Source organism: Boleophthalmus pectinirostris, unplaced genomic scaffold (genome assembly GCF_026225935.1).
Source record: "Boleophthalmus pectinirostris isolate CB_2022bp ecotype Guang Dong unplaced genomic scaffold, ASM2622593v1 HiC_scaffold_16, whole genome shotgun sequence".
NCBI classification, from domain to species: domain Eukaryota; kingdom Metazoa; phylum Chordata; class Actinopteri; order Gobiiformes; family Gobiidae; genus Boleophthalmus; species Boleophthalmus pectinirostris.
In genome coordinates this window covers 29,643,604-29,773,136 of record NW_026571095.1, presented here as the reverse complement: position 1 = coordinate 29,773,136, position 129,533 = coordinate 29,643,604, and the positions used below count along the sequence as shown (strand labels likewise).

At 39.0% G+C, this 129,533-nt stretch overlaps 6 protein-coding genes and 3 non-coding genes across 10 annotated transcripts in view; all 9 read left to right on the top strand.

The window, feature by feature from the left end:
• Positions 1-15,359: 15,359 nt before the first annotated feature.
• On the top strand, positions 15,360-24,189 carry best4 (bestrophin 4). Its single transcript, XM_020919888.2, has 9 exons — positions 15,360-15,511; positions 16,490-16,590; positions 18,002-18,235; positions 19,068-19,222; positions 20,492-20,569; positions 20,730-20,882; positions 21,214-21,294; positions 22,675-22,829; positions 23,940-24,189. The coding sequence occupies exons 1-9, from the start codon at positions 15,360-15,362 to the stop codon at positions 24,187-24,189; spliced, it is 1,359 nt and encodes a 452-aa protein (XP_020775547.1).
• A 4,348-nt stretch (positions 24,190-28,537) lies between these two features.
• On the top strand, positions 28,538-48,149 carry hectd3 (HECT domain containing 3). 2 transcript variants are annotated; one of them, XM_020919859.2, is made up of 22 exons: positions 28,538-28,652; positions 29,006-29,127; positions 33,261-33,558; positions 34,980-35,233; positions 35,456-35,591; positions 36,047-36,162; positions 37,344-37,457; positions 37,547-37,629; positions 38,571-38,736; positions 39,535-39,616; positions 39,771-39,953; positions 40,038-40,090; positions 40,497-40,665; positions 41,813-41,926; positions 42,248-42,337; positions 43,189-43,328; positions 44,009-44,075; positions 44,716-44,845; positions 45,608-45,682; positions 45,769-45,850; positions 45,936-46,007; positions 47,828-48,149. In XM_020919859.2, the coding sequence occupies exons 2-22, from the start codon at positions 29,072-29,074 to the stop codon at positions 47,910-47,912; spliced, it is 2,565 nt and encodes an 854-aa protein (XP_020775518.1). In that variant the 5' UTR covers positions 28,538-28,652; positions 29,006-29,071; the 3' UTR covers positions 47,913-48,149. The 2 variants fall into 2 exon arrangements, with proteins under 2 accessions (XP_020775518.1, XP_020775517.1); XM_020919858.2 differs by having other exon boundaries at positions 36,044-36,162.
• A 3,451-nt stretch (positions 48,150-51,600) lies between these two features.
• On the top strand, positions 51,601-55,803 carry rps8a (ribosomal protein S8a). The gene is made up of 6 exons (XM_020919866.2): positions 51,601-51,663; positions 52,383-52,489; positions 53,612-53,711; positions 54,404-54,579; positions 55,158-55,287; positions 55,652-55,803. Exons 1-6 carry the CDS (start codon positions 51,660-51,662, stop codon positions 55,759-55,761), a joined length of 627 nt encoding a protein of 208 aa, XP_020775525.1. The 5' UTR covers positions 51,601-51,659; the 3' UTR covers positions 55,762-55,803.
• On the top strand, positions 53,434-53,540 carry LOC129408495 (small nucleolar RNA SNORD46). The gene has a single exon (XR_008631981.1). It is a non-coding gene; the product is annotated as a small nucleolar RNA SNORD46 (small nucleolar RNA).
• Positions 53,755-53,822, top strand: LOC129408493 (small nucleolar RNA SNORD38). Its single transcript, XR_008631979.1, has one exon. It is a non-coding gene; the product is annotated as a small nucleolar RNA SNORD38 (small nucleolar RNA).
• LOC129408494 (small nucleolar RNA SNORD38) lies at positions 55,012-55,080 on the top strand. Its single transcript, XR_008631980.1, has one exon. It is a non-coding gene; the product is annotated as a small nucleolar RNA SNORD38 (small nucleolar RNA).
• A 1,740-nt stretch (positions 55,804-57,543) lies between the features above and the next one.
• Positions 57,544-74,508, top strand: acadm (acyl-CoA dehydrogenase medium chain). The gene is made up of 12 exons (XM_020919863.2): positions 57,544-57,670; positions 62,615-62,714; positions 63,058-63,155; positions 64,111-64,180; positions 64,276-64,376; positions 65,350-65,430; positions 66,240-66,370; positions 66,673-66,781; positions 68,110-68,250; positions 69,367-69,462; positions 70,862-71,110; positions 73,195-74,508. Exons 1-12 carry the CDS (start codon positions 57,656-57,658, stop codon positions 73,264-73,266), a joined length of 1,263 nt encoding a protein of 420 aa, XP_020775522.1. The 5' UTR covers positions 57,544-57,655; the 3' UTR covers positions 73,267-74,508.
• A 2,176-nt stretch (positions 74,509-76,684) lies between these two features.
• On the top strand, positions 76,685-85,476 carry rabggtb (Rab geranylgeranyltransferase subunit beta). Its single transcript, XM_020919873.2, has 9 exons — positions 76,685-76,743; positions 76,987-77,094; positions 78,259-78,456; positions 80,041-80,146; positions 80,276-80,328; positions 80,408-80,518; positions 81,535-81,660; positions 82,126-82,275; positions 83,896-85,476. The coding sequence occupies exons 1-9, from the start codon at positions 76,741-76,743 to the stop codon at positions 84,034-84,036; spliced, it is 996 nt and encodes a 331-aa protein (XP_020775532.1). The 5' UTR covers positions 76,685-76,740; the 3' UTR covers positions 84,037-85,476.
• An 18,307-nt stretch (positions 85,477-103,783) lies between these two features.
• The window catches only part of st6galnac3 (ST6 (alpha-N-acetyl-neuraminyl-2,3-beta-galactosyl-1,3)-N-acetylgalactosaminide alpha-2,6-sialyltransferase 3), a 278,580-nt gene continuing 252,830 nt past the window's right edge, over positions 103,784-129,533 (top strand). Inside the window, exon 1 of the mRNA XM_020919867.2 lies at positions 103,784-104,000. Coding sequence (XP_020775526.1) covers positions 103,983-104,000 — 18 coding nt within the window. The 5' untranslated portion in view covers positions 103,784-103,982. The remainder of the gene's footprint in view (positions 104,001-129,533) is intronic.

Sequence of the window (129,533 nt, the reverse complement as noted above, 5' to 3'; positions counted from 1 at the left end):
ATGTTATTTTACTTCCACAGTTACCGTTACATCTTTTTGAGTGCATTATCTGATCCCAGGACTGAACCAGGACTAGAACAGGACTAAAACAGGTCTAAACCAGGTCTAAACCAGGTCTAAACCGGGATCTAAACCAGGTCTAAACCAGGAGTGAACCAGAACTGAGTGTCGGGATGGGCCCGGAGGTGCGCCCGTGTGGACCATCGGGTGATCACGACTGAGACCAGGGTCAGACCGGGACTGAGACCAGGCCTAGACCAGGGCCAGATTGGGTTCAAACCGGGACCAGACTGGGACTGAGACTGAGACCAGGACCAGACTGGGACCGAGACCAGGCCTAGACCAGGGCCAGACCGGAACTGAGACCAGGATCAGACCAGGACTGAGACCAGGCCTAGACCAGGGCCAGATTGGGATCAGACCAGGACTGAGACCAGGACTGAGACCAGGATTGAGACCGGGACCAGACCGGGACTGAGACCGGTTTAGTCCCGGTTTAGTCCCGCTTTAGTGCTGGTTTAGTCCTGGTTCAGTTCTGGTTTAGACCTGGTTTAGACCTAATTTAGACCTTGTTTAATCCTGCTCCAGCCCTGGTATCAGTCCTTCTGTTTTAGTCTTGGCTCAGTCCGTATGCGGCGCAAAAGTCCAGCATTGCAGTTTAAGTCATGGAAACAGGAAACGTTATCCATTATCCATGATCTGTTATCCGTTTTTTCCATTATTCATTTAAACACAAACTCGAAAACTGAAAAAATAAATAAAAATGATAATAATAATAATCATTATCCGTTTTTTCATTTTGGTTCTGGAGAAATAATGAAGAAAATAGTTGTTGTTTTCGTTTTCTTATTTTTGGTTTTATTTGGAAAAACAAATGAACCAATGATACGCGGATTTTAATGCCATACTTTGTAACATTCCAGGGAAAACTATCTCCAGGAGACAGCACATACAGTAGGTGCTGGTCCCTCCCTCTGCCTGCAAAGTGACACAGTGAATCTTTAAACACACAAGACCACATACGGTATAAATATTATGTACACGCTCCCTGTCCCTGTGCAGCCTGCAGCCCCGTGTCTGCGCCTGTGATAATGAGACCACAGCCCAACAAAGAAAGAGGAAATGATCCAATCGGAGAGGTTCCTGTGGGAGTCCAGGAACGCAGCGCTTTCAATAGGAGCCCTACTTTGTACGTACAGGTCCTGTATTACACAAAACTGACTCTTGTGAGGTTTTAGTCATGTTAGAATGTCGTTACCTACTCAAAAACATACCTGGAGTTGTGTTTTGTTTCATTCACACATGTTTGAGTAAAACATTATTATTAGTCTGTCTACATCTCAGTGCAGATCAGCAATTCCAAGTTTGAAATCCAATCCAAATTATTCTAGTAAAGGTGTGTTGAGTTAGAGCTGCTTGATTATGGAAAAAATCATTATCACGTCAAATCATATATATTTTGGTTAATATTGAAATCACAATTATTCAAATGATTATTTTTAGTCATACAGTGCATTTATTCTGCAATTCTCTCTAAAAAAAAAAAACACTTTGTTATTGATAATTTACGCAAAACTCTCAAATTGAAAATAAATATAGGCTACAAATATAAACCTTAGAGCAGTTTTGCAATAAAATATATTTTGAACATGAAATAAGGCATAGAAAAACAGAAATGTATCCAAAATAAATTATATATCCAGCTGTTCTACCATCTCTATATTTAAAATAATTTAATAAATATACTAATTTATATTTTAAAAAAATTCCCAAAATCAACTTTAACATTAAGCGTTTCAACTCAATTTTATGAGTTTGGAGATCGTTTGACACACAAATTGAAATCGAAAACAGCCTTATGTTGAGTATAAAAACAGAGTGGAGCGCTTCCTGTATTACCACATGACATCACAAGGTGGAACAGAGTGTTTTCGTAGTCTAAATATAAAGAGTTTGTGCGTTCAACATGTGTGAATGAAACAAAACACAACTTGTTTTGATGAGGAAACCCTAACCCTAATACAGGAAGTTTAATATAACAAACACACTTAGAATTCAAACGTATCACACATCAAACAAAAACAGCTTGTCTCCATGGAGATATTATTGCTTCCTCTGGAATGTTCCACAGTATTGCATTACTTATTTCACATGTGTTCAGCTGCACGTGTTTCTATTTTACACCTTGCAAATGTGTATTCTCAGCCCCTTGAAGTTAATTCTGACACTAAATTTACACAATTAAAAGATGTAAGATATAAAAAATGTACAATAACAATGCCGTTTTTGAAAGCAGGAAGTGATAATAGAATTCCGTGGACGTCATGCCGCTCAGTTGTTCCGTGTATCCAGGTTGAATTCCCATTACAAACCCCCATATGGAATGTTACACCCTACAATCCTGAAAAACAATAGAAGACTCTGTGGCATTTACCCGAGGAACTTTGTAAACAAATTGTACTTTTCAGATTACTTTTGTACTTTTAGCCTCCCTGGAGTCATGTTTTTACTCAGTACTCTTACTTGAGTAAAAGTTGTGTTTTCTCTTCCTACTGCGAGTAAATCTAAAGTGACAAAAGCTTTACGTGAAAATATGAAATCAATTTGAACAGTTGTGTTTCTTGCATCGCTCTTTTACTTTAGTTTTTTTTTTTTTCTGAGAATGTCTTTGGAAAATAGCTGGATTTTGTGCATTTAAAGCCACAGTATGTAACATTTTGCTTAAAAAAAATTACTTAATCAAAAGCATCTTTAAGAAATGTTTACATTCGGAGATCACATGTTGTATTTACAGTTTTACATTCACAGACAATTTGACCCAGTGAAGCACTCACGCCCCTTACCTGTCTGAAATAAAGTCATGTTTTTTCATTAAGACTATGTTTATTGACCTGATTCTTGCTTGTTTCCATGGAAATGTTGCTTCTAGTATGGTACAGTATAAAATGTAACTAGCTCCATTAAATGTGTCACAAAATCAAACAATTTTTTTTTCAAAGGACAGAATCAAACATGAGACAAACAAAAACATATCTGAGGGCACACACGCACAGGCAGCTTTTATAAACAGCTTTGTATCTGCCCCAAGTGACAGAAAACATACTTTTAATAGTTTATTTCCCCTGTTAAATGATGAAATATGATCTTTGGCACAGTTGACTGCTGAAAGACCAAGGAGAAAAACGGGATTCAGAAGTAGATCAACAGGCAATGTAAGTCAAATGTTGTACCATCAACTACTATAATTCATGTCACAGAAAACAGGAAGTTTTAGAACACCACACTTTTTCCAATTTTTTATGGTTTACTGTTGACCATAACATATTCTAAACTTTTGATTCATGAAAGTGTCCATTTTTGGCAGATATAACAGCTGAACACACTTGTGGCATTCTTTTTAAATCTGTGTATCATTCATTCATTTGTTTTTCTGGTCCCGGTTTGGTCCTGGCCTGGTCCTGGTGTAGTCCTGGTCTGGTCCCGGCCTCAGTTCTGGTCTCAGTCCCGATCTGATCTGGTCCCGGTCTCAGTCCCGGCCTCAGTTCCGGCCTCAGTCCTGGTCTGGTCCCAGCGTCAGTCCCCGTCTGGTCTCAGTCCTGGTCTCAGTCCCAATCTGGTCCCGGTCTCAGTCCCAACCTCAGTCCCAGCCTCAGTCTCGGCCTCAGTCCCGGCCTCAATCCTGGTCTTATCCCAGGCTCAGTCCCTGTCTGGTCTCGGTCTCAGTCTCAGTCTGGTCCTGGTCTCAGTCCTGGTCCTGTTCTGATCTGGTCCCGGTCTCAGTCCCACTCTCAGTCCCAGTCTCAGTCCCAGTCTCAGACCGGGACCAGGACCGGGACTGACAAAAGTACGGCATCGCAGTTTACATAGAAACGTGGAAAGTTGTTTTTTCGTTTTCTTATTTTTGGTTTTATATTGAAAAATTAATGAACGAATGATACACAGATTTTTTTAAAAACAGAAATCAAATATTCTTCAGAAAGTTCTTCCCAAGTCTGTTGCAGAAGTTTCCATAAATGTGTGGCACTTGTAGGTTTCTTGTCTTTCACTCTTCTGTCCAGTTCATCCCAAACCAGCTCGATGGAGTTTAAGTCTGGAGACTGTGCTGGACACTCCATGTTTTCAAGTTTTACGATCTTGTTCTTCTTTTCCCGAGGTAGTTTTGGCAGAGCTTGGGCTTGTGTTTTGTTATATTTATCTTTTTTTTTAACCTCTGTCTGTTCAGTTCTTACCTTTGTACCATTTCAAGCTCTTCATTGGACTTGAATTGCAATAAATAACTGTAAAAATTGGGTGTTCTAAAACTTTAGACCGGTAGTGTAATATATTAAGACATAATCGCTACATGGGCAAATTATAAAAGGGCCTGTTGTACAGTTTAAGTAAAGTGAACTTATATGATGCTAATATCCTACTTTATATTTTCATGAGATATTAAACCTTCTACTTATCTACTATGATTGACAGCATGAAAAGGCAAAGAAAATAACACAACCTCCAAACCCAGTGATCAAGGAGTAAAGTGAGAATCCAGGTGAGACACACACGACATGACGGAAAAACAATGTTAGACGACACCAGTTCATTCACACATATTCATTCAAGCGAGTTCAGTCACAGGAAAAAAAAAACAACAATAGAAGAGGAAAAGGAGAGTTTATTTTTAGTTGAGAATATAGTTTATTAGTACAGTTTATAGTGCCTATTGTTTAGTCCTCCTTGGTCTATGCATAAACTAAAAAGCAGGACTCGACTCAGACACCTCCGCTAGTTTGGGAACCACTCATCTAAAAAATACAGATTGATATAAAGAAATGCAGAGAGACAGTAGACCTGGGAGCAGAGATGGGACTTGCAAGTTGTGATTTGGACTCGAGTCTGCCTTGAGTCACTATTTTTAGGACTTGAGACTTGACTTGATAAAATGGACAAAGGCTTGGGACTCAACTTGGACTTGAAGGTCAGTGACTTGGGACTCGACTTGGACTTGAGGCCTGTGACTTAAGAAGACTTGAGAATCACTTTTAAATCTGAATTCTTTCTATTCTGACCGTAACGATTCACTCTACGATCTTGTGAAGACATTTAAAAAGGAAACTATTAAATACTCTATAACACTCATATATAAATATACTCTGAGTTTTTAAGCACAATTTATCTTAAAAGTCAAATAAACTGCAAAAATCTAAGCTATATTTGGTACTTTTTTGGTTTAAAGACTTGAAATGTCTTGAAGCTCAAAGCAGACAACTTGGACTTGACTTGAACTTATGAGCCAGTGACTCAAGACTTGACTTGGACTTGCCTATCTTTGACTTGGGACTTGACTCGGACTTGAGGTCAAAGACTTGAGACTTCCTTGAGACTTGCAAAACAAAGACTTGGTTCATCCTCTGCCTCGTAGAACCCACTAGACGCTAAGCACCACTAAATTATTGAAGTTAAGAATCGTCCCTGCTTAAAAGTACAATTTCTAATTCAAGTAAAAGTAACATATTATAGTAACTTATACAGGCAAGAGACAGTTTTTTCCTCTTACATTCTACTTTGCCATGAAATATCTAGAAAGTGCATTCACAAACGTTGATCCTGATCATTTCTATTAGTGACACGAGAAAGAAAATCACTGTATTACACCAGCAATAATCTACATTTTTACTTTAAATCGTTTGAGCTGCTCCATCTGTGTTAAATCTCACTGGTCAGTGTTGCGATGTCATGTGAGACCCGGTAGTTTGGGAGCACTACTTTGTCCTTGTACTCGAGTAAACGTGTTCTGCGGCAGTGATTATGACCTGTAGACCTGAGGAATGCTTCTGTTGTGTGCTCCTTTCTCACACTGAGCCGTGGGAAGGCTTCATCACAGTATAAGGTTTCATTCAGGAGCAGAGCAGTGTTCACGTCTCACACACCTGCACGGCCTCGAACACAGACGAGGGGGCACGGGCAAGGCTTCGTAATATAAATATGAATCATAATAATAAACAGAGACGTTATTCTCAAACCCACTGCTCCACACAGGCTTCCATCTTTTGACGCAGAAGGTTTGGAGTGGAGTTTCAGACCCCTGCAAATGAAGTCTCTTTTCAGCTCCTCCTCTCTATTTTTAACACACGCAGTTTTTATCACATTCAGTTTACAAAGCCTAAAGCATGATGGGAAATGCAACGGCTCATATGTTTTGATGAAACCTGATGCCCTGCCGCTCAGAAGTAATCCCTCCCTCCTCTTTCTTCATCTCATCTGCCTACTTTTATATCAACACACACGCTTTAAATTAGACAGAAAAGCGCCCACACACACACAACACAGACACATGATTGTTGTATGATCTCCCTGAGGTAAACTTTACTATGAGTTCTGTATCCTGTGTGCTTGATGTGGGGTCAGTGCGTGGTTTTTGAGGGGAAACAGGAACACAATGCATTAACAAAGTTTGATGTCGTTTTACTCAGTTACTGTTACGACTCAGCTCGTTGGGGTCAGGGAAATAACAAAATAACCAAGATGTGAAATGGAATAAATTAAATAATGTTTAATTAACAGGGATGTAAATGATAAATTAACAAAACCAACTGAAATATATACAGAAAATAACCTAAACTAAGAAACAAAACAACAGAGTTACATTGTTTTGTGCCACAAAATGGGCCACGCAGGGTTACACAAACAAGTGATTAACTAAGGGACACACAAAACTGAAAGTGCTCCTACGTAAAACCACATAAACCCACAAAAAGAATCGAGTGACCAAAAAAAAAAAAAAAAGGCACAAAACGGAACTAAACTAGTGTCAACAAAACAAAGTCAGACACCTACTACCACAGTGTCCAAGCCGCAGACTTTAGAAAGAATATATACAGACATATATACTCCTGAGACCCAGACCATTCATTTGTGTCCTTTATAGTGAACACTGAGTCAACCCAGGGGTCTCCAACTTGTAGCTCTCCACTCCCTTCTAAGTAGCTCGCCAAGGGATTTCTGAATTCTATATATTGTGGATATGTGTCTATATATTGTGGTAATATCAGGCTGGGGCCCTGCGATGGAGCTATATCTCCAGTTACAACACGTAGACGGATTAAAAGAAGGACAGTTAGACTGTCTAATCAGAGAAATTTAGTTCACATTCCCTGTAAGAAGATAACATCCAGTCCTACTGAAACTAATCAGAAACTTGCTGTGCTCAATGTCAGATCTTTATGTAACAAATCATTTCTAATTCATGATTTTATTTCTTCTTTTAATCTTGACTTTATGTTTTTAACTGAAACATGGCTTGACAAAAACACAGGTCATGCAGTGCTAGTGGAATCAACCCCTCCCAACTTCAAATTTGAATCTGAAACACGAGCAAATAAAAAAGGGTGGAGGAGTGTGTGCATTTTTTAGAGATCATTTGATTACACACAGGTTGTCATTTGGGGTGTTTTCATCATTTGAGTATGTTTCCTTCAAAATGGAGCTAAAACAATCACCGTCCATACTCTACATAGTCATATACAAACCTCCTCAGCACTGTCAAAGTTTTATTGATGATTTTACTGAGATGCTTTCAGTTGTTTGCACAGACTTTGATGGTTTAGTCATTACAGGTGATTTTAATGTACATGTGGATAATGTGTGTGACAAAAATGCCAAAGAGCTTAGTTTTGTCCTTGAAACTTTTGGTCTGACTCAGCATGTCAGTGAGCCCACTCACAACAGAGGGCACACTCTGGACCTGCTCATTACAAAGGGTGTAAATATTTCAAATGTCAGTGTGGTTGATGTTGCTCTGTCTGATCATTTCTGTGTCTTCTTTGACCTGTCTGTTATTCCCAAACCACCGGCTGCTCCTACAGTTGTTCGAAGAAGACACATAAATGATAACACAGGTGCACTGTTCATGGAAATGATACATTTTGAAATTGCCTCATGTTCTAATGTTGATGATGTGTTGAACTCTGTGACTTTGAGTGTTTTGAATGTTCTGGATGCCATCCCCCGATAAAAGTTAAAATGGTTAAAGATAGGCAAAAAGCTCCGTGGAGGAATGATGACTCAGTCAGAGCACAGAAAAGGGAGTGCCGGAAGGCTGAGCGGAAATGGCGCAAGTCAAACCTCCAGGTTCATTATGAGATTTACAGAGGAACAATGCATATGTACAACTACACTTTGAGTAAAACAAGAGAGAAGTATTTTTCGGACATTATTGGTAATTGCAGTAACAACTCTCGTGTCCTGTTTGCAACAGTGAACAGATTAACAAACCCTCCAGCTCCACTGCCACTAGAACTAATTTCCACATCTAAATGTAATGAGTTTGCAGTTTTCTTTAATGACAAAGTTCAGGGCATCAAAAATGCCATCAATTCCACAACACAAATAACAAGCATGCAGCCACAGAGACACTTAGAGCTGAATCACTTTGCACCTGTAACTGACAAAACTGTTTTAGAGATCGTTACCAGTCTGAGTTCATCTACTTGCTGCCTGGACATGTTACCCACTAGATTTCTAAAGTCCGTCCTCAACAGTTTACTTTCACCACTCACTCACATAGTTAACATGTCACTTCAATCTGGAACATTCCCAAACGCGTTGAAAACTGCGGTCATTAAGCCTCTCCTAAAGAAGAGCAGTCTTGATGCCACAGTACTGAACAATTTCCGACCCATCTCAAATCTGCCGTTTTTTGGCAAAGTCCTTGAAAAAGCTGTTTACCAACAGCTTACGAACTTTCTCCAAATGAACAACTCCTTTGATGTTTTCCAGTCAGGTTTTAGAGCCCACCACAGCACTGAGACTGCTCTTATCAAGGTGACAAATGACATCCGCCTGAACACTGATGCAGGCAAAGTCTCAGTCTTGATCCTGTTAGATCTGAGTGCTGCTTTTGACACTGTCGATCATGGGATCCTCTTACAGAGACTAGAGGACTGGGTGGGCATCTCTGGTACTGTACTAAAACTGGTTCAAATCCTATCTAGAAGACAGGAAGTATTTTGTTGAAATTGGAAACTGTGTCTCAGATCACATGGCCCTGACCTGTGGGGTGCCTCAGGGGTCAATCCTGGGCCCCCTGTTGTTCAATCTCTACATGCTGCCATTAGGCCAGTTAATAAGCAGCAATAATGTGTCCTACCACAATTATGCAGATGACACTCAGATCTACGTCTCTCTCTGGCAGCAGGAGACTATGGACCAGTGGAGTCACTTGGTCATTGCATCCAACAGATCAGTGTGTGGATGCAAAACAACTTTCTCCAGCTAAACTCTGACAAGACTGAAGTCATAGTGTTTGGTCCACAGAAACAAAGGGACAGTGTCAGCAGTCACCTCCAGTCTCTCTCTCTAAAACCTTCAAATCAGGCAAGAAATCTAGGGGTAATAATGGACTCAGACTTGAACTTTAACAGCCACATCAAATCAATAACATCCACAGCCTTTTACCATCTAAAAAACATAGCAAAAATCAAAGGTTTACTGTCTAAAGCAGACTTGGAGAAACTTATCCATGCGTTTGTCTCCAGTAGGTTAGATACTGTAATGTTCTGCTCACTGGTCTCTCCAAATGAGCTGTGAGACGCTGCAGAACATCCAGAACGCTGCAGCTCGGGTCCTTACTCGAACTAGGAAGTACGAGCACATAAGTCCTGTGCTCAGGTCTCTGCACTGGCTTCCTGTGCCTCAGAGAATAGACTTTAAAGCAGCTCTGCTTGTGTACAAGTCTCTCCATGGCCGAGCACCAAAGTACATCTGTGACATGTTAGTGTCATATGAACCATCTCGCACTCTGAGGAGCTCAGGGACCGGCCTCCTGCTGGTGCCCAGAGTCACAACTAAACAAGGGGAGTCAGCGTTTCAGGTTCATGCAGCTAAAACCTGGAACAGTCTGAACATGTGAGACAGACTCTTCTGTGACGCTGTTTAAATCCAGACTCAAAACATTTCTGTTTAACTGTGCATATAACTGAAAGGTTTTCATTCCGCACTCTTCTCTCCAATTTATGTCTCTCTTTTTTAATTTTAATCTTCATGATTATTTATGTTTTGATTTGTCTTTTTTATGATTTTAATGTATTTCTTATTCTGTAAAGCACTTTGAATTACTTTGTGTACGAATTGTGCTATACAAATAAACTTGCCTTGCCTTGCCTTGCCTGGATAATAAGTAAAATTTTGATGCCTAACTTGGTGCACCGATAAATGGATAATGGTTTATGTTTTATAAGTTCCCTATTGCCATGGCTCTTATATTTACCCTGTTTCCTTGCAACTGCTGAAATTGGCGCCACCTAGTGCTTCCACTCAGTTTAATTTCTCTCTAGTGACTAGGTCAAGAATTGGAATACACTAGATGGATCACAAAAACCCTGAAAGTGTGAGTTCGGGCACCAGCCAATCAACGAAGAGACATATATTCTGTGTTGGCAACGATTCCCGAGATCGAGGATTTAAAGCTTGAACAAAGAGAATGTTTGATGAATTTTATCAAGCGGAAAGACGTTATTGCCCTTCTTCCTTCTGGGATTTGGGAAAAGCTTAATATACCAGTTAGCCCTGTTAGCGGCACATTATATACATCATGACCAAATAGCAGCGATTGGTTAAATAAAAACAGTACCCGTCTACTGTCGAGCGAACAAATCCTAATGCTGTGGGGTCAGACGGTTGCTTCGTAAAGGTAGCTCACTGGAGAAAAGAGGCTGGAGACCCCTGAGTTAACCAGTCTGTCTTTTAAGTGTTTTGAGATAGACTCTTAATGGGGGGCCTATGTTCCTTTGCCTAAATAGGGCTGAGGGATTATAGGGTACTATCATGTCCAGGATTTTTTTTAAAAAAAGGGAGTCTAAACCTTTTTGAGGTGACTGTAGAAGCTTGTCAGAGTTGTTGGTCATCAAAAAAAAATAGTATTTGTTCAGCTGTTAACTTAACTAACCAAAATGTCCCTGTCCCTGTTATAAAATTATATATAAAAATAAAATGAACAAAATCTAAATGCTAAGATGTTCATTTACTTTCAAACTGATCACAAATATCACAAAATAAAAATCACAAATAAAAAATATATTGCAATACAGTTTTTTTTCGGGTCCCAGGAGGATATACAGTCAGTCTGGTCCAAGCTGATTTGAGCTTTTTCTTCCTCTTCCTCTTGCAGATGTCTGCTCTCACTGACAATCCTGCTGAGGAGTTAGCATCTTAAGCACAGCTCAGTTTGAGACAGAAGTTTCAGAGTGAGACCCCCCGAAACAGTGGTCATGTGAACATTGTTTTAGCAATCAAGAAGTCCGGACTAAAATTCAGGGGCTATTTTAGATTGAATGGAACTTAAGACAATAGGCTTTATATGACTCTGTACTTGTAAACAAAGGCAGGTTCACGCTCAAACTCCTCCCTTTCGGGCTGGAGTTCACTCAGAGCAGTATTAGTATAAATCCTATACTACCTCGGGTCAGTTCTATCAAATGTGAAATGGTTTCTGGATTGGAGCTAAAGGACGAGGGATCACACTAATATTAACTCCAGATTCAACTTTGCAATGTACCAGATTTTAAGCCAGATTCCCTTCTAGCCAATCAAATATTATTGCACCCCTCCTTGTCCTGTAGAGTCAATAGTTACTTTTGTTTTTTACATTAGAAGCAGTTTGATAAAAATCCATGAATTCACAGGGATGGTCTCCCAAATATGTTTAATAAGGATTCTGCAAGTGTTTGGAGTGTGACAAAGGCGACCTCTAGTGACCAAACAGAAGTATAATCGTTTGTTCTATAAGCATTTCACTTTGCAATTATGTATACAGTTTTTATATCTACCAGTCAAAAGTTTTGAAAATCTGATTCTAATCAATACAAAAACTAGTATCAAAACTAGACACTCACCTGAGCTGGCATCAATACTAAAAAGTTACACAGCAAAAACTGGAGGGTTAAAATTTTAGGGTAAAATATTTCAGAGTTGTTTTTAACACCAAAAGTGTTATTTTAACTATTTGAAAGTTAAATGGGGGTTGGAGTTGGGGTTATTTGCCAGAGTTGATGTGGTTGAGGTTAATTCAACTTCCTCTAGTGCTAATTCAACTTCCCTTAGTGTTAATTCAACTTCTCTTAGTGTTAATTCAACTTCTCTTAGATTTAATTTGACTCCTCCCATTCACCACTTCAAACTCTTGTGAGAGAAGACCAGTTTGAACCAGTTTTACATCATTTCATCTTAAATGAAATAAAATAATGTAAAAATGAAATAAAATAAAACTCCTCTGTGTGTTGTTTAGCTAAATCAGGATAACCCTACAAAGTGTTGTCTGTTTACTCTCAAAACGTTAATATAACTCTGGATTTCAAGGTTAAACAGGAACCTTGGTCCAGTGTTACTTAATTAACATTTCCAAAAATGTTAAATTAACTCTAGAACAGACTGGACTCATATAAACTCTGAGAAAATGTTAAAATTGATTCTGTGAGAGTAAATTTTAACACTCCACTTTTTGCTGTGTACATTCACAGAACAGAAATGAACCTTTCCTGAATATTTATAGAATGATCTTGAGGTGTATCAGAACAAGTATAAGAGCACATAGACCAGTATATGACTACTGAAGGATTACACAGATATAAGGCCACATGATAATATAAAATAAACTGATTTAATGTAAAATATCACATTCTATTGACTAAAGAATTTTTTTTTTAATTGATCACAAAGGTATCAGAATCAGTATTGAGTATCGAGTCTATTCCTTAGTATCAAAATCAAGAAATGTTCATATCTTGGCAAAGCTACAGGGTTCTCTCTCTTTTTCACTGACAAAATTTCAAAACTTTTTCATGACTTTTTCATGATCTAAAGTGAATTTACCATGACTTTACGGCACCTACATGTATAGAATTTATCAGACTTTTACGGCTAAATATGAAATGTTAACCCTTTCCACTCACCTTATGGTTTGGTATTATAGTTTTTTAACATTCAAAATACTGTCAGTGCATTTATTGGCGTCTCTTTTAAACAAAAGATGCAGACGTTCAGAAATAATCATAATAGTCTAATGAGAACTTAACAGAATGCTGTAGTTGTGTTAAAGACATACTAAAATTCTATGACTTTTCCAAAACTTTCAGTGAATTTACAGTAATTTCATGACTTTTCCAGGCTTGGTAAATGACATTTTCAATTTCCATGACTTTTCCAGGATTTCCATGACCGTGGGAGTCCTGACACTAGAACAATATACAGCTCTTGTGAGTGTTATAACAGGGAAGTGTGTGACAGTGTTTGGATGGATGATGTTGTAAACAGGGAGTGCGTGAGTTTAATGTGGACGTAAAGGGAGAGAGACAGAGCCTGAGAAAAGCAAACAAGAGGAGAGGAGAAGAGGAAAGAGAGAAGGAAGACAGGTAGTTGGAGAAGAGGGAGAGAGAGAAGAGAGGGAGAAAGGAGGAGGGAAAAGAGAGTGAGGTGGGGAGAGTTATGGGGGAGGAAGAAGAGAGGAGGAAAAAGTGAATGACGGGTGACAAGAGGAGGAGAGATTGGAGAGAAGGAGGAAAAGGTGACGAGACAGAGAGAAGTGAGGAGAGAGAGAGATAGAGAAGAGGAGAGAGTGAATGAGGACAGAGAGGGGACGAGGAGGAGGAGAAACTGGAGAGAAGGAGGAGAGGGTGACAAGATAGAGAGAAGTGAGGAGAGAGAGAGATAGAGAAGAGGAGAGAGTGAATGAGGACAGAGGGGACAAGGAGGAGGACAAGGAGAAGGAGGAGGAGGAGAGATTGGAGAGAAGGAAGAGAGGGTGACGAGAGAGAGACAAGTGAGGAGACAGAGAGGAGGAGGAGAGAGTGAATGAGGACAGAGAGGGGACGAGGAGGAGGAGGGGGAGAGATTAGAGAGAGAGAGGAGAAAGATAGGAGAAGGAGAGCAAGAGAGAGTGTGAGGATAGAGGAGAGAGAAAGGCAGAGAGGAAGGAGAAGAGTGAGGTGTGTGAGAGAGAGGAGAAAGATAGAAGGCGGAGAAAAAGAAAGGGAAGGAGACAGAGAGGGGAGAGGAGGAGAGAACGTGAGGATGAAGGAGAGAGAAAGGAGGAAAGGAAGGAGAGGAGTCAGGCATGTGAGAGAGAGAGAAGGAGGAAGAGAGAGGAGAAAGATAGGAGGAGGAGAGAAAGAAAGGAAAGGAGAGAGGGAAGAGGAGGAGAGAGTGTGAGGATGGAGGAGAGAGAAAAGAGGGAGAAGAAAGAGAAAGGAAGGGTAAGAGTGAGGCGTGTGAGAGAGAAGGAGGAATAGAGAGGAGAAAGATAAGAGGAAGAGAGAAAGAGAGGAAAGAGGAAAGTGAGGAGAGGAGGAGAGAGCATGAGGATGGAGGAGAGAGAAAGGAGGAGAGGAAGGGGAAGAGTGAGGCATGTGAGAGAGAGAAGGAGGAAGAGAGAGGAGAAAGATAAGAGGAGGAGAGAAAGAGAGGGAAGGAGAGAGAAAGGAGGGAGAAGAAAGAGAGGAAGGGGAAGGCAGAGGAAAGAGAAACAATGATATATAAAAAGAGAGAGAGGAGAGAAAGAAGGGAGCAGGAGAAGAGAGATCAGAGACAGAAAAAAGAGAAAAGGAGGCAGAAAGAATCCAAAGAAGTCACAATATTCACACTTGTATCAATTTATTGTGTAAATAAAGAATGTTTTTTATTATCATCCTGGTATCAGAATCAGTATTGAGAATCAAGTATCTATTCACCTGAGCTCAAGTTATAGCATTAGAATAAACAGGAAACGTATAAATTAATTGTATAACTTCTTTATACATTTGCACTCTGTGATTGTTTGGCAGCTCTGTGTTCCCATCAAGATGAATTATGACTCGACCCAAAGGTTTAAAAACACGAAGAAGAGGAAGAGCTGTTTTTTCCAGGACACGTCCACCTGCAGGACGCCTCTCCACAGGTACGAATGCATCAGAGTTTAAACTAGAGAAGGAGAACTTCTATTAATTTAGTCTGTTGTGTCAGAGAGTAGCTGAAAATTTTATTCAAGTAAGAATAATGGAATTACTCGAGCAAAAGTTAAAAAGGATTTGCGAAAAGTGCTACTTTACGCAAGAGTAATTTAAAGAGCTGTCGTCTAATTTAGAATTTAAAGTTATTCAGTTATCTCACTGGAAAAAAAACAATATCTAGGTTAGTTAAAATGACTTAAATTAAGAACATTTTACTTTATTGGAATAGATTCAACTTGACAAGTAAAATTATCTGCCAATGGAATAAGTGTGTTTTTCTTAATTTAAACAACATTCACTTTTTTTTCTTATTTTAAGTGTAGACTCAACTGGTAGATGCTTTTGATGAAAAGTTACACAGTCTAGCTTTAATATGTGTTTACTCTCTCTCAGCTGGTTACCATGACGGTGTCGTACTCTCTGGAGGTGGCAGACGCTCGGTTCTGGGGTTTCTCCAGACTTCTGCTCAGGTGGAAGGGGAGCATCTACAGACTGGTCTACAAAGAGTGTGTGGTCTTCTGTGTGGTCTACTTCTTCTTCAGCATCTTCTACAGGTACACACAGAATACTTAATTTAATTTAATTTAATTTAATTTGCTGGGCTAGAGTAGTATATGAATTTAATGAAGGACAAAACATTAAACAGTGCACAATGCTGGTATTTTCAAGGAATAGACACAAAAATGAGACAAACTAAATTGTATCTGAAGGAGCGCTGCAAGAAACACAAACGTTCAAATCATTTCATACACAACAAAAAGTGGAGTGTTAAAATTGACTCTCACACAATCAATTTTAACATTTTCTCAGGCTTTTACATGATCTGTCCAATGTGAGTCAATTTAACATTTTTGGAAATGTTAATTAAATAACACTGGACCAAAATTCCTCTTTAACTCAGAAATTAAGAATTATATTAACGTTTTGAGTGTAAATGGATAACACTTTGTTAGATTATCCTGATTTAGCTAAACAACACACAGACGTATTTTATTTTTACACTTTATTTTTGTTAATTTAAGATGAAATTATGTACAAAACTGGTTCAAACTGGTCTTCTCTGGTGGGAGTTTGAAGTGGTGGGTGGGAGGTGTCAAATTAACACTAGGGAAGTTGAATTAGCACTAGTGAAAGTTGAACACACTAGGGGGAGATGAATTAACTTCAGCCATATCAACTCAGGCAGATAACCCCAACTCGAACCCCTATTTAACTTTTCTTTTGTGTTAAAAACAACTCTGAAATATTTTACCCATAAATTTTAACCCTCCCGTTTTTGCTGAGTGTTGTCACATAAAGCTTTTGTTACTAAATAACTAACTTACTTCAATAAAAAAAATATTACTGAAGTAGAAGTAATAGTATGCTGCTAGAAAAGTACTCTGAAAAGAAAAGTGTAACTGAGTACTGCCCACCTCTGAATATCTGAACGTCAGAAAGGACAAAGTGGGCGGACCACAGTTCATGTCCCTGTCTCATGGTTCAGAATCAGGTACAGGCTGCTGCTGCTGTAATCTTTGTTTCTCCCTCAGATTTCTGTTGACTCCGAAGCAGCAGGACCTGTTTGAGCGCGTCGCCCTGTACTGCGACCAGTTCACCAACACCAACTACATCCCTGTGCTCTTCGTACTGGGTGAGCCTCTACATCTGTCAGTCAACTCCTCTCAGCTCGTTCATCTGTTCGCTCGGTCCGCTCACATCAGTGCCTACGCCTTTACATCTTGGATCTTTGCTGCCATTTTTTTCTACTGCAAATTTTCCACTCTGAATGTTGAATCTGAGGACTTCAGAATAAATGTGCTGAATATTTAAATAGTGACTTTAAATTGTATATATATTATTTAACTGAAGTTCAGAATAAAAACAATATGACGTGTTTTGAAACATGTGAGACATCAATTAAATTTCTAAATCTGATGAAAAAAAAATCTTCCATATATGCAGATAGTGTGGGAGAAGTGTCTTGCTCAAGGACAAATCAACAGTATGATCAGACTAGAGTTGGATTTGCACTGGTAACCCTCAGAATCTTATTATATTATAAAATGACCCCTGAAGTCCTGCATGTGCAATTTTTTGTTAAATGTGAAGTATTCTGGTAGATGGTGTGCCACCTGTACATCACCCTGGAGATATTGCTTTGCCCAGAATGTTCCCTTGTGTGGCATTAAACTTATGTATCTCTGTAGAGACAAACAAGTGACACCTCCATTGTTACAGGTCAGAACTCGAGCTTGAGGCTGTCCTGCTCATAAGTGTTTTTAGCATTAGAAGTATAGATAAGTATAATGCCATACTATGGAACATTCCAGGCAAAGCAAAAACATCTCTGGAGAAAAGCATGTAGCAGTTACATAGTGCACCTTTTTACCTATTTACCTGGGATAGTCCCAGCTTTAAGCCCTGTGTCCCCTGTCCCAGCAGATTTATCCAAAACCACTAATTTGTCGCAGTTTTATACAAGAAATGTCCCAGGTGTCCCTATTTTTAACCTACTTGATCCCTGTCAACAGTAAAAAGAGACAAAAATTGTCATTTGTTAAGGTAAAATACAGAAAAGCTGCTTAAAAATGACAGAAAATGTGACTATACTGACCCACATTAAAGCCGAGTGCAGAAATATTTTCCTTAATTATGAACTTGTTTCACAATTACTATTACCAACCACCACAAACCAGGGATGCCCTAGTTTTTTATTCTGAAAGTCTGGTCATCCTACCTAACCCTAAGTTTTGCACAGACATCATTTTATTCGTAAAATTGCCCCTCAGTGTTTGACTGAGTGGCACTGAGGTAGAACTATGAACAGCACAACATATAGTAACTCAAATTAGCTTCATACAGCAAATGGAAAGTGAAAGTAGTTTCTCGCCCCACAACAATTCAACTCCTCCACACATAGACTCAGAAATTCACAGAAATGTTTTTAAAATGTAGCAGTTCTTTCACATTGTGGACATGTTTTGAGCTTTTACAAAAACAATAAAAAAGTCATCACTCGCCTTTAAAATAAACCATGTTCATGTGTTTCTTTGGTTGTGCAGGTTTCTACGTGACCCTGGCGTTTAACCGCTGGTGGGGGCAGTACACGTCGTTCCCTCTGCCTGATAACCTCATGATGGTGGTGTCTGGGAACGTACACGGCTCGGACACCAGGGGACGCCTGCTCAGACGCACTCTCATGAGATACGCAAACCTCTCGTCTGTGCTCATCCTGCGCTCCATCAGCACCCGCGTGCACAAGAGGTTTCCCACACTGCAACATGTCGTGGAGGCCGGTGAGGAGCAGGGCTGTGCTCTGGTCTAGTGGTCTCATGGATCTATAATAAAGACTAGTGGCAGCTCCAGGTACTGCAGCTCCCCGGAGCTCAGGCCCAGAAAGAATTTTCCCACAGAGCACAATGCATGTTTTTGAGGAATTTAAACTGCCTGTGTTCAGCTGACGAGGCATCAACAACTTTCACAGAGGTCAGATTTTGTAGGGATTCTTTCTATTTTCACAACATAAACTTCAAAAAAAATTTAAACCCTCAAAGCGCCAAAAAGTGATCTTTGTAAGACTTTGACACAAGGCTCAAAACTGGGACTATCCCAGGTAAACAAGAACATCTGGTCATCCTATTTTTGTGATGGAATTTTGAGTGTTGGACAATGGTAGAGGTATTGATACTTTGCAATGGCATCCTGCTGGGGGTGGACTACATGTTTGTCTATGGCAGAATGTTCAACAGTTACCATGTAGACATAACGCACACAAAAAAAAGTCTGAAAACTGATGAAAAAATACAAAATGTGATCAATACGAGCGTTCATGTCCGTGTTTAGGAGTTTGATTTTCAACAGAACAGAAAAACTCTAGGTTGTGATAAATTTTATGGGGGAGTGACTTTTTTAACAGCACAAATCAGATCACCTGTTATAATTCAGTCAGTTCTTTATAGTCAGATTGTAAAATAAAGCTCAGATTAAAGTCTAACTTGAATAAAAGAGCTTCAGACAAGGCAGTTCCTCATACTAGCTTCAGGTCGTATCTCACCAAACCAAGTCAGAATTAGAAAAAAAAACGTAAAAACCTTCATATATTCACTGTAAAACCGGACTGTGTTGCAGGCTTCATGACGCCTCCGGAGCTGCAACTGTTTGAATCTCTGCACTCGGACTATAACAAATACTGGATGCCTCTGACCTGGTTCTCCAACTTGGCCTCGAGAGCCCGCGAGGAGGGCCGCGTGAGGGACGACATCGCTCTGAGACTGCTCATGGACGTGAGGAGTTTAACTTCAATATGGAGTCAATAATCTGATCTGATTTTACAGTGTGTTAGTCCTGGTTCAGTGCTGGTTAAGACCTGATTTAGACCTGCTTTAGTCCTTGTTAAGACCTGGTTTAATCCTTAGTTTAGTCCTGGTTAAGACCTGGTTTACTCCGCAGTTGAGTCCTGGTTCAGTCCTTGTGTGCTCCTGGTTTAGTCTTTTTTAAGTCCTGGTTTAGTCCTGGTTTTGTCCTTGTTTAATCCTGGTTTTGACACTGGATTAGTCCTGGTTTAGTCCTTGTTTATTCCTGGTTTAGTCCTGGTTTGGTCTGTCTTTAGTCCTTGTTTAGTGCTTGTTTAGTCCTCGTTTAGTCCTTAGTTTAGTCCTGGTTAAGACCTGGTTTAGTTCCTGGATGAGCTCTGGTTTAGTCCTGGTTCAATCCTTGGTGTAGTTCTGATTTAGTCTTTGTTTAGTCCTTGTTTAGTCCTGGTTTAGTCCTGGTTTGGTCCTTCTTTAGTCCTTCTTTAGTGGTCCTGGTTTAATCCTTAGTTTAGTCCTAGTTAAGAACTGGTTTAGTCCCTGGATGAGCCCTGGTTCAATCCTTGTGTAGTCCCGGTTTACTCTTTGTTTCGTCCTGGTTTAGTCCTTGTTTAGTCCTGGTTTTGATGCTGGTTTAGTCCTGGTTCAGCCCTGGTTTAGTCCTGATTTAGTCTTTGTTTAGTAATTCTTTAGTTCTTATTTAGTGCTTGTTTAGTCCTGGTTTAATCCTTAGTTTAGTCCTGGTTAAGACCTGGTTTACTCCCTGGTTGAGTCCTGGTTTATTCTTTGTTTAGAGCTGGTATAGTCATTGTGTAGTCCTGGTTTAGTTCTTGTTTAGTCCTGGTTTAGTCCTTACTTTAATCCTTACTTTAGTTCTGGTTAAGACCTGGTTCAGTCCTGGTTCAATCCTTGGTTTAGTCCTGGTTTATTCTTAGTTTAGAGTTGGTTTGGTCCTTGTTACGACCCGGTTTTGACACAGGTTTAGTCCTGGTTCAGCCCTGGTTTAGTCCTGGTTTAGTCTTTGGTTTAGTTCTTTTTTAGACCTAGTTTACTGGTGGTTTAGCCTTGGTTTAGTCTTGGTTTAGTTTTGGTTAAGTCTTGGTTTAGATCTTATTAAGACCTAATTTTGACCCTGGTTTAGTCTTTGTTTAGTCCTGGTTTAGTCCTTGTTAAGACCTGGTTTTGTCCCTGGTTTTGACCCTGGTTGAGTCCTTATTTTTGGTATCTGTGTTTTCTCTCCAGGAGCTGAACAACTACAGAGCCAAGTGCAGCCTTTTGTTTCACTATGACTGGATCAGCATCCCTCTGGTCTACACACAGGTACAGACGACCACAACTTCAGCGCAAACCACCGGAAATTCACAAAGAACACTTAAAAATATACCTGGAGTTGTGTTTTGTTTCATTCACACTTGCATTTTTAGGCTGAGTTCGCAAAAAGGTTGGAGATCCCTGGTCTAGACTCTCTTAAATTCTGCAGGTGGTGACGATCGCTGTGTACTCGTTCTTTGCCTTCTGTGTGGTCGGGAGACAGTTTCTGAACCCCGCCAAAGGATACAAGGACCACAAGATCGATATGTACGTGCCCGTGTTCACTCTACTGCAGTTTTTCTTCTACGCCGGCTGGCTCAAGGTACTCTCATCCACTCACATGCAACATACAACTATATGTTATGCAGAGGTGGGTAGAGTAGCCAAATATTGTATTCAAGTAAGAGTAACGTTACTTCAAAACAATAATTCTTAACTAGAAGTACAAAGTAGTGGTTCAAGAACTTACCCAAGAGTAAAAAAGTATTTGGGAAAACTACTACTGAACTTAAAGAGTAAATGTTGGAACGTAACAATGATTTTTTTTAATTAAAAGGTCTTATATCATGGACATAAAGTCATTTTATAAAGTTGTGTCTTCATCTAAAACATACTCGAGTAAATGTAACTGAGTACTTCCTGTCTCTGTGTAGGTTGGAGAGCTGATCATTAACCCGTTCGGTGAAGACGACGATGACTTTGAAACCAACCAACTTATTGACCGCAACATTCAGGTCATTTCATAAATCTTCTTTTTGACTCAAGCAAACTAGTGGCAATGTAAGTGAAGTGTCTTGCCCATGGACACAACAACAGCACATCCTGTACACTAGTGGTATTGTGAAATATCACAATAAATATTGTACCAGGAGAGATTTAAGCCTTCAAGACCTACGGGCAATTTTAGTACATTTGTCCTCACCTGGATTTATTTATTTTTGTTAATTTTGTGATTAAACTCCCCCTTTACCCCTTAATGAAGTGTTATGCATCCTTTTTTTTCAGTACAACCTGTTATTTCACAACCTGCACGCTGTTGTTGTGTCATATGGCTGTAATAAAAGCTATAGGACCAGAAAAAAAAAAAAATAAAAATAAGGAAAATAAAATTCACACTCTTTCATGCAAAACATACAGCAAACATGTATAAACAACTTTTTGGATCTTAAAAAAATACCTAATTTAGAGCCATAGCTACAAAAGTGCAAAATATCAAGTTTGTAAGTAAACTCAAAATATCCTTTTTGCCCTCAAAACAAAACAAAAAGTACAATGGTCCAATGATTTTATTGGTGCCAGTCATGGAAACAGCTTGTGTCAGGTCCAGGGCACAGATATAACAAGGGATGCGCAATTACACAGACCAACATGCATAATTTGCCATTTATTTGAGAAATAATTGCACTTAGAGCGGCTGTTTCAGTTGTTACAAATACAGACACTTAGGGCATTGACCATTTTGACTCACTACACTCTTTGGCAAAGTTTGGTCCAACCAAAATAGATGAATTGCATGTGTTTGGCAGAAAACAAAGTTCTTATTGGACATTCATTTTCCCTACGTCATCACACAGTGTGCACGTGACGTAAGATAATGGAAATATTCTCAAAAAGCCACAAGTCTCAGCTTTTCATGGTTGGAAAGTTATGCGTTGTTATATAAAACATATTCCCATATGATACCGTCAGTCTGGAAGGGAAAATCTTTATATTCCTGGTGCAAACTATAGATTTGCAACTTTGTTCGCCCCCAGTGGCCACTGCAATTTCAAGTACTATGTGACATCACACAGGACTGCCCTCACGACAGCAGGTCTTTCTAATTACAAACCAAGACCACATTGTGCTTCATACTGTAGTTCCAGACCCCAAACCTCCTCAGTCTCCCCTTTAAGCTTTGTTTATACTTTCCACATGTAGATTCCACATGGAGATTAGATGCACAAAGTCATTAGAGGAAACTTGGGCAGCATTTATAGTTTTTTTGGCAAGTATAAATCAAGCTGTAGTCCTCCAGGTTCTGCCCAGTTTATCAGTTCCATTTGAAACATGTTTATGGGCAGAGTTTAGTGTTTAGTCCCACTGTAACTGTCTGTGTTGTTGCTGTGCTGCAGGTGTCCATGCTGGCGGTGGACGACATGTATCAGAACCTCGTTCCTCTAGAGAAGGACAAACACTGGGCTCAGAGATACTTCTCTGTGCCCTACACTCTGTCCACAGCAGCAGAGACGCTCACACCGGCCTTTAAGGGCTCCACCTACGACATGAGGTCAGCTACACACCGAGCATGTAAAGAACACTGACTATTCACATTCTCATAAAATTTGTCTTAAGAGATGCATTTTCCCAACAGATATTATAGTTTAAGAGGGGGTATTATTGTCTTTTTTGAGCTTTCAATCATGTTATAACATTATTCCATCATCAGAAACATGCCTGAAGATGTTTTAGATGTCATCCATAGGGCCGTATTTGAACCCTTCTTACAGTTATCTGTAAGATTCTGTACAAGATTCTGTGCTTCGTTCACAAGCCTACGTCACCCATGCTCCCACATGAGAATTCTCCATAAATATACAAACATGATACAAAGCTACACAACAACTGCACAAACCTGACACAATGTGCAGTAGTTTCAATAGCAGGTGCACGCTGATTGTGTTGTGATAGTGCTCTGAAGGGGGAGTGAGTGAGAGTAAAGTGAGGGGAGACTCAGAGTGTTAGAAAACAAAAGTGAAACTAATAGGCTGTTTTCTGCAAATATAGCCTTTTTGAAACAATAAAAGGTAGCATGGTGATCTAAATATGTTCTGTGTTAGTTAATACCCTATAGAAATAAAATTCCCCCTTTTTAAGAACTTTGATAATGCCATACTAGCTGTGTTGGGAAGTAAATTACTAAAAGTACTGAAAATATGAGTATTCAGTACATTCTGAATACTCATTATGAGTACCTGTATTCCAGTACAGTTACTTTTTCATTTGGTGATATTCAGAATACAGTAACTTTTCTTTTTTCAAATGAATACATGGCTTTACTTGACCACACAATTTAGGCTTCAAACTGCACAGAATTAATGAAAAAAATTAAAATACCGCTGTTATTTTGAGGTGTGTGATAAATGAATGCAGAACAAACATAAAGCTATTTTTAATCCAGTGTAGCATGTTTATGCTATCATTTAAATGAAACTCTGTGTGAAAGTATTCTCAGTATTCACAAAATACATTTTAATGCAGGTTTTCAGTATTCTGTAACTAAATACATTTTCAAAGTATTCTTCTTATCACTGCATACCTGATACTTTCACTCAAACTATGAAAATACTAAAAAAACACAAACTTACATACAAACTTGTTGTGATCTAACTGTTCCCAGGATGAGTGCAGATGACCTGGAGACTTACCCCATGAATGCAGACGGTAAAACTCACTACCTCGCCCCCAGAGGCTCTTTGGGCGACGGGCTGACCCAGTTTGTGCAAAAGACTAAAGGGATTCTGCGTGGTGCCAGTCTGCCCTCTCTGCTCGATGTGACCAACCAAGACGAGCACAACGGAAACGACCCGACCAATCACAAGACAGAGACGGACAAGCTGGTCACCATTGAAGTAACACAAAATGATTAAAGGTCGTCTATTACGCAAAACCGACTCTTGTGAGTTTTTAGCCATGTTATAATGCAGTTACCTCATCAAAAACAGACTTGGAGTTGTTGTTTTGTTTCATTCACACACCTTGTGATGTCATGAATCGGTAGTTTTCATGTTAAAGGGATGTTAATGTCCAATATTAATGTTAATTTTTGACTTAGGACCTCATTTCCGGATCAGATCTGTACTCAGATGAATTCATGGGAGCTGGAGGCACTCTGTCTCTGGACCCATTTTCCTCTGCAAATACAAGGACCGGATGGAATATTTTAAAAAGTGTCTCCACACGTCTCCAACACTCTGGCTCACTAGGAAATGAGGTCCTATGTCCAAAGTTCTGGACTGTCCCTTTTGTTACCTTTTGTTCAGTAGACTAAAAAAATTCACAGACTGAAATGATGAATTATTTCTGATTCTAGTGAGGGTGTATGGAAAAAAATCACAAGTATTTTTTTGTATGAGGGAAGAACTCAGCCTAAATATCCAGGGTTTGTGTGTTAAACATGTGTGAATGAAACAAAACACAACTCCAGGTCTGTTTGTGACGAGGAAATTACAGCATAGATCAGAAAATAGCTTCATAACACCAAATAGATTTCCCAATGTGAGACTCTTGAAGCACTGAGCAGTGAGTTGCAAGATGATTTCAACATATCATTTTAATTATTAATGACATTGTATTTAATAATTGATTAGATTACATAGGCTATATTGTCCTAAAACTTCACATACTCAGATACTAATCGATACTAAAGCTGTTATTCAAAGTAAATAGATTTGAAACACGAAATGAACCTTTCCTGAATCGCTTTAGAATGATCTTGAGCTGTGTCAGAACAAATATAAGAGCACATAGACTAGTATACACCCATGGACCACTATGAAACCGACCTGGACCATTGAGGGGTTACATAGATATAAGGCCGTGGGAAAATACAAGAAAGTACTATGATTTAATGTTAAAAATCACAGACTATTGTTGTTGTTGTTGTTGTTGTTGTTGTTGTGGTATCAGAATCAACGCTACTACTACAAGTATAAACATGATTTGATATTTTATTAAACTTATCTCTAATTCATATTTTACAAGGTTTAGAAATATATAGTAACAATAAATACTCCTGAAAATATTATATAAGTAGCTCTGTGTAGTTCTGTACAATGAAAGTGTACTATAAAGCCCTGGTATGTACCTTTTTTTGCTAAAAAGATTCAAATAAAAGCATGTTTGTTTGTTTTTTGTTTGTTTGTTTGTTTTTTCGTTATTTAATGTGTATATTGCACTGAAACGTGTATAAAAGCATGTGTCCTTACTGTGAGTGGGCTTGCATCTCCACAAACCTGACAGTCTGGAGAGACCATGACTGTCCCTGATTAGTTAATTCACCTGTCACCCACACTTCAAAGACTTCTACTACTACTGCTATTACTGCTACTACTACTACTACAGCTACTACTGCTACTACTACTACTACTACTACTACTACTACTACTACTACTACTACTACTACTACTACTACTACTACTACTAGTACTACTACTACTACTACTACAGCTACTACTACTACTACTACTGCTACTACTACTACTACTACAGCTACTACTGCTACTACAACTACTACAGCTACTACTACTACTACAGCTACTACTACTACTCCTGCTACTACTACTACTTCTGCTACTACTACTACTACTGCTAATACTACTACTACTACAGGTGCTACTAGAGCTACTTCTATTCCTTCTCCTCCTTCTTCTTCTTCTCCTCCTCCTCCTCCTCCTCCTACTACTACTACTGCTACTACTACTACTGCTGCTGCTGCTGCTGCTACTCCTTCTCCTCCTCCTCCTCCTTCTACTTCTACTACTACTGCTACTACTACTACTGCTGCTGCTGCTACTCCTCCTCCTACTACTACTACTACAGCTACTACTACAGCTGCTACTAGAGCTACTTCTGTTCTTTCTTTTCTCCTCCTCCTATTACTACCACTACTACTACATTTACTACTGCTACTACTACAGCTACTACTACTACTACTACAGCTACTACTACTACTACTACTTCTACTACTACTACTACTACTACTACTACCACTACTACTACTACACTATTACAGCTACTACTACAGCTGCACTAGAGCTACTCCTATTCCTTCTCCTCCTCCTACTACTACCACTCCTACTACAGCTCCTACAGCAGCAGTCAACAATCAGCAGACTTGTTTCTTTTATTAAGTCATTTTAGATCAATATTGTAATTTAAAATGTGCAAATTATGACTTCCAGCTAAATAAGATCAAGATTTAAGTCTAACAAATAGTCAGAGCAGTGCTTAAAAATAGCATCACACCCCAGGGAATGTAGAGAGTCTGGAATGTGTGAGTGTGTGAAGGAAGTAATTGGACTTTATTTCACCCAAAGTGCTTGTTAGCAGACTTTTCAGCCCCCAAAATAAGTGTTTGTTAATAACCAGCAGCTCGTACACACCAGAGGCAGACAGCAGCGAAGAGGAGGAGGAAGAGGAGGAAGAGGAGGAAGAGCGGGGTGATGCACGGTAAACTGACCAGCCATTAAACAGCAAAAGAGCTCCATGAGGACTAATGAGGACCGCAGCAAAATGCACCAGACTAGGGGGCGCTGTGGAGTGGAAATGAGCCAATTAGACTCAGAGGAGGGCGTTTTGACATCTCCTCATTGTTAGAAAGTCAAGTTCGGTCTTAATTAAAGAAGAATACAACGTCAAACAGGAAGCGATTCAGCTGCAAGTGTGAGTCTCAGGTACTTTCAAACTGCAGTTCTTTATTTTGTAATTCATTCTTATTAATTTCTATTACAAATATTCAGATTGGGTTTGAAGTATACAAATGCGTCTTATATTTTGCAGGTCTGTCCCAGAGTTTAGTCCTGTGAGAGTGAAGACAGAAGAGTCCTCATTGCTTCAACAAAGAGAAACAGACTAGAGAGAGGGGACACATAGGGAGAAGACATCAGAGCAGAGACACACATTCATAGAGAGCAGATGGGATAAATGCTGACGCACTACAAAAAAAAAAAAACAAAAAAAAAAAAACAACAACACACAAATAGATTATGCACATATGACACCATCATAACTCTTGCATGTGTGACAGTGGGGGTTGGCTTCACGTGAGAGGTCATCTCAGGGTTCACAAGAACGATAGGCCACTGCACACAGGTGTTAAACACAAGAGAGATTATTCACATTCCTTACAATTGCAATTAGCAAATATGGGATAATAGAATTATTCTAACACTTGGATACCAACTGCTTATTAGACATCATGGTGTGACTGAGGCTGTATTCTGAAATGTAACCTGAAGTTGAAGTATACTTTATTACTTATTTTTGTATTTTATTTTGTATATTTACATTTATATAATTATGTCTTATACAACCACTTAACTCTTGCTACTTTTTTGCTACTAATTTAGAATTTATTATTACCATTCATATTTTTTATTTTTTGAGAATGAGAATGCCTTTTATTTTTACTATACATACATGTCAAAAGTTGTAGAACCCCCTAATTTTTCCAGTTATTTATTGCAATTCAAGTTGTGCAAGTCCAATGAAGAGCTTGAAATGGTACAAAGGTGAGAACTGAACAGCCAGAGGTTTAAAAAAAATATTAAATATTGCACTGTATTTCAATATTGCAGTCAATCAAAAATATTGCACTGTATTATTAAATATTGCACTCAATCAAAACTATTACCTAGTATTAAATAATGCATTATATTAAATATTGCACTGTATTTCAATATTGCACTCAATCAAAAACATTGCACTAAATTAAAAATATTGCACTGTATTTAAATTTTGCACTGTATAAAATATTGCAGGTGTGTGGAAGGAGAGAGGACATAGAGGGATAGAAATATGGGGTCAGTCTTTGTTATTATATTATATTTAATCCAGTTCATTACATTGCATTATATTGCATTATATCATATCATATCATATATTATATTATATTATATTATGTTATGTTATGTCATATCATACTATATTATATTGTGATCTACTGTCTCCAAATAATTTCACTTGTGGATCTATAAAGTTTGTCTAAGTCTATGTCTTGAGATAAAGGAAATGAACTTTTCAAATAATTTTTCCATCAGTTTTTAGTTGCTGCAAAGGAGAATGTGAAGCGCCTGATATGATTTCTCAAAAGGAAACAGTCAAATTATTCTCTAGTCCATGTCCAAACTAAACCATGTGACAATTTCAGACAGTTTTCATGTAAACAGTGTTATTATAAATATTATTTTGAAACACCACGGACGGAAGTTGCATTGGGCCAAAAGTGTCGTAATCATTTCCGCGTTGTCAGAAGTCAGTTCATCAGCGCTGGGGATTCTTCAGCAAAAAAAAAAAAAAAAAAAAAAATTAACCTGCACTTTGAAACATTACGGTACGTGGACAGTGGCATCATGGCTTTGTTTATGTCTGTTTGAGTGTATTTTCACCTGCTTTTAAGTCAGTGTGTTGGTTTGTCCCGCAGATGTAGAGAAAGTGGACATTTATTAGCTGTTAGCATGCTAAAGTCGGCTAGCTCAGTGTTATCACTGGCAGGAGTGCACAGTTCGCGTTTTACAGGTGATAAGAACATTTCTGGACTTTATACTGAAAATACCGTGTAAAAAACCGAGCTTAAACTTCTCACAGGGGCCAGAGGTGTGTTAGTGTGAGGCGTAAGTGTGTGTTTGAATGAAAGGATCACTCGCAGACTCGTGAATGTTCTGTTTTGTTGTGGTGTTTTGACAGATCAGGACCCGGACCTCGGTGTGATGTGAGCGGGTCCTGCTCCCGTCTCTGTCCGTCCTCGGCGTCATGTCTCTGGGGGAGAACCCTCACCTGCTGCTCGGGAGGATCCGCTTCATCAACAGGTGGGTCTGGGAGAGAATGTCCATTTGCTAATTTTATGTCAGAGTTTAAATGTCAGAGATAGTGATGGTGAGATGAAACCTCATGAGGCACTGAACCACTTGAGCCAGTTGGTTCGAGAAAGGGTTCATTTCTTGAAGCTTCATGTGCGCACGAAACTGCCTATTGGCCAGCTGTATCTGAACCACATGTGTGATGCATTAAATTTTTGTGTCATGTCTGTTGGGAATGACTATGAATTACAAAAAATGTATGACCAAATAATTTCTCTCTATATATGATCACATATGTGTATAAAATATTTTGTATTCTGTGTGCGTAATTTTCCCAAAATGTTAATATGGCAGGTTAAACTGTTTTTCTAAAAATGGCAAGGGCGTAATCAGGCAGAGGACCGTGAAAGTACTTGTGGAACTATGAAAAGGGCACAGATTATGCTTGTGTAACATGCACGATGATGTATAGGACAGGGGAAATTGTACACAATTGTTCAGAAACAAGAGTTTCTCAATAGTTTTTGGTTTTGAACGATTTCTTTTTTTTTTTTTTTGACACAAGCTCTCCGGCCTTGGAGATAAAAACTCTATCCAAACTCTAGTATCCAAACTCTCCAAACTCTCTCCAAACTCTCAACTAATCGCATCTCTCCTACAAGCAACCACATTTTGTAAGGAGTCTGAGGGTCTATATAGCTGTAAGAGCTCGGGGCAAACTTTAAACCACTTCCCGAAGCGATCATGTGGTACAGCTGGGCAGCGAGGCTTCGGACGTCATCATTTTTGACTCCTCCCCCAAATGAAGCAAGCCTCGATACACGCTTCACGGAAACACCCCCTTCATTGCTCGACACATGCTTCGAAGCTTCGGCACATCTCGTAACATCACTAGTCAGAGATGCTTACAGGAGAGTACACTGAATTTACGTTCAAGCAGCAAACTTTCACTCCTTTCAATCCAATCCACTTTATTTCTATAGCACATTTCACAAACAAACAGTTTTCTAAGTGCTGCACAAATACATAATAATAACACCAATAATACAATGATAAAATAAACTACTAAAATAATATACTAGTTTTAAAATAATAAAACAAGTAAAATAAAATAAGAACAAAATCATAAAATTCATTCAGAATTCATTTTAAAATTTTGATGTTTGTTTTTTAATGCACTCAGTGGTCTTGCACCTTCCTACTTGTGTGAGATTTTGACCCCTCACCAACCCAACAGAGCTCTACGTCTAGAATGGCTTTTAACACTTAGTGGCCCTGTGACACTTTCTTTATTTTAATGGTGTAATGTGCTTTGTTGACCTGTTTGTATGATGTTTATTGTTTTTTATCTTGTTTTAATGTTGTACAGCAACAACTTTGGTCGGCTTTGGTCATTGGAAGGTGCTATAGAAATAAAGTTTGATTGATTGATTGATAAAATAGAAATAAATAAATTAAATCTATAAAACCAATAGAAACACATACAAATAAATAAAAGACACAGAGGACCACACAACTCACGCGGTGTTAAAAGCCAGAGAATAAAAGTGGGTTTTAAGATGAGACTTAAAACTCTCCACTGCAGGGGCTGTTCGGACGTGGGGGGACAGAGCGTTCCAGAGCTTAGGGCCGACCACAAAGAAGGTCCTGTCCCTCCTGGTTTTAAGTCTTGTCTTAGGCACCACGAGCTGGAGCTGGACCTCAGGCCTCAGAGAGCGTGCAGGGGTATAAATTTGGAGGAGGGCCGAGACGTACTGTGGGGCCAGTCCATTCAAAGCTTTAAAAACAAACAATAAAATCTTAAAATCAATTCTAAAATTAACAGGAAGCCAGTGCAAAGATGCAAGGATTGGAGTAATGTGCTCTCTCCTTTTTGTTCCTGTTAAAAGTCACACTGCAGAGTTTTGGACTAACTGTAGTCGGTAAAGTACGTTTTGTGAAATGCCGGAATAAGTAGTATTTTTATATTTTTATAAGTAACAGTATTGTGTTTGACTTATGCTATTTGTCTGGATTTTATTTTAGAGCATAATAATACTGATTAATTTGGTAAGTGTACATTTTAGAGGATATTGCTTACAACTGAATTTTTAGACTTAGACAAACTTTATTGATCCACAAGGGAAATTATTTGGACACAGTAGCTCACACATCACAATAAATATAATAACAAAGAGCAAAAATATAAATGGTAATAATAAATTCTAAATAAGTAGCATAAAAGAGAGCCAGAGACAGGTGTCAAATAAGACAGAATTATATAAATGTTTATGTACAAGTCAAAATAAAATAGAAAGATAAGTAATAAAATTTAAAATCAGGAGATCGTAGGAGGACAGTGCCACAATGATATGATGATTGACAGGATATAGGTTTATCCGTTACATAAGGGTGAGTTGTTGTACCGTTGTAGGAAGTATTATCCGTTGCCTAAATGTGAGTTGTTGTACAATTATATGGAGTATGGTATGAATGTCGTCCTGTATCTCTCACTGTTTGAGCAGAGCTGTTGGAGCCTGCTGGAGAATGAGCTCCTCTGTCCCTCTATAGTCTGACTAAGTGGGTGAGTTGTTGTACAGTTGTAGGGAGTATTATCTGTCCCTCTATAGTCTGGTGCAGTTGGTGAGCAGGAGTGTCCATGATGGTTTGTTTTAGAAGATGATGATGAATTTGAAATCAAGGTTCTTTATTTGTCATTCAAACATGCGAGAGAAACACATGACAAAATGAAATGTGCTCCCCGAGGCCCAGTGATCCAGAAAGAGATAAAAACAATAATAAATAAGCAATGTTAAAAAATAAATACATTCAAAAAACAACATTTAGCAGTCCAATGAACAAGTAGTAAAACGTGGCAAGATAGAGAGGCAACCCAAGCAGAAAGTCAGTGTGCACTGTTCACAAGTCTGACAGCCTCAGGAAAGAAGCTGAACTTCAGCCGAGATGTTCTGGCTTTAATGCTCGTCAGTCTCCTCCCACAGGGCAATGTTGTATTTACAGAAATTAATTCAGAATTAATTCATTTAGACTGTTTTAACGATAAATTGCATAGTGGTTATTTTAAGGAGACATTGTTAACGATGACTTGTTGTGTAAATAGTTTCCTTAACATGTAAATAGTTTCTTTGTATGTATTTTGTACCCGCCCAAGAACTGCAGATGGAAAGTAGCTTGTAGCTAAATCTGGCACAGAGCATCTTTTCTCTCAGAGTTTAATGTTTTCTCTGCATGTCCTTGTTTTAAATAACTAAATAAATAAAAAATAAACAGTACTCTTTCATAAGTTTGGAGACACATTGCTTTACATAGAATGCACCACTCTGTGAAATATTTATTTTGTATTTCTTCTTTTTTCTTCTTCTGAGACAATTTGCCCAGAATATGTTACTTTCAACCAAGTAAAAATATGTCTCTTTCCTGCTCAAAACAGGACATTTATTGTTTTTCCAGATATATAAGGGAATGGGTAGAATACAAATCTACACTAGTTAGTGCTAGATATGCTAGATGGCTATGCACAGGCTTAAAATGTTAGATTTCAACTGCTTTTTTGTTATGCTAAATTATGATGCAAGTTGAGGTAAGGCTAGTAGGTGACAAATTAGTTTTTTGACACACATGATCATCATTGTGCAATGAGACTTTTTTTGAAGGAGCTCATTGGTCTTGCCATTTCTCTCACCTCTGATTAAGAGTTTAATGCTTTGCTCATTGATTCTGGGTAAATCTGCATCATTTTTTCAGTCCCCTGTGATATTTTTTCATCACCCATATTTGTTTTGATACTTATGTGTGTACCTGACTGGCTAATCCACTTTCAGTCACACTTATCTGGGAAGAGTCACTGTTGACAGTCATACCTTTGTAAAATATTGTGTTTTCTAGATCACAGGCAAATTTTTTTGTTATTTAAAGAAAAAATTCACAAGTTGAATCTGTTTTTATATAAATACAGTGTTTAGTACTTTTTTTCTGCATAAATAGTGTTTTTTGCACGATATACAGAGATACATAATAGAGCTTTTGCCACGCCCCCTTTTTTAGTCGACTAATAGATCGGCAGGACATGTCTTTAGTCGGTACAGCCCTTCTACAGACATGATTCAAAACTCATTTAATCATTATTTTCAATCCCTCCACAGGTGCATCGAGTGTTTCCGCCGCAGTGAGCCCGTCCCGGAGTGCCTGTGCTATGTGCCTAAAGAAGTGTGCTATAAGATCTGTAAGGACTCCTCCTCCTCTGCCGCTGCCTCCTCTGGAGCCTCGGCTGGAGGGTCCACAGTGGGAAAAACCATTGTGTCCGTGTTTGACTCTCCACACCAAACCCCACAGAGCAAAAAACTCTCCAAATACCACATTGAACCCAAGAAAGGGACTTGCATCCGGACATCAGGAGAGGAATACTGCAACAGCCAGGGACTATGGGTCAAAATGAACAAGGTACGGACTGACTCTTCAAGTTTTGCATGTGTACGTATACGCCTGAAGAGGTTTTAGATGTTATCATGCATGTTTGAGTATTATAGTGATCTCTTCCGGCCCTGTTCAAACCCTCCTTACCGTTAGCTGGAAGATTCTTTCCAAAGCTCAGCCCACAACCCTATGTCACCCCAGCTCCCACATGACAATTCTCCATAAATATACAAAAACATGATGCAAAACTGTTCACAGCAACTTCACAAACTTGATGCAATGTGGAGTAGTTTCATGAGCATGATTCACGCTGATTGTGTTGTGATAGCGCTTTGAAGGAGAAATGACTTGTTAACATAATACGCATTTTTTGATGAATATAGCTGTTTCAAAACAATTTTTTTTTTTAAATCTTTAAGCTCTAAAGGACTCATGTAAATTCTGTTTTGTACAAGTGGACATATTCTGCTGCATGGAAAACCTATTAGTCATATTATTAACCATAACACAACAACATAAGGTTCAGTCATCCTGTTTGGTGTGGTGGCCTCTACACAGGGAGAAACTGAAATCAGAAAGTGCTTGTTCATACACTTTAACTGCACTAATTTCACTGTGCACAACAAACCTTATGTGGCAGGTTGGCAATATTTATGCTGCTAAATTGTCTTTTCAAAATTCTTCAGAATACCATTTCAGTCATTTGCATCACTGGACAGCATGGGATTACTTGATTTTTGATGGCATTTTCCATTTCGTTGAAAACCTAGACATAATTGTATTTAGATTTAGGATTTATTTGAGGATTTATTTTGGACAACAGCACAAAGAAGTCTGAGTGAGTAAGCTGAAAATGTTCTATTTTTTGTATTGGTGCTCATATGTAAAAAAAAATTAAAACAGCAGAATAAAGTCATGACTCACAATTTTAATCTGTCTTTATATTAATACATTACATATATTTTTGTTCATAAATTGTTGTTTTTCCATGAACATCTGTGCAGGTGTATATTATGCATTTTTGCACTCACAAGAGAATAGATAAAGACAAGAAAAAAGTACAAAGAAATGTTTATAAAATAGATTCAATTTGTGAATCAAGACTTTAATATGACTTTTTACATAAAAATACCCAAAAATATTAAATCTTGAGCTAACTTGCTCACTCCTTTCTCCTTTTTTCTGTCGTACCATATAAATCTTTAAAATCTAAGTAAAATTATTGGTTGACTATGAGAAATTTTTGTTGATCAATACACCATCGTCCAATTAATCTGCAAAACAACTAAAGGCATGCAGCACTGCACAGTAATTTTAAGAGCTTTTGCTATTTTTAGTTGTCCAGTCAATCACCAAAACAAGTCTTTAGTGGACTACTGCCCTAGTGTTGATAGGACAAAGAATCTCACATTTCACATTTAAGACGTGTGGATGTGTCCTGTCTCCAGGAGCAGCTGGACGAGCAGAAGCCCGGGCAGGAGCTGTCTGAGGGCTGGATCCTGGTGTGTAAACACACAGACGGGGGCGACCGCCTGGTGCCCGTGGAGTCTGCAGACACAGTGAGCCGGCAGCAGCAGCTCTTCGGATCTGACTTCAAACCCTGTTACCGCTGGGAGCAGGTGGTCGATGTGGAGAATGCGCTGTTCCTCGGAAGCAAACCCAAAGTGGCCCCATGTGACCAGACCGCTGTGCAGAGGCTCAGGTCAGTCTAAGGATGTTTCAACAAGGATTATTTTAGAAGCGAAGCTTTACTTTTTAACAATTCTACTGACTAAACCTATGGAATGTGCCATTATATGAATACATTGTGTTGGATTAAAAGGGCACAGAGGATCAGATATCAGATAATAAGTGAATAAGTGAATATTATATCTATAATAAAATAATAAACGGTGTATAAAGTGATTGTCTGTATGTGTTGTAGGTATGTTCCTCCCACCTGGACGTATGAATGTGACGAGGATCTGGTGCATTATTTCTATGAACACATCGGGAAAGAAGATGAAAACCTGGGCAGTGTCAAACAGTGTGTGACCAGCATCGAAGTTTCCTCCTGCTCAGTAAGAATCTTTTACATATACTGTATATAAAAGCCTCAGCTTTTAAAGGACTACAATTTGTATACAAGTACGAGTCAAAGGTTTGGACAAACCATCTTACTGTTATTTTTTATGTTTATATAATACTTTATATATTTTAAATACATACAGAAGACCTCAAATATGTGATGCATGATATGTAGAATTACTGTATGTAGCAAAGAAAAAAGTGAAATATCTCCGCTAAATATTTCTTTCATATTTTAGATTCAAAAAGTATCCACCCTTTGCTTTAAAATGCGTTTCATATGTGTCCATTCATAGTTTTGACATCTTCAGAGAGAATCTACAATTGAAATAATCATGAAAATAAAGAAGTTAAAAAAAATAAAAGAACCAAAATTTAAAAAGTGTGTCCAAACGTTTGACTGACTGTGTATAAATCTATGATCTAATCTGGCTGCTTGTGTAAGGAGGAACCCAGTGGGATGAACTGTCTGACTGATGGAGACACAGAGACGTTCTGGGAGAGCGACGGTTTACAGGGACAGCACTGGATCCGACTCCACATGAGGCGAGGCAGCGTCGTCAAGTAAGAAACAACATTTACATACATTTGTTTATCTCTTGATTATTCAGATGAGCCCAAGACCTTAGCCAGAAGGTCCTGGGTCTAGGTCACAGCTGATTAAAGGTCCTAAATTACGCAAAATTGACTCTTGTGAGATTTTAACCATTTGATATTGTTGTTCATCAAAAACATCGGTAGTTGTGTTTTGTTTCATTCACACTTGTTTAAGTAATCTCTATTATTAGTCTGTCTTAATTTACAAAGTTCAAAATGCTCTTTTCCACCTTATCATGAAGTGATATTTTTCAAGTTAACTGTTCCCTTTACCTTTAATTCAGTAGATATTGGCAACTCTAGGGCTGAAATTATCCAAATGATTTTCGTGAAGGTGTACGGAGTTTAAGTGGAAGAGTAACCACAACTTTTACTCAAGCAGGAATACTGTTAGCCAGGCTGGCTCAATTTCATTTCTCTCCATCGACTAGGTCAGGAATCAGAATACACTAGACGGTTTGCAGGAACCCTAGAAGTTGTAACAAATCAGCGATCAGTGTCCCTTTTGTGGTTCAGCACAACAGTAAACAAAGCGGTCAAGATGGATGTAGACAAAGCCAGACATTCTGTGTTGGCAACGATTTCCGAGATCGAGGATTTAAAGCGTTAGCAAAGAGAATGTTTGGTGAATTTTATCAAGAAAGACGTTATTGCCCTTCTTCCTACGGGATTTGGGAAAAGCTTAATATACCAATTAGCCCCGTTGGCGGAGCATTACATACATCATGACCAAATGGCAGCGATTGGTTAAATTAAAAAGTACCCGCCTACCGTCAAGTGAATGAATCCTAATGCTGCGAGGTCAGACAGTTTCCACGAAAAGAAACCGGCTGATGAATCAGGCTAGAATACTGATACTTCATTAAAAATATTACTCAAATCGGAGTAAAACTTTGCTGCTAGAAAAGTACTCAAGTAAATGTAACTGAGTACTACCCACCTCTGCATCTAATCAGACATTTTATCTTTGTAATGTTCCTTAAAGATTGCCCATTGCTCTCTCAAATTCATCAAACTGGGAACAGACCTGCTCTTCTGTGCGTCATTAACGCAAGAGAAATTGCAGTGTTATCTTTTCAATTAAAAATAATCGCTTTTTTATAGACTGTAACTATAAATCTTTTTTTTTTACCTTTTATCTTTTGCAGTAAGTTGATATTAACCGTAGATGCCACAGATGACAACTACATGCCCAAAAGAGTGACAGTGTACGGAGGAGAAGGGGACAACCTCAAGAAACTCAGTGACGTCACTATAGATGAGTAAGATATCCTTTCAAAATTAAATAAAACGGTATGTCAAATAATTTTAGTAATATTATCTTCATACTCTCTCTTTTGTTTTGCCTCAGTAACCTTATAGGAGAGGTGTGTGTGCTGGAGGATATGATCTCCCACTATCCTGTCATAGAAGTCAGGATTGAAGAATGTAGAGGTAAAGATTTTTAGCTCCTTTTAGAAATAATTGTCTGACTGTAAAACACAGGACAGGAGGAAATGCTGTCTTCCATACTGAATTTGACTTTTTTTGCCTTTAACCTTCATCAGAAACATACCTGGGTTTGTTACGCACTAATTTTGTTATTCACTAATTATTAATCCGTTAATCCAAGGTTGTCTTCTTTAAGTACTCAAATTAAGTTTTATATATTTATTTGAACATTGACTGTACAGATTAAGTTTCAACTGTAATCCCTGTAGAGAACAACAGACAGACAGAAAACACTATGGTATAAACATTAATTGTAATATGAATAATTTTTAATAACATTTATTCTCAAACTGTATCTTAATAATCTGCATAAAAGTTTATCCACACACATCGTCAATATTAAGCAAGGGTGCAGTAATAATATTTAGACAACACATGTCAGTTGACATAAGACAGAGACACATTCACACGGGCAGGTTCATGCACCACAAAAGGCAGGAGAGAAACATTGGCAGGTGCATCAGACACTCCACTGGATTTAAGGCAGATTTTAAGTAGATTTTTCAAAGTGATGTACCGGTGTGTAGGGCATTCTCTTACGGTGCAGGGTCTGCTGCTCCAGATGTTACAGTCCCTTACTTTAGACTTCAGAAAGGCATTTTGCACAAATTGTTGCATGACAAGCTAAAATCGAGACCTCTCCTGCACAGTTTAAAAGCCTCAAAACCATCATGAGGTTTAAACCAAACGGCTGCTTTTGTTTACTTTCCCATTATTCATTCACTCCAACACCTAAATGTCTTATTGGAAACTGACGTGCGCTTTCTAAATCTGGACATTATGTTAAGTTATAAAATGTGAAGTACTTAAGCCAAGGTGACCAAAAGCATGTTTAAAAGAGAATTGCATAGTATGTGTTTAAAGTGGAATACGTCTGTGTGCAGATGAAGGGATAGACGTTCGGATCCGAGGGCTGAAGATAAAATCTTCTTGTGAAAGGGACCTGGGGCTGAACGCAGACGTGTTTCAGTCCAACAACCTCGTCCGGTACCCCCGACTGCAGGGCACTGCTCCAGAAGTGCTCTACCGGCGGGCTCTGGTCATACAGAGGTACTACCATCGACATGAAGACAATGAGGCAACAACTTCAGCGATCAACTAACTCTTGAAATAATCTTCAACTCATTTAGTAATCAAATAATCATTAATTGGTCTATAAACAGTCTCCAAAACATGTGCTGAGAGAATAGAGTTTATGACTCATGACAGAGCAGTAATTACATCAAAATGAGAATGTGTAGTGGTTTCAAATTTATGTTTTGTTGTGAATATACTTTTTGAAAATGTTCTCCAGCGGCTTGATCTCACACAAATTTAGTCAAAATCTTGCACAATCTAAACCATCAAAAGAATAAATTAATCGATTACCAAAATAGTTGCTGTAGCACTCTGAACTGAGTGCTACACATTTCTCAATCTGTCTCTCACTGAAAGCAGTTGGGATAATGCAAAACATCCTGATGGTTATTTGAATCTGCATCGCAACGGCAGAACAAGCTGAAAAATTTAACTTACGTGTTATATCCAGCTGAGAGAAAAGCATAGACATCTTCCCTGTCCACAAACACTCAAAGCTCTTACCTTCTACATCTTTTTCAAAACGTATAGTCCATATTTTCTCTAAAATAGCCTGAAGGCTTATTATAATATGCTGTGAGCTACTGAGTCCAAATAATTTCCCTTGTGGATCATTAAAGTTTGTCTAAGTCTAAATACATCTGTTGGCATCACCATTATTATGTAAATCCTTAAATAAAACTAGTGTATTTAATGCGTCATTTAAAGTCTTGCCTGTCATATGCTCTGAAATGTGTGGATTTCCCCCTCATAAAAACCCTTTTCTTACAGGTTCATGATTTTGCTGGACAGTGTACTGCCACATTTGGTTCCAGCGTGGGATTACAGCCTCGGGACTTTTAACCATATAAAGGTAAAGAAACATTTATATTTTTAAATCCAAAACTGTACTGGGACAAGTCAAATTTAACTTTATTATGTGGAAAAAAATCAGATAGAGCTCAGATACTGCTTTATATACAGTAATTAACACATATTCCTTTTGTTGTCTTGTGTTTTTCTTCCAGAGCATAAAGCAGTTCCTGATGCTGTCAAAGCGTCGCTCTCCTCTCATCACTCAGTGTCTGAAGGACTCTGAGACCAGTAAACCAAACGTGATGCCCCGCCTCTACATTAACCGCCGCCTGGCCATGGAGCACCGTGACAACCCCTCCCTCGACCCGGGCTGCAAGAACGCCGTGTTCAACCAGGTACTAACACCACTCATCACTCATATTTTAACTCTCCTCTGCTGATTCTACTTTATTAAGGCTGTTCATTTGCTTTTTGTGCAGGTGTATGAAGGCCTGAAGCCGTCGGACAAATTTGAGAAGACGCTCGACTACAGGTATGATGATTTGGAAGATTATTAAAGCAGAGGTATTACACAAAATCAACTTTTTACCATGTTATTATGTTGTTTCTTCATCAAAAACCTGTCTGAATAGGTCTCTCCTGGGCCATATTCAGATCCTCCTTACGGTTTACTGGAAGATTCTGTCCAATGCTCCGCCCAAAAGCCTACATCACCCATGCTCCCTCACGATTATTTTCCATAAATAAAAGCATGAAACAAGACACCACAACTTCACAAACCTGATGCGATGTGCTGTAGTTTCTGTACTTTCAAAACCATAACAGTTTACATCTCAATATTTTGCGAGTGAATAACCCTTAGAAGTGTAATACCTATTGTGGGCGCCTATTTAACACCTGCCTTTTGTATTAAACCTTGTCCCTCTCTTTGTCGACAGGTGGCCGGCGCGGTACGATCAGTGGTGGGAGTGTAAGTTCATCGCGGAGGGCATCATCGACCAGGGCGGAGGCTTCAGGGACAGTTTGGCCGACATGTCTGAGGAGCTGTGCCCCAGCTCAGCAGAGTGTCCCCTCCCCCTGCCCTTCTTCAGCCGCACATCCAACGAGGTCAGTACACGCACAGGGAAGGTTTCACTCTGCACCAATCAGGGGACATGACTGGTTAGTCTAGGCTCATTGCTGAGATACTGAGTGTTGGATGAGTGTGTTTGGGTCAAAGAATGGACAGCGTGAAGTGTTATTATTGTTGATAGAGTGTAATTGCATTGTTTATTTCTTAGTGCTGTCAAAAATATTGCATTATTAACGAGTTACCGCAAAACAGTCTTAATGATGGTGATGATAATTTTTAATGGCGTAAAATGTTTTTGTTTTTTTAGTTTTAGTTTTTTCATAAGCTGTGGCCACTACTAGTAACGTTAGAAAAACTACAGGATCCGGCTGTAAACAGGAAGCAAAACAATTTGTACGAAACTGAGAAACCCTGTCAGGTGTGCTGATATTATTCATACGGGGACACCACAAAATAAACTCTGCTCCAAAACATACGACGAATCCACGCTTACCTTCAATAAGGACTGTAACAGAGACAGAAGTTTTGCAGACTCTCTTCCAGCTGTTCTCACTGCTCCGAGCTGTTGTTATATCCATAAACTCACAGAGTAGTGTGCATCGCAGCAGGATCAAATCTGTCTCACTATTTAATAGATACTTCTGCCACTGGACTTATTTTCTTATTTTCTTTATTTCCACTTTTCTTTGTTAAGAGTAATAAAATTATTATTCAAGGGACAAAAATGCATGATTAAATTGTGATAAATCACAAGCTAATTATGACAGTCATGAGAGTAATCACGATTAAATATTTTATTCGACTGACAGCACTATTATTTCTGTAAATCAGGGACTGCAGAATAAACTTGCTGTTTAGCTCTGAGCTGGTGCAGAACATCTTTTTTCTGATCTTAACGTTTCTGTATATTGTCCCTTCAAATAAAGATTAAACTAAACATTCTCTATGGAGATGGATACGTTTTTATGCCATTATGAAGCAGAAGAAGGTCCTCCTCCTGGCCTCATAATAAGAGTCAAGTTTGTGGAGATGCAAGCCCATTTTCATTAAGCAGTAACAGTAGTGCAATAAAAGATGTCTTAAATATATCTCATCTGAAATGTCTTGATTCGATGTGTAAAGTGATTAATGTATGTATGCCTATCTTGTGTTTTGTACATGACCTGTTGAATGCTTTGACAGGGGGCCCTAGAGGCTCGAGACTATTACGTGCCAAACCCGTCGTGTAAAGAGTTTCAGAAGTATGAGTGGATCGGGCAGCTCATGGGCGCCGCGCTCCGAGGAAAGGACTTCTTGGTGAGACGACAGTCTCCACAAACAATCAGTGGTTTTGATGTTTATGTCATAGTCTTAGATCGGGGCAAGAGACAGATTTTCTATTGATTAAGTTGTACTTTGCTATAAAATATCCAAAAGGTAAATTCACAAATGTTGAACCTGATCATTTCTCTTAGTGACTAGACCCTTGAACTCACTGTATTACAACACCAAGATTAACCAAGCATTTTAACAATATTTTAACTGTGGAGAAATTACTACTGACTGCTCTCAAACAAGGATATTAAAATATAAAATGAATGTTTAATTTGAATTAACATTTGCCTTGTGATGTTTCAGGTGTTGGCGTTGCCTGGTCTTGTGTGGAAACAGCTGACAGGAGAGACAGTGAGCTGGACCAAGGACTTCCCCGCTGTGGACTCTGATCTGGTGAGACCTGCACAGGGAGAGTCAAACACCGCTGTAATGTTTAGTATTTATTGATTAAAGAGAAAATTACAGATTTTTTACACACACATTTATCACAGAAGTAGATTACTCAAACATGTATGGATGACATCTAAAACTTCTTTAGCTAAGTTTTTGATGAGTAAACATTACAACATTATAACTAGAATGTCGAGTTTGCATAAAACCTCCTCTTTAAGCAAACTGTTTTTCTTTACCATAATTTACCATCCCTAATTTACATATTGCTACAGTATGTCCCTCCAACCTTAGACCCCAGTCTCTGCCGCAGAGCATTTGAGCTCATAAATATCAGTTACATAAATATCAATGCAGAATGACTTTATTTTCAGAGGCTGGTGCTAACCAATTTAACATACATACACAGGACAACACACAGTTTCCTGTAGGGTGGGGACAGTTTTGTCTGCTGAACCTTTGCACATGTTAATGACTGGTATGGGTCTCGGGTAGAAATCATATTGATTTACACAAAGACAGATTGAGAGAAATCTTTCCACAATATAAATTTCCATCACAAAAACAATAAAACAACATATGATTAAAGACAGAATCTAATAAAAACAATCTAATAAAATGTGAAAAACTCAAACTTTGTCAAAGGCCATAGTGAACAAGTGCCTTTTAAGAAGAGATTTAAAAACAGGTACAGAAAAGGTCCGTCTAATGTGCAAAGCTCATTCCACAGTTTTGGTGCAGCCACCGCAAAGACTCTGTCCACTCTGAGCTTCTGGCTGCTCTTTGGTCAGCCAACCTGAGGGAGAGCATTATAAATAAAGTTGCAGTTTTACCATCTAGTTTTTTCTGTGCAGGTGAACTTGCTGGAGGCCATTGAGAACATGGACCAGGAGACGTTTGAGTTCAGATTTGGGGAGGAGCTTGTTTACACTACTCTGCTCAGCGATGGAAGCATGGTGGAGCTGATCCCAGGAGGCACTAACGTGGCTGTGAGGTACACGCTATAAAAAAGTAGTCCACAAATACAGTAGAGTCTGGTTCTGCTTTCATTTACAATGTTATATGATAGCAGGACTAACAGGGCTGTTTGGTTTCTCAACAATGAGCAGGGAACAGTTGGGAGATTAGTTACCTGGCCAGCAAAAACCACACACTTTGATGAAAACATATCCTTCATTTACAGTGTTTGATAGGTCAATTAACCAATGACACTTGGTCCATCTGTGTCAAAACAACCATTGCGGCTTACACTTAAAAATAATTTATCTTGGGTAAAATGTTGGTTCTGTATGATACAAGAATTTTCAAGTGTCTTCTACGATATGTATTAGCAGCTGTGGTTGGACTGTCCCACGTTAGGACAGAGGTTTTATGGTCCAATTCCAGACACTTCTGGATTTGATCAGAAAGAGAAATGAATCCATAATGTGCCAAAGTAAATGAACCCTCTGTGAAACAAAACTAGCCTGTTTTTTTCTGTATGGAACACAATTAGATGGTAATTGATTTTTGTATCAAATGTATACGTTTATGCATTTATTGTTCTAGCTAAAAATCAATCTGTATTTTGCCAGCTGGGTTAGTGTTATGTGAAGTCCTTAGTCTATTAGTATCCCATTACAGCAGTTGCATTGTTGTTAAATTGAACAATCAGTGAATGTGGACATTTGACAGGTACGAGGATCGCTGTGAGTTCAGCCGACTGGTGCAGAAGGCTCGACTTGAGGAGAGCAAGCAACAGGTCAGAACAATAACCCTTTGATCAAAGTAAATCTGCTTTGACAAAAAAGACAAATATTTTGAGATTAAAGGGCCTATATTATGCTATTTGTTGATTTGTTATGTTGCTTCCTAATTGCAAGCATATGTGAAGTTGTGTTTTTTCATTGACACATGTTTAACACACAAACCCTGCATATTTAGGTTTAGTTCTTCTCTCAAACATGTTTTTAGACTCCATACGCCTTCACTAGAATCATTCGCCAGTTCCAGGCCTGAAATTATTCAATCTCTACTGAACAAAAATAAAAGGTAGCTGTTAACTTGAAAAATACCGCTTCATGACATCGAAGGGTGAAACGGAGCATTTCGAGCTTTGGAGATGTAGACAGTCTAATATAAAGGATTACTCAAACATGTGAATGAAACAAAACACAACTCCAGGTCTGTCAAGGAAGTAACAACATTATAACATGGCTTAAAGTTCACAACAATCCATTTTGTGTAATATAGGACCTTTTAATACTGAATTACTTACTAATGTTGTTATTATGTATTGTTGCTTCCTGAAAAAATGTAATTTCCTTCAGTATAATAAAGTATGATTGATCTATCTTTCTAACTATCTAAATGGATGTTGTGTCTGTGTTTATTGGTTGCAGATAGCAGCCATGCAGGCAGGGCTGCTGAAGGTGGTGCCTCAGGCCGTGCTGGACCTGCTCACGTGGCAGGAGGTGGAGAAGAAAGTGTGTGGAGACCCCGAGATCTCCGTGGAGGCGCTCAAACGACTCAGTTAGTTTTAATTCACACTAGTCCTGGTTTAGCCCTGGTTTAGCCCTGGTTTAACCCTGGTTTAGCCCTGGTTTAGCCCTGGTTTAGCCCTGGTTTAGTCCTGGTTTAACCCTGGTTTAATCTCGCTTTAGTCTTGCTTTGGTCCTGCTTTGGTCCTGGTTTATTCCCGGTTTGGTCGTTGTTTAGTCCTGGTCTACTTTTTATTTAGTCCTGGTTTCTTCCTTGTTTAGCCCTTGCTTAGTCTTGGTTTAATTCTGATTTAGTCCTTGTTTAGTCCTGATTTACTCTGTCTTTAATCTGGCTTTAGTCCTGGTTTGGTCCTGGTTTAATCCTGGTTTAGTCCTTGTTTAGTCCCTGGCCTGGTTCTAGCCAACTGAATTTTGGTGGACAAACCTAGAGGGATATGTGCATTAGTTTTGATTTAGTTCTACTTTATTCCTGGTTTGGTCCTATGGTTGAGTCCTGGTTGAGTCCTGGATTAGTCCTGGTTTAGTCCTGGTTTAGTCCTGGTTTAGTCCTGGTTTAGTCTTAGTTTAGTCTTTGGCAAAGGCTGGAATTATTTAGGCAACATATTCTCTGCAAATCACACATAACCCTGTATACATGGGGATTTATTTGGTTAATAACTTCAAAATTCGCTGTAGTTTAGATCTCTACAAACATGCTCTGAAGTGCATGTGTTTCTTGTTTTAGTTTTTAGTTTACAGTTTAAATTTCAGTCTCACAGTTTAGGCATCACATTCTCGATGTTTGTGCCCACAGCCCGATACGAGGACTTGGAGCAGAGCGATCTAAGAGTACAGTATTTATGGGAAGCCCTGACCAACTTCACCAATGGTCAGTTTCTATTTAATTCCTAAGATCATGTTTTAAAATTTTGACTTTTTAAAAAGGTAATTAATTGATTTTGTTTGAATTGACAGCGGATCGTAGCAGGTTTCTACGGTTTGTCACAGGGAGGAGCCGCCTTCCTGCTCCTATCTATGTATTTCCGGATAAACAAGGGTAAGATTTGTTCCACAGCAAAAAGCTTCTTAAAATAATATTAAAAAAGAAGCTATTATTAATTTATTTTACTGTTTTCTTACAGGTCAGAAACGTCAGATGCCCTCCCTCAGTCCTCCACATGTTCCAGTACACTTTATTTACCAAATTATCCAAGGTATTCTTAATATTGTAGTCACTTTTAAAGCTATTCTGGCCGATTGGTTTAGTCTTGATCGAGTTAGGCCAGTCACAATAATACATTTTGAGGTGTTGTTGTTAAGTAAAGATAGACAACAAACGAAAATACTAAAACCAAACCATAAACCAACCAAAAAATTTTAACTATATTGCAACACTTTCTTAGTTTTATGTAATTAGTTGTAGAAGTTCATAAAAACTCATAAAAAAATCTCAACTTAGTGCAAAAATATAACAAAAAATTTTCCCAGTAGTGCAAAGAAAATGAACCCACGATAAATATTGACCGCCAAAAAGTATTGTTTCTTATGTAATGTATTGAACAATAAGTCAATATAGTATTTATCGTGACATTTCTAGGTCTAGTCCATGTTTAGTTTCTGTTTTTGTGCCAGCCTAAAGTTAATTTAATGTGATATGTGCGTAAGTATAAACCCTGCCAGGAAGATTAGCTTTTCTGAACGGTGCAGCCAAAATTTAGAAGTGGGTAGAGTATCTAGTAATTGTAGTCAAGTAAGAGTAATGCCAGGTGTACACTGTGCGATATTTTTGATTGTTTAACTCAGCCCCAGCTCCAACTTTACGACCACATATTGTGTGGTTTAAAACAGGGATCTCCAACCTGTAGCTCTCCTCTCCTTTCCAAGTAGCTCGCCAGAGGATTTCTAAATTATACATATTGTGCTGAATAAGTAAAATTAATTGTGAATGCATAATTTTAATGCCTAACTTTGTACAGTAATAAATGGATAATGATTTAAGTTTTATAAACTTCTAACTGTGTCCTATCTAAGGCTTGCCGTGGCTTTTGTATTTACTCAATTTCTAGTAGCTCTTTGGCATTTTCGTTTTGTAAAAGTAGCTCACCAGAAGAAAAAGGTTGGAGACCCCTAGTTTAAAAGTTCATAGCTCGTAATTCATGTTCTCGCACTATACAAACTACTTCAGCAGTGCAAAACCCTCACGAGAGGCGACTGGATTTCAGGTTTGATATTTTTGCGATCTACGATTGCCGATTGGGAGCTGGTTGTGAGGTATAAATCTTTTCTTGTTACCCCATGTTTACTACATGAAGCACGACGTGCAATTAACAGTTGCACAAGTGAAAAATCGGCTCAAATAGGGCCACAAATTGCACAGTGTACACCGGCTTACCTTTACTTTAAATAAAAAAATATTACTCAAGTGGAAAAACTGTGAAAACAAAAGTAATGGTCCAACAAAAAGAAAAACTCAAGTAAGAGTAGAAACTATTTGGGAAAAGTATTACTCAAGTAAGAGTAACATAACATCTTATTTATAGTTTAAAGTTAATGTAAATGAACGAAGCATTAAATAATGCACAAAAAAATGCAGTGGTATTTTCAAAGGACAGACACAAAAATGAGACAAACTAAATCATATCTGAAGGAGCACTGCAAAAAAACACAAATGTTCAAATCATTTCATATTGTCACATAAAGTTTTTATGGGAAGAGGAACAAAAACTTATTCAAGTAGAAGTAAAAGTATGCTGCTAGAATAGTAGTCCAAAAAGTACAATTTCCTTGCAAGTAAACCTCTGTCAAAATGTACATCTTCACACCAAAATATATTTCTTAAAGTAAAAAACAGCGCCCTCTGCTGATGGTTGTGTATAATGCTTTTGATAAAATAACTTGTTTGTATATTATTTTCAGCAATATCATATAAAAACCTAATTTGTTGTTTGCTGTTTTTTGTATTGTGGTGACCAGTATCTAAACATATTTTTTTAAACAAAACCCAAATCTTCATTCTTCTTTCTGTTTCTTCCAGCGCTAAAATCTGCGAGGAGAAACTTCGCTACGCTGCGTATAACTGTGTGGCCATCGACACAGACATGAGTCCATGGGAGGAGTGAGCAACTTCCTGCTTCGACATCAAACTATTTAAATGATTAACGTGCACTAAACCAACGCTGTCCGACCACAGCATCTACACAAACTCACACAAAGGACATTAACCATAGCTGTGTACAATAAAACAATACTGGAAACAAGGATTCTGCTTTTTGGATTGATTTGGAGTTTATAATGGCTTTAGCTATGTTAAAATAACCGACTGTTATTGACTGTTAAAATAAATATTTCCATACACATTTGTCTTGTTTGCTAAAGTCTATATAGACCAATTACAGACTGAATTCTTTTTTTTTTATTTTTTATTTAGTCACCTAAACAACTAGCTTAAAGGGACTTAAAGAGACAGTATGTAACTTTCTGCGTGTTTTCAGTGCAATAAAAAAACATACATAATAAAAAATAAATAAAAATGTGGGCAAAACTATACTATGGCTTCAAATAATTTAATATATCAATAACAAATATGCTTAATGAATTAATTATGAATTCAACTCTGACTTAAAAAGTGAACATAGCAACTTTTCTGGTAGAGCTCCTTGCATATCTCCATGGAGATGACGCTGCTTTGCTTTTAATGTTCCAGGCAATGGCATTAAACATCAGCCTTGCATTTGTATAAGATAACTTCAAAATAGGGCTGGGTACCATTAAGAAGTTGCTGATACGATACATACCTTGATACATAGGCCACGATAAGACATACCTCGATACATAGGCCATGATACGATACATACCTCGATACGTAGGCCTCGATACGATACATACCTCAATACATAGGCCACGATACGATACATACGTCGATACAAAGGCCACGATACGATACATTTCTCGATACAAAGGCCACGATACGATACATATCTCGATACATAGGACACGATACGATACATACCTCGATACGTAGGCCTCGATACGATACATACGTCGATACAAAGGCCACGATACGATACATATATCGATACAAAGGCCACGATACGATACATATCTCGATACATAGGACACGATACGATACATACCTCAATACATAGGCCACGATACGATACATACGTCGATACAAGGCACGATACGATACATATATCGATACCACGATACGATACATATCTCGATACATAGGACATGATACGATACATACCTCAATACATAGGCCACAATACATACATATCTCGATACATAGGCCATGATACGATACATATCTGTTGTAGACCCTGACCATGACCCCGCTGCTGAGGTGTGAAAGTTTTGGTGCCAGCCTTATTAAGAGGGTTTTTATTCATTTGGTATTATTAAGAGAGTTTAATTTGGTAGCTTTTAGAGCATTAATAATTCATAGAATATAGCAAGATAATTGTTATAGCACTTAGTAGTAGGGCTGGGTATCATTATGATGCTGCCAATACGATACATACCTCGATACACAGACAACGATACGATACATATCTCGATACAGTGCTTTTTCGGTTTGATACAATATATTTCAAATTGATTTGATACGGTTCAATAAAAAGTAGTGGCTAAATCACGGCTGTGACACTAAAAGCCTTTGTTTAAACAATTTTTGTGCAAAAGTTAATATGAAACACAAACATTTTAATCATCAAAACAGTGAAAATGTCAAATGTTTCCCATAAATTATATATATTCTAAACAAGCAAAAAAACTATAGCGCTGTAAAAAAATAACTGAGTAAAATATACCAAAAAATAGACTTGGCGATATATCGATACAGCAGTCCCCGATATCGATACCTTGTCATTACATTAAACGATATATCAATATTTTGATATTTTCGCACATCCCTATAGTACAATTTTTCTGACTTATATGACTTATATGATTTATATGACTCTGGTTTTGTATCTTTTTATTTGTAACAACGAACTGCATTAATACTGTGCACATGATGTACAGGATGCTTGCACTTTGACAGGTGAGCGTGTGGCTTGCAGAGCGAAGGAAGTGGTCTTTGAAGCAGCTTTTTTCTTAGAATTGCTTATTGCTTTTCTCAGAATTACTGTGTGAGGGCTGACCATGGTGCACATACATGGGAGGAGCCTTGTGGGATCTATAATATAAATTTAAGAGAAATTCTACAGCAATTGGGTTCTGGCATGGACCTCACTAGCGAATCCTCAGCTAGTAAGTAAGATCTCACATTGAACTAGGCAACTCCCAGAAGCAGACCTAGTCACAGGGTAATACTCCAAAGCTACTTGCATAGTGGTTTGTCCTAATTATTTTTTATTTGAGCTTTTGAGTAAACTGTTGTCATTGAGTAAGACGATATCTAGCTGTGTATTGACCAGAGTGGCTTACTCAAGCCTCCTAACTCTGAGTCAGTGAGCTTGGCACAGCAATAAACACGATATCACCAGTACAGAATGACACAGGTAAAAGCCGAAAAATAAGATAAAGACAAACTACTTGTCTGGATCCTTTGTTGAGTGTTCCCTTAATTTCATCTTTATCAACGAGCGAGTCCAGCTAGAGACAAAGGTGAGTGCCATAATGTAATGTTGATGCTGTCTGGGAGGTAATGAGATTCAGTTTCAGCAATATCTCAATACATCAGTGTTTTCCAAACTTTTTCTTTTCTGGGGAGCCATATTTTAAAAGTAACAAACCTTTGGGACCCAAGTCAACATTATTAATAAATCACAAAATAAAGGTCAATTTGACCATTATTGAACATTAATATTATAATAACTTATTGTTGACTGAGCGATCGTGTCTCTCTGAACAATCAGTATTACTCAAATTTTAAACAATGAAAAACCTTAATTGGGTCAGCAATAAAAGGATCCATAAGTATCCTGAAGTGCACCTGTTGCACCTGAATACAAACTTCTGCGACATGTAGTGTGAGTCATATTGTTCATAAATTTTAATATTAATTAATTTAATAAATAGAAACCAGAAAAAGAAAAAAAAAGGGGACATCCCTGGTTTAGGTTGGTTAGAAATAATAAAACTGTGAAACAAGTGCATAATTAATGAAAATTGTTATGCACTTGGCACTAATATATCTAGTCCTGGTTTAGTTCCGGTCTAGTACCTGGTTTAGTCCCAGTTTAGTCCCGGTCTAGTCCTGGTTTAGTTACTGTCTAGTACCTGGTTTAGTCCTGGTCTAGTACCCTATAGTACCTGATTTAGTCCTGGTCTAGTACCTCGTTTAGTTTTGGTCTAGTACTTGGTTTACTCCCGGGCTAGTACCAGGTTTAGTTCCGGTCTAGCATCTGGTTTAGTCCTGGTCTACTTCCAAGTTTAGTCCCGGTCTAGTACCTTATAGTATGTGGTTTAGTCCCGGTCTAGAACCTCATAGTACCTGGTTTAGTCCAGGTCTAGTACCTGTATAGTCACATTTTCTTTGTGTTTTGATCATTTTTAAGCAGCTTTTCTGTATTTTACTTGAACCAATGACAGTTTATGCTTCTCTTTACTGTTGGCAGGGATCAAATTGGTCAAAAATAGGGACACTTTGGACATTTCTTGTACAAAACTGGAACAAATCTCTGGTTTTGTATAAATCTGCTGGGACAGGGGATGCAGGGCTCAAAAGTGAGACTGTCTCGGGTAAATAGGCACATCTGGTCACCCTAAAAATAAAGTTTGGTCCAAAATTTTATATAATTGTTTCTAAATCTAAATGAGTCAAGCCCAAGTCTCGCTGAGACAGTAAATATCGCGAGGACTGGGGCCTTCAAACCTGCCCATGAGCCTTTGCGGTTCCTCTTTCTAGCCGGCGCCTGAGAATGGGTACGTGTTTTCACGCTCGGATCCAGGAGAGAATCTTTGTGCATCTGACTATAAAACACAAGAAAACGCTAATCACGGGCTGCAAAGATTTAGATTAAACTTGTCCGGATAATATGGACTCAATCTTACTATGAGGATGAGTGTGGATTAGTAATTTTGTAACATTTTCCGTGCGATGTCTGTATGGTCCAAGATGGCTGCTCTCGTTAGCCAATTTGTTAGCGTCTGGAGGTGAACTTTGCTTAAATGGTCAGTTTTTGCTTTGGCTTCTTGACTCGCGATTTGGATATATTTTGCTAAACCATGTCTGCGATTTCCTGACATTTCTGCGGGTTTGTTTTTTGCCTTTTTTGGACAATATCTGAAGGGGATTTAGCTTTAGCCACTAGCCTGACGTGAGGTTGTCATGCTGTCCTCTCGATTTGCTGCACGCTGGATTTCCCTACTTCAACTATATTTTTCATGTTTTTCGAAATTAAATTATTGCCAGTTTGTGTCCAAAACGTGTCATAATCACCCATTTAAAAATTGCATTCTCGTTTTTTATTGAAATGCTTGAGTTTAATGATGAGTCTCTTTACGCGGATACCGATTCCCAATGCGGACAACTTAAACCTTGGAGAACTGATCCCTCAAGCATTTCAATTAAAACCATTTTTATTGCAGATATTGTGTTAAAACGTGTCTAAATGTGGGGTGTTTTTTTTTTTTTGCCCTAGGTATCTCAAGGGACAACTGGCATAAACGCCGCAAGACCGGTGGCAAACGCAAGCCCTACCACAAGAAGAGAAAGTATGAGCTCGGCAGGCCTCCCGCAAACACAAAGGTAAATAATAAATGTTTTTATTATGGGTAGAATCAGGGTTCCCACATGTTTTGGTTAATAAGTGCCTTCTCAGCAAGAACCTTCTAAAAAAAAAATTCAACTAATTGCGCGTCTTTTGTACAACATTTCTTGTGAGGGATCTCCAAACAGACCAAAAATTCATTCATTTTACATCAAAAACAAGGATATGCACATATTTGGGACCTGATGCTCAAAAGGAGTAGGATGAAGTTTTTATAAAACAATCAGTGTAGGACACAAAGTTTTTTAACCATGTGGTTGACACTTTTTAAATTACTTGCTACTTGTATGACCTTGCCATCACACAGAGGCATTTTTTTTTTAGAAATGCAACCATAGGGCCACTGTAGTTTTCTAAAATGAGAAATGTGTAATAAAATACTTTATCAATAGTTTTAAGGTTATATGCTGTTGAGTTCTAATAATACAAGTGAAAAAATGCATAGAACACTTAGATGGGCAATGTTCAAAAGCTTTTTATTCTTAAATATTTGGCAAAACGTGTCATCAGATCATTTTTCTTGCTTTGGACTACAGTATAAAATGATCTGGCGAAGGCTGTGTTGTGGAAATGCTTTTGGACATCGGCCATCTGACTGTGTTATGCATTTTCTTCCACTTATTTTGCTGTTCCTTGCATTTGCACCTCTACAAGAACCTTGGTGTGCGTTGGCAGTTTAATTTGAGTTCCAATACAAGAACATTTTTTGGTGATCTGTGTCTAACTGCAATCATATCACAGTGCAAAATGAATTGAGTTGGAATTATTGTAGACTTTAGCTGTAGTTGGAGTACATTGTTGTTAGAAACATGGTAATGTATTAGCAGATGTTGTGATTACATTAAATGAACCAGAAGTTTAAGCAAAATGTGGGAACCCTGATGGTTAAAATTAGTCTGTAAATATGCAGGATTGTTGCAGCAGCGTGAGTGATGAAAACTTTGCCTTAGGTTGGTCTTTTTTGGGCCGTTTTGGTTCAAAGCTCTGGACTTGCCGATGTTAGGATTGTCATAGTTACACTGACACGCATGAGGTCTTCTGTCCCTCAAACTGATTTTATTTGCTTTTTTTTTTTTGACTAAAGATTTTGTTTATTTCAGATTGGACCTCGCCGTATCCACACAGTGAGGGTCCGTGGCGGTAACAAGAAGTACCGTGCTCTGAGGTTGGATGTTGGAAACTTCTCTTGGGGCTCTGAGTGTAAGTCTGTTAACAAATAATTCAACTCTATGGTTTTGTTTTGTTTCAATGAGGATAACTTCGTCCAGTTCTGCTACTGAGTGCAAGTGACGACAATGTGACTCTGAGAAATATCCAACAATTTGGGACTGGGCCATTATACACTAACAGTTTGGAATTAATAAACACATTACTAAAGTTGCAAATTATCACAATGAAGTTAAATTACTGGCACCAAGACTATTGTTTAAACGACCTGCAAATGCAAAGCCCTTTAACCATGAAAATAGGGCTCTAGTCTAACATATTTTGTCAACTTAAGACTGCCGGTTTAGAGACATTACAAATTCTCAAAGGTGCTCTATCTGACCCAAACTGCAGTCATAAGATTACACAAGAGCTCATGCAAAATGACAGCAAATCTCAGTTAAATGGAGAAACTGTTCAAAAGGATGACAGTAGCTCTGAGCTTTTCTATGCAATCCCAAACTTTGTCAGTGCCTTTTGAACATGTTAATGTTTAGGGAATACACCTGTGAAAGATTGTAATGTCTGTACAAATATTCTAATTAAAATCAGAAGTTTGTTGTAGATGCTTTTCAAAAATATTGTACCTTACTGATATGGCCCAGCCCTGTAAACTTTGCCATTTATACTAAACTGTCAATTACTTAAATGAATGACCCTACTTATTTTTTGTTGTCTCATCCCAGGCTGCACACGTAAAACCAGGATCATCGATGTGGTCTACAACGCCTCCAACAACGAGCTGGTCCGAACCAAGACTCTGGTGAAGAACTGCATCGTTCTGGTGGACTCTCTGCCCTACAGACAGTGGTACGAGGCCCACTACGCCACTCCTCTGGGACGCAAGAAGGGAGCCAAGCTGGTGCGTGAAATATTCAACTTTGTCAGTTGTCTGAAGGATTAAAACTGGTTTTCAGCAAGGTTATGAAGTCGTTGCAAGGACTAAACAATGAAGCAGTTAAAGTTCACTAAAGGCGTTAATTTGAGGCCAACGCCACCAGGTTCTAGTGTAAAAATAAAAATGTTGCCTTTTCCAAATGTATTAAAAATCTACAGTGCATTACGTCAGTCTTCATTAACAATTTTTCAGTCATTTTTCAAACTGACTTGAATGTGCTCAATTCACAACTACAGCCAATGGCAAAAAATTTCCTCAACCGAAGAATTGAGTACATCTTTACATAAATAACTTTGTTTTTTTGTATAATCAAACTCTAGCTGCAAATCTTTTAAGTTAAAGGAGCAATTAAGTGAAATTAATATTGCCATATCCTTATGATGCAGATATATTGTCTTTCTATGAGGATATCTTTGTCCAGTTCTGCTACTGAATGCAAGTGGTGACAATCGTGACTCTGAGAAAGACTGTTTAGAATTGCATGTTACAGAGACAAATGTCATTTGAACACCTACTGACTTTTATTGTGGCGTTTATTGTAGACTCCTGAAGAGGAAGAGGTTCTGAACAAGAAAAGATCCAAGAAAACTCAGAAGAAATATGACGAGCGCAAAAAGACGGCCAAGATCAGCACGCTCCTAGAGGAGCAGTTCCAGCAGGGAAAACTGCTCGGTAAGATTCTTTACATGCAGCTTACATTAGGGTCTGATGTGAATAATGTACAAATTGGAAAAATAAGTGGCTCGGACTTATCTATTTGCATCTCCATAGATGTTAAGCTTCATGGCAGCGCTTCCATCATATTTGGTTTTACAATGTCAGTGTATCTGTTTATATGCTCTTTTCTGTTTGCACTGTATGCAATGTAACTTCAAATAGCCAAAAATGTAAATTGGCAGTGTTAAATTACAATAGATTTTTAAAAATTTGCGACAATGCCACTTGTCCATCAAATGTGTGTTAATTGTTTTATGCTGAAATTTCCATATTTTCCACCTAAAATAAAAAACATTTACATCAACCTTTTGTGTTTTAGCTTGCATCGCCTCCAGACCGGGCCAGTGCGGCAGGGCAGACGGCTACATCCTGGAAGGCAAAGAGCTGGAGTTCTACCTGAGGAAAATCAAGGCCAAGAAAGGCAAATAGATGTACAGCTGTTTGATACGACAATAAAATCCAAACGTCCCACTTCTGTCATTTGTTTTGTCATTTCAAACCTTTAGGGCACTGTAAAAATGTAAACAGTGAACAGCACAGGCTTGCTTCTATAATTTTGTATGGCAATACCCTAAGCAGTTAATTGGGTTAAGTGTTCAGTAGTAGTGAAGGGGTAAAATACTAGGTATAACTTGAACATTCTACAAGTAAAACGCCTGTTTAGTGCTTGAGCATTTATATTGGACAAGGGAAAAGGTAACTTCTCACTATAGTGAATTCATGACTGCTCTGACTGGGCTCAATGAAGTACCTCAACTTTTAACAGAATTCTTTTGCGAAATCAGTGATCAAACAGTATAAGTGAATCAGAGGTGTATGATGAAACTCACCTGTGCATGGAGTTTTTACCAGTGTAAACACATGTGTCTTGTGATAATTGGGCTCACCTCTCAAATCTGTCCTGTAACTTGGCATCACATGTTTGTATTAATAATGCATACATTTTATATACAGTACAGAGCATTATTTATTCATTCCAAACCCGGAGGTGGTAATTTATTGTGGCCACAGCTGCCCTGGTGCAGACTGATAATCTGTGCCATCACTCCTCCACACACCACTTTCATACTAGGCAATGTGGGTGAAGTGCCTTGCCTAAGGACACAACAGTTTTAGAACTGTGGCCCCCCCTGTGGCACCTGATTTTCCCAGCGGTTTCCCATCCAAGTACAAACCAGGCCCTTCCTGCTGAGCTTCTGAGATCTGACGGGCTCAGGCTTTCAGGCTTTGACAAGCTGGTATGGCCACACATTATACTGCATTCCAGGAAAAATAATTTGTCCAATGATAAAATCAGATGGGGAATCTTCAATAAAAGACTCATCAGTAAGAAAGTACATTGCATTCTACAGTTTTAAGTTAACTTTATAGAATAGAAAGATCCACAATTTATCAGGTATAGTTTAATATGTTTTGATTTTTGGTTGGGAGAGAGCATGTCAACCCTCTCAGGCTCAAATTAAATTTTAGTAAAAGGAAAAAATCTGATATTTGGGGAAAATGATCATATGGGATAGTAATATACAATCCTGACTTTTTTTTTGAGAGAGACCTTCACATCCAATACGTTCTGGGATGTTGCAGATTTGCAGCATTGGTCCGGTGTGGTAAATTAACACTGAAGACTGAAAATGATATGAACGCTAACTTTATGTGTATACCACTTTTCATAACAATGAAAACATAAAGCACAGTGTATCAGTGCTTTACAATGGCAGAACAACATCACTTTTTCGTGTGGTACTCCAAGAAACATTTTTTATCCTTTGTAAACAACAAAAGTACTTTGCACTTCTGGCAGGCCGTTTGTGTGTAGTCATTCTTGCACAGTCTTCATCGTCCGCATGGATGTGAAAAAAGACTCCTGAATAAAAAAAAAAAAGCTCAGAAAATATGGATTTGGAGTAAGTAGGTAATTGGCATTTAGCTGTTGCAAATCTGCAACGCCTGCCTGGAGAGGGTTAATGACACAACATAAACGTAAACACACCAGAGTAGTCGAGGGCTAATTTTCATCCGTCGTCCCAAATTGAAGTTCAGTGGGTATTTTAAAAAGAAAAAGTTTTTTTTTAAAATTATTGTTATTATTAAACTACAAATCTTAAATTTTACAATATATTAAATAAAAATTAAAAAAAGATGAGGTTACAAAATAGATCCATGTTACAAAACATGGATCTATTAAAATACGTAACTTCCTGGTATCTGCCACGTGACTGAACGCCTGCGCCTGATTGGCTGAGAGCAGGTCCTTCAGATGTAGGGTAAAGGTGGCGGACGGGCGAAAGTAGCAGTGATTACGTTGTCTGCACTCTCTAAAACCATGCTGATGAACAAGGTAAGGCTGTTCCTAACCGCATACATACATGTTTACGTTTTATACCAGATCTGTATCGTGTAGTGTCCTTTTCGTCCCGTTAAATGCTGCAGTTTTGTTGTCAACACTGGACACTGGAGTTAGCTTTCCACGTCAAAATGCTAATCATTCTTTTACATTTTTATCTTTTCGTCTGTCCGACTTTTATATTTCGCGTTTCTTCCTCATTCACAAAGTAATTTTAGCTTGTTATTGGAAAAACAGAAACGCCAGAGACTGATCTGCGCCAGTTGTGACCTCGTTTCACCTTACACTTCTTTAATACACCCCTGGTTTATGGTCAAATTGCACTCACAGACGTTTCAGATTGGACTGATATAATGCTGTTGTTTATTTGACCTTATGTGCAGATTAACGTAACTGTGCAATTTTGACATGTTTCTTTTTTTTATAGGCTTGTTGTTACAGCTTACTGCACAATTGTCTCAGTTATTTCATGTAAATATTAACTCAACACTTTTCTTATGTAACCATTGGCTAAGGGCTTTTAATTTTCCATTCTACTATCATAACAGAGGTGGGTAGAGTTGCCAAAAATTATACTCAAGTGTAGGGGTGTGCAAAAATATTGAAATATCGATATATCGTATCCTTAAATGTGATGATACAGTATTCATATCGTGGGCTGCTGTATCAATATATCACCAAGAGTATTTTTCGGTATATTTTACAAAATTTTGTTACTACAGTTTTGTTGTTTGTTTAGAGCAGGGGTCTCAGACTCGCGGCCCGGGGGCCAACTGCCGCCCGCGGAAGGATTTTTTGCGGCCCTCCACTTGATTCCAAAGAATAATGTCAGTGCGGCCCGCGGTAGATGTACGCACAATCCCACCCCCCTACCGCGGGCCGCACTGACAGATGAAGCTGCAATCGGTGCCCATGCAGATTCACAACAGATTATTAACGCAGTTTACATCCCAAAACTCAATTTACAGCAGTTGTGAAGCAACGAGTCTAAGTGGATCTGTTAAACGTGCACATACGGCGTCACCGAAGAACCAAAACAAACCACACCTGGTGGTACACGTGTGAGCACTTCACTTTACGCTCCCACAACCACAGTATCAGAGCGCAGAGGAGGCGCTGACACAATTCCCCTGTTCATAAGTATGGGACCTTTATTGGAGGGGCTAATAAGAAATAAAAAGACATTGACAGTCTGTTTACCTGCTCAACACTCGGTGCGTAACTTGCTGGCAACCAGATGACCAAGCTCCACCTGTGCGTCGCCGAAATCCACGCGCACTCAGCGGCAAACACAGCTGTCCCATTAATATGCAAGCACTACAAAACTGCAGTGATCTATTCCAGAGGCTTGGCGACATGTTAGCAAAAAGTACGAGGCAAAAACAAGCGTCTTCCATCCATGTTTGACATACGAGAAGCAGATACACTCCAGTGTGGTCCGCTTTCACACCGGCAAACGAACCAAAACTGGTCCGATTAACGAGCCTCTGTATCCCGGTAGAACAACGATACCTCCAGTAACCAATACTGATGTTCAGTGTTAATACCGCGGACCATCCTCATCTTATCACCATGAACTCATAAAACAGCAACGTAGAACTTTCTACAAACTCACTGCATCAGTCCTGAGTTCGGGTAACAGCAGCAGCCAACAGCGTTCAGCGTAGCGCGCAGCTCCTCAGGACGGCGCTGGGGTCTGGTCCTTGGTCTTCTGTCGTCCTACAAGCGCGTTGGTCAGATGGTCCGGAGGCTCTGTCCTCCATGTGCTGGTTCCAGACGGTGGCGAGCAAGACCAGTGCGCAATGACTGGGTCTGAGCAGGTACGTTCCGCCGTCTGCGCGCTGGTTCCGTGTTCCGTGCGGGGAAAGTGAGAATGCGCTGTGGACTACCTACAGGTCTGTGCTGCTCCTGTCCTCCGCGCTCAAGAACCGCGGCTGGTTCCGAGGTGGTGCAAAGCATCCGGACAGAAGCGTGAATCCAGTTTAGTTGGTGTCCGCATTTGGTTCTTCCCGGGAGAAGCGCTTTTCACTCCCCGCTCCACGTCATCTGAGCCCGGACAGAACCGGAGCTGCTCCTGCTGGTTCGGGACTCCGGTTTGGATCTAGTCCGACTGTATTTCTCACACTAGGCTAAAAGCAGGACATTTTTTAAAGGTGAATCAACTGAATGGGCGATTGCCTATTGCCATAAAATTATTTGGTTAATTAAAGCCTAAAATAACAAATGCTGGTTCCTACATGATCACGGGGAACACCGGGACCTCTGTGCAGGTCCTGAACAGAAGTACACACCCCCATTTTTGACTCACTCTGGAGCCACACGTTCGCACGTACTTGCTCTGATCTTCGTGTATTACATTGTCTGTATTGGCCATTGTTGGTAAAATAATTAGAAAATGAGTCGCGGCTGCGTCTGGACAACAATCTGTTACTGCGCTGGAGTCGTACAGCGCGTCATTACAGGCAAAGGAGACGCGTTTCTCCCATGATGCATCTAGAATAGTTCGTTTGGACCTGCTGTCTATGGTTTGGACCCGGGTTCGCGTTCACACCAGAGGAACCGCACCAAAGTTGGTCATTTGGTGCGGATTCAAGTGAACCGAGACCACCTCTTTTTTGAGGTCTCGGTCCGCTTGATTTGGTCCGGGTCAGAGTCCGATTGACGCTTTCACACCAACGCAAACGAACCGAACTAACCACTTTTGGTTCGAATGGACCGTTTGGTGCGCACCAAATACTGTCGGTGTGAAAGCACCTTAAAAGTCTTCGATAAACCACTCCTTGTGCAAAGTTCATATGAAACTCAAACATTTTAATCATCAAAACAAACAGTGAAAATGCCAAATGTGTTGCATAAAAGAGTTTCCTTCCTCTAAACCAGGGGTCTCAAACGTATCACAGCCATGATTTAGCCTTTATTTTTTTATTGAACCATGTCAAATTGATTTAAATTGATATATATATATATATATGTGTGTGTGTGTGTATATATATATATATGTATGTATATATACGTATATGTATGTATAAATGTATATGTATGTATATACATATATATTATGTGTGTGTATGTATATATAAAAAAAAAAAAAAATGTGTTTCTCACCTTCCACGGTGGTAGGTCTCTCTCACCCTCATTGAGCTCGGGTCCTCTACCAGAGGCCTGGGAGCTTGAGAGTTCTGCGCAGTATCTTTGCTGTTCCCAGTACTGCACTTTTCTGGACTGAGATGTCCATCGTTTTTCCCGGTATCTGTTGTAGCCACTCTTCCAGTTTGGGGGTTACAGCCCCGAGTGCTCCGATCACCACAGGCACCACTGATGCCTTTACTTTCCAGGCTCTCTCCAGCTCTTCCTTGAGCCCCTGGTATTTCTCTAGCTTCTCGTGTTCCTTTTTCCTGATATTACCATCGCTTGGTATTGCGATGTCAACCACCACGGCTCTGCTCTGTTTCTTATCGACCACCACTATGTCTGGTTGGTTCGCCATCACCATTCTGTCAGTCTGTATCTGGAAGTCCCACAGGATCTTGGCTCGGTCATTCTCCACAACCTTTGGAGGTGTTTCCCACCTTGATCCTGGGTTTCCAGCCCGTACTCTGCACAGATGTTTCTGTACACTATGCCCGCCACTTGGTTATGTCGCTCCATGTATGCTTTCCCTGCCAGCATCTTACACCCTGCAGTTATGTGCTGGACTGTCTCAGGAGCCTCTTTGCACAGTCTACACCGTGGGTCTTGTCTGGTGTGGTAGATCTGGGCCTCTATTGCTCAAGTGCCCAGGGCCTGCTCCTGAGCAGCCAGGATCAGTGCCTCTGTGCTGTCCTTCAGACCAGCCTTCTCAAGCCATTGGTAGGATTTCTTGATATCAGCCACTTCAGTTATGCTCCGGTGGTACGCCCCATGTAGGGGTTTGTCCTGCCATGATGGTCCCTCCAGCACCTCTTCCTCTGGACCCCACATTCTCTGAGCACCTCATCTGCCGGGGCCTTGTCCTTGATGTACTCAAGGAGCTTGGATGTTTCATCCTGGACAGTGGTTCCCACACTCACTAGTCCTCGGCCCCCTTCCGGCCTGCGTACAGTCTCAGGGTGCTGGATTTGGGATGGAACCCTCCATGCATGGTCAGGAGCTTTTGTGTCTTAACATCTGTGGTCTGTATCTCCTCCTTTGACCAGCTTACAATCCCTGCAGGGTATCTGATCACTGGCAGGGCGTAGCTGTTGATTGCCTGCACCTTGTTCTTGCCATTGAGCTGGCTTCTAAGGACTTGCCTCACTCTTTGCAGGTATTTGGCCGTAGCCGCTTTCCTTGTTGCCTCTTCGAGGTTGCCATATATATATATATATATATATATATATATATATATATATATATATATATATATATATATATATATATATATATATATATATATATATATATATATATATATATATATATATATAGAAATCGTATCGAGTTGTAAGCTCACTCTATTAAGAAATGTATCTCAAGTAGAAGTACAAAGTAGTAATCACTCACGTAAGAGTAATTTAAAGAGTAAAGGTCTGGATGTACCATCTGATTTACAATTTGAGTTCATGTCATTTGAGGGACAAAACATTAAAGGCACACAATGGGGTAACAAAGAAATCATATCTGAGTGAGTGGTACAAAAAGCACAAATGTTTAATTAAATAATTTCTTATTCTGTTCTTCAGTGTTCTGTTTAGCTTTGCATATGACTGAAAGGTTTTCTTTCTGCTCTCTTCTCTCTCATGATTTTTCTATTAAAAAATACATATTTGTTCTTTGCAGAATGACACTGTACTATCTCATTAGTCTTTATGATTTGATAATTTCATCAATTGTGATTTTTAATCGATTGCAATATATTGCAGCTCCAATTTGAGCTTAATGTGCCCCAGCCTGTTTCTAAAGTTTCTTGTTTGTTCCCAGTTGCTCCGAGCCTCGCTGCGCTCCGGCTTGCGTCTGCAGGGCACCAGTGCAGCGGCCGCTAAAGCCTCGTCTCCTGCTGCATCTGCTGGATACTCCTTTGGTGAGGGACAAACACTGTGGGATTGTGTGAATTATATCAACTGTTTTTAAGACCTTTTGTCCAGTTGACATAATTCATGTTCTTTTGCAATGGACCCTACCTGGACAACTGAAGAACTTTCATACATTCTATACTGATTGTATTTGTTTTTTTACATGTTGTGTTGTTTTGAGCAAATGGAGCGGTCGACTTGTCAATTATATTTAGCGTTTTAGTATTTCAACAAACATACAACAAAGTTTACTACTGAAAAGCATTCTAACCTAAAATTAATTCACCCAGGTTTTACAAGTCATGAAACTTTTCACATTTACATAACAAAAGTGTTATTGTGGCTCCACAGAACTAAGCGATCAGCAGAAAGAGTTCCAAGAACTCGCCAGAAAATTTGCCCGAGAAGAAATAGTCCCAGCAGCAGCAGAATACGACAGGACGGGAGAGGTGAGTATACTAGACAAGTTACACTACAAATTGCATAAAGTTTACTTTTCTTCACAAACTGCCACTAGAATGATGTAAATATATAATACATATTTCCCACAGGTACTATCAACAAGGTAGTGTAAAGAAAAACATGAAAACTTGTCATGTGCACTTTAAAGGTCCTATACCTCATCAAAAACATACCTGGAGTAGTGCTTTGTTTCTTCACGCTTCATACTGATGATTATGTGTCAATATTTATTCTTGTTCATCTTCAACTTCATCAATACTGTGAACACTGTGAAAATTAAAATAAACACAGACAGATAAAATGGCTCAGCTCTACATACAACACTATACAAATAAATACAGAATACAAAACAATATATGTACCGTATTCGCCTATACATCACCAGCTGTAGTTAAGTAGAATTTCTTTAAGTTTAACGTCTTTTCATTGCACTTTTTGTGCGTTTCTCTCTATCGTCGGTTTCTCTCTTTCTACTTTCTACTATTTCTCAGTCTCTGTTAACTTCTGGGGCAAAGTAAAAGGTCACATGACTCATAAAGGTAAACATTATTACCAATAAAATATATGAAAATAACAGAGTAATAATCATTTTCTGACTTATTGCTGTGAAACAAATACACTGACATTATCTTCAGCTACAGTTTGACATGTTTGAGTAACCCTCATTAGTCTATTTAAAAAAAAAAATAAAATTGGAGATTTGCTATGCCAGAGCTGAAATTATCCAAATGAGTCGAGTGTAGTTGCGGATTTTGTAAACACAGTGGAGCACTTCCTGTACCACATCATGTCACAAGGTGTTTTTTGTTTGAGAGAAGAGCTGCGGGTATGTTTGTGGGGAGGAAACATTATAACATAGATCAGAAAATAATATGGGCCCTTTTAACTTAACTTAACTTAATTAGATTAGTTTTTTAAGCAGTTCTTACATTTGTTTTCCAGTATCCTTTCCCTGTGATTAAGAAGGCATGGGAGCTTGGTCTGGTCAACGGTCACATTCCAGAAGAGTATGGTGTGTTTTAATCTAGTTTTTAGCTGCATCGCTCATTCTTTACTAATTTATTAAATGAATCTGTGTTTATTGTAAGTCCCCGCTCTTGTTTTCAGGTGGAATGGGGCTGTCCATCTTTGACACCTGCCTCATCACAGAAGAACTGGCTTATGGTTGCACAGGCATCCAGACCGCCATCGAAGCAAACTCACTCGGGGTAAGAATAAATTTTAATACTTAAAGGTTGTATAGAGGATTTTTTAAGGGAAGTGAAATACAGCGACAGTTCTTTGTCAAATGTTGCGCATGCGTGACACGACCTTCCTCCTCCGTCAGTAGAAACACCTCCTCCCGCCTCCTTACTCTAGAAATCACGCTTGTTTACATCCAGTGCGCGTTCAGAATTACTGTTGAAGTGACCTGTCTAGAAATATTTTAGCGACCAACGCATCAGTTTTTAGACCCTTCGTCTGCTTCAGTCGCGCAATCGCAGGAAGGAATCTCCAAGAATCACCTTAGTTTGTCTTCGCTCCTTTTCCCCTTCTCTTCTTCTTTCAGCGACATCAAAAACTGGACTTTCTTTTGCGACGAACTGGTCGTGGATTCTTGTCCGCCATCGCAACAAACTTTGTGCGAATTGCGAGGAAGCAACACTTTGAAAAAGCCTCTAAGAACAGCTGCATAAACCATGTAGTACTCATGAGCCGGCGAGTCAGTTACACTAGAAACGTAGAGAGTTTGATTGACAACATAACAGCCAATAGATAAAGAGGGAGCCTCGTTATCTATTGGCTCATATTTATCTGGCCTCACTACGTCCACAGTTCATAGATTTTCATTCTTGTTTTTTTTTTTTGGTCATCATAATTACAAGGCTGCTGAGTCTCTGTAATGCTATTTTAAACTTTCAATGACAATTTGAAACAAAACAAAAAAAAAATCCCCTATACAACCTTTAAGAAATTCTTGTACTGGCCCAGGAGAGATCGCTAAATTACTGTGCAACATGTATGAATGACATATAAAACCCCATTCAGGCATGTTTTTGATGAGGGAACAAGGTTATAACTTTGCAGAAAGCTCCAAAAAGTAGATTTTTTTGCATAGTGGCCATAATAGACTTTAAATAAATAATAAAACTACTGATGCTAAGTTGTTAAGAATGAATGTTTGGTGCTTCTTTCTTGCAGCAAATGCCTGTGATTCTCGCTGGCACTGACGCACAGAAGAGGAAATACCTGGGGAGAATGGTGGAGGAGCCTTTAATGTGTGTAAGTATTACCTTTTTTATGGTTAAACTTAAAGCCAAAACAGTGGCCTAGAAAGAGGTTTACAGTTTAACTTTATTGGTCTTTATTCTTATTATATTTAACCAGGAAAGTCCCACTGAGATTACTAATGTTTTTCAAGGGAGTCAGCAGCACAGTGCATCAGTATATATATTTAGACAATCAGTTATTGTAGATCCATGCCACAGATCTATGTGTGTGACAAGTGACCCTGGGGATTAAAGGAAGTTATCTCGCCACAGTAAAGTTGTAACCGGAAGTGGGGCTAATTGATGTGAGTTACAAACCATAGGTCTCATTTCCGAACCTTTCATTATAGAACATTGTAGAACATTATAGCACCTATAGAGGGATTGTCAGACTATGTCACTTTGTGCTCTACTGCAAATGTCTCTCTGCAGAAAGAGCCGCTGTCTTGTCGTGTATCATGTTAGTCTTATCGTGTCGGAATCTTGTATCATGTCAGTCGTCTTGTGTCGTGTCAGAGTCATCGTGTGTCATGCCAGAGTCGTCTTGTGTTGTGCCGGAGTCCAGTGGTCACTGGATGCAGCACACACCTCAAAGCTGCTTATTTACCTAGTTTGCACAAAAATTGCCAAAAACCAGTAGGAAAAGTAGGCATTGCTATTAAAACACAATTTTATACACATTTTAGTAGCAAAAAAGTTGACTCAAGAGTTTAGTTCTACTTTAATTACAATGTACTTTCTGGGGAATTTACTAACGTTAACTTTAAGTTTAGTATAACTTCTAAGAAATGTTCTGTCTTAACAAAAGTGTGTTGTTTTCAGGCCTACTGTGTGACCGAACCTGGAGCTGGTTCAGATGTGGCTGGGGTGAAAACTAAAGCTGAGAAAAAGGGAGATGAGTACGTGGTGAATGGGCAGAAGATGTGGATCACAAATGGAGGCAAAGCTAACTGGTTAGTCCTAAAACAATATTTGACTTTAGTATCAAGTTAAAGTTTGTATGCACAGGTGGAAAAGTTGTCTAAATGCTAAAGGTTAACGCTGGACAGCTTCATTTAGCTTCTAGTCTAGTTTCTCTGAAGGCGTAAAGTGGGACTAAACACTAAACTCCAGCTGCAACCGTATGTAATTACTTTGCCATTAAAACACCATATACACAGTTTAGTAGCAAAAAAGTAAATGTAGTGTTTAGTTCCTCTTTACCTTTGACTTCCTTTACCTTGTCTTTACCTTTTGTTTGCATGTTGTTTTTCAGGTACTTCCTTTTGGCCCGAACAAACCTAGATCCCAAATGTCCCGCGGGCAAAGCTTTCACAGGCTTCATTGTGGACGCAGACACTCCAGGAATCCAAGTCGGAAGAAAGGTGCAATGAGTAAATGTTAACAAGGGTTAACATTTGCCATTTTATTTTAATAAACAAACATATACATTTATTCAGATATTTTTCCAAACTCAGTAGTATTAATTTAACACGTTTTAGTTCACATTTTGTTTATAAACAACCTTAAAATGGTGGCTTGAGCAGGCGTGAGTGAAGACGCTGCGCATCAAACTCTGAAAACTTTTCAAAAGGAACTTACTTGGCTTCATCTTCAATTAAACTTGCCTTATAATGAGTCGCTGTGGAAAAAGAGCGACTATCACCACAAGTGCACCTCCCAAAGTAGTTAGTAGCCCGACAATATTCCAAATGTACGGACATTACCTCACAAATATCTCAAAGGGAAATCTGCTACAAACTTCTACATTGCTGTTATCCTGTAAAAAATAATCTTAGAAGGGCAATGGACACAAACTACATTTTGTGAACTGAAAAATGAAACCACCTCTCACTTATTTTGGACCTGCCCAGACTCTGTGTGTTTTTGGAAATAATTCATAAAACATAAACACGACTTCTTATCCCATTTTACCCTTTCTTATAAAGATGTGCTGTTTGGTTTTTGCAGTGTGCATCATAATGATATTATATAATTCATCTGTTAATCAAGTAACCTACACCCTTGAATATTAAATGGACATTTTGAGTTTTTAACCATTTTAGAATAAAACATAAAAAAACATACCTGGAGTTTTATTTCAGGTCATTCATGCTGGTCTTAATAATCCTCTGTTGAAAGTCCTTTGCCTTTGAGCCTCTCCAGACACTTCCTTTTGAAATGGAGCTCAGCAGTGACCACCCGCTACGGTTCTGGAAGTAAAATTCACATTCATTTTTCCCATCGCCTTTTCGAAAAATTCAAATACTTCAGTTCAAAGACATCTCAGAGGCTAAGCAGATATGTGGTAACTAATATCCATAACGCTTTTTTTTAAAGTCCAGAAAGCACCTTTTATAAACCACCAAGTTATTAAAACATTTTTGCCAAATCGTGCAGTTTTAAAGTTGCAGAAACAGATTTTGAATAATATTTGGGTCATTGCTGATCAGTTCTGTGAAAGCTTTCAAAATCTGAATATAAATTTTTTCGTGAAGCCTAAAAGTGAATGAGATATTTACTTTTGGAACTGTTGGGCCCCATATTCCGGGATTGTAAAGTCATATACAGAATTCCAGAGTCATTTTAAGTATTTCTGCCATCAGATCACATTCATTACTGCTGCGTGCTTACACCACACACTGTGATAATCTCCTTTTTATTATTTTACTTTTCTATTTTGTTAAAGTTGTGTGACTATGTGCTTTTGTAGGAGATGAACATGGGCCAGCGGTGCTCCGACACCCGGGGCATCGTGTTTGAGGACGTGAGGATTCCCAAAGAAAACGTCCTGCTCGGAGAAGGTGCCGGCTTCAAGATTGCGATGGGCGCTTTCGACAAGACCAGACCACCGGTGAGTCTTTACAGCACCATACCTGATTTTTACTTCGGCGTGAAAAACAGAACAAGTTGCTTTTAGTTTGCTTTTTTTCCTCACTTTCCTAACACATTTCGAGCATTCTGATTATGAACAGCGATGAGTTTATAAGCACTTTTCACAACTTTCAAACACCAGACCAGAGTTTTGCCATCACAGCAACACTAACAAGATGGCACAGATGGCTTTATAATTGGATACAGATGGTACACAGTGGCCACAAAGGACTACTTTTACAGTCTTTTATCTGTTCTGGAGTGACATTTTATTCCTAGAAAAAAAAAATCTTTCTTAGAAAATGTTTAGAGCTGCCTTTATTGCATTAAACTGCTGAATATATAACTGCTTTAAAAGTTATATTGATGTAGGGTTGTACAGAAAGCAGATACTAATCAAAACTAAAACTGGCATTGAAACTAGATACTCATTTGAGCAGGTATTGATACTAAAAAGTCTGACAGAACAGAACAGAAATTAACCTTTCCTGTAGATCTTTAGAACAGGGTGACTAGATGTCCGTATTTACCCGGGACATACCCAGTTTTGAACCCTGTGTCCCCTGTCCCAGCAGATTTATCCAAAACCAGTGATTTATCCCAGTTTTACGAAAGAAATGTCCCAGATGTCCATATTTTGGACCAATCTAATCCCTTCCAACAGTACAGAGAGACATGAATTGTCATTTGTTTAGGTAAAATACAGAAAAGCTTCTTAAAAATGACCAAAATACACAAAAAAAAGTGCCTATCCTTATTTACGCACTCATTTCACAGTTTTATTTATTATTACCAACCACCACAAACCGAGAGTGTCCCAGTTTTTGATTTTGAAATCTGGTGAGCCTACTTTAGAATGATCTTGAGCTGTATCAGAACAAGTATAAGAGCACATAGACAAGTATACGCCCATGGATCAGATTGAGTAATCCCACGTTGGTTCCAGATATAAGTACACATGGTAATATAAAAGAAAATACTATTATTGAATGAAAATGTCATTCTGTTGTCTACAAAATGTGTTTTATGGAGTCTGAACTGGTATTGAGTATTGAGTCTATTGTTATCACAAACTTTTTATTTTACTTTTTTAAAGGTTGCTGCTGGAGCGACTGGGCTGGCACAGAGAGCTCTGGAGGAGGCCACTAACTATGCCCTGGAGAGGAAAACCTTTGGCAAAGTCATCGCTGAGGTCTGGATTGCCACACACATATACACACACGAGTTTACGGTCAGGGAAGTAACAACCAACCAAGGTGGAAAGTGGTATACTTTAAGTAATGTTTAATTAACAGGAATGTATAAAAGGGTAAATTAACAAACATTCTAAAATATGTAAATAAAATAACCTAAACTAAGAAACAAAATAACAGAATTAACATACAGGTTTTGTGCCAGAAATGAGTCACATAGGCTTATACAAAAACGAGTGACTAAACTACTAAACTAGGGACACAAAACAAAGAGTAAAACCACATAAACCCACAAATGGAATCGAGTGACAAAACAAAAAGGCACAAAACAGAGAGTCAGATGCGTACTAGTACAAACAAAGTGACTGACACGAAAGCGACACAGACACACACAAAATGGCAGACTGGACACAAAGGCCAGTACCCCCGAACTGGGAATGTTCTTAAATAGGGGGAGGTGGCTGGAGGTAAAACTGTTGTAGACAAGCCCCACCAATCAGGGACCAGAATTGAACAGCCAACCAAGACCAGTCAGGAGAGTAGTCCAATCAACAACAAGGGCTCCCACAGCAGAAATGTATAGGAACAGAAAAAGGAATTAAAACACACACAAAGCAAGATAAAGAACTGACATACATTATATAGAAATCAGAGGTACACTACCGGTTAAAAGTTTGGACACAGTGGCTCAGTTGGTAGAGCGTTTGTCCACTGATCTAAAGGTTGGATGTTCAAATTATAAACATCATTGGTTGAGCGGTCAAATCCACTGACCCACAGGTTGGCAGTACGATTCCAGCTCCCACAGATTAATGCTGTGGTTGTGTCTTTGGTCCTTGGGCAAGACGCTTAACCCGCTTAACCCTAGTGTCTACGTACACTGGTGTATGAATGTTTGTGAATGGGCGAGTGGTTCCTTGACCAGATGGTGACCAGACGTCTCTATTTACCCGGGACAGTCCCAGTTTTGAGCCCTCTGTGCCCTGTCCCAGCAGATTTATGCAAAACTAGTGATTTGTCCTAGGTTTATACAAGAAATGTCGTTGGTCATTTGTTTAGGTAAAATACAGAAGAGAGAACCAAAACACAAAGAAAATTACTCAAATGTTAGTCATGAATGGGCCACCACAAAGCAGGAATGTCCTAGTTTTTGATTTTGAAAAGCTGGTCACCCTAGCTTTGAGCCTTGAAGGTGGAAAAGTATAAAAATGTCAAAAAAAAAATCACCATTTACCATCTACTCTTTAAGTATTTTTAAATGTTTACTACTTTGAACAATTCATACTGAAGACATCAAATATATGAAGTAAGATGTATCGAAACGTGGGAAAAAGGTGAAATAACTTGAGGAACTGTTGCCATTTTACAAACCCTCTCCTCCTCCCCTCGTGTCCACAGCACCAGGCGGTCTCGTTCATGCTGGCGGAGATGGCTATGAAAGTGGAGCTGGCCCGTATGGCCTATCAGCGTTCGGCCTGGGAAGTGGACCAGGGCAGACGGAACACGTACTACGCCTCCATCGCCAAAGCTTTCGCCGGAGACATCGCCAACCAGGTGGCCTCCGACGCAGTGCAGGTCTTTGGGGGCAATGGGTTCAACAGGGACTACCCCGTGGAGAAACTCATGAGAGACGCCAAGATCTACCAGGTACTGATTCTGAAGATGGGTAATTTTTTTTGTGTGTGTCCAAAAATATTTAATTGGTATTCTGGTGCTGCTCAGTGATACTTAGGGAAAAGGACACAGGACCAGGGATGTCAGGATTTGGTGAACTGATACATTTTGCTCATAATGTAACTGCAAGGAATAAAAATAGTAGCAGAAGCAAAATTAAGTCATTTCAATAGGCTCTGTGGCACAACGGCAGCTGGCTACTCCTGGTCAGAGGGATCATTTCCACCTCGATTTTAATTCTATGAAGTTTTTTGCCACGTCACGATTCTTTGTGTGTTGATCCTAATGCTAATTTCTGAGGATAATAAATATTTAAATAACACCACAGACTGAAATAATCTAGACCTACCAATAATCAATTCATTTTTAAATTTGAAATTGTTAAGTTGGATGCAACATTTTGATAAAAGTTAGCATTAAAGGGTTCCCAGGGTCATGGAAATCCTGGAAAAGTCATGGAAATTGAAAATGTCATTTTCCAGGCCCAGAAAAATCATGCAATTTTAGTATCTCTTTCTGTTAAGTTATCATTAGGTTATTATGATTATTTCTGAACGTCTGCGCCTTTTGTTTAAAAGAGACAATAAATGCACTTACATTATTTTGAATGTTAAAAAACTATAATACCAAACCATAAGGTGAGTGGAAAGAGTTAACATTTTATATTTAGTTCTAAATGTATGATCAATTCTACACATGTAGGTGCCGTAGAGTCATGGAAAATTCACTTTAGATCATGAAAAAGTCTTGGAAAAGTTTGTCACTGAAAAAGAGTGGGAACCTTGTAGTGTTGTCAAGATATGAACATTTCTTGATTTCGATACTAAGGAATAGACCCGGGTGTAGGTACCGTAAAGCCAGGGTTCCATGACTTTCATGACCTAAAGTAAGTTTTCCATGACATAAGTACTGACACACAAAGAGTTACCATTTGTTAAAGCAGAAGTGTCCTCCAGTGAAGTATAAGCTCTATTCACACTTACCTGAAGACTTTGGAAATATGCAGATGACAACTTCCAGTGTAATTACGGACACTTGGCATGTGATAAACCGTGAATTCAGAAGCAGCGTCTTAACAACCTGCCAAAGATTTCCATGGGGGACATGACTCTAATCGCGTCTTCGATGACACTTACAGGCAGCTGAGTGTAACTGTTGATCTGCCGAACATAATGAGACGCTACAATGACAGCTTTATTTTATTTTTTTATTAAGTTAGACAAATTATAATACACAAATGAATAGGCAGTTTATAAAAGGAAAAACTAAAGAATACAGTGACATCTAGATGAAGAAAACCGGGCCATTTTCTTACGTTTTTCAGATTTTTTCAGAGTTACTATCACCAACAAAAGCCCAAAGGAAGTCGTCATCCACGTGTTTCTTAACGTCTTCTGGTTTTGTGACGCAAGCGTGAATAGAGCCAATTCTAACCCGTGAAGTTGAAGACTAATAAGTCACATTAAAATTGATAAATATTGATTTCTTTGTGGTTGGTGCTAATGCCAATTTCTAAGATTAATTAATCAACACCTACCAATAATCAGTTCGTGTTTTAACACAAATTTAAAGTTGTTAAGATAGTTTTTGACTGCAAATTTTGATTAAAAACCAGCGTTACTATTAGCACACAAAAAGGTACCACAAGTGAAGTATTCTCCACCTTTTATTGTTGTTTTTTTTAACACCACTGCCCACCAAAGAAGTAATCTAAAGTGTAATTTTATCTAGGTGTTTGTTTGCTTGACTTTATTCATAAAGCTGTTCACATACAAGAGGAATGCTTATTTTGAAATTGTGTTTTTCTCGATCAATAACTGTACTTGTAATCTCACTGTATGTATTGAGTACTCCAGTAGTCTTTGTGTGGTACAGTTTAATCCGTTTTGTGTTGGTATTTACTTCTCCTACTTTTGAAAAGGCTAAAGAAGTTTAAATAGCAAATATTTAGATCCTGAGTTGTTTTGAAACTGAAATATTTGCTCATGTAAAACGTTTGCTTTTCAGACTTCACTCTGTGTGGTTTTGACATTTGCGTCGTTTTCGTTTTATTGCAGATTTACGAAGGCACAGCTCAGATCCAGAGAATGATCGTGGCTCGTGAACATCTCGGACGATACAAGAAATAACCTGACAAGACAAATGGTTGCCTCGTTTATATTTATGTACTTTGTTTTACCGTGTTTTTGCGATCTCTAAAAGCAGGTACACGAATACAGTTGCCTTAACACACCTTTGTAATGTTTAAATTGTACAAATGAGAAATAGGAAAATTAACACACACTCATGGGATTGTTAAGCGTGATGTAACTTCCGGGTCCATCAGCCAATAGTTTAACTCTAACTTTAACACATTCATAAGCAAGAATCTGTGTTTATAATTGTGTTGGTGAGGTGTAGCAATAATTTATCATATCGTATTACCAGTGTGTACATTATTTACGTATTTTATAGAGTTTGTGGTTAAGGGGTCTTTTTTTTTTTTACGCTATTTTCTGATCCATTTTATTGTTTCGTCATCACAAACAGACGCGGAGTTGTTTTTATTTTTAATTCTGACAAGTTTAACACACAAATCCTGCATATTTAGGCTGAGTTCTTCTCTTAAATGGAAAATGTGCTGCGCTCCGTTGTGTTTTTAAACTCCATTCACCTTCACTAGAATCATTTTCGATATTGGAATTGCCAGTTTTTACCGAACAAAAGCTAAAAGGTACTCTACTTGTTAACTTGAATTACCTCTTCACAAGTTGGAACAGAGAATTTTGAGCCTAATAATGCCGTATTAACCAAACGTGAATGTATAAATGAAACAAAACACAACTCCAGGTATGTTTTTGATGAGGAAATAACATTCTAACATGAGCTTTAATCCGTTTTAGAATGTTGTTACCTCAAGAGTCAATGTTGCGTAATATAGGACCTTTTTAAACATACGCTTTTGGAAGGTAATTGTCCCTTGTTTGGTGAATAATGAACAAAAACAAAACTAGAAATCAGCTGTGAAGTTGCTGGTTTGACCCGGAAGTGACATAATCAAACTATATCAATGTAAAGAAGGTTTCAACTGTGTGTTTTTCATATTTACTACTTGCAAAATTCCATTTACGCCAATCCTTGTTTTTACAGTGATAGTGGAATGAAAATGTCTCTAGCCTAACAATACAGAGCTTTATGAAATGTGACAGACGAGCAACAAAACGGACCAGTTATGCAGAGCTGTGAAGTATCTAAACGAGATTGTCAATCGATCAATGGCAAGCGCTTGTTCAAAATCTCACTCGCCTCTGAACAAACTGAATTGTAAAGTAAGACTGAGTTGCCTCTTCTGTTTTCAGCATGTGGGGAAAATAAACATCTTTATCTACAAATATGGTACTGGTGTGATGTTTTATTATGTACTGAAATAACCAAGCAATTGTTTATAATATTATGATTTCAGTTCTAGGAATTGATCACCCCTGGACATTGGAATTTTAAGTGTGGAGTGTGAAGGAACAGGCGATTTGATCTTTCAAACTTCATTGTATTGAATGGCTACTCAACTTGGTTACTTAAGCAGTGATCTGAAAATAATTTTAACTCTCATAGAATGTTCCACAGTATGGCTTAAAACATTTGTCTAGCATTTATCACAGTTGTTGCAGAAATATACCCTGAAAAGCATGTGTTCTCCAAAGATGGGACCGAGTCGTTGTTTTGCAAGTCTCAAGTAAGTCTCAAGTCTTTGACCTCAAGTCCAAGTCAAGTCCTAAGTCAAAGACAAGGCAGGTCGAGTCTGGAGTCAGTGGCCTATAAGTCCAAGTTAAGTCCAAGTCATCTGCTTTGAGCTTCAAGATATTTAAATTCTTTAAACTGAAGTACCAAATATAGGTTAGATTTTTGCAATTTATATGAATTTTAAGCTAAACTGTACTTTTAAAAGTCATGGTGTATTTATGAGTATTTATGTAAAAGAGCTGTAGTTGCAATTTTTTCTTTTTTAAATGTCTTGTCAAGATCTTAGTGCGAATCATTATGGTCAGAATAGAAAGTTTTCTCAAGTCACAGGGCTTAAGTTCAAGTCAAGTCCTAAAAATAGTGACTCAAGTCCAAGTCACAACTTGCAAGTCCCCACCTCTGATACTTACTGTGAGTAGTGTCGCCTCTCCACAGATTAGACCTGTTAACATGGCCCAGTAGCATCACCTGCTCATCTACATGAAGATCTACAACTGTAATTATAACATATTGCGGAACATTCTATGCAAAGAAATAACAGACACTTAACAGAGAAAGATTAAGTTTTATAGGAACTGTATATAAGATTTTCATTGTAAATTAGATAAACATGACCAAATCAAATCAAATACAGCTTTTACTGGTGGTTTGGAAGCAGAATGAGCTCACAGAAGAAGAGTCTCACATTAGTCTCTTTTGTGGGTTGCCAATTTCAATGCTGAAACCAGAGCTAGTGCAGCCTCTGCACCTCAGTGAGTGGTTTTGAGCTTTCATTTGAGTCATAGCTAGAGTGACAAGATGTCCCTATTTACCTCAAACAGTCCTAGTTTTGAGCTCTGTGTCCCCTGTCCCAGCAGATTTATACAAAACCAGTAAGTTGGCCTAGTTTTATTCAAGAAATGTAGTGGGTGTCCCTATTGTAGACCAATTTGATCTAAACCAGCACTACCTCAGGTCTAAACCAGGATTAAAACAGGACTATCACAATCTTTGACTAATCTCGTCCGTGCCAACAGTAAAGAGCATCATAAACTGGCATTTGTTTAGCCAAAAAACAGAAACTGTTTGCAAATGACCATAAAGAAAAAATAATAATAATGGTGCAATAGAAGTCCCTCAGATGAGAGATGACTGACAACAATGCACAGTGTTACACGCTCTTTTCACTGTTTTATTTATAACATCCCAACCCGGGTGTGTCCCAGTTTTGAATTTTGAAAATCTGGTCTTGTCACCCTAGTCATGGCCTGTGACATACACTGAGAATGAAAAAGACTTCATCTGCAGGCTAAGGTACTGGTTCAGATGTGATTGTAGTATAGGCTGACTCGATTTTCAAAACAAAAAACTGGAACACCCCCGGTTTAAGGTGGTAGGTAATACGAAATTGTGTAATTAAGGAAAACTGTTCTGCATTCGGCCCATTCATGACTAAAATGTGAGTCAGTATAATCATATTTTCTTTGTGTTTTGGTCATTATTAAGCAGCTTTTCTGTATTTTACCAAAACAAATGATAGTTTATGCTCCTCTTTGCTGTTGGCAGGTATTAGATTGGTCAAAAATAGGGACATCTGGGACATTTCTTGTATAAAACTGGGACAAATCACTGGATGTCTGTACACCCTATTGTAGTACCACTGTAGTGCAGGCTATATACTTTGATTGTTTTGCATTAAAATTTTATTTAAACTATATAAAATGAATAGTGCATATATTTTACTTTATTTACACAAACAGCAGTAAATGTCTAATAAGATTTTAATGTGAAATAAATAATTAATGACAAAAAACACAAGATGCAGTTTTTACAGCAGACGCAGGGGGCGCCAAAGAGCGACCGTGCCTGTAGAAGAAGCAGCTCTTCATGCAAAAAGATCCACAATGGTAATAAATGTGCTTTATTTTGGCATTTAACCTTCGTTTTTGTCACATTTCTGAATATCATTGATAAGATTAAGTTGCGTGTGTTTTATAGATGAATAATTGTGTGGATCTATCGGGAGATGGCACGAAAATATAGAAAAACGTGTTATGTTTTGAGCTAGCATCTGCGCTCTATGTTTTCTAATGTGTAGCTTTAGCATCGTGGCTGTCACTTTACTGAAATGTTTTGTTTTCATTTTCCAGGGGACTCAAATAAAAGATGTGATCATTAAGCCGGATGCCCCGTCGACCCTGCTGCTGGACAAACACGCGGACTACATCGCGAGTTATGGCTCTAAAAAGGACGATTATGTGAGTAAATGTGATGTGTGGTTTGCATTTGGGGCTGGGCTTTGAAACTCGTGATGATTCTGATGCTTGGAAGCTGCAGTTCATTTTATTCTTGCAGGAATGGAGCTCATAGTGTTGAGGTTTAGTAGAATTCTGTCCCCTGTCCATCAGATTTATACAAAACCACTGATTTATCCCAGTTTTATACAAGAAATGTCCCAGGTGTCCCTATTTTTGACCAATTTGACCAAGACTAAACTAAGATTAAACCCAGACTACATCAGGTCTAAAACAGGACTAACACAATTTTTGACTAATCTGATCCCTGCCAACAGTAAAGAGGAGCATAAATTGTCATTTGTTTTGCCAAAATTCTGTAATCCATGTTTGTGAATGATAGGGTTGTGCAAAAATATCAAAATATCAATATATCATATAGTTTAATGTGTCAACCAATCAACTTTATTTGCACATCTCTGGTCGTGCACAGTCTATAATAAAATAAAAAGAAAGACAAATACATACAACACACGCCATACATTCAAACCTCAGTGCATCAGGGACACAATAGCAAATTTACAAATTATCGCCAAGAGTATTTTTTAGTGTATTTTACTTAATTATTTTGTTACAGTGCTACAGTTTTGTTACTTGTGTAGAGGAAAGAAACTCGTTTATGCAACACATTTGACATTTTCACTGTTTTGATGAGTAAAATGGGCGTTTTCCATATGAACTTTGTACAAGAAGTGGTTTAACAAAGACTTTTAGTATCACAGTCATGATTTTGTCTTTATTTTTTTATTGAACCATATCAAATCGATTTAAAGTGTATCGTATCGAATTGAAAGTGCACTGTATCGAGGTATGTATCGTATCAAAGTCCCTCGGATTATTACTCACACGAGAATGCACAATGTTATACGCTCTTTTCACTGTTTTATTTATACCAAGATCCCAACCCAGGTGTGTCCCAGTTTAGAATTTTGAAGGAATTGTTCTTCCCAGAGTACTTTTCCAGCAGCATATTTTTACTGCTATTTGAGTAGTACCATTTGACAACCCTAGTTTTAGGCAAAGAAATCCATCCACATGGAAGCAAGCAGGCGGCACACTCACCATCAGAAAAGTGCGACAGTGCACGTTATAATCCCTCTGTGTAGTAAAAGGTACTGTTGTCTGCAGGAGTACACGTTGTCGGAGTACCTGAGGATGAGTGGGATCTACTGGGGTCTGACGGTAATGGACCTGATGGGGCAGCTGCACAGAATGAACCGCGCTGAGATCATAGAGTTTATAAAATCCTGTCAACACGAGAGCGGAGGCATCAGCGCTAGCATCGGACACGACCCCCACCTGCTCTACACTCTCAGCGCTGTGCAGGTGAGCGCAAGGCTATGGCACTCTATTATATTGCACTAATTATTATTATAATAATTAATCGATTTTTTTCCCCTTGTATTGGTGGATTTTTAATTTGATTTTTGTTTATTTAAATAAATATTAAATAGCTTTAGATATTAAAATGTAAAATGGTTTCTTTTATATAGTACTTTTTCTACCTTTAAGTCACTCAAAGTACTTTACATCAAGGAACCACCACACTTGTGCTGTGTGTGTGTGTGTGACAGTGCTATAGATCTCTAATATGTGCACACAAACGCATGTGTCAATCTGTACTAATTTATTTATATTTTGTGGCAGTGTTCGTATTGTTAGTTTTCTGTTTGTTTTTTGTCTTTTATTTGTCACTATATGGTGTCTTAAAACTTAACAAAATTAATAATAAAAAAAAAAAAAAAACATTCACACACCAGTGCACGCAGACTCTGGGGTTAAGTGTCTTGCCCAAGGACACAACAACAGTATTCATCTGTAGGAGCTGGAATCACCCCACCAACCTGTGGGTCAGTGGATCTGACCGCTCTCCCAATTTTGTGGGATTTGAACTGCCCACCTTCGAATCAGTGGACAAACAATAAATTTTCTATATTCAGACACTTAATAATTGCCATTTAACACAAAAAAGAGGATTGGGTGTAGACTAGGGATGGGCATGATTAATCGATAATTGATCATTAAGAATTTCATCGATTACGTTCATTTTAATCGACAAACCGAATGTAGGTTGCTGTGTGTAGTGTGACCAAACAGGGGTCCGTACATGTAGCTCTTTGCACTCAGAAGGAGCGAGACACAAACAGTCGGTCAGTCTGCAACGCAAATGCGTATTTAACGATGACTTGTACAAGAAATTCCACGCTTTCCGTTGCGTTCGGGACAAGTGTGAGTCCATGTGCACAGTGTATAAAGCAGCACATATGTTTCGGTGTCCAGTGGGAAAAAGTTTTACCAGGTGAGAGTCGCGCAATGTCGATGACGAGTCCCCACCTCCCTCCCCCCGTACGGTGTCCTGGTTTTGACAAACGCAAATATGGTCACACTAACCTGTATTCCACTGAGTCATGTCTTTTAATCCAACAGAAGTTGACCGCATCAGCGACACGAGAGCTGTAGTTTTATCTTCGCTTAGTTTCTGCAAATTAGCGATGCGGTTTTAAGTTTCGTTTTTGTGAGAGTTGCGCAAAACTGCGTTAAACACATTATAATCTCAAACGGACTGATGTGGCTCTAGAGTCGTTACGGTTTATATGTCGTAAAGTTGAATTTATGTATGCAGGTTAGTAGTGCAGATAGTAATAATAATGATGATCATTTTAATATAAACACGTTAATGATTAATCGATAATCGATCGTCGGAAGAATTAACGATCGATTAAGAAAATTTAATCGAATGCCCATCCCTAGTGTAGACCTCTCCAATAAAAAGTCATAAGATAATCATGACTATTAGAGATGAATCTGGATCCCAGCGTCAGAGCCAGTCCTGTTTTAGTGACTGATGTTTTTACGTTAAACTACATAGGACACAGTTTAGTTGTGAAATCAGCTTGTCCTTTTCCTTAGATCCTGTGTCTGTACGACTGCATGGACGCGCTGGACGTGGACAGAGTGGTGGAGTACGTGAAGGGGCTGCAGCAGGAGGACGGATCCTTCGCTGGAGACAAGTGGGGTGAGCGTCCTTGAGTGTGATGTGTGTTAGTAACAAATCAATAAAATGCATGTTAGAGTATAAAATATGTAAAATACCCCTTTTTAAAAACTTAACCTACTTATTATAATATATTCTGTCTAATTTTAGGGGAAATAGACACACGTTTTTCATTCTGTGCTGTGGCTACACTGGCATTACTGGTATGTTGTGTGTCTTCTAAATTAAAGTGAATTCAAATGTTACAAGTATAAACTCATCGTCTGCATCATGTTTTCAAAGGGGAAGATGGACGCCATAAACGTAGACAAAGCCGTAGAGTTTGTTTTGTCTTGTATGAATTTTGATGGAGGTTTTGGATGTCGACCTGGTTCAGAGTCTCATGCTGGGCAGGTGAGTTCATCTAATCAGGTTTACAATAATGATACTTATAGCTTTGTTTTATGATTTTACTATTATTTTAAACCATCATTGCTGCCTCAAGAACAGAACTAAGCATTTGTGACAAAACCTGACCCGGAATTTGCATCTGCTGCACTGCAAATCTGTCTGATCTGGCCAAGATTTTAAAACATTTATCAGGTTATTCATCTTGTTTTCAGATTTATTATCTACTTACTAGTTCTGAGACTGCTTAATTCTAGTCTAGAGGTAGTTAATTTTACTTGACAAGTTATCTTAAAATAATCTGTCCATGCAGCAAGATAATTTCACCACTACTAAGTCACCTTCTGATAGATTTAAGAGTTTATATCTTAAGTTTTTTTTGCAGTGTCCTTGGTCTGATGTTCTACAACGCCGCATCTAAAACTACATAATGAATGTCTACTTGTTCTTTTAAAAGTCCTATGTGAGCTTTAAGCCAAGTTATAATGTTGTTACCTCATCAAAAACATGCCCAGAGTTGTTTTGCTTCATTCACATGTTTGAGTGACCTTTTATTATTAGTCTGTCTACATCTCCAAAGCTCAAACAAAACAAACACAACAAACAAAACACAAATTTGGGTATGTTTTTGATGAAGAAACAATGTTATAACATAGATCAGAACATACATTAATATGGGACCTTTAATGCTTATGTAATGTATGTTTTTTGTCCTGCTTTGTTCCCATTTTCTTGCTCCTCCACTGCAAAAAAGCTTGACCAAAACTTAAGATATAAACACGAAAATCTATCAGAAAATGACTTAAAAGTAGTGAAATTATCTGTCCATGCAGCAAGATAATTTTACTTGACATGTTATCTTAAAATTAACTACCTCTAGACTAGAATTAAGCAGTCTCAGAACTAGTAAGTAGATAATAAATCTGAAAACAAGATGAATATACTGATTATAAGTTTTAAAATCTTGGCCAGATCAGAGAAATTTGCAGCGTCCTCCTCATGTGTCTCCGTCTCCTCTTCAGATCTACTGCTGCACTGGGTTCCTGTCCCTCACTGGGCAGCTGCACCAGGTGAATGCAGACCTGCTGGGCTGGTGGCTCTGTGAGCGCCAGCTGCCCTCAGGAGGACTCAACGGACGACCAGAGAAGGCAAGTACAATACAGTGGATCTGCAAAACCACAAATGATATAGTAGACTGTTTCAACAATAGTAAGTCATTATCACTGGGGCTAGATATTATGATTGTCAAAAGTATAGAAAATCAGGCACTAGCAGTAGTATCTAGTTTTGATACTACTAATAAATATTAATACTGAAAAAGTCCCATTCTCAGGACAGAACTGAACCTTTTCTGAATAGCTTTAGAATGATCTTGAGCTGTATCAGAACAAGTATAAGAGCACAAAAACTCTTATACGCCCATGGACAACTATGGAACCAACCAGGACCACTGAGGGATTACACAGATATAAGACCACATGAGAATATAAAAAAGTACTACGAATTAATGTTGAAAATCACATTATATTGATACATTTTATTGCCAAGAACTCTGTCATAATATATTACTGTTTTAATATCTTGAGTACTACCCTATACTTTCTTCTGCTCAGCTCCCAGACGTGTGCTACTCGTGGTGGGTTTTGGCGTCTCTAAAAATCATCGGTAAAATCCACTGGATCGACAAAGGCAAACTACGAGCCTTCATCCTGGCCTGTCAGGACGAGGAGACGGGAGGCTTCGCCGACCGCCCGGGAGACATGGTGAGACTGACACCGTGATTTATGTTATAATGTTGTTTCCTCATCACAAACAGACCTGGAGTTGTGTTTTGTTTCATTCACACATGTTTGACAGACAAGCCCTGCAGATTTAGGCTGTGCTCTTCGCTCAAACAGAAAACACTTTGTGATGTCATGTGGTAATGCAGGAAGTGCTCCACTATGCTTTTAAGCTTCATTCACCGTCACTATCAATCTCTACTGAACTAAAGGTAAAAGGTAAATGTTCAGCTTCATGACATCACAAGGAGGAACGGAGCATTTTGAGCTTTGCAGAGAGAGTAATAATAAAGGGCTGTCAAACGTGTGAATGAAACGAAACACAGAAATAACAACATTATAACATGACTTAAAGCTCACAGGAGTCAATTTTGTGTAATATAGGACAGTTTAAATATATTATCATATTTTTAATGAATGCTTCTTTCATTATTAACTCTGTGGGCTGTCCTCCTAACGAGCCACTTCAGTGTCCTCTCTCTGTCCCCCAGCAGAGGGCGACAAAGTTCTAAATTAGGGATGGTCTGATATGGATTTTTTTGAGCTGACTCCAATCTGCTGCAACCAATCACTGATATTTGTCAATACAGATCATTTTAAAATCCCACAGATTTATGTTTGTGAGTTTTACTATAACTTACTAATAGTTTGTTATATGATTGTTGCAAAACATGAAACGTCAAAGGAATGGTCTTCAAATAATGTAAAAAGCTTATCCTGAGTGATATACATGACCAGTCAAAAGTTTGGACACATTTTTTTATTTTCAACATACCGGAAGTTGTCGTCTCATGTTTCCAAACGTCTTCCTGGTTTGTTACCTAAGCGTGAATAGAGGCTCTTCCTATTTGGAATGCGGGCCAGCTGTGTTTTTTATATGCTTAAATTTATTACAACCCCCACCCAGTTTAAGGTGTTTGTCACTGCTGCCATAAGTAATTTAACGTAACATTTCTGTTTACCAACATATCTTTTTATGTTTCTGTAAGGGTTAATCCACCAGTATATGCAAGATCTTTCTATCAAAATGATATCTTCAATGCTAAAATTTAACTATTGTTGCTATCCATACATTTTCAAGTTTAATATTTTCCAAAAATGACACCAAAGTCTCATCCAAAGCAAGTCTTTGGGACCAGCTAGAAACTATTTGGAACTCAGTAACAAAAAAAGACTTTGCAAAACTACACAAAAACAGTGCCAGCAAGAATGCGCCAAAGGTAGTCACACAAAATATTGACATTTTTGGTTATTATTTATTATTATTTATTTATTTATAAGGACTATTTTGTTAATCCAATCGGTCAATTTTCTTAATGAATAACAAATTGTGATTGAAATTGAAATTAAAAAATTTAAAATTTTTAATTTGAAACAAGTTTTTGATATACTATGAAGTTATTTATGTTTTCTTGATTTCATGACAGGTGGGCTAATACATTTGTTAAGCACTGTATACACTGATAGCATTTATATATTTGATGTTTTCAGTATTTATATAAAATGTGGAAAGAAAAAAAAAACATTGAATATGTGTCCAAACTTTTGACTTATTTATTCTGATGATTATAATTATTGATCATTTGTCCGTGTGTCCTGTAGGTGGACCCGTTCCACACGCTGTTCGGAGTGGCAGGTCTGTCTCTGTTGGGGGACGAGCAGGTGAAGGCGGTGAACCCGGTGCTGTGTATGCCTGAAGACGTTCTACAGAGGAGAGGACTGCAGCCGGACGTGCTCAGCTAGCCCCCACCGCTTATGTGTGCGCCACAAACTGTTCAAAGACAGACAAGAACCACCTCAAACATAAATGGAATACAACTCAAGACTGGTAATGCTTTCACGTTTTGCTCAAATACCAAATAAGTCACAAACGATCAAGGTACGACTCAAACAGTTACAAGGACAAGTTCTGCGGGAAGTGCGCTGTGTTAAAGGGCGCATACTGCTAATTTTTTTGATTTTATAATGTTGTTTCCTCATCAAAAAACATATCTGGAGTTGTGTTTTGTTTCATTCACAGTTTAATTCAACTCATTTCTACCTTATGATGTCATTCAGTGGTAACACAGATAGTTCTCCACTGTGTTTTTTGTGTTTTTAAACTCCGCACACTTTCACTAGAATCATTTGGATAATTTCTGAAACTGGAATTGTCAATCTCTATTGAATTAACGGTAAAATACAGCTGTTAACTTGAAAAGTACCAATTCATGACATCACAAGGTGGAACAGAGCATTTTGAGCTTTGGAGATTTAGACAGACTAATAATGAAGGCTTACTCAAACTTGTGTGATTGAAACAAAACACAAATCCAGGTCTGTTTTTGAGGAGGTTACAACATTATAACATGACTAAAACTCAATTTCAAAGTCAATTTTATGTAATACAGGACTTTTAAAGGTGAAGATTTCATTATTGTGTCTGAAATGTTCCACAGTATGGCATTAAACTTGTATTCTACCCTGCTCAAAATTAGGAATACATGTTTTAAGGCACTTTTGAGTCACAAAAACACCTGTAATTGTAAATGACGGTAGTTTTAAAGGTGCATTGTGTAACTTTTCTGGTGGAGGGTCCGTCAGATTCTTTTTCTCCGTGTAAAAGCAACTGCCTTGTCTGGAAAGTTTCACAGTATGACATTAAACCTTTCTATCTTCACGGAGACCAAATCAGAACAAGTTACAGGTCACTTCAATCAGAATGCCTGTTTTTCTGGGTATTTTTGAGCTATAAAACCACCTGTAACTGAATAAATTTAAGGTAGAGCTGTTTCATATCATACTGTGGAATATTTACATCTCCTTAGAAACAAGCAGGTGATGGACCCCCAACCAAAAAGTTACAGTATCTTCAAAATAAAAGCACTATGTAAGTTTTCAAAATGGATCTATAATCTGTTTAAAATCTCATTATCACTATTTAATCCATACAACTGAAGCATTCCGTATAATACAAAGTCTGTACAGCTTTTTATGTCTCCATTTTACACCAGACCAAACATGAAACGCTGGAAAAACGTATCTTGTGTGTTTAGCCTATAACCAGTTAATAGATGAACTGAATTATCAACACTAGCATAGTACACATGGTTTCTGTTCTCCTGTTTTATTGTTTCCCACTCAAAAGCAGTTGTACAACATCTCTGTGATGTGTATATGTAAATAAAAACGTAATAATTTAAATGTTGTGTTTTCTTTTTTCTAAACTGTATCGTAAAGTACAGAAAAGGGGATTTGAAGAGGCTGTTTTTGGAAGAAATCTCCAAATCTATGATCCACAAATCTTGAGCCCTTTCGTTTGTTTGGTTTAGATCCTGAAAATTGACCTATACGTTTAATATGTCTTTGGGTTTGAATGACGGCATCACTTTCTGAAGCTACTGATTCTTTGTGGTGACATTACGCTGGGGGTGTTCTGTTTATGCGTTTATGGTGGAAAGTTCAGCAGTGAATATGATGATCCGACATATGAATTAACAATTGTCAAAAAGTTTTGAAGATAGTCTGAAATCTCAAGAAAATATCTTAAATTGATGTATACACCACATTTTCAGGAGCCTGTGATCAGTCCAAGTGTCCATGGTTCTGTTTAGGAGTTTGATTTTCGACAAAAAGATGAGAGTGACTAACTGTGACTGTAATGGAGACTTGGCAGTAGCGGCAGTAGCTCAGTTGGTAGAGCATTTGCCCACTGATCTGAAGGTTGGTGGTTCGATTCCAGCACAGGTTGAGCAGTCAGATCCACTGATCCACTGGTGTGATTCCAGCTCCCACAGATGAATGTTGTCGTTGTGTCCTTGGCAAGACACTTAACCCACCTTGCCCACAGTGTCTGCGTACACCGGTGTGTGAATGTGTGAGTGGTTCCTTGTAAAGTGCTTTGAGTGCCTTGAAGGTGGAAAAGCACTATAGAAAAATGTGACCATTTACCATCATGTTAGAGGGACTTGCACAAATCAGCTCACCTGTTTTAGTTTCACAGGGTTCCCACAGTCATGGAAATCCTGGAAAAGTCATGGAAATTGAAAATGTCATTTTCCAGGCTTTGAAAAGTCAGGAATTTTGTAAATTCAATGGAAGTTTTGGAAAAGTCATAGAATTTTAGCACAGTTTACTTTCATGCTACTACAGTATTTTGAATGTTAAAAAACTATAAAACCAAACCACAAGGTGAGTGGAAAGAGTTAACATTTCATATTTAGCCCTAAAGGTTTGATCAGTTCTACACATGTGCCGTAAAGTCATGGAAAATTCACTTTAGGTCAAAAGTCATGGAAGTTTTTAAATTTTGTTAGTGAAAAAGAGTGGGAACCCTAATTTCAGCTCAGTCCATTCTTTCTGGTTAGATTTTGTTAAAAAGCTCAAATAAAATCTAACAAAGCCTCAGACAGAGTAGTGCCTACAGTTAGCATCACACCCCCAGGGAATGTTGATGACATCAGCTGCAAAGTATCAACTGTGAAAAACTCATTTCACTTTCGTTTATTTATACTGACACAAACCGAGAGTCTCAGTAATTGCAAAGATATGAACCATAAACCAGGTCAACAAATCTGCAATCTGGCAATTACACAGCAAATTCCAACTCAGTTTAGACAATAAACATTTAAAGATGCATTGTGTAACTTTTCTGGTGGCCGCTTTTCTCCATGGAGAGGTCAAAGCTTAGTCTAAACCTTTCTACTTTCATGGAGACTGAACCAGACCAAGTTACAGGTGACAGATGATCACAGTAAGAACACAAACATTTCAGATTTTTTATTTATTTTTTTCATATTTCATTGAGTTTGAAGGGCACCTCTAGATGGCGCCATAACCATTGGACCAAATGACCACAACAAGTCTTACTGCTGTCTCACACAAAAAGAAGTCCACATTCAGAAAAGCAATCCACCTTAATTTGCTCATATTAAGTAAGAGGGTATTTGACCTTTGATAATATAAACCATTAGGCCTGGCTGACATTTTCAAGTATTTAATATTTGCAAATGGAACCAGCCTCGGTAAAAACCCTGGACAAACTGTGGTCGTTGGACAACAGTTCAACGGTTCACTGGCATTTCAGATACAGCGGCAGAGTGGTTAACGCTTTTTCACAAGAAGGTTCTACGTTTCAGTGGCGGCACCGTACCAGGGCCGTGTCTGTGGAGTTTGGTCACATTTTTATACAGCGCTTTTTCACCTTTCATCCAATCCACAAGACAGTTTCCAGCGCTTTCTGCTACGTCAAACGCGTCATAGGTGTATCTGCCGCGTCATCGTTGTAGCAGCTTTAGTTCGTTGTCACGTGGGAGGGTGGCAGAAATACTCTGCAATTTGTTTAAAAAAACACCAAATCAATCTAAAAACCACTTTGGTGATATATACAAAGTCCACACATCACTCTTAGAAAGTAGAAAGCTCTGAAAAGTTGATTTTGTACGAGATGGGCCCTTGGGCAGAATTATGTTTCAACCATGAGGAAACTAATAGAATCAATAAATAAAATAATAATAATAAAGTAGAATAAAACCTTAAAGGCAGATCTGACCGCTCAGCCCGTGATGTTTATGTCGAAAGCGGGATTCAAACCGTCAACCTTCTGATCTGTGGACAAATGCTCTTACCTGACAAAGGTGGGGACTTGCGAGTCGTGACTTGGACTCAAGTCAGACTTAGAGTCTTGAGTCTTTTAGGACTTGAGACTTGACTTGATAAAATGTACTAAGACTTGGGACTCAACTTGTGATCTCCAGTGTGAACTTTAAACACCCCAAAAGTGTCCCGCATGAGCATTGGAGGACACGACGAGCGTGCTCAGTGTTTACGGAAGTCGCCTAAACGTGAACACGAGCACCTGGCAATTTAAAGTTGCCGAAGCCTGAACATGTACAGATTATTTAGATAAAACAAGAGAAGTAGAGCGCTTCACTGGGTCTTAAAAGAGTAAAAAGTATCAGTACAGGTGCTCTACGAGGGTTAAGGCAGTGGTCTTAGAACAGAAAATTACCCTTACAGGAAAATGTAAAAATGGATAAGATACAAACCCGAGGCACTCCGACTGAATATATTAAAAGTCCTTTATTACATGAAGGGACGTCAACGCGTTTCGACCAGCAAGATGGTATTCTTTGTCAGGGCAAAGTAGTCATTCGTCATCAGTTCATGTAATAAAGGACTTTTAATATATTCAGTCGGAGTGCCTCGGGTTTGTACCTTACCCATTTTTACATTTTCCTGTAAGGGTAATTTTCTGTTCTATGTACAGATTATTATTTGTTTTAAGGAGGAGATTGAGAAGGAGAAGGACGAGGATTTTTGGCCATGGAGTTTTGCGGGGCAGTGGCAGCAACGTCCGTAGAAAAGATCGTGTGGGTCCAGAGTCGCAGCTGAGAGCGGAGGGATTGTGATGTGCTTCGCTGCTTCACTAACACAGAGTTCATACACAATTTTAATTTGAGAAGAAGAACGTTTGTGTACATTTGTGACGTGTAGGTGGGATGAATGCGACCTGGCTGTTCAGACTGAAGCCGCATGTCAAAAGATCGGATATGTATCAGTTTTAGGAGCACATATCCAAGTGATCTGGGTCACATTTGAAAAAACTGGATCTGTGTCATTCAAAGTGCCATTAAAAGATCAGATACAGGTCACATAGGGGCCAAAAAATCAGATTTGGGGTCACTTGAGACTGCAGCCTGAACGTAGCCATAATGATCCACTGGTGTCATAGATTATAACTATACAGCACACACAATATGTCTTCTTTAAAAGTTCGCTGTCTTCCAGAGTAGTTTTGTTTCATTTTTTTAGTTCAGAAGTTTGTTTCCTCTCCTCTGTTGTGTTGTGCTGTCAGTGGAGGGGGTTATCTCCCTGAACAGAACCGAGGATTAGACAAAACCACAGGCGTCGCGCAAACAGAGACCAGCACTTTACAAACATCTCATTAAAAACACACAGGGACTCAAGGTCAGGCCCACTGGAGGGTGTCATCAACTGTTCACAAATCCATTGTGCCGTTTTCTCATCTGTTATCATATTTCCTCATCAAAAAGATAGCTGGAGTTGTTTTCTGTTTCATTCACACATGTTTAAGACACAAACTCTGCATATTTAGGCTTCTTTAGTTCTTGTCTCAAACAGAAAACACTCTATTCCACCTTGTGATGTCATGTGGTGATACAGTAAGTGCTCCACATACAGATGAAACAATGAGGAGAAGTTACACTGTTTTAATGCCCTGACATGGAGTCTAGAACATTGTTTCCCAAAGAGAGGGTCACGGCTCTCAGGTGGATTGCAAGAGATTTTTTTTTTTTTTTTTTTTGGATTGCCTTGTCATGATCTTCATGTAGGTCTGCAAAATACAGTTCTGACACATCTTGAGATGTTAAGACATGTTTTGTATAATTTCTAATCTTTTTGTAATTATTTTGTTGACTATTTTATTCCAGTATTGCTGGTTCAATTGAATGTTGAAAAGAAAAAGAAATGGGCTACATTTAATGTCCAAAGAGGCGACTTATGGATCCTTTTATTGCTGTTTCTCATTGTTTAAAACTTGAGTAATACTAATTGTTCAGAGACACGATCACTCAGTCAACAATAAAATATGAGTCCCCCTAAAAAAAGTTTGGGAAACACTGGTCTAGAACACGATGCTCAACACCTTTTTCTGAAACCCGACTGATAAAACTTCAAAATGGAGCATTTATTTAAATAAGTTGTAAGTTTATAACTTTTCTAACACTTTTGCAAGACAGAGTAATTTAGGCCAGAAGTCATTTATGCGTTTATTTATGCATAGCCCTGATGGTCTGATGTGATAATACAACATCACAGATTTATTTAGTATTTTAAAATCTTGCATCAGCCCCAGTTCATCCCTTGTTGTCTTATCATTGCAAAGAGATAACTTCTGATGTCATAGAAGGAAGCGCCATTTCCAATTTTTAAGAATAAACTAATGTTATTCCAGAATAAATTAGTGTTATTTCAGAATAAACCAGTATTATTTCAGAATAAACTAATGTTATTTCAGAATAAACTAGTGTTATTTCAGAATAAACTAGTGTTATTTCAGAATAAACTAGTGTTATTTCAGAATAAACTAGTGTTGTCTCAGAAAATAAGGCAACTGTGATGTAAATCTGCAACTCCACATTTCCACATTTATTCTTAGAAATTGAAGATCCAACCAAAGAGCTTGAACACATCTTGAATCGGAATTTCGACTGGGAAATGCGTGCAGAAACGTTGGACTCAGAGTCACAGAGTTTACATCACAGAGGCTGGAGCTCATTTGGGATTTGACGACGACATGGATTTAAACTGAGGGGGATTATGTTTTAAAATACATTTGCAAATGAAACACACTTAAGCCAAAAAGCAGATTGATATTCTAATAAATAAAGTCATCAGTAATACACGTTTGGGAAAACTTCTTACATAACAGATTTAGAAGCAATTTGCCAACAAGAAACAGCACACCCATAGTGCAGCCTGGAGGAAGTGTCTGGGATGAGGGAAGTCTGAGGCTCCCTGCTCAGTCTGCTGCCTCAACCACCTGGACCCAGATAAACAGAAAGAAAATGGATGGATGGATGTTTAGTTTACAAAAAGTGGGAGTCAACTCGTCCACACAGTGTCCCAGCTGTGGTCCTGGTTCAGTCCCAATTCAGTCCTGGTTTAGTCCTGGTGCTGTTCTGGGTTAGTCCTGGTTTAATCCTGGTTTAGTCCTGGTTCAGTCCTGCTTCAATCCTGGTTTAGACCTGGTTCAGTCTCGGTTAAGTTCTTGTTCAGTCTCGGTTAAGTCCTTGTTCAGTCCTGGTTCAGTCCCGATTCAGTCCCGGTTCAGTCCCGGTTCAGTCCTTGTTCAGTCCCCGTTCAGTTCCGGTTCAGTCCCGGTTCAGTCCCGGTTCAGTCCCGGTTCAGTCCTTGTTCAGTCCCGGTTCAGTCCCGGTTCAGTCCCGGTTCAGTCCTTGTTCAGTCCCCGTTCAGTTCCGGTTCAGTCCCCATTCAGTCCTGGTTCAGTTCTGGTTCAGTCATGATTCAGTCTCAGTTCAGTCCTGGTTCAATCCTGGTTCAGTCACGGTTCAGTCCTGGTTCAGTCCTGGTTTAGTCCCAGTTCAATCTTCGGTTCAATCCTGGTCCCGGTTCAGTACTGGTTCAGTCCCGGTTCCATCCCAGTTCAGTCCCGGTTCAGTCCTGGTTCAGTCCCGGTTCAGTCCTTGTTCAGTCCTGGTTCAGTCCCAGTTCAGTCCTTGTTCAGTCCTGGTTCAGTCCCAGTTCAATCCTGGTTCAGTCCCGGTTCAGTCCCGCCCTTGATACATTCAGATCGACTCAGTGCAGTGGACACAGAGCTGTTGTAACTCATCAGATGACGGTCTTCCAGAGGTGCCAGGGTTCGTCCCAGTCCAGGAAAGTCTCAACTATGGAGCTGAAAGTCCCCTAAAGGTCCTGCACTAACTGGACCACTGTAATATTGAGGCCAGGGACATCCAGCAGGGGGCGCAAGTCTCCGACTACCACCACTCACACCTGCACGAGGCCAGAGTTTAGACCTACATTTAGACAGTTTAATGTAAATGTCTCCAATCTGTGGCTCAGGAGCTACCAGTTGCTCTTCAGCCTCCTCCAAGTAGCACAATCCAGAGCTCCCCATACACGAATCCACTCAGGTGTCCCAGCACGACTTCAGTAAACTACAAAGCAAACACACACGGAGCAGACACGTGCGGCGACAAACACCCACAGACACACTCATCGCTCCACGCCGACGAGGAACAGAACGGAGGAACGAACCGAAAAAGCGAGTGCAATGTGCCACTTCTAGACACGAACTGAACAACTGAGTCACTGCGAACACGCCGACAATCCAGCGGTCCCAGACAGCACCCTCCCTACACGCCACAACTGAACAAAAGCCCAGAGTCACCGTGAACGCCACAAACAAAGTCCCACTGACCCATCCAACTGTTGTGTTTCATTTAAAGTCCAGTGCGGTTTGTTTGTGAAAAAAGTTTGAAAATAGACCATTTAATGACAGTGCGTTTTATAATCCAGAGTGGCCTATAGTGCAGAAAATACGGTACAATTTGATTGATTGATTTCATTAATTAAATGCCCAAGTCCCAGTTTTGAGTCTGTGTCCCCTGTCCCAGCTTTATACAAAACCAATGATTTGTCCCAGTTTTATACAAGAAATGTGCCATGTCCCGATTTTTGACCAGTTTGATCTAAACCAGGTCTAAACCAGGACTAAACTAAACTAAACCAGGACTAAACTACGACTAAACTAAGACTAAACTAAGACTAAACCAGCACTAAACCAGGAGTAAACTAAGACTAAACCAGCACTAAACCAGGACTAAACTACGACTAAACTAAGACTAAACCAGGACTAAACTAAGAGTAAACCAGGAGTAAACTAAGACTAAACCAGGACTAAACTAAGACTAAACCAGCACTAAACCAGGAGTAAACTAAGACTAAACCAGCACTAAACCAGGACTAAACTACGACTAAACTAAGACTAAACCAGGACTAAACTAAGAGTAAACCAGGAGTAAACTAAGACTAAACCAGGACTAAACTAAGACTAAACTAAGACTAACTAAACTAAACCAGGACTAAACTAAGACTAAACCAGGACTAAACTACGACTAAACTAAGACTAAAACTAAGACTAAACCAGGACTAAAACCAGGACTAAAACTAAGGACTAAACCAGGACTAAACTAAGACTAAACCAGGACTAAACTAAGACTAAACCAGGACTAAACTAAGACTAAACCAGGACTAAACCAGGAGTAAACTAAGACTAAACCAGGACTAAAACAGGACTAAACTAAACCAGGACTAAACTAAACTAAACCAGGACTAAACTAAGACTAAACCAGGACTAAAACAGGACTAAACCAGGACTAAACTAAGACTAAACCAGGACTAAACTAAAACTAAACCAGGACTAAAACAGGACTAAACCAGGACTAAACTAAGACTAAACCAGGACTAAACTAAAACTAAACCAGGACTAAACCAGGACTAAACCAGGACTAAACTAAGACTAAACCAGGACTAAAACAGGACTATCATATATTTTTTAACTAATCTGCTCCTCTCCAACAGTAAAGAGGAGCATAAGCTGTAATTTATTTAGCCAAAATACAGAAAACCATGTTTGTTAATGATCAAAAAGCAAAAAAAAAATTCAAAACAGAAGTCCCTCAAATTATGACTGACATGAGAATGCACAATGTTACACGCTCTTTTCACAATTTTATTTACACCAAACATCCCAACCCGGTGTGACCCAGTTTAGAATTCTGGAAATCTGGTCATCCTAATATAAAAAAACAGTAGCTCTCTGGCATTTTTGTTTTGTGAAGGTAGCTCACTGGAGAAAAAAGGTTGGAGACCCCTGGTTTAATGTGTTTTAAAGGACAAATAGTGTTATATTTGCAGTTCAATTTGTGTACATCACTTGAAAAGGAAGAGGAATGTGTTAAAAATATTTGGATGCTGTTGTGGCAGTTCAGAAATGCTTTATAATTTCTTTGTAAATGTCATAGTTGAGGACAAAAAGTTAATTAACCATAAAATTAAAAAGTGCAGAAATAGTCTAGTTTGAACTTATGTCCTCTTTATTTATAACAATTATTATTTATCTTCTGAAGCCTTTTAATAACATGTTTACTAGTGCTGTAAATTGAGTAAAAACGAATCAGACACTTTGACATAAATCTAAAAATCTGAATCCAGAACAAGCAAAATATAAAATAATAACAATTTTTTCATCCGGTCCACTTTATTTACATTGCACATTTCACAAAGAGTTTCCAAAGTGCTGCACAAATTCATAATAATAACAACAATAATAATAAAATGATAAAATAAACGCTCAGATTTAATCATACTAATCTTAAATAATAAAACCAGTAAAATTAAATAAGAGCAAAATCATAGAATAGCAAGAAATAAATAAAACCAATAAAATAAATAAAATAAAATAAATTAAAATAAATAACAACTCACAACTCATGCGGTGTCTCTATAGTTAATTAACCATAAAATTAAAAAGTGCAGAAATAGTCTAGTTTGAACTTATGTCCTCTTTATTTATAACAATTATTATTTATCTTCTGAAGCCTTTTAAAAACATGTTTGCTAGTGCTGTAAATGGATTAAAAACGAATCAGACACTTTGACATAAATCTAAAAATATTGTTTAAAAGCTACAGTTTTTCTACAGAGAGGTTTGGGCAGACTCACAGAGCTGTCAGTTCACATTTGGTCCAGCTCATGTGGACAGAACCGAGCTGAACCCACCGTTTTACAGACCGTGGGACTTCCCGTGACAGGCCTGGGCACCGCGGGTCAGGTTCACTGGGTGACACCTGCTGCACTCGTCCTTCTTTTGTAAGTCCTGGCACACGGGCAGCTGGCACAGGGTCTGGTTTAAGCTGCAGAAGATCAGACCGGTCGCCATGTGGTTGGTCCGGGCCGGGCGCGTGAATCTCTCCGGGGCGCACAGGTCGCACTGGAACAAGCTCCACAAGAGGTCAGTGAGCAGAGGTGAGGAGAGAGAAGGGACAGAGAATTCACAAAAATACTGAATCTAACAGGTACCACGGGCAAAAATACAGGTCTGAGAGGAGTCAGAGTGTGTGAATAAAACCAAAATTCAAGTCAAAATGAGTTGTATTAATGATATGAGCTCAATAAACATTTCTTTTGTACATATGAGAAAGATATAGATAATAAATATGTAGTTAATGATATTATATTATTATTTATAGGTAGATATATATGGTTCAGTCCTGGTCCAGTCCAGTTCAGTCTTGGGTTAGTCCTGGTTTAGACCTGGTTCAGTCCTGGTTTAGTCTTGGTTCAGTCCTGGTTTAGATCTAGTTCAGTTCTGGTCCAGTCCTGGTTTAATCCTGGTTCAGTCCTGGTTTAGTCCTGGTTTAGACCTGGTTTAGACTTGGTTCAGTCCTGGTCCAGTCCTGGTTTAGTCCTGGTTTAGACCTCATTCAGTCCTGGATTTAGACCTGGTTTAGTCATGGTCCAGTCCTGGTTTAGAACTGGTTCAGTCCTGGTTTAGTCCTGGTTTAGACCTGGTTTAGATCTGGTTCAGTCCTGATCCAGTCCTGGTTTAGACCTGGTTTAGACTTGGTTCAGTCCTGGTTTAGTCCTGGTTTAGTCCTGGTTTAGACCTGGTTTAGACCTGGTTCAGTCCTGGTCCAGTCCTGGTTTAGACCTGGTTTAGTCATGGTTCAGTCCTGGTTTAGTCCTGGTTTAGTCTTGGTTTAGACCTTGTTTAGACTTGGTTTAGTCCTGGTTTAGACCTGGTTCAGTCCTGGTTTAGTCTTGGTTCAGTCCTGGTTTAGTCCTGGTTTAGACCTGATTGTACCTATTTTTTGTCCAGGTTTAGAACTTGCTTAGACCTGTTTTAGTTTAGACCATAGACAGAATAGAGTCCCCCCCATAGTCTATGGCTCCAGCCAAATGAAGCACATCGAGGCTTGTTGTTGTAGCGGATAATTTGGATTTTTGAAGACACATATTTGGAATTCCGAGCATGTGTATCATAGAAACCAAAGATCTAATCAGGAGGAAAGTTGTTGAAGGATTTGTCACTGGCCGAGTCGTGAGCCACTGAACCAGAACCACTGAACCACACAGCCAGACTTTCAGATGCCACTTCATTTCCTCTGCCTCTGTAGCTGGCGTCGGGGTTGCCTTGTGTTCATTCGGGCCATGATCTTATCTTTCAGGTCAGTCACTCCTTCGTTCAGTGTGGTACTTTTTGGGGCTTTGGACCCGATCTCTGCTTGGGGAGTTGATGTTAGCTCTTCTCTGACATGACGTCCTGGCTCCCTCTTTGCTGTAGCCTTTGTGTTGTACCTAAACAGTCTGAAATTGTGATTGCAGTTGCCATTTGTGGGAGTTTTGATTGACTGATTTGGTCACAGGTATAGTCTTATTATTCCTATACATGTATCCTGAATTTGGGACTTCCGATCACCAGTGGGATGCGTCTCTTTTCAAAGCCGATCTTTTCAAGTCTTTTGAACCATATCACTTTTGTTTCTGGTTCTGATGTTATCATATTTTTGTTTTGGGATTCGGACATTGTAATTGTGTGGTTGTTGGATGTCCTAACAGTGGAAAACGGCTTGAGAGTTTGTGGCAAACATTTTGTATGTGGAGCGCCAACAAAGCAAAATCCCTTTTGTTAAGTGAGAGGTACAGAAGACAAACAGGCTGAGCTCGCACTTTCTTGTTCTTGTAGTTTTACTTGTAGTTTTTTAAGTCTTGGTCGCTCTGCAGTGGAAGTTGTTTCTTGGCGAACAGCTGGTGCCTTTCGCTTTGGCGTTGACTTTTTAAATTCATAACCAAGATTGAGTGAGGGATCGGGGTTTTGCTTTGCTGGCGCTCCACATACAAAATGTTCGCCGCAAACTTGGGATGATTTCTTAGGCAGCCAAAGGTTATCTTTTCCGTCCTTCCTGTGTGTCAATATTGCCCATCGCTTTCACATTTCACTATTTTTCAATTCCGTTGGGAAGGGAAACAGTTTGAACAGAGGTTTGCAATCACACAGATCAGATTCGCTTTTGCAGTTATGGAGTTCACAAACTTCCGAAGCCCATTTCTCGAGCCGTTTTCCACTGTTAGGACATCCAACAACCACACAATTACGATGTCCGAATCCCAAAACTAAAATATGACAATATCAGAACCAGAAACAAAAGCGATATGGTTCAAAAGACTTGAAAAGATCGGCTTTGACAATAGACGCCTCCCACTGTTAAAACAAACATGGCGGTTTTATACTCACTTTTTCGGAGGATCCTTCCCAGTATGCATTGCGCGATGACCGGAAGTCCAAAATTCAAGATGCATGTATTATTCCAGAAACAGTAATATTTAACAGGAAGACCAAAAAGATGTAGTGTGATCTACAGTTATTAAATGATCTCATCAACTGTGTTAGTCCAGTTTAGTCCAGGGTTTGTTCCAGTCTAGATCTGGTTTATCCCTGGGTTAGTCCTGGGTTAGTCCTGGTTTAATCCCCTGCTGAAACCCCATATGAAGCTAAAACATTAGATAGATGAGATGTCCTTTTTAAATATGATATAATGTAATTAGAGCAGCATTAGTGTGTGTAATCCTCACAGGAGTATTCAGATTAAACACACAGGCTTATACAGGTCAGCACGGAGCATGTTCTGTTCTGTCACTGTGTCCGGCTTTTAGATTGGATTTCAGGTTTAATTTCACTGCAGTGTCTCCAGAGGTGGGTATACTCAGTCACATTTACTCAGATACATTTACTTAAAGGGACAGTTCGGAATTTTGGACATAGGACCTCATTTCTTAGTTAGTTAGTTAGTGTTGGAGATGTGTGGAGACACTTTTTTAAATCTTCCATCCAGTCCTTGTATTTGCAGAGGTCACTGGTGCTAGACTAGTGCATGTCAATGGTCATAGTTATCCTGCCACTAAAAACAGTCTTACCCACTCCACAAAACACCCGAAGAAAATCTATTATTACACCAGACTGTTGATATGAATATCTGTGTTGATAGAATAATTTTAGAAGATAAAACCAACCTTGCATTTGAAGGATTTATGTCTGAGCAGCATCAGTGAGTTGTACTTCCTGATAGAAAGCTTGGCAGACTGATATATGACAAAAAATAGTCCCTTAACATGCGACGATTCATGCGACGCAAGTTTTGATGTTTGATTTCAAACATTATTCTATCAACACAGACATTTACATGAGCAGTCTGGTGTAATAATAGATTTGCTTCGGGTGTTTTGTGGAGTGGGTAAGACTGTTTTTAGTGGCAGGATAACTATGGCCATTGACATGCAGCGACCTCTGCAAATACAAGGACTTATGTAATATTTTAAAAAGTGTCTCCACACGTCTCCAACACTCTGGCTCACTGGGAAATGAGGTCCTATGTCCAAAATTCCGAAATGTCCCTTTAAGTAACTTTCAAAAGAAATTGCAAACGTTTACTCATACTTGAGTAATATTTGTATAGAAGTAGCAGTACTCTTACAGTAAATGTTTTGGTTCCTCTTCCCACTGTGAATAAGTCTTCAAGTGACAAAAGTTTTATGTGACAATATGAAATGATTTGAACATTTGTGTTTCTTGCAGCGCTTCTTCAGATATGATTTAGTTTGCCTTTAAGAAAGAAAATAATTTATTTTTGCATTTTTAATGTTTTGTCCTTCATTACATGAACGCCAAAATAACCTCAGATAAATTATTTGTCATGTTTTGACAGTTACTCTTTAAGTTACTCTTAGTACTAGAGTAGTTGTTTTCACTACTGTGTTTTTTTTAACCCTTACCTGAGTTCTTGGATCACTACTTTGTACTACTTGAGTAATATTATTTTGAAGTAACGGTAAGAGTAAAAAGTATTTGGGAAAACTACTGGTCAAGTAACTCCAGTAAGAGTCAGTGCTGAGTAATATCTGATTTATAATTGAAACAAAACATAAAGTAATGCACAAAATCTGGTATTTTCAAAGAACAGACACAGACAATTAGACAAACTAAATCATATCATTTCATATTGTCAACATAACGCCTTTGTCGCTTAACATAACCAAAACTTACTTCCATAACTACTCAACTCTTACTCAAGTAGGAGTAAAACTTGTACTCTTGACAACTACAATTTCCTCAAAAAGTTACTCAAGTAAATGTAACTGTGCAGTACTCACCTCTATCCAAAAGCATATGTCTTCTTCACTGCATGTTTCCTCCCGTACATTACAATTCAAAGCCATGCAGTGTGTATCTGAGCAGAGGTTATCAGTGATGGAGGTGTAGGAGCGCAAACACAGCAGATAAAGTCATGGTCTGATAGGAGCGATACGCTATCTGACACTACAGCCACTGCCTCTCACTGTCTGAGCCTGGAGGAGCCAAGCACAGGGTCCAGCGTCAAGACTTTACCCCACTCTAAAGTTAATATTTTGCAAAATTTTCAAGGCCCAATATTACACAATTTTCTGATCTATTTTATAATGTTGTTTCCTCATCAAAAACAAGTTGTGAACCAGAAACCAGTTGTATACCTGTACCAGATTCTGTGCATTATTTGTTTTGTCCTTCAAATTACATTAACTTAAAAATTATAAAGCAGATGTTATATCCCGACAGCTTTAAGTTACTCTCCCTTGAGTAGTACTTTCTTCAAATACTCTTTTATTGTTACTTAAGTAATATTTTGGAGCACTACTTTGTACCTCTGCTTGAGTATTATTATGTTGAAGTACTGTTACTCTTACTCGAGTACAATTTTCGGCTATTCTACTCACCTCAAACAACAATCAAAGGTGAAAGAAGCTCAAATGAAAAGAAACATCAGGTCTTTTATAACTGTAAGCTGTCAATTTGTTTAATATCAAGTAATTATCTCAGTTAGGAGGTATAATCTCATTAAACAACAAATTTCATTCAAACTTTGCTTATCCCCATTCTCATATCTGTCCAATTCTAGGCGGCGCTGTTGAGTCGGGTCACTTCAGGCATTGATGTGAAGCCCATTTTCTAAAATTTTTCGCCGTACAGGTCGATCTGAAACCCAGTTTGGGTTTGGGGGTCAAAAATGAGATTGTTTTGTCAGAAGAAATTAATAATAAAAAGAAACCGATGAAGAACAATACTTCTTGCCATTAATTTCGTTACTGGCCAATAATGTGTGACTAAAGTGTAAAGTGCAATAATGTGCGAATGAAGTGTAAAGTGCAATAATGTGTGAATAAAGTGTAAAGTGCAATAATGTGTGAATAAAGTGTAAAGTGCAATAATGTGTGAATAAAGTGTAAAGTGCAATAATGTGTGAATGAAGTGTAAAGTGCAATAATGTGTGAATAAAGTGTAAAGTGCAATAAAGTGAGAATAAACTGTAAAGTGCAATAACGTGTGAATGAAGTGTAAAGTGCAATAACGTGTGAATGAAGTGTAAAGTGCAATAATGTGTGAATGAAACAAAACACAACTCCAGGTCAGTTTTTGAGGAGGTACCAGTATCATAATATGACTTAAAGCTCACAAGAGTCAATTTTGAGCTGTATAGGTCCTTTAATAATTATAACAACAGCTTCATCATTCTGAAACCCAAGTACAGACCCTCACAGTGTTTGTAAACAGAACGTCTGTGTTCCATTAGCTGGTATGGTTCCATGTTAGCTCCAGTGCATTTTCAATGGGAGAGTTAGCGTTAGAACTGAACTGTTTTGGTGTTTGATGACCCCAGGATCACAACACCTTGTGTAGCTCTGTTTTGTGTAGATAATTAATGGTTAGTGCCAAAATGTTACAAAATCAAGCTTTCCATTTCTGAAATTTGAGATACGTGTAGGATTGGCAGTGTTGTGTTAGCCTGATTCATCAGCCAGTTTCACTTTGTGGAAACCATCTGACCTCGCAGCATTAGGATCCGTTCGCTCGAAAATAGGCAGGTACTTTTTTTATTTAACCAGTCACTATTTGGTTGTATCATATGTAAAGCACCAAATCCTGTAGGAAGAAGGGCAATGATGTCTTTTCTCTTGATAAAGTTCACCAAACATTCTCTTTGTTCCAGCTTTAAATCCTCAATCTCCTCGAATCGTTGCCAACACAGAATGTCTGTCTTCATCTACATCCATCTCGACCTCTTTGTTTACTGTTGTGCTGTACCACAAAAGGGACCCAGACAGGCACTTGAGTTTGACGTCATGACTTCACAGCTCTTCGTTGATTGCCCAGTGCGCGGTCTACAACTTCCGGGATTCTTGCAAACCGTCTAGTGTATTCTGATTCGCTGGAGAGAAATGAAATTGAGCGGAGGCACTAGGTGGCACCAGCCTGGCTAATGTTGTGTAGTCATTTTGGAACAAATTAAGCAGCTATCCATCGAAAGTGCTGACAACTTCACGGCTCTTTGTTGCGCTAACATTCATTGTGATGTCGGCTCCCATTGAACACGGTAGTTGTGGAGGGTCCACCACCTGCTCGTCACCATGGAGATGTTATTGCTTTGCCTGGAATTCCACAGTACGGCATTATATTTTGACGTAACCAGGCCAAGCTAAAGGTCAGCTGTGGAGAGGAGACAGGCCCCGCAATAAAAATAACACTCGTAATGAAACACATGCTGGATAGAAGTGTTTCCAGGTAAAGCATCAATGTCTTCAAGCAAAAAAATAAATAAAATTACACCAGAAAAGCTACAGTGCACCTTAATAACACAGATACAGAAGTAGAAGTGAGTTACAATGATTTAAATAACAAATCACTTTCACTTAGTTTTATTCCAGGCATGAAGACTGACAGGTTTAGCTCCAGTCGCGAGGGAAAGCTGACATGTACACTATCGAACATGTACAAAATGTAGCATGTACTTAGAAAATGTACTTAGAAAACACAGCTGTTTAGACTGACATGGTTTAGAGTTTTGAGCTTTGCCAAAAATGTCAGGTGTGAAATGTCGACTGTTTGTGTCAACGGACAGAGAGCCACGAGGAGCTGAGCAGGATCAGAGATGTGGGCTTTTCCCTCATATTTATTAAATATACTCAATTCAGCCTTTTTAAAATATTTTCTTATTATTCAGTAAAGTAATGAACAGCCTGTTGTAAATGTAAATATAAATCACTCATGTACTTTGATTCACTTTGCACTATATAACATTTGCACTGTACTGTAATGGAACAAACTACGTATTAGAATTGACCATCGTGCAGTATGTGTGTCTGATGCTTTTCCAAACGCTTTACAGTTTTGTGCACACTCAGTGGTGGTGAGTTTCTATTATAGCCACATCTGCCCTGGGACAGACTGACAAGAGTGAGGCTGCCAGTCTGCACCATCTGACCCTCCCACCATCAAAACACGTTCATACTAGTCAATATGGATGATAACGCCACTGTGGCACTTGAAATTCCCAGCGGTCTCCCATCCAAGTACTAACCAGGCCCAGCTCTGCTTAGCTTTTGAGATAAGTAAGTAAGTAAATCTTTATTTACATACCACCTTTCACGGATAAAAAAATCACAAAGTGCTTTACGTAAAAACAAATTACAGACACAGTCAACTAAAAGCCTGTGTAAAGAGCAGTGTCTTGAGCTGCTTTTTAAAAGAGTCTATAGAGTCTGGCTCATGTAGGGCTAGGGGCGGGGCAGTCCATAATTTGGGAGCCACAGCCTGAAAGCAAACATCACCCCGAGTTTTAAATTGGGTCTTTGGGATCATCAAGAGGCTGACCAGAGGACCAGAGGGCGCGGCCTGAGGAGTAGGGGCGCAGTAAGTCACTGATGTACTGGGGCGCCTGTCCATTTAAAGCTCTGTAAGTTAAAACCAAAATTTTAAAATCAACACGGAACTTAACAGGAAGCCAGTGCAGTGAAGATAAAACAGGTGTAATGTGAGTTCACCTGTTTGCTCCTGTTAAAAAACTTGCAGCCGCGTTTTGTACAAGTTGCAGCCGCTTAATTGTAGAAGCATTAAAACAATTAAAAAGAGAATTACAATAATCTAACTGAGATGAAATAAAAGGTTGAACATTCACTTCAAGATCAGCATTTGATAAAATTGGTCTGAGATCTGACGAGACCAGGCTTTGACATAAATTTGCAAGACATATTTTAGCAATATTTGTGATTTCTCAAACTATCAAGAATCCATCTTGGTGTGAATCTAGGGCAGGTGGACCAATCACAGAGCAGCACTCAGGTTTGGACAGAGCTAAAGGTGAAAAAACAAAACCCAAACATGATGACACCGACAGACGTACTTCAACCTTTTTTCAGCCATCAATTCAGACTATTTATTTTGTGAAAAACATGCACAAGGTAAGAGCTTTACACATTTACGGACAAGGAAGATATCTGCTTTTCTCTCAGATGAATTTAAAGTTTGATTTTTTGTGTTGGTCTGCTGTTGTGTCACTTCCTCCAATCAGATTCAAATAGTTGTAATGAAGTTCTGCATTTTCCGATCAAACAACATGAAGAAGTGGCACAAGAAACGCAATGTTCAAATCATTTCATATTGTCAACATTATGTCACTTGACTTCCTCACAGAGGGAAGAGGAACCAAACCCGTAACTCAAGTAAGAGTACTGTGCATTCACTAAACATATTACTCAAGCAGGAGTAAAAGTATGCTGCTAGAAAAGTACAAGTTCTTAAAAAACTCCAGTAAATGTAGCCTTACTGAATACACGACAACTATCTTCTCACTTTAACCACGTTGGGAAAATTCAACCAATGTTTCTTTAAAAATAATAATGTAGGCTCTTTCAGAAACGCCATATCAGTGAAAGTAAATACACCTCCGTAGATTATCTCTGAGTGTTTCGCAGTTGCAGTTCCACAAACCCCAATGCACCGTCACATGACTCGGGATAGAGGCGGGTCTTGGCTCCATCTTCGCCCAATAAGAGCGCAGCGTCAGCCCAGGCTCCCCGACGCTCCTCCGCGGAAAGCAGAGACGTATAACGGTGCACTGAAACATTTATGGCGCTGCCCTGTCCTCCGCTGTCTGCCGCTTCTGCCCGCGCCGCATCCCCGCCTCCTGCGCGCCGCCACTTTGGTTAAATGTCCTGGGGAAAGCCGTGCGTCCGCCTGCGTTTCGGAACCAAATAAAACCACCGCTTCACTGTTGTCCGCTAAGGAGTGAATAATGGCCTGGATATGGAAGGTAAGTGTGTCTACTAGCATCAATAACAGCGCTGGGAATCATATGAAAACACTCCTGGTGACGCTGTGAACGCAAAACGCACGCTTCCCTCGCCGTCTCCCGTGCGTAACCTTTGTTTACCAGATGTTTATCCGACAAAAAGCGGTGATGCTGCGCGTAACAAGTCGCCTCCAGCCGCTCTGGTTCGGGTAGGGACAGGAGGACCGTGCTTGGTAGTGCATTGGAGACAGGAGCACAGGCCTCGTACTGGTGTTTTGGTGCTGTCCAAACGCGGTGGTGGTGACGGAGGAGAGCTGTGAGCATCCCCCCCCCCCCCCCTGAAGCGGGCAGGTGTCGGATGATGTACGGGGAGAGTATTGACCCAGAGCAGTGGATTAGGTGAAAGTGAAAGTGCAAGTTCAGCTCTCACATCACTTTCCCTGATTGTTACTCTCAGGTAGTGCTCAGTATGCTGCGGGAGTGCACTAGAAAGTCAGGATACGCTGTTGTTTTCAAGAAAAAGCGAGTTTGTAGAAGCTTTTTAATCAGACGTCCTCAGAATAATTAAGTTTCAGCACGTTTCATGCACTAGTTTTAGGCGACATAAGGTAGTTAGTAGGGGTGTAACGATATCCAAGTCTCACGATATGATATCATCACAGTATGAACCTCACGGTACGATATTTATTGAGATATCGTGGGAAAACTCACGATTAGGGATGTAACAATATTCAAATCTCTCAGTACGATATTTTCATGATATACAGCTCACAGTACGATCTTTATTACGATATTTTGTGGAGGCCTTGACAAGACTTCCGACAAGAATCCAAAGAATTAAGACTTAAAAGTGCTTAGAACTGTTATTTCTTCTTGTAGTCTGCACTGAAATGGAGCAAAGGATCATGGTCTATGTAGTTCCCTTTGTCTTTTTTAGCTATTGCTGCACCATAACTCTTAATTTAAGCAAAGAGACTTGTAATTCGATATATTGTGATGGTCCACGATATTATTGTGAGAACTTTGATTATACAATATCATGATGTTTCGGTTATTGTTACCCTATTGTTGTCCCTAGTAGTTAGGATTCGTTATTGTATATAAACCTAAAGTTTGGGAAAAAGTCATTGCAAGTTTGGAAGTTTAACGTTATGTTTTAGGGACGTAACAATAACCGAAATATCGTGATATCGTATTGTCAAGTGTCACAGTAATATCATGGGCTGGTCACAATATATCCAATCACAAGTTTCTTTGCTTAAACACATGGTTTTACAGCAGCAGCAGCTAATATACATAAGAACTACATCTCCCATGATTAATTTCAGTGGAGACAACATGAAGAAATATGTTTTTACTTGAATTCTTGGGATTATGACGGAAATAATTCACACCAAAATCTTGTCAAGGTATTTTAAAAGCAAAAAAGTGTCTCCGCTCTTCAAAATATCGCAATAAATATCATATAGTGAGATGCATATCATGATAATATCGTATCGTGAGACATGCATATTGTTACATCCCTAAACAAAATCCAAATCTCTCAGTATGATAATTTCACGATATACATCTCATGGTACAATATTTATTGTGATATTTTGTGGAGACTCAAAATTGTGAAGATGCTACTATTTCCTCTTAAAATGCCCTGACAAGACTTAATCCAAAGAACTAAGATTTAAAAGTGCTTAGAACTGTTATTTCTTCATGTAGTTTTAGCCAAAATGGAGCAAAGGATCATGGTCTGTGTAGTTCCCTCTGTTTTTTTTAGCTATTGCTGCACCATAACTCTTAATTTAAGCAGAGCAACTTGTGATTCGATATATTGTGATGGCCAACGATATAATTGAGAAACTTTTGATAATACAATATCACAATATTTTGGTTATTGTTACACCCCTGTTACGTTATGTTCCTTATAAAAAAATAAGTGTAAATCATGGCCATAGCAGCATGTCAAATCCTGATCAGATTTCTTGAGCTAAGCAGGATGTGGTGTGTGAGTGTGAGTGCTGTTGGTGTTTGGATGGAATGATGCTACAGATTGTCAGTCTTGCTTCCTTCAGTCTGCCCCAGAGAAGCTGTGGCTACAAAAGAAGCTTATCACCTCTGAGTTTAGAGTGAATGAATAATAATAATAAGGCATGAAACTCTTAAGCGACTCGGAGCATCTCGAAAAGTCCTACATAAGACTAATGCACTGTTATTATTAATGAATTAACTGATCCATTATTATGAATACTTTATATCAGACATGTCAAACTCAGGCCTGGGGACCAAATTTGGACCACGATATAATTATATTTAGCCCGCGAGATCATATCAAACATGCATTAGAGCTGCCCGCCGGCTACAGATAGACTATAGACACATTATTTATTTAAAATTGTGTTATTATTTTATATTATGTTTGTTCTGGATTCAATGTTTCAACAAAACTATGATTAAACATTTATTTTAATAAGAAAAGTTAACATTACATATCTCGAAAGAAAAGAAAACGTGGATATTGGTGAACTTTTTCGATAAATATATAGTTTGGCCCACAACTTAGTCCCAGTTTTTAATTTTGGCCCTCTGTGAATTTGAGTTTGACATCCCTGCTTTATATGATCCATCGTTTTGTAAGTATTAAACACCTTGGTCTTGTGCGTTATCTGTGGAGTTGAACACGCAGGAGACACGTGTGTTAGGGGCTGTGAGCCAGTGGGATTCGCTCTCACCAGGGTTTAACTTCTTTTCATAAGACAAATAGATGAAAGTCATGTAGTCAAATAGATGAAAGTCATAGTGCAAGTTCCAGTGGAAATAAAGCTCTTCATCATTGGATTTGACATGATTGGTTTACATGAAACTCTACCTAAAGTGTCTCTGCTGTGTCCGGCTTACTGAGTGTGAAGAGATTATGATTTGGTCGCAAATTGCTTTTGGTGAAAAGAGAGATTGCTTCATGGGATTCTACGTCATGTTAGTACACTGTTGTTTTATTCCTTTTGTCATCATGAACTTGTATATTCTTCTGTTCGTTTATTTAAAGATAGACTAACAGAATATTGACTCCTCTATAGAATTTAGTATGAGCAGAAATGGATAAAATGATATGTTGAATACTGTGGAATATTCTAGGCAAATAAGATCCCAGCACAACTCTTCACAAGAAAAGTTACAAAGTGAATCTTTAATTACATTGCCACAAAAACTTAAAGGTCCCATATTCGCTGTATCTAGTGAAGGTGTATGGAATTTAAAAACACAGTGGAGCTCTAACTGTATTACCGCATGACATCACAAGGTGGAACAGAGTGTTTTCTGTTTGAGAGAAGAACTCAGCCTAAATATGCAGGGTTTGTGTGTTACCAGGACTGATCCAAGGACTGAACCAGAACTAAAACAGGAATAAAGCAGGTCTAAACCAGGTCTAAACCAGGTCTAAACCAGGACTTAACCAGAACTGAACCAGGACTGAGTGTTGGGACGAGCCTGGAGGTGTGCTGATGTAGACCGTCTAATGACCGCAGGAGAATGGACTGACGCAGAGCTCCACGCCCCACAGGGCAGAGCGTAGCCGTCGCCCGATTGGGCTTTGTGGACACCCTGCACTGGGGGCTCGGGGTTCTCTCTCTCGCTCTCGGGTGAAAATTAGTCCTGGTTTAGTCCTCGTTTAGACTTGGTTTAGACCTGGTGTAGTCCTGGTTTAGACCTGGTTTAGTCCTGGTTTAGTCTTGGTGTAGTCCTGGTTTATTTCTGGTTCAGTCCTGGTGTAGTCCTGGTTCAGTCCTGGTTTAATCCTAATGTAGTCCTGGTGTAGTCTTGGTTTAGACCTGGTTTAACCCTTATTTAGTCCTGGTTCAGTCCTGGTGTAGTCCTGGTTTAGTCCTGGTTTAGACCTGGTTTAGTCCTGGTTTAGTCTTGGTGTAATCCTGGTGTAGTCTTGGTTCAGTCCTGGTTTAGTGCTAGTGTAGTCCTAGTGTAGTCCTGGTTTAGACCTGGTTTAGACCTGGTTTAGACCTGGTTTAGTCCTGGTTTAGTCTTGGTGTAGTCCTGGTTTAGACCTGGTGTAGTCCTGGTTTAGACCTGGTTTAGTCCTGGTTTAGTCTTGGTGTAGTCCTGGTTTATTTCTGGTTCAGTCCTGGTTCAGTCCTGGTTTAATCCTAATGTAGTCCTGGTGTAGTCTTGGTTTAGACCTGGTTTAACCCTTATTTAGTCCTGGTTCAGTCCTGGTGTAGTCCTGGTTTAGTCCTGGTTTAGACCTGGTTTAGTCCTGGTTTAGTCCTAGTGTAGTCCTGGTTTAGACCTGGTTTAGACCTGGTTTAGTCCTGGTTTAGTCTTGGTGTAGTCCTGGTTTATTCCTGGTTTATTTCTGGTTCAGTCCTGGTTTAGTCCTAGTATAGTCCTGGCGTCGTCCTGCTATAGTCCTAGTTTAGTCCTAGTCTAGTCCTGGTGTAGACCTGGTTTAGACCTGGTTTAGTCCTGGTTTAGTCCTTGTTTAGTCCTGGTTTAGTCCTGGTTTAGACCTGGTTTAGTCCTGGTTTAGTCCTTGTTTAGTCCTGGTTCAGGTGGACGGGACTCATCATATTGATAATGTCACGAATCGCGTGCCCTCACTTAAAAAATTCCCGCTACACCGCTGCTTTATTGAATTACAGGTGAAAAAAAACAGAAATAAAAATACAGAAATAAAATAGAAAAACAGACATTCTGACTGTGAGCGGGGTCGCCTCTCCACAGACCTGACCTGTAATTTGGTCTTGTTTGGTCTCCATGAAGATAGAAAGGTTTAATGCCACACTGTGTAACATCCCAGACAAAGCAATAACATCTCCATTGAGAAAAATATTTGACAGAGGCTCCACCAGAAAAGTTACACAATGAACCTTTAACACTGATTTTCTAGACCAATTAAAGTGCCCGTCTTCACCGGCGATTTCTCTGTAGCTGCTCTGATCTCATTCATTTCATGTGGGACACCGTGTTACCCTTTAGAGACAATGTTAACGCGTCGGTTCTGTGGAGGGCAGGCTTTTGTCAGAGCACATTTGAATTGCCATCAGTTCATCCATGAATAACTCCCGTGAACACAAACAGTTAGGGGGATCAGGGTCAGGTTTCGTTTTGGCAGAGCGGGGCAGTCGTCTCAGTCTGCCACAAGTTCAGAAGGTTCAAACTAGACCTGTCACCATTAGATACTAAAGAATAGACTCGATACCGATTCCGATACCATGAGGAAAACAAAAAAAACTCTCTTTAGACTGTGATTTTCAACATTAAATCATAGTACTTTTTAATATTATTGTGGTCTTATGTCCGTGGTCCAGGTATCGATTATCTGATTTTTGATACTTTTGACAACCTTTCTGGTTGGGCTGGGAATCACAGAGTCCCTCACAATTTGATACGATACATGATTCACGATACAATGTGATAATCGATATATTGTACATGATACTCTGTGATCTATTACTGTTTTATTTTGTAGTTTAGCAACAATAGTTCTGTGAAACACGAAACTACTACCGCCATTACTACTACTACTACTACTGCAACTATTACTACTATTCCTATCACCACTACTACTAGTTCCACTACTACTTCTACTATTACTACTACTAACACTACAACAACTACTACTACTACAACAACTGCTAGTAGTACTATTATTACTACTACTATCCATCCATTTTCTTCCACTTACTTGGGGCCTGGTCGTGGGGGCAGCAGTCTGAGCAGGGACTCCCAGACTTCCTTCACCCCAGACACGTCCTCCAGCTCCTCCGGGGGGACCCCGAGGCGTTCCCAGGCCAGCCGAGAGACATAGTCCCTCCAGCGTGTTCTGGGTCTTCCCCAGGGCCTCCTCCCAGTGGGACGTGCCCGGCATGGAGGCATCCGGAACAGATGCCCGAGCCACCTCAACTGGCTCCTCTCGACATGGAGGAGCAGCGGCTCTACTCCAAGCTCCTCCTGTGTGACCGAGCTCCTCACCCTATCTCTAAGGGAGCACCCAGCCACCCTGCGTAGTAGGGTGTAGGGTGCTGTAGTACAATACAAAAGCCAGTGACGTCGCCCAGATCAGTGGTATCGGGGCGCCACCCTGGAGCCAGGCCTGGGGTGGGTGCTCGATATCATGCACCTGGTGGCTGGGCCTTCCCCCACGGCCGGCTCAGCCCAAAGGAGCAACATGGGGCCGTCCTCCCATGGACCCACCACCTGTGGGAGGATCTACATGGGGCCGGTGTAGAGAGATCTGGGTCGCAGTCGAAGGCAGGGGTCTCAGCAACCAGATCGCCGGACATACTACTACTATTACTACTATCACTATCACTACTACTACTACTACTATACTACTACTACTACTACTACTACTACTTCTACTTCTACTATTACAACTACTACTACTTCTGCTATTAATATTATTAACACTACAACAACAACTACTACTACAACAACTGCTATTAGTACTACTACTACTACTAAATAAACAACATGAGGAGAAGAAAGTCTAATTTGGAGCAACTGAAAGTTTCCAGGACAAGTCTTCGTTCCCTGCAGCAGTTTCTCAAACTTCCTCAAAAGCATCTCCCTTTGCTCTGAGTCAAACTGAGAGAGAGAACAAGGATCTCAGAAAATCCTTCAACTTTAGCCTGAAAAGAACAGAAAGCCCCAGGAGCGCGCAGAGGGGAGTGCGATGGGTAACAATGTCAATTTAACCGACTTACACAAAGTTCTGCCTCTTTCCTAAACCCAACCAGGGCGCGTTTCTGTGGAGGTACAATCACACGGGACCATCAAGAGTCAGTCCTCAAATAGTCCAATCTGGGAAGACTGCTCTGCTCCCTGTGGCTTTTACCAAACATCTTTAAACTCAACGAAAAGGTGCCAAAGTTCAAAAAAGAGTGGTCCAATTTAGTTCTGCTGGAGGACTTTGGAATATTTAGTCCTGATGTTGTTTACTGTAAAAAACACAGGCCTACCTGGAGTTGTGTAAGACTTCGACTTCGACTTCGAGTTTATTAATCCAGGTTTTATTCATGTTACAATAATAGTTCATATTTTCTCAGGAGGTATCGCGTCAAAGTTAGTAAAAGTTCACTGTAACTTTTCAGGGATATTTCTTTAGAGATATTGCTTTGCCTAGAATACGCCACAAGAAACACTATGAATGAATCAGCTGATAAAAGCAGAAGACTGTGCTCTGCTGTGGCGCCTGCAGGGGGCGCCTGTACACACTGTGCATACCTCAAATATCCTCATTGAATCTTGTTTTAAATTCGCGTCTACACTACTGTGAGACTTACGAAGCATAGAGCACCTGCTTCTAATGGTGTCACCTGGACACCCGTCCTGAGGGTGCCACTGTGCGCACATCCGATAACCAATGTCTCTCTCTCTCAATCTCTCTCAATAGGGTTGGCCGGTAATACGGTATTACAGTATCCCAGGACTACACCAACCCTAACCCGGTATCAGAAAGTAGCAACGGTATCAGTTTCATTACCGTCATTCAAAAATCTGCAGCGGCATAAGTAACTAATATAATATAATAATTTACTGATACCTAAATTTATTTGCTCTGCACAAATGAATGTGTGGTTGTATTTTCAATTTAATGCAAACATGATTTAAAATTAATAGTGTCTATAATGTTTCTTTTAACTGCGTGGGGAGATGACGTTCGATTAGTTTTGTTCCGTTGTCATGTGACGTTCATAAAGGAGACCAAGACAAGATGGCAAGTCAGAGCCCCCCCCCCCCCAAAAAAAAAATACTAGTACTTCTGCAGTTTGGCAACATTTTGGCTTCAGGCGCACATTTGTTTATGTTTTACAGAAACTAAACTTAAAACCACATGGCTAATTTGCATAAACTATAAAGCGCTGATAAAAACAGCTCTCTCCTTGTGCTCTGATGTGGTTCAGCTTCTGTCGGACTCAGTGGAATATATGTGTTCTCACTGTGTCCAAGGGTGTGCTGCTGATGGTGAGTCTGTTCTGTGTGTGTATCGAGTTGGAGGTGGTTCATGTGAAACTTTTCATTATAAGTCTGCAGGTCATACACACAGACCGTATAGTGGTGCAGCTTCGTATCTTAACAAAGTCGTACTAAAACATTTTGGTAATACGGTAATACTGAATACCCTGGTAAATCCTGAGAGGGTTGAATGGTATCAAAATTTGGATAACGCCCAACTCTATCTCTCGATCTCTCTTTCTCTCTCTCTCGATCTCCTTCACTCTCGATCTCTCTCTCTTTCTAACTCTCTCTCTCGATATCTCTCTCTCTCTTTGTGTTTGGCCCCAAGTTTTCTGTGGCCCAGCGCAGGATTGTGCCACTTATAAACTTTGTCCTGGGTCAGGCTAAAATGAGCGTGTGGCTCAGTAGAAAGAACCTCATGACCGGCTCAGGACGTACAGACTCTGAACTCGTTTTGCAGAGGCTGGTGGGGCCACGGCTCAAAGTGGAGTTCATGTACAGTGCACTGGTCGGGCGGGTGGAGGATTTTGAGGCAGTGTGGGCGGTGAGGAGGTGTTTGTGTTCGGGGAGGGAGGGGCAGTTGGTTTTACATCTGTAGGAGGCTGGGACATGGGTTATTGTTTTGTTTACTCTTTGGTTGTTTTGCGGGATTTTAAGTAACAAGTGACGTAATAAATGTACTGTTAAAAGTCAAAGTCTCCCTTTCTCTCTGTCTCCATCTTTCTTACTCTCTCAGTTTCTACCTCTCTCTCTGTCTTTCAATATATCTCTCTTTCTCTTCTCTCTCTCTATCTCTCTTTCACTCTTTCTCTTCTCTCTCTCCCCCTCTGTCTCCATCTCTCTTTCTCGCTCAATCTCTACCTCTGTGTCTCTATCTCTCTTTTTCAATATCTCTCTCTCTTTCTCTCTCGATCTCTACTCTCTTCTCTCTCTATCTTTCTCTTTTGCTCTCTCTCTGTCTCTAACTCTTTGTCTCCCTCTCTCTTTCAATATATTCTCTCTCTTTATCTCTCTTCTCTATCTTACTCTCTCTCTCTCTCTTTCACTCTGTCTGTTCTCTCTCTCGATCCCTCCCTCTGTCTCATCTCTCTTTGTCTCTCAATCTCTACCTCTCTCTCTCTCTCTCTATCTCTCTTTTTCAATATTTCTCTCTTGATCTCCCTCTCTTCTCTTTCTCTCTTCCGCTCTCTCTCTCTGTCACTCTTCTCTCTCGAACTTTCCTCTCTCTCTCTTGATCTTTCCTCTCTCTTTTTTCTCTCTTCCACTCTCTCTCTGTCTCTAACTCTTTCTCTCGCTCAATCTTTCTTGTCTCTCTCTCTCCTCTCTCTTGATCTCCCTTCTCTCTCGATCTCTCTCTCTCTCACACTTTCTCTCTCTCTGTCTCTTTCTCTTGATCTCTCCCTCTTTCTCTCTCCCTCTTGATCTCTTTCTCTCTCTTTCTCTCTCGATGAAGCCCGAAGTTCCCCCATGAACACTTCCGTTTCCATTTGCATAAGAACAGTCTGTGGTCCACAGTTTGGTCTTGCAGGTAAAACAGAAGAGCTGAAGAAAGAACATTTCAGCACAGACTAGAAAATAGCTTAATATGGGCACTTTAAATTAGAACTCAAGCTGAGAAAAATGTCATAAAACACCTCAAACGGCCGGACCCCAGTGCAGTGTCACTGTGTAATTGGTGCACAGTCAGCAGGATTAGATGAGACGCCTCGCAGGGCAAACTCAGGGTCAAAACCTCTATTATTAAGCTCTTCTCCAGTCCACAGGGGGCACTCCAACATTTTACAGTAACAGCCTCCCTCAGGACGCCTCTCGAACACTGTCCTCTATAGGCGCTGGGCTGCTCGTTTAATTAAAAGCCGTATTGCGAAAAAGTGTGAGCTTTAAAGGTGCACTGTGTAACTTTTCAGTTGGGGGTCCGTCACCTGCTTGTTTCTATGTATGTATTTATCTATGTCATTGCTCTGCCTGAGGCTACATTTACACATAGCCAGAGAGGTTGAGAAAGAAATATTTCTCTCCCTCTGTTTTCCAAAATAACATTGTGCACACAGCGTCGTTTTCAAAAAGGTTTACATCATAAACCAGATATTTTGTTGTGTTTGTTATATATATATAACAAAGTTTTTTCTCTTATGAGGTGGGTTATCAAAAACTCTAACCATCTGCTCCTAGTCCGGCCCTTCCGTCAAATTTTAGAACCCTTTGTGGCCCACAAGTGAAAAAGTTTGCCCACCCTTGGTTTACATGAACCCGCATAAAAACGTTCATTACTGAGTGGGCTTGCCTCTCCATAGATCTGTTAAAGAAATAGTAAAATCACAGACCTCTGAGCCTCTGGTCATCATCTCTGGTCATGGATATGAAACATCAGCTGTGTGCAAATGGAAACACATGAAAAGTGTTTGCACCAGAAGAAATGCAACTGCTGCTCTGAATGCTCCATGATCATCATCAGAGCAAAAGGGAAACATTAGTCACACTTTTGGCGCGTCAGCTCCTAAAACTCCATTTATCTCACGTTACACGCAAACGCCAAACTGGACTTTTCCAGAATCTCCACTCTAGCTGAAGTTCTTAGAAAGTTTTGTTCTGAGGCTAATTGACCATTTGCGTGTAAAAAATGTACAAGGGTACAAACTAAGGGAAATGTCTCCAGTTTTTAAAATACCTGTGTACATGTAAACAGGGCCTGAAATGTTCCACAATATGACATTATAAAGCTCTACCTTTCATTTATTCAGTTACAGGTGGTTTTATAGCTCTAAGATACTTAGAAAAACAGACCTTCTGACTGTGGGTCGCCGCTCCTGTAACTTGGTGTGGTTTGGTCTCCATGAAGATAGAAAGGTTTAATGCCATACTGTGAAACATTCCAGACAAATAACATCTCCATGAAGAAAAGCATTTGACGGACCCTTCACCAGAAAAGTTACACAATGCACCTTTATAGTGCGTTACCTCATTAAAATCATACATAGAGTTGTGTTTTGTTTCATTCACACATTTGAATAATTTTTTATTATTAGTCTATTTGCATCCCCAAACCTCAAAATGCTCTGTTCCACCTTGTGATGTCATGAAGCTGTAGTTTTTTGTTATTTTTTTGTGATCAACTGTTTTAAAAAAAAAATTATTTAGAGCAATAATCACAGTCTCTGTACTTTCAATGAATTCTGAAATGCTTGATATAATAATCACATGTGTACAGATTACATGTACATATATACTAGGGATGTAACAATAACTGAAATATCGTGATATCGTATCGTCAAAGTCTCACAATAATATCTTGGGCTGTCACAGTATATCGAATCACAAGTTCCATTGCTTAAATACATGGTTTTATAGTAGCAACAGCAGCAGCTTATAAACACAGGGAACTACATATCCCATGATTCATTTCAGTGCAGACAACATCAAGAAATATGTTTTATATAATGTTTTATTTAATATTGTACCGTGAGATTTGGATATCGTTGCATTGCTAGTATTTCGTGGTTCAACACAGAGCTATTGTTCTGTAACACAGATCAGAGAACAGCTTTGTATGGGCCCTTTAAGCCGTTCTCCAGTCCATGGGGGGCAGTCAAACATTTTACAGTAACTACCTCCCTCAGGAAACCTCTCTATAGGCATGAGGCTGTGGTCAATAACACTGTGAGGGTTTAATTAAAAGAGCAAATTCAATTCATTTCACAGTAATAACCGCTCTGTGAGGTCTGATACTTTTCCTGGTTTTAATTAAATGCATTGTGTTTATAATTACAGAAGTTATGTGGCCTTTGTTTTATTATATTAGCTGGAACAGTGCAGTCTTTATGGTCCAAAACAATAAGAGGGCGCTTGGCATTGTAGCTTTTATTTGTAAGATGATTCTGGTTTATGTTTAGAGACTTAAAGGGCCTGTACAGGATTTTTTTCTCCATGTATTTGAGGATAATCTGTCTCGCCCCAGTAACAGAAATATTGTATAAGCTTTATCGTCACGGCAAAACTCCGGTCTGGTCTTTGAAAGCTGCGAAAAGTCACATTTTGAAGACGGTAAAAATCATGTGCAGTGTGTTTAAAGAGTTTCAGTTTCGTTTTGGATGCTCTTGAGACTCCCCTGTCACACCTTGATGGTTTAGCCAGCGTATGCCAGAATTTCCCTAAAACACTGGCATACGCTGAACTATTGATGGTTTTTTTTTTTTCAATTTTGGGCGTATACATAGCGTTTTCGTAACAAGTTGTATGTATATATAATGCATTAGTAACTTATATAGAATGTTTTGATAACTTATATGTAACTTATACCAACTATTACGCCGTCGCCTCCCGATCCACAGTCTCACCCAGTTCCTTCTTCGCCGTTGATCTCTTCTTCTCCTGGCTCTACTGAGAAGCAACTGGTACTGTGACAAATCAATGAGATCATGCTGATGTTGGAGGACAGCTAGTCTGTTATCTCAGCTTTGCCGGATCCTCCATCTCTCGGATGATCTGTGTAGCAGGCGATACCACGGGCAGTGTTGGGGAGTAACAGATTACATGTACCGGAGTTACGTAATCAGAGTACAAATTATGAGTAACTGTATTCAGTTACAGTTACTGTTTCAGTGAGTGGTAATTGGATTACAGTTACTTTGTTGAAATAAATGGATTACACTGCGGTATTTTCCTGTTTTTGGTAATTCCACTCATTGCCGGGAACTAAACCAGGTCTAAACTAGATCTAAACCAGGTCTAAACCAGGTCTAAACCAGGACTAAAACTAGATCTTAACCAGGTCTTAACCAGGTCTAAACCAGGTCTAAAACAGGTCTAAAACCAGGTCTAAACTAGATCTAAACCAGGTCTAAAACAGGACTAAAACGGCACTAAAACCAGGTCTAAACCAGGTCTAAACCAGGTCTAAAACCAGGTCTAAACTAGATCTAAACCAGGTCTAAAACAGGTCTAAAACCAGGTCTAAACTAGATCTAAACCTGGTCTAAAACAGGACTAAAACGGCACTAAAACCAGGTCTAAACCAGGTCTAAAACAGGTCTAAAACCAGGTCTAAACCAGGATCTAACAGTATTTAACAGGACTAAACAGAACTAAATCATGTTGTGTGGACGTGTTTCCTCCTCTTCTATCAATAATATTTTTAATTTGGTTCAGTAAAGTCTGGGCTTTTTATTTTCTTTTATCAGACAAAACTTCTTATGTGAAGATTTCCTCGTCTTTGCTTCTCTACAGCAAATCAAGTAATCCAAAGTATTCAAATTACGTTACTCACCTTAAGTAACTTAATGGATTACGTTACAAACTACATTTTGGTGTGGGTAATCTGTAATCTGTAGGTCTGCTCACCGTGAAGTCTGGAGGAGTACAGTTTTCACACACGTTGCCAATATGCCATTATACAGTAGCTATAAGTTAGAAACATGTTCAGTAAAGTTCTGTGGTCATTGGAACATGTCAAATACGTCTGTATATGTCAATATACGTTGGAAATAAGTTCGATATAAGTTACACACAGGTTCAAAGCACGTTACTTATAAGTCATGAGTACGCTTGACATTATCTCAACATAAACACAACGGATTTCAGGTACTCCAAAGTGAGTGAAGTGCCTGAAATCCGTTGCGTTTAAGTTTTGATCCTTTTTCCAAGAGCACCTGCTACCTGCTCCTACTGATTGAAACACCTGCAGCAAACAGCCACATTTTTGTTCTTTCTGCACAGATTATCTCAACGTATTTGGACTTAAGAGTAACTGACAATTAACGTGCGTGAACTTGTGTCGGCGATCGCATAACTTACCTACAACTTACGGCCCGAGTATGCAGGACGTATAAGTGCACGTTGACATATGTCGAGAAATTTTCAGCATGCTCAAAGTTTTTCGATGACTTTGCCTTGTGTGGATTTATGCCAGCGTGCTTCAGTGTGCTCGTAATTTATACAAAACTTACCTATAACTTATCCGACGTACACCAGCGTATTTTCCAAATTTTTCATACATTGGCATACGCTGGCTAAATCGTGAACATGTGACAGTCCCTTAAGTGGCTCCCCCTTCAGAGCGCTATCACAAGTGGAGTTGTGGTGAGAATTGTCGTGTAGGAGTATGGGTGGAGCATTGCACAGAACTACTAACTGTAAGGAGGTTTTGAATAGGGCCCGGGAGAGATTGCTACATTACTCAAACATGCATGAATGAAATCTTAAACCACTTCAGGCGTATTTTTGATGAGTTACAACATGGCAGGAAGCTCCAAAAAAGCTGATTTTGCATAATACCCCCTTTTTAAAGTGTGGAGTTTGCATGTACTTCCTGTGTCTCTGGCTGGGTTTCGTTTTGTCCACTAAAATACACTTTTATGAGCTTTTAAACGTGGAATTATAGCCCTCGGTGCCATGTCTGAATCATTGTGCATTGTTCTGTCTGTGAGGCGAGTTGGTGAGCGCTCATATTCCTGTTTTGACCTAGTTTAACCTCGGTGACACTGGAGGATGGGTGAAAGCCGAGGGCAGGTTTACAAGGCTCTATAAAGCCTCTTGAAAATACTAACACTGGACTGTTTGAAATATGTTTGACTTTGTTTGACAGTAAGATTATAGAGACAAGGAAATACAGTAGAAATCAGCAGCTCTCGTCTCCAAATTGTCCTGCTGTTTTAATAGAATTGCTTAGAGGTGCATTGGGTCCACCCGCTACTTTTCTCTACGGAGATGTCATTGCTGTGTTCGCTCAGCCCCGTGTTCCCCCGTTTCTAAGACTTTTCTCAAAATTAAACTCTAAATCAAGTCATTTTTATTTTTATACCACATTTTAAGGAATGATTCAGAGTCATTTCAACATAGAGTCCTTTGCACCATGACCTCTACGTTACATCTGTAGTCAACTGCTGCTGGATGACTGTTTAGGTGTGACTACCAAGTTGGGAGAAATTGGGAGATTGTACAGGAACTGTGGGAACATACGGCCTAATTCTGAAAAAAAAAAAGAAAGAAAAACACTTAGAAATGAGGGAAAATAGGGCTGTGACTTTGCAGGCAAACCTCCTGCTTTGTCTGAAATGTTTCACAGTATGGCATTAAACCTTTCTGTCTTCATAGAGACCAAACCAGACCAAGTTCCAGGTCAGATCTGTGGAGAGGCGACCCCACTCACAGTCAGAATGTCTATTTGTCTAGTTTTGTTTGTATTTTTGAGCTATAAAAGCACGTCTAATTGAATAAATGTAAGGTAGAGCTGTTTAATGTCATACTGTGGAACATTCCAGGCAGAGCAATGACATTTCCATAGAAACAAGCAGTTGACGGACCCCTAATCGAAAAGTTACATAGTGCACCTTTAAGGATAGAGAGAAGAAAAAGGAGAGGACATGTACATAAATGACTGAAGAGGTGTTTGGTTGAGTAACGAAAGAAGCTGTGACACAAAAACTATAGACAAAAATCACATGAAATTTTTGTGTGAAATAGATTTAAAATTTAGGAAATCCTAGAGAATAATTAAATGTTGGAATTTATGTATTGTCATTAATTAGCAACACATAAAAAAAGGTTCCATCTTTTGACAGATTGTTCAATATTTGGCACTACTATATCGTTCAATACATAAAAGACAGAACAATATATTTGGATTTCAGTATTTATCATGAGCACTTTTATTTATTTTTTTGCATTAATGGGAAATTTTTGGTTAATTTTATCTGAATATATGATAAGGTTTAAGTACGGCGAGGGCCAAACACACTGCAACGGCCTAATGTGTCAGAAAAAAACAGCTTGTGTAACTTTTCTGGTGGAGGGTCCGTCATTGACATGTTATTGCTTTGTCTGAAATGTTTCTCAGTATGGCATTAAACCTTTCGATCTTCACAGAGACCAAATCAGACCAAGTTACAGGTCAGATCTGTGGAGAGGCGACCCTGCTCACAGTCAGAATACTTGTTTTTCAAGGTATTTTTGAGCTATAAAACCACCTGTAAGTGAATAAATGCAAAGTAGAGCTGTTTAATGTCATACTGTGGAACATTCTAGGCAGAGCAATGACATATCCATATAAACAAACATGTGATAAGCCCAAAACTAAAACATTACATACTGCATCTTTAATCATAGCGATGCTCTAACTCATATCTGCCGTGTGTGTGAGTAGAGTGTGGGTGCAGTACCTGGGTTTGGCCTCAGAGTGGCGCTCTGCAGCTGAAAACCGCACACACACACACAGGTCTGCAACAGGGAGAGTTCAGACGCTTCACATGTGACACAGAGACTCCTTAGTGTTTGCACGTGCTTTGGGAAATATAAAAAAAAAGATATCACACATTTTTTTCCTCATTTTGATTTTCGATTCGTTTGATTCAGTCATTTTAAAATAAAAATTTGAATGAATTTTAGTATTGATTCCCTGAACAGGAAATAGTCCAAACTACACGATTTCGCTGACAGACGACCTCTCCATTCAAAACCCCCTAACCTTATTATTGATGATTAGGCGTGACTCACCATTTCTTCATCTTTCTGCCCTAGTTTGCACAATATTCAAAGTAGCGAGAGGAGCTGTACTTAGTTTATTCTCCAGTTATATTGTTTGTAGGGATACGGGTAGGATTTGGCAGCGTCGCATCGTCATTTTGGTACAAATGAAAGAAGAAATCAGCAATTCCTAGAGCACTGATTACAAAAGACTAGGTCGCAACCCTCTGGTGGGTCACAAGAGATTTTTTTGGGGGGGTTTGATATTCGTGTTGTGATCTCCTCCTGCACCCCAAACTGGAACACGCTACAAAAATGCAAACAGGCCCACCTATCTCTTTAGAAATGTTGAAATGTTGACATGTTTTGTATAATATCTTATCTTTTTGTAATTATTTTATTGACTATTTTGTTCCAATATTGCTGGTTCAATTGAATGCTGAAAAGAAAAAGAAAAAGGCTACGTTTAATGTCCAAATAGGTGACTTATGGATCCTTTTATTGCTGGTTCAATTACTGTTTTTCATTGTTTAAAACTTGAGTAACACTAATTGTTCAGAGAGACACGATCACTCAGTCAACACTACAAAAATATAGTCCGATGAGGTTCATTTGGTCTTCCGATAATTTATGTTATTAGGTTCGTTTTTCAGACCAAGATCCCTGAAAAAAGGTCTGAAAAAAGAACCTAATAACATAAACTACAAAAATATCTTCATTAATGTTCAATAATGGTCAAATCCACCTGTATTTAGCGATTTACGCATAATGTCTATTGATGTGTGTCGCAAAGGTTTGTGACTTTTAAAATATGGGTAACCAGAAAAAAAGTTTGGGAAAGTGTGATGTGCAGATATCTTTAGGAGCTGCAGCTGCACAGCTCTTTGTTGCGATGATGTTTACTCCGATGTCGGCTCCCATTGGGCACCACAGTTTTCTAATGCAGAAATCAGCGTTTTATTAAGTTGTTTTAGATGAATATTGCAATTTAAAATACTTAATGATTAAAATAAGAACTATAGAACTATACAGCAAACACAAGCACAATATGTCTTCTTAAATTCTTCTTTTAACTTTTAACTAGGGGTGTGCACAAATATTTAAATATCAATATATTGTATAGTTTAATGTGATGATACAATATCGATATCATGGGCTGTTGTATCGATATATCGCCAAGAGTATTTTTGGTATATTTTACGAAATTATTTTGCTACTAGGGATGTAGCGATATCTAAATCTCACAGTAGGATATTATCATGATACACATCTCATGGTACGATATTTATTGTGATATTTTGAAGAGGCTGATATAATTGTAGATGGGACACTTTTTTGCTTTTAAAATACCTTGACAAGATTTTGGTGTGAATTATTTCCGTCATAATCCCAAGAATTTAAGTAAAAAACATATTTCTTCATGTTGTCTGCACTGAAATGAATCATGGGATATGTAGTTCCCGATGTTCATAAGCTGTTGCTACTATAAAACCATGCATTTAAGAAAAGGAATTCATGATTTGATATATTGTGACAGCCCACGATATTATTGCGAGACTTTTGACGATACTATATCACGATATTTCGTTTATTGTTACATCCCTAAGCAGCTTTGTTGCTTGTTTAGTGGAAGGAAGCTCATTTATGCAACACATTTAACATTTTCACTGATTTTGATGATTAAAATGTTTGTGTTGCATATTCATTTTTCACAAGAAATGACTTAACAAAGACTTCTAATATCACAGCCTTTATTTTTTGAACCATATCGAATCGATTTGAAATATATCGTATCGAACCAGAAGTGCACTATATCGAGATATGCATCGTATCGTATTGTAACTTCTTAATGATACCCAGCCCGACTTTTAACTTTTCTCAATATGATTCAGTTTTTATCTTTACTGTATTATTTGCTTTTTGCTCTTTTGACTGTTTTTAATGTGTTCTGTAAAGTGTCCTTGAGTTTCCTGAAAAGCGTTATATAAATAAAATGTATTATTATTATTATTATTTAATTTAAGAGCAAATATTTCCACGTGTTCCAGCTGCAGATGGACAGCCACTCCTCTCTCCCTCTGCCCCGGGGCGGCTGTGTGTGTGTGTGTTTGAGTGCCAGTATAATTGGCCGTGAGCCTGACCTCTCCGCTCACGTTCAGGTCTGTGGGATTAAGGCTCTCACCGGGATTAGAGCAGATTAGGATCAGACTCTTCAGATGGACTCGGGCGCGGCAGGACTCGACAGTAGCCCGGAGTCTAGACCGCGGACTATCCAATTGAACTTTGGGATCTAAACCAGGACTTGATCGAGACACTGGATTTGGGATCTTGGACTGCAGACTGTGGATTGTGACGGACGAGCTGTAGAATCTCTCGTGCTCTTAACTAGATATTTTCATTATTATCAACTGGCAAATTTAAGTACGATTTAAGCAATATTATTTTCTTTGCAAACAACAAAATATCCTGTCTCATTTCGTACAAAACCTGCTAACTCCATAGTCCAGAGCTCTACAAAAATACATGGGATTCTTGTCTTTATTTAGCGATTTATAACTCAGTTTTCTCTCGTATACTAATTCACACAGATCTGTTTAAATGGAATCTTTGCACAGAATCCTACCACTAAAACTTAAATAGCAAATCGGAATTCTTGTCAGGAAAATTAGCTCCTGGTTTTTACTTACAGGACTCTCTCTAGTCGGACCAGGACGAACAGAACTAAAGCCTTAAATCTGAACTTGAACTCCTGACCCTTTGCTGACCCTTACCCCTGCGCTGGGGATGGTCCGATATGGAATTTCTTTGAGCCGATACCGATACCGAAACACGATAATATAATGTTTTTGTTTCTGGGATATCAAAAAAGCATCTTGGGATCAATGATTTTTTAATTTCAGACCATTAATCGATATCTGGGGAAGCTTTCAAATCACCATTACCGATATTGCAATAGATATATCGCAGACTCTGGTCGATTAATGGGTCGATGGAGTACTGGTCGACCAAAAAATTGTATCCTTCGACTCATCATTTCATTTAGATAAATAAAAAGCAACATTTACTGCATGTTTCACAAATAGAATCTGTAGGACGTGGACAAGATCGTGCCACAAAATCGTGCACACATGAGAAAAATGATCTTGTGAGATTTTTTTAAGCGTTTACATTAGGATAAAACAAAAAAAAGTTCTCTTGCAGTTCCAAAAAGCAGTACTAGAATGGAAACACAAATATGAAATCAAATACTTAATATTGTGAGACCAAAACTGGAAATTGAATCGCGAAATGTAAATATTAGAAATTAAAATCTCATCTTGTCTCGTTCTCGTGGACCCAAACTCGTATCTCGTCTCGTCTTCTGGAAACTGTGTCTCATCCGATCCCTAATAATCTGTCTTTAAATATTGTTTCCTAGGATGTTTTTCTGCATAAATAGTAGTCTTTGTCTTCTTGTGCGTGCAGTTTGGGTCAGATACATACAGAGAAGTATCAGAGGTGCTCCGAACAGGAATTTTTAGGCCGGATTGGCGATAAAATAATCTGAATTTTTGAGAGGCCGATACTGATGGTCTATAACGATCAGATGGACTTTTACATAGTGATGCAAACTATTTTATTGTTTAAAAAGTAATATTAGAGGCTTCTGATTGTATGAAGTTTGACCAAAATCAAACTAGTTATAGCATCAGTGGAACGCGGTGATCGGTATGTTTGACCGTCACAGTTTGCTGATAATTTTTCTCGTTATTTTTGCCTTAATCGACTGGAGCACCTCTTAAATCGAATAGTTTTGAGATCTTTTCCCACACCCTCTTTAAATCGAAAAATCAATCAGCAGGACATGTCTTTAGTCCAACAAGAATTTCTTTAGTCACCTACAGCGCAGTCTCTACGTTGGACTTAAATCTGACTCTAGACTCTGGACTGTAGACCTAGGACCTGGTTGGGACCTGGTTGGGTTCCGGCCCGGTTTCTGATGGAGGAGTTGGTGCCCTTTGACCCCCTGGATGACCTGTGGATGTACCAGTCTGAACATGTGCGTGAGGAGGAGGTGGTGCCACGCCAGGACCCTTCTCCACTGTGTATGTATGATTTAGATTAGAACATGGCTGCTGTTTTCTTTTGCATAATCACCATGACGATATGCTGACGATATGTGAAATAGGGCTCGGTACATTGTGATATTTAATTTAGTGACACAGCGTCGTTCTCGTGTACTGCTTAATCGATGTATTGCCAAGAATATATTTTTTTTTTTTGTGACTGCACTACAATTTTGTTGCTGCTTTAGTTGAAGGAAACTTGACATATTCACTGTTTTGATTATTAAAATAGAGGTGTTTCATATTAACTTTGCACAGGTAGTGGTTTAACAAAGAAATATTGGTGCTAAAATGTATTTGGTTCTTAAAAAGCAAAAATATATCACAGAGTATCATGTGCGATATATGGTGATGTATCGCTATATCGTGATAATATATTGTGACCCGTGTATTGAGGGACCCTGTGATTCCCAGCCCTAATTATAAAAGTGTGTAGGTAGGTTTGAGTTGGCTAAATTATCAAATAGTTAATGTTTAAAGAGGGAATATTAAGCAAAATTGACTTTTTGGCACTTTCTACCATGTTATAACATTTGCCACATTTACATGAGAGCTTTAATTCTGAATAAAAATAATAATATTCTGAATTAAAATGAATTCCGCCATGTAAACACTTAAAGGTTGTATGGAGGATTTTTTTTTTTTTTTTCAAATTGTCAATAAAAGTTTAAAATACCATTACAGAGCTGCAACAGTCTTGTAATTATGATGATCAAAAAAAAAAAAGAATGAAAATCTATCAACTGTGGATGTAGTGAGGCCAGATAAACATCAGCCAATAGAAAACGAGGCTCCCTCTTTATTTATTGGCTGTTAGGTCGTCAATCAATCTCCCTACGTTTCGAGTGTAACTGACTCGCAGCGGTTCTTAGAGGCTTTTTCAAACTGTAGCTTCCTCGCATTTCGCCCAAAGTTTGTTGCGATGGCGGACGAGAATCCACGACCAGTTTGCTGCCAAAGAAAGTCAGTTTTTGAGGTCGCTGAAAGAAGAAGAGAAGAGGAAAAGGAGCAAAGACAAACTGAGGTGATTCTTGGAGATTCCTTCCAGCGATTGCGCAAATGAAGCAGACAAAGGAAAAACTGACGCATCGGTCGCTAAATTACTTCTAGATAGGTCACTTCAACTGTAATTCTGAACACGCACTGGACGTAAACAAGTGTGATTTCTAGAGTAAAGCGGCGGGAGGAGGTGTTTCTACTGAGGGAGCTGTGGAGGAGGAAGGTGGTGTCATACATGTACAACATTTGAAAAAGGACTGTCGCTGTATTTCACTTCCCTTAAAAAATCCTCTATACAACCTTTAATTCCTAATGAAAATATTATTTGGAATTAAACTTAATTTTGAAGTAAGTAGGTGCTTTATTCAGATTTTAAAGGCAAATTAATGTATTACTCGATCATGTAAACGTTTATTCTTCTTAAAAATAATTCCAGTCATTCAGTGCATGCTCGTTGGGTCGCTCTTCTGAGCTTTGGACTTTCATCCACTGCTCTTTGAATTTGCGAGCGGGATGCGGGAGTGGACTGATGTAGAGCAGCCACTGACTCAGTTTGTCTTCTTCCTCTCTTCTTCGACATTCTTCCCTTCTCCTCCTCAGCTCACAGACGTAAAGCTCGATGAGAGAATTCACCAGCTGCTGCTTAATTATCATCTGAAAAGACTGAGAAAAAAGTTTGTGTCATGTTTGTGTCCGTGGCGTAACGACAAACCGAGATGACAGAAAAGCCGGTAGCAGCTGAAGTGTGTGTTTTCTTCCGGTCGACGTAAATCCGTTCGTGTCCATGTCCAATCAGAACTCTTCCTGACCCCGAGACTTTGAGCGAAATTAAATAAAGGTGATTTAACGTGTCTTCCATGTCACCTCAATTCGGAATTATTATTTCCATGTAAACTCGAAGGTGAATATTTTCATTCTGAACTATTTCATTCAGAACAATTAATTCGGAATAAAAAAAACATCATATAAACATTGCTATTGTCTTCAAAAACATGCCTGAAGGTGACCTGACCACACGCTTTGACAGAACTTTGCAAAGATGAGTGGATCTGGAGCTGTGTCCTGTCTCACCTGATATCAGAGGGTATGATTGACAGGAGGATTAACCAATCAGTGAGAAGCATGCTCTGTCCAAATACAACAGAACAGAGTATTTTGAGCTTTGGAGATAAAGACAGACTAATAATAAAAGGTGTAAATGAAGCAAAACACAGTCCAGAAGTGTTTTTGAGGAGGTAACATATTCTAACATGACTACAAGCTCACAAGAACCAGTAGAACCTTTAAAACTTTCTCAAAATCTTGCCCTTAAGTTGTATATTCCGTTGCAGTTTTCCTGTGTCTTTGAGCTCTGCCCTTCCTCGTTTCTGAGCAGTTGGTTGGAAGCGTGCAGGATCTGACCTTGTGTTGGGGAAATAGAATTTAGCAGGAGTCCCCCCAGAGCAGAGCTGATGTGCGCTTGGGGCCGTACTTTACATAAATGAATCCTCCTGCACCATAATCACAGCGCAGAGACCTCTACAGGCGGAGCTGGAGGTGACGAGGAGAGAGCGCCGTCAATGGCTTCTGCTGATTTAAAAAAAAGCTTCTGAAAGAGCACTGTGAAAGGAGTGTGTACAACTGAGAGGATGTAACTGAGAATATTAAAGGCACTTGATGTTTACAGTCTTAAAGGTCTTCGATTACGCAAAATCGACTCTTGTGAGCTTTAAGCCTTGTTAGAATGAATTAAACAACAAACAACATTATAACATAGATCAGATAGTATAATATTAGTACAAATAAATACAAATAGTGAAATATTGACCCTTTAAAACCATGACAAATAGAATTAGTTCAATCCGTGTATCATTCGTTCATTCATTTTTCAATATAAAACCAAAAATAAGAAAACGAAAAAACAACAGTTTTCTTCATTATTTATATCCAGGTCTGGGACCAGAGCGGGACCAGGGTGGACTCCGAGCTTTGACTCTGAGCCTCCGCGGGATCCGAGCCTCAGTGTCGAGCTCTGGCCCTGCTGTGAGGCTCTGAGCCTTCGTTCTGGTCCCGGTCTGGTCTCTGTCTCAGTTCCGCTCTAGTTCCGGTCTGGTCCCCGCCTGGTCCTGGTCTGGTCTTGGTCTCAGTCCTGGTCTGGTCTCTGTCTGGTCTCGGTCTCAGTCCCGGTCTGGTCCTGGTCTAGTCTTGGACCTGGATCAGTCCTGGATCAGTCCGTATGCAGTGCAAAAGTCCGGCATCGCAGTCACGGAAGTCACGTAAAACGGGAAAAATGAAAACTGAAAACTGAAAAAATGAATCGTTATCTGTTTTTTCATTTTGGTTTTGGAGACAAATAATGAAGAAAACTGCTGTTTTTTCGTTTTCTTATTTTTGGTTTTATATTGAAAAATCTGAGCATTTTAATCATTCACCACGATGAGTTTTTATATGAGATTTTCACAACTTTTCAGAGACCAGAGCGGAGTTTTGCTGTGACAGTGTTTCAAGAAAAAACAGAGTATCTATGGCCTTCTAAAATAATGGTTTAAGGCTACGTTCACTGCAGACTGAAGTGACCCAAATCCGATTTTTTTGCCCCCAATGCGACCTGTATCTGATCTTTTAATGACAGTCTGAACGACACAGGTCAGATTTTTTCAAATGCAACCCAGTCCACTTGGATATGTGCGCCTAAAACCAATATATATCCGATCTTTTGACATGAGACTTCAGTCTGAACGGCCAGGTCACATTCATCCCACCTAAATGTCAGACTCGGAGTCTAGTCAATGGAGGGAAAGCGAGGTCAGCGAGTTTATTCATATTCAGGCCAAATTGTAAGGGTCTTATCGGAACCGGGCGGTTTTTGAAATGATTGCCAAAGAAATGGTCGAGCTCCAATATCAAAATAAAGAGCCTGTGAGCCAAATACAAGGAGGCTAAAGACTCAAACAAACTAAGCAGCTGTGGACGTGTAACCTGTCCATTTTACGATGAACTGGACTGTATTTTAGGAGACAAACCCAGTGTTTAGGCGACTTCCATAAACACTGAACACACTCGCTGCGTGTGATGTCGTTGAGTCCTCCAATGCACATGCGGGACACTTTTGGGGCATTTAAAGTTCACACTGGAGATCACAAACAAGTCGCATTTAACTGGAAATGTGAACGACCTTGCAAAAAATCTGAACTGAGCATTAAGCCCTGCAGTCTGAACGCAGCCTAAGTCATGTTTTTGCAAGAGCATAACTTCGCCATTTTATTTAGCCTAAATCCTAAAGCATGATGACTAATGCTGCCTGGGAATTATGGTAATGCCAGAGTTTCCCAGATGAAAATAACCATTGACCTTTCACCTTGGTGGGCAGCACTGAACGAAGAAAATGTGTTTTTTATTTTACACTTAATAGTTGGTTGCTTAAATATGTTGCATTTAGAAGTTCAGTATACATCTATTTCCTCTTAATCGCCTCTCAGCAGATCTGACCTGTAACTTGACCCGGTTTAGTCTCCAAGAACAGAGAAAACAATAACATCTCCATGGAGACAAGCATTTGACGGACCCTCCACTAGAAAAGTTACACAGTGCGCTAGGGATGAAACGATATCCAAATCTCACAATATATCACACTTTCTCAACATCAACATCTGGATTAACAGCTTTCGATAGATAGTTTTTCTATGTTTTTTTTCTAAGAGAAGTTTCAAAATAACATCTAGTCATAGAGTAACGTCAGCAAACTAAGCCAAATACATAACATGTGTCCAATTACATCTTAATCAACTTGATTTACGTTTAGGACCAAGTACAGGCAGACTTCAGATAACACCGAAATAGCTTTAATGCAGCTATCGACTTTAGAAGGTTTATAAATATATTTTTATACAGTCGAGAAAGAGAAACAGGGCAGCCATGGGGTCTTAAAAGTCTTAAAAAGGTCTTAAATTTCATGTTCCTAAATCAAGGTCTTAAAAAGTCTTAAATTATGTTGTCTAGGTCTTATTTTTTTCATAAAGGTTTTAAATTTCATTAGTCTATTTTT

Bases quoted from the DNA above. Each gene is read 5' to 3' on its own strand.
- best4 (XM_020919888.2), top strand. From the start codon at position 15,360: ATGACGGTGTCGTACTCTCTGGAGGTGGCAGACGCTCGGTTCTGGGGT. The intron at 19,223-20,491 runs GTGAGGAGTTTA...TTTTCTCTCCAG, and splicing joins CTCTGAGACTGCTCATGGAC to GAGCTGAACAACTACAGAGC. The intron at 22,830-23,939 runs GTCAGCTACACA...AACTGTTCCCAG, and splicing joins GGCTCCACCTACGACATGAG to GATGAGTGCAGATGACCTGG.
- hectd3 (XM_020919858.2), top strand. From the start codon at position 29,072: ATGTCTCTGGGGGAGAACCCTCACCTGCTGCTCGGGAGGATCCGCTTC. The intron at 37,458-37,546 runs GTAAGATATCCT...GTTTTGCCTCAG, and splicing joins AGTGACGTCACTATAGATGA to TAACCTTATAGGAGAGGTGT. The intron at 38,737-39,534 runs GTACTACCATCG...CTTTTCTTACAG, and splicing joins CGGGCTCTGGTCATACAGAG to GTTCATGATTTTGCTGGACA.
- rps8a (XM_020919866.2), top strand. The intron at 52,490-53,611 runs GTAAATAATAAA...TGTTTATTTCAG, and splicing joins GGCCTCCCGCAAACACAAAG to ATTGGACCTCGCCGTATCCA. The intron at 55,288-55,651 runs GTAAGATTCTTT...TTTGTGTTTTAG, and splicing joins CCAGCAGGGAAAACTGCTCG to CTTGCATCGCCTCCAGACCG.
- acadm (XM_020919863.2), top strand. The intron at 66,371-66,672 runs GTTAGTCCTAAA...GTTGTTTTTCAG, and splicing joins AATGGAGGCAAAGCTAACTG to GTACTTCCTTTTGGCCCGAA. The intron at 71,111-73,194 runs GTACTGATTCTG...GTTTTATTGCAG, and splicing joins GAGACGCCAAGATCTACCAG to ATTTACGAAGGCACAGCTCA.
- rabggtb (XM_020919873.2), top strand. The intron at 77,095-78,258 runs GTGAGTAAATGT...TGTTGTCTGCAG, and splicing joins GCTCTAAAAAGGACGATTAT to GAGTACACGTTGTCGGAGTA. The intron at 81,661-82,125 runs GCAAGTACAATA...TCTTCTGCTCAG, and splicing joins TCAACGGACGACCAGAGAAG to CTCCCAGACGTGTGCTACTC.